Genomic DNA, 107120 nt, shown 5'->3' with positions numbered 1-107120 from the left:
TGCATGGTATTTCATTTGCATGTCCTTTGCAAAGAAAAGCATACAAGTAGGCCTCTTTTTCCTCAGAAAATTTGCATTAAAAAAGACACAACAAATGCACTGCCATTGACTCACATTATTTGTGTTCAGTAGGGATGATCAAAGATATGCAAATTCTTCCAAGTTGATGCAAATTTTTATGCAAATGGATGCAGTTTAAAAATGGACTAATCAATGTGGCTTCCATGGTGGTAGGGACGAGGCTCACTCATTGTTAAAAACTTGCTACAAACGGTCTAGACGAGTTGGCTTCGTCCACGCTGAAAACTGGCCTGGAAAGCGTTATAATCGTATGGCAGTATGCACATATTACAGCATTACAGAAAATTACAGAAGCATTACGGAAAACTTCAGGAATCTAATACCATACTGTATATTGTACAGAGAAGGACACTTATTGCCACACTGGTCTGAACTTGGCCGTGATGGACTATCACGACCATCATGGCTAAGAGTTGTGCAGCAGACCAGAATGTGTACAGTGGCCCAATGACAATCCCTAAAGATCTGGCATGTCGGACCTTTAGCTATGCCTAAGCATGACCCAACGGCATTGTTCTTGTCACCTCCCCACCCGCTGGAAGCCGCTAAATCAGATGTGGTTGGCGTCATTAGCCAAAGGCGACAGTGCACTAACACCAGGGGCGGCGCCAGGGGGGTGCAAGGGGGTGCTCGAGCACCCCCTAGAATTGTCCAAGCACCCCCAAAGCACCCCCTGGAGTGAACTGACTTCAGGCGTCTAAAAGACGCCAAGTCAGTTCACACAGCGGCAGCACGGAGCAGCAGGCAGGGCTACGGTAAGATGGCCGCCCGGAGCCCTGTTCTGCAGACTTCGAGTCTGCAGTGCATGGCTTCGGGCGGCCATTTTCCCGTAGCCCTGCTCTCTGCATGCAGGCAGGAAGTCTCGTCGTGACGTCGGGAAGGAAGAGGATCGTGGGCGCGCGGGCGCTGCGCGCCACAATGAGGTCGGGACTCGGGAAAGAAGGTCGGGAAAGAAGGTCTTCTGGCTGTAGGTGAGTAAATGGGTTTTTCTTTTCTTTTTCAGGTGATGCTGATTGTGCATATTGGGGTCATATCTGCTACGGATTGTGCATATTGGGGTCATATCTGCTACGGATTGTGCATATTGGGGTCATATCTGCTACGGATTGTGCATATTGGGGTCATATCTGCTACGGATTGTGCATATTGGGTTCATTTCTGCTACCGATTGTGCATATTGGGGTCATTTCTGCTACCGATTGTGCATATTGGGGTCATTTCTGCTACGGATTGTGCATATTGGGGTCATATCTGCTACGGATTGTGCATATTGGGGTCATTTCTGCTACGGATTGTGCATATTGGGGTCATTTCTGCTACCGATTGTGCATATTGGGGTCATTTCTGCTACCGATTGTGCATATTGGGGTCATTTCTGCTACCGATTGTGCATATTGGGGTCATTTCTGCCACCGATTGTGCATATTGGGACCATATCTGCCACCGATTGTGCATATTGGGACCATATCTGCCACCGATTGTGCATATTGGGACCATATCTGCCACCGATTGTGCATATTGGGACCATATCTGCCACCGATTGTGCATATTGGGACCATATCTGCCACCGATTGTGCATATTGGGACCATATCTGCCACCGATTGTGCATATTGGGACCATATCTGCTACCGATTGTGCATATTGGGACCATATCTGCTACCGATTGTGCATATTGGGACCATATCTGCTACCGATTGTGCATATTGGGACCATATCTGCTACCGATTGTGCATATTGGGACCATATCTGCTACCGATTGTGCATATTGGGACCATATCTGCTACCGATTGTGCATATTGGGACCATATCTGCTACCGATTGTGCATATTGGGGCCATATCTGCTACCGATTGTGCATATTGGGGTCATATCTGCTACCGATTGTGCATATTGGAGCCATATCTGATAACGATTGTGCATATTGGGGTCATTGGACGTGTTTTTTGTTAAAATCTGCTCACATTACGTGTATTTTCTTGAGAAAACCTGCACAATTATGTGAATTTTCTGGGAAAAGGGTCACCAAAACTTGGGCCCTCTGTCTTTGCGTTGCACTTTTAAAGGGAACCCGAGGTGAGAATAATATTGAGGCTGCCATATTTATCTCCCTTTAAGCAATACCAGTTGCCTGGCTGCCGTGCTGGTCCTCTGCCTCTTATTCTTTCAACCATAGACCCTGAACAAGCATGCAGCAGGTCAGGGGTTTCTGACAATATTGTCAGAACTGACAAGATTAGCTGCATGGCTTGTTTCTGGTGTAATTCAGTTCACTACTACAGCCAAATAGATCAGCAGGGCTGCCAGGCAACTAGTATTGTTTAAAAGGAAATAAATATGGCAGCCACCATATCACTCTCACCCTGGGTTCACTTTAAATTACAGTTAGCCCCGCCCTCATCCGGTCATGACCACGCCCATTTTTTCACCGCGGCGCGCCGCAGGTTGTAGCCACACCCATTTTTTGCCGCGGCGCGCGAAGGTCGTCAGCTCCCCCGGAAATTGGTCCAGCACCTGCATAGCACCCCCTAAAAAAATTTCCTGGAGCCGCCACTGACTAACACTATACAGAAGTGTCATCAGCCTTTGCACACGATGCGTATTTTGCTATGCAGCAGGGGGAGCAGAGAAACGATGAGCGTGTATTATGGAGAAGTTTCTGGTGGTGGGAGCAGCGAGAACAATGCTATTGTGCAGTGCTCAGGCATTGCTAGAAATCTAACACGCCGGATCTTCATGAAATCGTTGTGCGCCTGATGTAGTCACGCTGGTCTGACCATAATGACCACCCTCGCCATGGCAGTTGTTATGGTGCACCACTCAGAGTTCAGACCAACGTATGTATGGACCTTAATGCTGGATACACACGGTGCGTTCGCGCACTCGATTCCCGTCGATTTGTTTATTTTCCACATGTCCGATTTGGATTTCGATGGATCGTTAGGTCGATTTGGCATACTTTGCATGCGAATCGACCTAACGATCCATCGAAATCCAAATCGGACATGTTGGAAATAAACGAATCGACGGGAATGGAGCGGGAAATCGAGTGCGCGAACGCACCGTGTGTATTCAGCATTAGGGCTGGTTCAGGCGGATGTCTCAATCACCTGCCCAGAGTCTCATCCAAATGCTTTTGTACAAGCGTGCAGAAATGCATTTGTCGACTTTCAGCGGCAATTCCGAGCGATCGTCATTTTTCATCCCGCAGGGGGACACATGCGTGCAAAATAACATCCAATATCATAACCTACATGCGCTGCGTTAGGGGCACATTGTGCGTCTTTAACGTCGCATCAAACGCAACATCCCACTGTGAAAGAGGCCTAAGGTAAACACTGTACAGTATTTATTTCTGCATCTGTAGATTTGTTTCTTCATCCATATTTGAGAAGGATTTTTCTATTTGTGATTAAAAAGTTTATTTTAGAAATTTTAATTTAATTTTTTGACATGATTTTGTTTTGAAACTTTTATTATACTCAAAATGGATACTAGACCCTTGCTTAACGGATTTTAGTAAGTTGCAAGCAAAAATTTCACGAAAATTATTTGTACCACTTTCTGCACAGAAATCCTGCAGAAATTGGGCTGGAACCCACTAGAGCGATTTTTTTGAGCATTCAGGGAGCACTTTAAATCGCTAACGCTTAATGCTCTGCCAATGTAAATAAATTTACCAGATTCCTCAGTTGCGATTAGCAAAATCCTAATCGCAGGACATGCAGCATTCTGGGAGTCTTTGCGCTTCAATGTAAAGTATTGAAGCGCTGTCAAGTCGCTCATGAATCAATACACATAGCAATGTGAGTGTGATTGTAAACTGTAAATAAAATTATGATTCATTAAGAGGACCAATCAGAATTAAAATCGCAAATCACTAAACACAATCACTGGCTAAAAGCTTACACTTTTTAATATCGCTCCCAAAAGCTCTGGAAAATGCTCATGAAATCGCTTACAAAACGCTAATTAAAAATGCTAGCGATTGCGCTAGTGATTTGCGATTTGTAGTGGGTTCCAGGCCTTAAACTGATTGGTCCTTCTTCAAGCTGCATATATTTGCATAAAAATTTGCATAATTTCAGAAGTATTTGCATCTCATTGATCATCCATAGTGTTCAGCGAATGCAAATTCGCATAAACGCAGTTTACATATGAATTTTCTCATGCTTAAAGGGAACCAGAGGCCCCAGAAAGAAGATTTTATACATACCTGGGGCTTCCTCCAGCCCTATACGCACGGATCGCTCCCACGCCGCCCTCCTCCGCTTCCTGTATCCGGCGGTACCGGGTCCCGTAGTTTCGGCCAGTCGGCGGCACTCGGACAATTGTCCGCATCACAGGGGCTTCCAGCATACCCATACGCGTGCAGCTGCATACTGCGCAGCCGAACACGTAAGGGTATGGAGGGAGCCCCTGCTCATGCGGACATTTGGCCGCGTCCGCCGGAAGTGACGGGACCCGGTACCGGCGATCCAGGAAGCGGAGGATGGCGGCGTGGGAGCGATGCAGGCTTATGGGGCTGGAAGAAGCCCCAGGTATGTATAAAATCTTTTTTTCTTTTTAGGATTCCGGCGTCTCTGGTTCCCTTTAAAAGGGGCCAGATTCGTGTTACTGTATCCATTTTTAAAGCATATGTCCACTTTTCCAAAGAAAAAAAAACCAAATCCTTTAAAACTGATTCCTATGCCGTAAAACTGTATTAAAGTGGCGACACACGATACAATAAAATTATCCGATTTTACGGCAATTCGATAAATTAAAGCTTTTTATCAATCGACTGAAAAATCCGATCGGATTTCCCGTTTTCTTCGATTTTTATCGATCCGGAATGCCAGATATTTTTCTTTAATCTTTCTAAAGATTGTATGCTGTGTCTGGTAGATTGCCAATTTATTAATATGAACACCCTAGCAATTTTCTCAGTTTCCAATCATTTTTATCATAATTGGGCAAAAAAATGAAGATAGGTGTGTGGTACATTGGTCATATTTTTGAAATGTTACAATCAGTCAGAAAAATTGATTGCAATTCTTACATTTAACAGATATTTAAAAAATTGTATGGTGTGTTGCCACCTTTACACAGAGATGCAGGTGATTCCTCTGATGTTTCCTGAGGTCTGCTCTGTGGCTCTGCATTTTTCACTCGGAAAGCTGCCTCCCTTTTGCTCTAAGCTGCTAGTGAGAAGGGAGCGATTAATCCAGATTCTGTATATGTATACATACCATCCAAGGAATGTGCCATTACTCTAAATCCAGTGTAGGAGTTGAGGTTGAGGTGATGCTATAGGTTTTACTTTCTGCCTAGTTGTAAATCCAGAACCAATTACACAAACAAAGAATGGAGGAGCTGCAGACTTAAGCTGCGTACACACAGGCTACAACTGTCCCGCAACCATGTGGCACGCGCGTGTTGCGGCGACAGGTCCCCTGTGTGTATAACGCGCGCGCCACGAACCGTCGCTAGTCAGAGCTGTCGCCAGGCAATTGGCGTGGCCAATCGCTGGCAACATCTGTTGCTGCAACTGTCGCTAGTCCGCCGTGTGTATGCAGACTAGCGACAGCAACCCACTTACCATGGATGGAGCTTCCAGCAGGGGGAGGAACCTTCGGCGGCAGCTTCCGCTGCATCTCTGTCCCTCTGTGCGCCGTGTGTAGGGCTGCTGCACAGAGGGACCTGGCGACGAGCTATCGCTGCTTTTTTTTTTTTTTTTTTTGGTCTCTTGCTACATTTGTGCCTCGTGTGTACGAGGCTTAAAGTGTGCCTGAGATGATGAATAGGAAAAAGTTGTTTTATATGCACATAAAACACCAATGCAGGCTGATGTAATGTTTGCCAATAAAGCTTGCAATCTATAGAGTAAAATTAAGTGTTAGGGAGGACTAGCTTCTAATTACTGCCTTTCTTGTGCAAATATTGCTAAAATCTCTCCTTTCTTAGTGTAAATAGAAAGTGATAATAACAATACTAGCTTTTACCTCAAGCAGGGGAACTACATTGATGATATATTTGGCATCTCTGTACTCAGTATGTTGTCTTAATTGCCATACTTGTTCATTACACATGTTTATTGCTTAATGGTGCTGCACAGTTACTGTGCATTATGGTTTCTTTCTTTGGGTTCATGCCTTTAGGTCTGTATACAAATTAGATTAAAATCAGCATGCGCAAGTGGAAGTGCCATTCTGGACTCCATGTGCGCATGCTCTGGAACAATGTCGTTAGAACGACTTGTACACACCAGCGGCTGCACGATATCTGTTCAATAATCCCAAATTGATCCACTGGTTGGATGGAGCTGCATACCCAACAACAGACTATCTTCGCTATTGTTTAACGTCATTTGTCTAAAGTTTTTATAAGGATTGTCATCCAATATGGCGATATCTGTTGCTCGTTGGACGTTTTTAAAGTCATTGGGAATAGTGAAAAAATAAACCAGATACTTACCTAAGGAGAGGGAAGGCTCTTGGTCTAATAGAGCCTACCCTCTCCTCTCCCGATGTTTGAACCCACACTGAGGGTGACTTTGGAAGTCTTCGGGAGCTGAGCCCTCCTAAAGACAGGCAGCTCCATACTGTGCACCTGTGAGTGCGCAAGAGAGGCCGCTCATACGTGCGCAGTATGGAGTGACCCGTTTTCGTGAATACCCGGCTCCCAAAGACTTTCTGAAGCCACCTTTGGCAGCGGAGCAAGCAGTATCTGACCAAATTAGTCGAAAGCGGGGAGCCAGCGCTGGAACAGGGGCCGAGAGAGGAGCGGGAAGGCTCTATAGGAACAAGAGCCTTCCCTCTTCTTAAAGAGACTCTGTAACAAATTTTTCAGCCTTAGTTCTTCTATCCTATAAATTCCTATGCCTGTTCTAATCTGCTCTGGCTTACTGCAGTCTTTCCTAACTGCACTGTCTCTGTAATAAATCAATGTATCTTTCCTCTGTCCTGTTTGTCGGGCTAAGGATTGATTGTGTGGAATGTGCAGGGCTGCTTGTGATTGGTAGAAGCGATACACACCCTCTGCAGGCCCCCTGCACACTGTGAATGACTCACACACTATGCTTAGCTGAGCCTATTAGAAGCTGGTTAGTTTGTTTGTAAACACTGCCTAAAACTGTTAATTACAAGCCAGGATTGCAGCAGAGAGTGGCAGAAACAGCACAGAGGGGCACAGGAGAAAATAATGAATAGAATGGTATGCTTTTTATCGTAAGAATATTAGAGTACAGATTCTCTTTAAGTATCTGGCTTAATTTTTTTGTCATCGATTCCCATTCACTTTAAAGACATTTATCTGATGTGTGTACATGTGCCTATCAATCTATTGAGACTGATGACAATTGATTGATGTCTCCATGAACACACACCTACATCTGCAAAAAGACACTAGAGGATACATTTACAAACATGTTTTCAAGCACTTATTGACACGTTAAATGTCAGAAATGGGATGGAGTGGGTTGTGTGTGGGGGGGGGGGGGGGGGGGGGAGAGAAAGTATTAAGTATTAAAACTGTCTTACTGTATTATCCACTGATTTCCTATTGATTTGATTAAAATATTTGTAAATAATTATCCATTTAGTGAATAAGTCATTTTATTATATTTGTTTGTAGATTTGTGTGTTATAAACAACCCCTAATATGTTTAAGGGTCAATCCCTACAATCTAAAAATATGTTGCTAAAAAAGGATGCCCCTCCCATCTTCCGTACAGATAAAAATTCCATCATGTTTGGTTACTGCTACATTTGTGCCCATTTGTGCAGCAAAAATTAAGATTTGCTTTGTTTTTGTTTTAAAGGCAATAGCGATAATTTTTTTTCTTCAGATTGGCAACATCACCCAGCTTCCCCACAACAGCGCATGGAAATGAAACCATTATGGTTGGGTAGTACCGCATATGTGCCCAATTTGTGCAACAAAAATCATTGTTCTATCGGTTATCGTTTTTGAGATATGTAGGTTTTTGTAAAGATCAGAAGTTTGCCCACCCAGAAGCTGTTGTAGGGGGGCTGATTGAACGTTAGATGACAATAATATTTTTATAGCGCTTTTCTCCCTGGGGACTCAAAGCGCTGTGACCCTGAACTAGGCTGTGTGCCTTTTTTACTGTAAGTTAAAGAGACACTGAAGCGAAAAAAAATGATGATATTATGATTTGTATGTGTAGCACAGCTAAGAAATAAAACATTAAGATCAGATACATCAGTGTAATTGTTTCCAGTACAGGAAGAGTTGAGAAACTCCAGTTGTTATCTCTATGCAAACAAGCCATTAAGCTCTCCGGCTAAGTTAGTCGTGGAGAGGGCTGTTATCTGACTTTTATTATCTCAACTGTTCCTGGACTATTTACTTTTCCTCTGCTAGAGGAGAGGTCATTACTTCACAGACTGCTCTTAAAGGCCCGGTGCACACCAAAAACCGCTAGCAGATCCGCAAAATGCTAGCAGATTTTGAAACGCTTTTTCTTATTTTTCTGTAGCGTTTCAGCTAGCGTTTTGCGGTTTTGTCTAGCGGTTTTGGTGTAGCAGATTTCCTGTATTGTTACAGTAAAGCTGTTACTGAGCAGCTACTGTAACAAAAACGCCTGGCAAACCGCTCTGAAGTGCCGTTTTTCAGAGCGGTTTGCGTTTTTCCTATACTTAACATTGAGGCAGAAACGCATCCACAATCCAAAAAATGCCTCACCCAGGCATTTTTCGTTTCTGCAAAATGCCTCCTGCTCTGGTGTGCACCACCCCATTGAGATACATTGACCAAGCAGATCCGCAGCCGCAAGCGGATCTGAAAACGCCCAAAAAGCCGCTCGGTGTGCACCAGCCCAAAGACTCATTTTGAATGCTGAGAGTTGTGTAATGTGCACATATTATAGAATGATGCAATGTTAGAAAAAACACTATATACCTGAAAATAAAAGTATGAGAATATTTTCTTTGCTGCTAATCTTCTAGTAATTATTCATAGTACACAACCAATTCACTATATCATATTTTTTTTTTCGCTTCAGTGTCTCTTTAAGAATCCAGGGGCCATATGCAATATTCTTTTTTTCACCTGAGATTTCTCCTAGGTGATAATTTCAAACTTTTAAATAAAATGCCTTTTAACCACTTCCCATCCCCTGGAACGAGTAACGACGTCCCTGCAAAATGCCATAACTCCGTGCAGGGGCGCAGCTACTACGTCCCTTCCTGCTCGCCCCCTGCGTGCTCCTGCGAACGTTACTGCCGCCAACCGTTAGCCGGGAAATCAATGAATGAGAACACAGTTCCCATTCATTGATCTAAGTCTCCTTGTGAATGAACGCCACCGTCTATTAGATGGCGCCCTCATTCACAAAATCACAAACTTACAAGTCCACGCATGACTTCCTCTATGCGTAGTAGTACTACACATAGGGAAGCGCGAGGACATCTTGTGGCCAAAAAGTAAAATTACATCCCAAAACATTTTTTTTAAATAAAAAGACCTATTTTTACTTTTTTAAATTGACCCCTTACCTCCCACACTCCTCAACTGTTGCCTCCCCCAAAAAAATTGTAAAAAAAAAAAGTACAATTAAAAAAACAAAAACATAAATAGTTACCATAGGTACTGAACTTTTTTTTTAATATGTATGTCAAGAGGGTATATTACTGTTACTTTATAAATTATGGGCTTGTAATTAGGGATGGACGCAAAAACTGAAAAAATGCACCTTTATTTTCAAATAAAATATTGGCGTCATACATTTTACTAGGGAAACATTTTAAACGTTGCAATAACTGGGACAAATGGGCAAATAAAATGTGTAGCTTTTAATTATGGTCCCATGTATTATTTTAAAACTATAATGGCCGAAAACTGAGAAATAATGAATTTTTCCATTTTTTTTTCCTGTTAAAGGGGAACTGAAGAGAGAGTTATATGGAGGCTGTCATGTTTATTTCCTTTTAGACAATATCAGTTGCCTGGCAGCCCTGCTGATCCTCTGCCTCTAAAACTATTAGCCATAGCCCCTGAACAAGCATGCAGCAGATCAGGTGTTTCAGTGGTTCAGACTTATAAGTCTGATCTGACAAGACTAGCTGCATGCTTGTTTCTGGTTTTAATCAGATACTACTGCAAAGAAATAGACCAGCAGGGCTGCCAGGCAACTGGTATTGATTAAAAGGAAATAAACAGGACAGCCTCCATATACCTCTCTCTTCAGTTCCCCTTTAAAGCACATTCATAATAAAATAATTCTTAGCAAAAAGTCACCCCCAAAGAAAGCTAATTGGTGGTAAAAAAAAACAACATATAGATTGTTTGTTGTGATAAGTAGTAATAAAGTTATAGGTGAATGAATGGAAGGAGCACTGACAAGTGAAAATTGCTCTTGTTTTTTTAAGGGGAAAAACCCTTGGAGGTGAAGTAGTTAAACTACCAACAAGTATACAAATACTCAAAATGTTGGCAGTACTTTTTCTATTGCAAAGTGCTAAAAAGTAATTTTACATTGAAGAGGAAAAATTATCGCCTAGGATTTTACTCAGGAGAAAATGTGAATTGCATATGGCCCCAGTGACGGTTTCTCTGCAGTTGGACTGTAGTAAGTTTTACAGATAACTAATTACAGATGATCAAACTTGTGTTGCTGAGAAAAACTTTGATTGCAGGAAACGGACAATAAAAGTTTATTAGTTTAGGATTTGTCTGTGCGGGAGTTGTAAAAAATAGAAACACAAACTGTCATTCACTTGAGACCGTAAAAATGTCAAACCTACATATTTTACGTTATTAGGTGAAAAAAATAAATAAAAAAAGTGACTATGGGATTTGAGGAAAGTCCTGTTTAGGAGTGGGACTATGGATAGAATTGTTTATCTCATGTGTATTTTCACTACAGTTTTGCTTTAAAGCGGACCTGAACTCCAGACTTCCTCTCTGCTCTAAAAGATATGCAACAGCATAATAACCTTCAAAGAAAAAACATTTCTTTGTTACAGCTGATACAAATCCTAAAATAAATCTGCACTGTTTCTACGTTGTGGTTCATGGAAGCAGACATATTGTTTACAACCTGTGCCTTCAAATGAGCTTACCTGCCATCTCTGCCATGGCAGTCAGGTGACACAGGGGAGAGATCACATTACAAATTGTGCTTAGACACAAATGAGGAAGAAATAAAAAAGTTAAACTCTCTAACTACATACAGTGTGCATTTCTCTATGTCTTCCTTTTGTCCTGTGCAAGAGTTCAGGTCCACTTTAAGTGGCTTCCTCCCCAGATTGTGTGTAACGGTGCAAACACACGTATGGAGACTGTCGCCTGCAGCAATCGGTACTCAATCCTTCAAGTGACAGTTTGTGGGTGAGTGTTGTATAGATGTGTTGTGAGGCTAGAGCCTTGCAAACTGTTCTGTTGCGATGGATGGGGGAGGAGGGACAACGGTGCAGAGAAAGACAGAGCAGCTTACAGCTGGCGGGGCACAGGGGGGAACAATGGGCTCAGCTGAGATGACCCGGCACTCTAAAATCTCGGGGCGATACATCCGGGCTGCTGTACACACATTAATAATAATCCTAACATTTGTATAGCGCTTTTCTCCTGTCGGACTCAAAGTGCTTAAGAGCTGCAGCCACTAAAGGCGCGCTTAAGAGGCCACCCTGCAGTGTTAGGGAGTCTTGCCCAAGGACTTCTTGCTGAATAGGTACTGACCCTAGCGAGGATTTGAACCCTGGTCTCCCATGTCCAGCCATAACCAGCACACTATCCAGCCACTACTAGCTTCTCAGCAGAAATGGCCCCAACCCACTGTCTCATCCGAGAACCCTCCAGCGTGTCTACAAAGCTTTAGGCCTTGTTCACATTATAAATCGCTGGCGCAATCACAAGCGCTAAGTGATTTATGGAGTGATTTTGAAAGCGCTTTTCTAAGCACTTTCAGTGGGATTTTCACGTAGAAAAATGTTTTTCTAATCACTTTTGTGTAGCATTTTTTTTTCACTCTTTGGGCTCGATTCTCTAATGCGTGATAACAAATATCACAGCAGTGATCACGCGATCTGCCGCGCGTTTGCGATTGGATAGAAGCTCATCACTTATGTGAGAACCCTCACATAAGCTACATTGCACAAGCACTTTTAGGGTGGTTATTAAAATTGCCAGCTCTAAAAAAAAAGCCCCGAAATCGCCTCTAATGGAAACAAGCCCTGAGGCCTTGGTCACATTGCGTTGTGCTATCACCCACGCCGAGGGATTTTTTTTTCTAATCGCTCTGCTCTGCGTGTTATAGGCGCTTTTGTAAGCGCTTTAGCAGAGCAATTATTTAAATCACTTCCTGACATCAGTCATGAAGTGATTACTTTGCCCCCGGAAATTAATAAATACAATGTATTTATGCATTAAAGCACTGGGGAAATTGCTATACAAAGCTCTTTTTCAAGTGCGATTTCCCTATACCTTCCATTCAGGGCAAATTGCCCTGAAAATGGTACATGCAGCGCTTTTGTCAGCGGCAAGCAAACGGAACACCGAAGGATTAGTGTAAGCGCTTTTAGGGCGATTTGTACATATCGCCTGCAAGTAAAAGTTCCACAAACGCCTCTAGTGTGAACGAGCCCTCACAGAGATCTGGCTCTCAAATGTATTGAATTCCAGGCATGAAAAGCCCCATTCACTTCTATCTTCCAGCAGGGACTGTTATTTTAGAAACAGCTGTCTGCAGCCCGTATACTGTACATTCATTATAATGATAACTATCCCTGCACTCTGCTCTTCAGAAGTGTAATATCACCAAAGTTTATTTCATTTTCTTTCCACGTAACAGATTCACTTTAGGGAAACTTTATTAACTAATTATTTTGAATACAGTGCTAACATAACCAATAACATAACAGGAGAGGTTATTGTATAGAGTGCATCAGAAAGAGCCATACTCCGTGTCCCTCCTGGTAGTATTAATCCTGATTAAGGACATCCTAATCCTGTATTACCAGAGTCTATGTATAGCTGTATCTCTCAGCATTGATCCACTTGTATGGTCTCATCACTAAGGCCACATACACACATCAGACCATAGTCTTTTGAAAATGAAAGATCACAGACCAATTTTACCCCTTTCCATGTAGTATGAGAGCCATACCTACACAGTCTATTCTATGGAACTGAACTCCCCATCAGATAAAAATCTTTGCAAGATGCTGCACACACAGATGCTGTACAGACACAAAAGATCAGTATCTGCAAAAGATCTGTTCCTGCAAAAGATCCATTCCTGCAAATTGCATTCATAGTCTATGAGATCTGCAGATCCTCATACACACCTTGTTTAACTGACATTCATCTGCAGATCAGAAAATAATCTGCAGATCTGAAAATCCATCCTGGTGGATCTGATCTGCAGATGAATGTCTGTTAAACAAGGTGTGTATGAGGATCTGCAGATATCATAGACTACGAATGCATTTTGCAGGAACGGATCTCTTGCAGGAACAGATCGTTTGCAGATACTGATCTTTTGAATGTCTACAGCATCTTTGTGTGCAGCATCTTGCAAAGATTTCTGTCTGATGGGAAGTTCAGCTCCATAGAATAGACTGTGTAGGTATGGCTCTCATACTACATGGAAGGGGGTAAAATTGGTCTGTGATCTTTCATTTTCAAAAGACTATGGTCTGATGTGTGTATGAGCCTTAAGTCACTGGACAGAGGCTGAGCATATTTCTCTGATGAGAGGGAGGGCGACTCAGAATCAACAGGATGCAGGTGATCTGAATGATCACATAGGTAGGTGATTGTAAATAGTTCTACATTTAAAGGGCAACTGAAGTTAGTAGAGGTATATGGAGGCTGCCATATGTATTTCCTTGTAAACAATACCAGTTGCCTGGCAGCCCTACTGATCTATTTGGCTGCAATAGTATCTCAATCACACCATAAACTAGTTGAGTTTGTTTGTGGAATTACATTTCGCTTCCTCAGTATTCACAAAAGCAAAATCATAAGATTCTTCAAAGTCACAAAGGAGGGGACACTGAGAGAAATTATTTTAGTTCTGATAATGGGCAGTTTCTTGAGAAAAAGAAAATAAGCAGTATTCAGGTCTATTTTAAAGAACAACGGAAGCAAGAGGGATATGGAGGCTGCCATATTTATTATTATGGGCATTTTGAATCTTAAGAGAACACAGAGGCATGTCCTGTGCATGACATGCCTCTGTGTCTTGCTATGGCCGCCTCTAGTTCCTCCCAGGGTCTGCTGTGCCCCCCCTGTAAAAAGCGCCTGGCTAGCGACAATCTCCTTGTCGCCAGCCTTTTATTTACCTGTAGCCTGTGATTTAGTCAGCGCTCCCCCGCCTCTGTGAGCTTCCTCCAATTGGAAGCTAAGCCTCGACCCAGGAAGTACCTCCCAGGTCGCGGCTTAGCTCCCAATTGTAAGAAGCTCCTGGAGGCGGGCGGGGACAGAGGCGGGGGAGCGCAGATTGAATGACAGTCTGCAGGTAAATAGAAGGCTGTCGACAAGGAAATTGTAGCTAGCCTGGTGCTTTTTACAAGGGGGCACAGAAAACCCCAGGGGGATTAGAGGCGGCCATAGCAAGACACAGAGGCATGTCATTATGCACAGGACATGCCTCTGTGTCCTCTTAAGATTCAAAATAACCGCCTCGGGTTCTTTTTAAAGGAACTCCGAGCTCTAAATAAAAATGAAATTGGTACTCACCTGGGGCTTTCTGCAGCCCACCGTAGGTCGGAAGGTCCCACAGCGTCCATCTGGCTCTTCTCCCAGGGCCTGGTCAGAAATGGCTCCCGGCGACACTGGGCCCGAGTGTCGTGCTCCTTCTCCCTGAAACGTCACGTCTGTCGTCATCACAGCGGCCGGCGTGACAGTACTGGGCATGCGCGATTAAACCGCGCATGCGCAGTACTGCCATGACAGGCGGCGTGGTGACGACAAACGTGACGGGCCCAGTGTCGCCGGGAGCCATTTCTGACCAGGCCCTGGGAGAAGAGCCAGATGGACGCAGAGGGACCTACCGACCTACGGTGGGCTGCAGAAAGCCCCAGGTGAGTACCAATTTCATTTTTATTTAGAGCTCGGAGTCCCTTTAAGAAATACCAGTTGCCCGACAGCCCTGCTTATCCTCTGTCTCTAATACTTTTAGCCATAGCCCCTGAACAAGCATGCAGCTGATCAGGTGTTTCTGACACAATTGTCAAATCTGACAAGATTAGCTGCATGCTTGTTTCTGGTGTTATTCAGACACTACTGCAGCAAAATAGATCAGCAGGGCTGCCAGGCAATTGGTATTGTTAAAAACCTAATAAATATGGCATCCTTCATATTCTTCTCACTACAGTTGACTAAGGGCACGATTCCACTAGAGCGGCACGCGTCTGCGAGACGCGAGCCGGCTCTTCCAGGTCTGCGGGGAAAGCAGATGAATCCCATCAGCTGTGCCATGCACGGCTATGGGATCCGCAGCCTCGGATGGAAAAGCCGGCCGAATCACTAGCGGTAACGATTCGGCCATCGTTACCATTGCACCCTATGGCAGAGTTTCCCCGCACTATTCGCCTGCGGGGAAACTCTGCGGATTTGTGGCGGTTTTCTGCTCTAGTGGAAATGCTCCCTTAGTCTGGAACAGAGCAGGTCTCCTCCCCTTCCTCTACCAACTCTCTCAGATCTTCAAATATGTTGGTCTGGAGCAAAAAAGGATTAAGATGAAATGAGTCCCAAGGCAAGGTACTAGACTTTGCTCCAACAGTCTTTTTGGTAAGCGGAGGTCAGAGAAAGTGACAGCTAGGCCATGTGATGCCCACTAGGCACCAGGCAAATGCCTGGTATTGCCTTGCGGATAAGCCCGGTCTGGTCTGGAGGGTGAAAATTCATCCCGATTTCTAGGTTGTCCGGAAAAAGTTGTAAAAACATTACAACAGGTCAGGCAACCTTCAACCAAATATATCTGAGATCCTTTACTGTGGCACACACCTTTGACCTTAGCATACATGTTTGGGGTCCTAGCTTAGCCCCATTTACATGGGGGTAACCATGGAGTTTGTGACTTGGAGGCCACTTGCAACAAAGTAACCCATTGCCTGCTAGCGTTAGCAGCCCATCAACCCTTGTGGGATATTCTTGTGAGGACTAAGGATCACTTACATTCTGTGCCCTGGGGATGCCCCACATTTTCCACAAGACCAGCAGGGCACTGGAAATCCCTTCAGCTCTTCAACTGTCGGGAGCAGAGCCGGATTAAGGCTAAATGGGGCCCTAAGCAAAGTAACTGATTTGGGCCCCCCATCATGTCGTAATAGAATCAGAAGATGCAGCTGCACAGCAACATGCCGCACACACCGGGGCAGCCGAGCTACTGGTTGCTATGGGCAACAGCCCGCTTTCCTCTGTGGGTGCACAATGCAGGGAATAGCAGCGGCAAAATGCAGAGTGAGAGATGAATGGCTGGGACATTTGCACTCAGGGGCTGGGGCACCCCTGTGAAGAGGGCGCCAGACAGATATCACAGCAGCAGCACTTTCCTCCTGCATCTCCAGCCTGGAAATAGCAGAAAGCTCTGGACACCGCCAAACTGGAAGCCGTTCTCCAGACAGAATTACATAACCACCCCCACCACCGAACAACCGATTTCCTCCCAAACTAGACAGCCACCATGCAGCCTCCATCCCAGTGCATACGATAGTCCAGCAGAGAAGGCAGCCGCAGCGGGGGAGAATGACAGCACCAGATGACTCACATTCACCTATTGCGATCCAAGCAATAGAGGTCCCATCATCCGGAGCCCATCTGTCTTCTCTAGAGTGCTGCCGCTCTGTTACTACTACTATTACTACATCCTACTTCCTGCCTGATCTGAGAATCAGGAAGTTCAGAGCGAGTGGCTGCACTGTAGAAGAGACAGATGGGTTTCAGATGACGGGATCTCTATCGCTTGGATCATGGATAGGTGAGTGAGCGTTTGCCATCTGCTGCTATCATTCTTGCTGCAGCTGTGGTTCTCTGTGGGAAGGGAGGGCAGAGTGGGCAGCGGCAGAGCGCACAGTAGCAGGAGGGGGACCTAGGAGAAGAGCCTGGCTCTGAAGACAATCAGCAGCGCACGGCATCATTTGACAAGACAAATAACATTTATATCGCGCTTTTCTCCTGGCGGACTCAAAGCGCCAGAGCTGCAGCCACTAGGACGCACCCTATAGGCAGTAGCAGTGTTAGAAAGACTTGCCTAAGGTCTCCTATTGAATAGCTGGCTTACTGAACAGGCAGAGCCAAGATTCGAACCCTGGTCTCCTGTGTCAGAGGCAGAGCCCTTAAAGGGACTCCGAGCAGTGCCTGTGGGTATGCCTTTAAGCATACCCACAACTAATTAACTACATCCTTACACTTACCAGCATGATGTTTGTAATTATATCCCCCCTGGGTTCCTTTTATTTCATTGCATTGGCTGAATCGAGCTGCCGACTTTGGAGAAAAGTCGTCCTGTGGCCGTGATTTCGATCGCGAAAATTGCGAAAACTAAAAGGCATAGGGCGGCCATTTATATATCATTGGAAAGAGGAGAAAGAGAGCTTTAAAATGATATGCATCTTTCCATAGTTACTGCACTGCTCAGAGTCCCTTTAACCATTATACCATCCAGCCACCGCTGACAGGATGGCGAGGGCTGGTTTATGTGCTGATGGGGCCCCTTTGACTCTGAATGGGGCCCCAAGCGACTGCTTTTGTTGCCTGGTTGGTAATCCGGCCCTGGTCGGGAGGTGCAAGATTTCTAACAGCTATTATTACTTCTCTGCACACATCGGCTGACCTCTCAGATACAGAGAGGGGCTGTCGGACGCAATGCTGACAGGTAGAAGATCACAGATTTCAGAGCATACTGCAGGTTTTATTCTGCTGCTATGATACCCAGAAATCACTGATAGTCTAGATTGTCAAAATATTCAATGAAAGAGGCATCATAGCAACATATAGAAGAACAAAGCAAGTTATTCAGTTTACCCAATTTTATGGTAACTATCCTTGTATCAGCATCGGGAACACTGCCTATATCTATATATTGGTATGTAGCCCCGCCCTCCCAGTGGTGTTTAGCCCCAGAGCACTCTGGGAGACCAGGTTGTTTATGCTCACTTTGGAACACACAACATACAAACCTTCCGCTGAGCTGCACCTGCCTGCAGTAAAGATGCGGCCACCAGTGATAACTTTCAGAATTTAAATCCAGGTAAGGAAAGATTTTATAATGGCCAAACACGGACTAAAGTTTATTAAAATATAGGAAGTTTTAATCATTAGGTTACATTCAGTAAAGTTCCTCGTTAAGGGGTCCTTTGCACAGTTGGGACTTTGCTCTAAGCTTGGAAAGTGTGTGTGTGTGGTGTATATAGTGTATGTGTGTATATAGTGTATGCATGTGCGTGTCTTGTACAGAGCTTGCCCGTAGGTACTGTGGATTGAACCAAGGATTCTCGTGACATCACAAAGCGCCAAGACAAAGATCACAAAATGACTTCAATACTTTATTTCACAAATCAGTGCAATAGAACTTTCCATCAGTAACTTCTCAATCTCATACAAGATACAAATCCTCAGATATGAATTTCCAGGATGATGATAATAATCAGCAAGCAACAAGCGGGTCACCATAACACACAGGTCTGGGGGAGAGCATTTTTTTTTGCCATTAAACACAGATTGTATTGACAGCACATGCCCAGGTGTCCATATGAGAGCAGGTCAGAATTCGAGGATCCCGACCGGACCTGCCTGAGGCTTCCCTTCCAATGTCATGCAAATTATATGCAGCTTGCAACTAGAATAATCACATGATCGTTCTGCTGATTTTGATTGGTCTAATTCCAAGCTGTGTAAAACTTGCATGCAAGCCAGAATTTTAAGCAGCTCATTAACCATCTGTAATAGTTCTCAGTTACCCGGGTTAATATATTTAAAAAGGAAAATAAGAATAAATTGGTTTAGACTGGGCACTATTTTTGCATTGTATGATACATTTTGCCACTACTACAAGTGACTTCCTAATTTCAAAACAAATCTAAGTAAGAAATATCCAGATACGGATATTCCCGTTACACCAGCCAGTAAAAACCATTATGCAGTCATTAACTGTTTATGTGCCTGACTAAAGGCGTGTGCGTCTTCAAAACGTCTGGGCGGGGTTGATGTAGCGACTCTGGGTCTGGGCGGGGTTGAGGAAACGACACTGGGTCTGGGCAGGGTTGAGGAAACGACACTGGGTCTGGGCGGGGTTGAGGAAACGACACTGGGTCTGGGCGGGGTTGAGGAAACGACACTGGGTCTGGGTGGGGTTGAGGAAACGACACCAAGTCTAGGCGGGGTTGAGGAAACGACACTGGGTCTGGGCGGGGTTGAGGAAACGACACTGGGTCTGGACGGGGTTGAGGAAACGACACTGGGTCTGGGCGGGGTTGAGGAAACGACACTGGGTCTGGGCGGGGTTGATAAATCATGCAGAAAACTTAATTGCAAGTTTTTAGTCTGCTGGAAAAACAACGATCCCCATACAGAAGATGGGGGTTGGACACCCATTTAGGATTATCATACAATCTTGATCTGCCCCCCAAACGACCATCAGAAAAATCCCTCTGATCGACTTTGATCAGAGAGGGATCTATTGAGACAACTCCTGGCCTCCTCCTGCGTCCGGCGTCTTTTTTTTAATTACACTGCGAGCGCCTGACTAAAGGCGTGTGCGTCTTCAAAACGTCTGGGCGGGGTTAAGGTAGCGACACTGGGTCTGGGCGGGGTTGAGGAAACGACACTGGGTCTGGGCGGGGTTGAGGAAACGACACTGGGTCTGGGCGGGGTTGAGGAAACGACACTGAGTCTGGGCGGGGTTGAGGAAACGACACTGGGTCTGGGCGGGGTTGAGGAAACGACACTGGGTCTGGGCGGGGTTGAGGAAACGACACTGGGTCTGGGCGGGGTTGAGGAAACGACACTGGGTCTGGGCGGGGTTGAGGAAACGACACTGGGTCTGGGCGGGGTTGAGGAAACGACACTGGGTCTGGGCGGGGTTGAGGAAACGACACTGAGTCTGGGCGGGGTTGAGGAAACGACACTGGGTCTGGGCGGGGTTGAGGAAACGACACTGGGTCTGGGCGGGGTTGAGGAAACGACACTGGGTCTGGGCGGGGTTGATAAATCATGCAGAAAACTTAATTGCAAGTTTTTAGTCTGCTGGAAAAACAACGATCCCCATACAGAAGATGGGGGTTGGACACCCATTTAGGATTATCATACAATCTTGATCTGCCCCCCAAACGACCATCAGAAAAATCCCTCTGATCGACTTTGATCAGAGAGGGATCTATTGAGACAACTCCTGGCCTCCTCCTGCGTCCGGCGTCTTTTTTTTAATTACACTGCGAGCGCCTGACTAAAGGCGTGTGCGTCTTCAAAACGTCTGGGCGGGGTTAAGGTAGCGACACTGGGTCTGGGCGGGGTTGAGGAAACGACACTGGGTCTGGGCGGGGTTGAGGAAACGACACTGGGTCTGGGCGGGGTTGAGGAAACGACACTGAGTCTGGGCGGGGTTGAGGAAACGACACTGGGTCTGGGCGGGGTTGAGGAAACGACACTGGGTCTGGGCGGGGTTGAGGAAACGACACTGGGTCTGGGCGGGGTTGAGGAAACGACACTGGGTCTGGGCGGGGTTGAGGAAACGACACTGGGTCTGGGCGGGGTTGAGGAAACGACACTGAGTCTGGGCGGGGTTGAGGAAACGACACTGGGTCTGGGCGGGGTTGAGGAAACGACACTGGGTCTGGGCGGGGTTGAGGAAACGACACTGGGTCTGGGCGGGGTTGATAAATCATGCAGAAAACTTAATTGCAAGTTTTTAGTCTGCTGGAAAAACAACGATCCCCATACAGAAGATGGGGGTTGGACACCCATTTAGGATTATCATACAATCTTGATCTGCCCCCCAAACGACCATCAGAAAAATCCCTCTGATCGACTTTGATCAGAGAGGGATCTATTGAGACAACTCCTGGCCTCCTCCTGCGTCCGGCGTCTTTTTTTTAATTACACTGCGAGCGCCTGTATCACATGACACCAGCGCATGTAGTGACATCCATGTGTCACATGGTACATGTGCTTGCTGTGGCATTTCAAAAAGGCACTGGACACAGGAATAAGAACATAAGTCGCATCGGTATGACGGGTCAGCCTGCAACACTCACCACCGGCCATCGGGAAATCGAACGCTGTTACTGCCACATGCCAAGATTTTCCAGCATGCACGATCGATCCTTTTGACCGAATTCATACAGAAATCGTTCAAAGCAATCAATTGGCATGTTGCGGCATCTGCAAAATGCAATCATTATGATCAAATTGACTGGAGATTAGTGCCAAAAATTAGTAATGTATAATCACCCTTACCCAAATATCTCCTAGACAATACATGCGTTCAGCCTGTCTTAATTATTATCTGCATAATACAGTAAGTGGCTTTTGTTGGGTGGAGTAAGTGGATTATCCGCATGCGAGTGTCTGGGTATTCGGTATTCCTCCACGGGAACGGAAGAAGCTGCTCGTAGGGGCAGTGAAACGTTATCCAGCACATGCTGTCTGAGGCTGTGTTCCCCTTTGTGCCTGACCTTGTGTGACCTACGGGAGCCGATGGTCCGCTGTGATCTGGCTGTAGCCTGGGAAAGATGCGCGCCTCTATATTTTATATGGCAGAACACATCCACCTGCCCAGGATTATCGCGGACTGCAAAGATCCCGCGGATCCGTTGCAGCGTGACAAGTGTGAATTTATACAATAGCTTTTCACTGTGAAGCAGAGATGGACAAAAAAAAAAAAAAGTCTGTTCCTCCCCTCAAGTGGGAACAGAGCCTTATTCCTAATATTGGACAGACCTGCATACTTATTCCAAGACAGCGATATAATAATGATTACAGCTTCAGCATTATTGTTGCACTCGAGCTGAAGAAGCAGCCATTCCTTTGAGTCCTTCGAGTTTTTATTTCATTCTGTGTTTCGGTTGGGGAGATTCCTGCTTTATGTGGTGTGTCCACCTAACAAGAGGTGACACAAACAGCAATAAAAACCTGTCAGCCCATAACACTCCTCCATTGCACGGGCTTTACAGTGACCCAGAAATAAATTCAGGCAATGTAAACAGAGCATAGGGGATGACCATCTACATTATCACAGGTTACTTATAGTCTAAACCTTCAACAGTTCCAGGAGCTAAAGCAATGTACAGACGTACAGTGTTTCTTGGCATAGGCAGCCAGTGGTGGTCGATTTGTCTGACAATTTTGCGTTTATATAGTGGCCCCGACCCCCTCGATGCCTTAGTGGTTGAACCATCGTGGTGGAATGACTTGGCTGAGTCCTGGGGGGCATGGTTTTTGTGTTTAAAATTATACAATCAGTAATGCAGCAAACCTGTATGATTGACTTTGCTTCTGCTTATTATTGTCACTGTTTAGAGGCATTACCAGTGTTGCTGATATAGAAGAACTTCAACAGAGACACTATAACAAGGGCTGAGACTGAAATGCCCATTATAGGAGCAGTGGACATACTGTAGTTCCAAAGCAACTTTATTCAAAAACACGCCGCCGCTATTTCACTAACAGTATATGCACAGCCTAATGGCTTATACTGTACTTATTAGGGGTAACATGCTTGCTATTTAAGCAACCTCGAAGTGAGGAAAACAAAAAGGACTAAATGTGCCCGTTAACGGTGCTATCTCATGAGCAATCGACCGTGCGATCGAACAGATACAGTTTATGGTGATGATTGCCAAGGAGCAATCGTTCCGTCGATCCGAATTTCAGATCCATTCTATTAGTCTGATCAGTTTGTTAATTTCCCCGTTAGTAGGCCAAATCAATTGTTTCTGATCAATTGCAACTGTCAGATCAGACGGCTGATTAACTGAAAGTAACCTCTGTGAAGACAATCACAATATGCTCAGTCTATAGTGATCGGGGTGACTCCTCGGCAACTTTTAATGTTACATCATGCACAAAAGTAAATCTGTAAATGAAATATGTAATGGAGAGGTTATATAAAGCTCTCCCCCTAACTGCCTTTATTTTCTTCTGATGACGCCTCACCATTCTGCCAGGAGCCTACCGTGAAAATGAACATCCAACCTGACTGCAAGGAGGAAGTTCAGATGCACCTGAAAGTCAAACGTGGCTCCTCCTATCCCCGCCCCTGAGGAGGCATAGCTCAATGTGCACCTTCCGAATAAGGGTGGGAGCTGTGGCACTGCAGGGGCGGGATGGGAGGAGTTATATTACCCTGCAGTCACGTGAGTTTTTTTTTTCCACAGTGGACTCCTGGCAAAATGGGGCAGCATTTCTGGATGAAGTAAGGTGATTGGGTAGAGCGTTATACACACTCTCCATGCATGGCATATTTCATTTACAAATATGAGATTTTCCCTTCAAATGAGCTGTAAAGCACACCTCAAGTGAGACGGATATGCAGGCTGCCATATTTTTCTCTTTAACTAATACACATTCCCTGGCTGTCCTGCTGATCCTTCATACATCAGTAGTGTCCGAATCCCACACCTGAAACAAGCATGCACCTAATTATTATCATTGATTTACAAAGCGCCAGCATATTCCGTGGCGCTGTACAAAGTAATAAACGTGGGGGTACATAATAGACAATGGTATACACCAATATACAAAATACGGAATTGGTAAAGTACAGAATTGATGCAAAAAATAGAATTGGTAATGACAGTGGCAAAAAGTAACATGATGAATAAAATGCATAGTAAATTGCAAGACACAAAAGGGGGAGCAAACTAATCCAGTCAAACACCAGATCTGCATGCTTGTTCAGGGGAAGAGAGTAATAGAGGCAGAGGATCAGCAGGACAGCCAGGCAACATGAAATACATATGGCAGCATCCAGATCCCTCTCACCTCAGATGTGCTTTAAAGAAAGCCACCAACATGTAAATATAATATTGTTGGAAAGGTAAGACTGTTGAGAAACAGAAAATTCATAGTGTATTGTTCCCTCCATTACATCCCTTTGACGAACAGCACAGCAGCACAGCTTACATAGAGAAAGTTAAAGGAATAGAATCATACAGCACATGAGCAATTTTCCATCCCACTTCACACCTCAGCAATGATTGGAGGAGGAGGAGGTGTGGCCTTTCCCATATGAGCCTATCAGAGGCTGTACATTCACAGATAAAGCTGAAAGATCTGCATGTTTATAGTCTAGAGCAGGAGCCACAATCATCAGTTTTATACAATTCACGTGTAGCGGACAGTCATTCCAAACAACAATCGGACAGGATTTGACACATTCAGCCAACTTGTAATACACATTAAATAGAACCGTATTTTAAATTAATTACGCATCATTTCCCCCCCCAAAAAACTGGAAGAAAATAAAAGGACAATACCGGTTTCAAAATCCTCACGTTTCCATTAGTGAGCTACAGATGTCTGCTCACGCCCAATCTGAATCTGCACAATCCTACTAAGGACTCATTGCCAGACAACTGGAAGGGGGTGTGGTTTAAACTGACAGGCCAATCGCTTCCCCCTTGCATGCCCATGTGGCTGAGAGGGGGAGTGTTTAAGAGAGAGCAGGCAAGTTAGCGATGGGGATCTGTGCATTGCATTTCTGCCTTATTGTGTAAATCTAAAACATTTTGGCAAATAGTTTCAAATAATATTCTGAGAAATGCATAGAAACAAACCCTGTGTGAAGTTGGCTTGTAAATATATTGTGCGTATAATTAGATGAATCCTGAAATTCCCTGCTGGGCAGCTCTCAGACTGAGAAGCATAGAAGCAGAGGGGCTGCTGTTCTAATGCGCTGCCTTTTCTTACAGAAAGAGCACAGTAATGACTCATCAGTGTGCTGCTGCTCTGCACCTTCCAATCAGCATGGCATGTCTTTGTTTGCTGGAGTACAGTGGGAAAAAAGCCAGGTCAGGCTGCAGGTTACCGGTATGTTGTCTGTAGAACTATCTAGATACATCGGAACCACAACACTAGCTGGATAGAATTAACAGACTTTCTGCAGATAAGACGTCTCCAATCCATAGGGCGCTTCTTTATAGCTCACACAGGCCCTTATTCAATTAACTTTTGCTCCTGAGTTTTCTCCTAGGAGATAATTTTTCATCTTATCTTTTCAGCACTTTCCAATTGAAAAAGTGCCAAAAAGTAGGTGATACTATCAAAGTTATTTTGAGTATTTTCTTGCTTGCTGGTTGTTTAAAAGGCATTTTATTGACAAGGTGTGAAAAGATCATCTAGGAGAAAAAGTGGTCTACCCTTAAGTGATCCAGATTGGATCGCTGTCATGTGACTACTATTATTGTTCGTCAGTACTCCCTGCAATGGGATGATTTCCTCTCAATCTCCCTCCTTATAGAACAGAACAGGCTGGAGTCACCCGTAGTCTACCAGCGTGTCCACCAAGGTCGAATTCGATTTGCCTTACAAAATTCTCATCAACTCATAATTATTTGCATCTCACTAACCATCCACCACTACATCCTGGAAGAAAAGTGTCTACTGAAAGAATTGTGCTGTTTCTTTCCCTGTAAAAGTTCATCCCTTCATAATCCAGCAAGTAACAATGGGGACGAATGCTGCGGTCATACCCTAAAGACCCGTGACGCTGTAAAAATACCACGTGTTTCAGCCGTGTCCACAGACGGGCATTCCAAAATGACTCACACAGGTTGGGCAAGTATTCCAAGATATTTCTAATACTTTTTTTAATCCCAGGTACTAGGTATGATCTATGAGATGCAAATATTCTGAGTTTATGCAAATTTATGTAAATTTGTATGTACACATCTGCAGCTTGAAAATGGACCAATCGGCTTAAACATTGGTAGGACTTGATTGGTCTATTTCCAAGCTGCATAGGATTGCATAAAAACTTACATAAATGTGCATAAACTCAGAAATATTTGCATCTCAAATAGGGAATCTAGGCATTACCAGGGACCATCCACTGCTCGGAAAGGCAAGTGGCGAAATCTCTCAAGGTGTCCACACACAATACAAAAAAAATGATCCAATTTCATGGCAATTTGAAAAGAAGGATTGATTGTACAGAAAAATTGAAGGCTTTTTATTTTATTTGGGTAAATCTGGGTCATTTTGTTGATTTAAAGACCCAAGCAATTTTTTTCCTGATTTTTAATCTTTTTTTTCTCATAATTGGGGAAAAATTAAACAAGTGTGTTGAATTGAAAATAAATATAAAAATGTTATGGCGTGTGGCCACACACGATACAATATAATGATCCAATTTTATAGCAATTCAATAAAACCAGTTGGTGGGTAAGGAAGAATTGTAAGTTTTTTTTGTAAGAAATGTGATCAAGTTTCCAGTTTTTGTTTTTCTGAAAAAAGGAGTGGTGTATTTTTCTGACCAAATTGAATTGAATGTTATATGGTAGAATGTCAAATTCTCGATTTATAGACCCTAGCAATTTTTATTTCAGAGTTTTCAATTTGTTTTTTAGAATTGGGGAAAAATTTAACACGTGTGACTCGTTGGTCGGGTTTTGGAAATGTTAGAACTCAATTAGAAACATATATTGTAATTCTTGAACTGAAAATACATTTTTTAAAAATTGTGTGGTGTGTGGCCACCCTTAGGGTCCTTTCCCAATGAATCTATTGCAATGGACAATACAGCATGGCGATGCAATGATATTCCTATGGAACGTTCAGATTGGATGTGGTGGGTCATGTTGGGGTAACACACAGCATGCTGTGCGTGGTTACAGTGGCAGTGAGGCATACTTTCATTGTACCCTATGCTTCACTGTAAGGTCGCTTCGCATGTCTTATGTGTAATGCAACTTTTTGGTACTGTTGCAATGATACTGCAACACAACATGCATGGTGTGAGGACACCAGTGTTGCGGATTACTCAGATAGATGGGAATTTCTAAGCAGTCCATACTACAAGGAAGGTCCAGAGGGCGGGGCGTGAACAGAGGTGCAGTTTGTGCTCAGGGTCAGTTGGGAAAATACAAATTTAGATCCTCCAGAGGCTTCTAACACCTCCCGCTCCAGACCCTTACTGATGGACACGGGACCCACTGCGAGTTTATTACCGTACATGAAAGAGTGCAACCACACTACACAAGGATGACTTGTGTCTGAGCAGTAGCAAGGAGCTGCTCATGCTACTGAGCATGTGGGAGGGGTCCTGCACTTTCATGCACAGAAGCGTGGCTGCTCACACCTCTCTTCCACAAGCCCTTGTCAGAGGTGCAGAGGAAGCCTCTAGATCAGGCCTGGGCTAACTTTGCACAGCCCAGGCCGCATTCTGTGGACCGTTGGCCGCATTTCTAACATGCCTGGTCTCCTCCTCTCTCCCCCCCCCCCTCCCTCCAGAGTGGCAAACAGGCGATTAGTAGGGGTTAACTCACCTACATAGCATTTCCTGCATAGTAACAGGCCGTCACATGACACGCCAGTGTATTACACGCTGGCAGCCATCCGCAGGCTGGAAGTACAACACATATGGGCCGGATTCAGAGTTTGCCCAGTGCTGCTCTAGGTCATCCACAGGCATCCCACTACTAAGGTAAGCAACCTTTTAGGGCACGTCTTTACCCTACAGGAACACTGAGATTATTTGTAAAGAGTATCCGAGGTGACATGATGAGATAAACATGTGTATGTACAGCGCACAAACAAAAATAACCAGGCTGGTTTACTTGTTTTATTTTGCTGCCTGAAAGTGTTAATTTTCAAACATACAAGTGACAGTTTCTGTGTTGTCAATTCCTTGTCAAGGTATATAGTAGACCTCACTGATATGCAAATTACAGCCATAAAAGTTTTCCTGTCAGAATACAACTTCTGAGGGCAGGGGAAGATAGAAAAAGGTCAATAGTTCACATATTTGTACAGTGGCACTTAACAGACGGCCACTGAGACAACAAATCATTCAATCTACTTTGTAAATGTTTAATAAATAAAACCATGGGATTTAAAATATATATATTTTTAGTAGTAGGAGGATAAATACAATTGTTTGTTTATCTCATCAGGTTATTTTCACCTCAGGTTCACTTTAATAATGGTAAATTACAAACCATTTTTATACTGCATTGACATATCTACAGCAATTATTTCACCAAATCCCGGATGTTCAATTTCAGGCAGCGTTCACTCCCATTCTTACGATTCCACCTTCCATTTTACAATTACATTTGGCTATTTTTAGGTTTTGTCCTTTGATTCTTACTTGCTTTTTCAATATTTTTTTGAAATGCGATTTTGCTGTCCACACCATTAAAGTTAATTTGCATGAGAATGTATTTAATTAACTTTAAAATCGGATGCATTTTTTTGAGGAACAAACACGTTTAACGACTTAAATTAAATATGAATCTCACATGGGAAAATGCATGACTGTTGTGTGAAAACGCACAAAAAAAAAATTGCGAATAAAATGCGATTCAGTTGAAAAGGATAAGATGAGCGTCAAACGCAAACCTGCAGGAAGTATGCCAATTTGAATAGGTGTGAGTGGCTCCTAAGTTTATATAGCTCTACATCTGAGTGGCAGGTGCCTCGACACTCTACAAGGAGGTGTGGCTCCCAGTCACCTCCCCTCAGCACTCTACAAGGAGGTGTGGTTCCCAGTCACCTCTCCTCCGCCCTCTTCAAGGAGGTGTGGCTCCCAGTCACCTCCCCTCAGCACTCTACAAGGAGGTGTGGTTCCCAGTCACCTCCCCTCGGCACTCAACAAGGAGGTGCGGCTCCCAGTCACTTCACCCCCACAGGCAATCTCTATTTAACCAGCGCAATCACTCTCAATCCAGGACAAAAACAGGAAGCAAATATGACTATCACATCCCCAGCAGGATATACTGCTGTAAAGGGGGCCAGCACATGTTCCACAGCAGCAGTTGACAATATAGGCGAAAACCAGGCTGGGCAATATGTCAGCAAATTATGTTTACTCCTCCAGTAGCTACTGAGCACGTTCCAAGTGGGTGAATATTTCCCTTACACAATATTATATCAAGGTGGCGATACCCAAACAACGAAATTACTTTTGTCAATAAAGAATGCTAAACAATGCCATTTTCGTAGGTATGACAAGGATAAGCGATCAAGATAGCCTCTAGCCCTGTCACTCCACCTTCCAGCTTCTGCCTTCAGGTGTGAGAAACCGGACAGTTGCAACAAAAAATTTCAGGCACAGGAACAGCTCTTTCCCTTAGGGCTCTTTCACATCAGAGCTTGCGTTGGAGAACGCTCAAAGCATACGTTTTGTTGTATGCGTTTTAATGCGTTTTGATATGCGTTGCACTGCAGTGAGTGTGCGTTTTTAATCCGTTTTCAATGCGTTACAGGACATAGGAAAACGCAGATAATTTTTTTTTCTTGTAGTTTTCAACTTTCTACATTGTTCCTCTGTTGCATTCTGGGACTGATTGCCTGCGTTAACGGATTAAAAACGCGCATAGTGTGCGTTTTACATTGACTAACATTGTAACGCATAAAGCTAGCGTTGGCCAAAAAACTGCGCCTGGGAACGCAACGCACAAAAAGGCTGCGTTATATGTGAAAGCTAAAATGAAAGTCTATGGACTTTCATTTCACCTTGGGTAACGCAAACTTTATCCTTTGCGTTGAAACGCAGAAAATCTGCCCTAATGTGAAAGAGCCCTTAGGTGGTAGCCATGCTTAAAGGGAACCTTAAGGGCCCTTTTCCACAAGCAATCACTAGCGTTTGCGCTAAACGCTAGCGACTGCGATTCAGCAAAGTCCTAAATTTTCCTTGTGCATGCGATTGCGACTTTGCTATGCAGTGCATAGCAAAATTGCGGCAAAAATCGCTCCGCGATCACGCTTTCATGAAAAAAAAAAAAGAATAGCGGTAGTGGAAATTACCTACCGCGATTCCTATGTTAATATGCAAACCGTAGTGATTTAAAAATCACTAGCGATTTTGCGATTCAGCAGCGCAATTGCTGCTAGTGGAAAAGGGCCCTAACTGAAAAATAAAAAGTGTTTCACTTACCTGAGGCTTCTACCAGCTCCCTGTAGCCGTCCTGTGCTTGCGCCGGTCCTCCGCTCTTCCGCTGCCAGCTAGTTTAGTTGGCAACGCATATCCTTGCTCACGTTCCCGTTTGCAATAGTGTCCTGCGTAGGATGCTATTGTGGATGGCAAGGCGAGCAAGGATACACGTTGCCAGGGTTGCACAGGTGCAGTGGCCTGCCAACTCTGAGTCGGAAAAAAATAAACTAGCTGGCTGCAAGAGAACGGAGGATCATGGAGGACCGGCGTGGGCACATGATGGCTGCATGGGTCTGGTAGAAGCCCCAGCTAAGTGAAACTTTATTTTTCACAGTTAAGGTTCCCTTTAATGCAAAACCACACCAGAGCCGCTAGGACTTAACCGCATTATAGCACAGAACTAAAAAAATGAACACGTCTCACCCGGTCCTTGACTATAAGACAAGGACTCTAACTTACATACTGTCCTTGTCTTATAGTCAATATTTACACTGTATGCCCTTGTATCACATTGTCTATGTCCATTAACTGCCATATGAAAGTCCTTGTAGGTACAAATTTATTTGGCCAATTAAAATTGATTCTGATAACTTATTTCTTCAAAATTTGTAACGTGCCTTTAAAGAGTTTGCTTTAAGGGTCCCGTAATCATATCATACTTTCACAGGCATATTAACCTTCAGCAGCGCACAGAAGCTACGGCAAGCCTACCATGCCATAAACCATGAGCATACCCATGCAGCCATACTGCACCACCACAGTAGTGACACCCAGCTTTGTGCCCAGGAATTTACCAGCTCAGTGTCTGAACTTAGTCACTGGACTGCTAAACAGCTGGGGATAAGACAGATCGTTACATACAAATATAGACAAAAAAAAAACTAAAGGCTTTTCAGGTGCATAGGAACCAATTCACGGGATTATTGCAGATATATGCAGGCACCAGTACAGATATATGCAGACAACATTAGTTTGGTCCTATTTTGTGATGTAGCAGGTAGACTGCTCAGTGTCTACAGCAGTATAGATTTTCAGCATAGTTTTACATGCAGTGCTGCTCCCTTCTCACTACAGACACCTCCTCCTGGAAACGTTGTTTACCTACTAACTCCCAAGATTCTACTGCAGGGGGGTGAGGTCCATCCTTCCTATCAAGCATCATCTCTCCCTCTCCTCACCCCACCTCTGCTATGCAACAAGCTTAGCATAACTCTGATCTCCTGCAGCATCCCAATCAACCAATTAAAGGACCATTATGGTGAAGAATGTTAACTACATACATATAAAATGTACACTTTCCCAGAGTGCAATGCACTACAGATGTTGCCGTCAGTACAGTAGATATTTAATAACTGGCAGATCTGGGACTAGTCCATTTCCTAATGGGAGATTCTCAGTATTACCTTTATGCTTTACAGAAGTAATCCCTGGAAAGGTTAGCTGGTTCCCCTATTTGTTTGCACACTATTTCAGCAGTTGGACTAAGCAACTGCCGTTCAGTAAGTGCTTTTGGAAGAAAACAAAAAACAAATACCTGAAAGTCCCCCATGAGGAGATGGACTATCCCAAAATCTGTGATATTTGCACTAGCTATTAAGAGATAACAACGTTGCTTGCTTCCAGGCACTGTGTGTGTGTGTGTGTGTGTGGGGGGGGGGGGTCCTGTTCTCCCTTCTCATAGGACAGCACCTGCCACACGACCACTCCCAGCATGCTTTATTCTCATGCTGGAGAGAGATCTGCAGAGACCAGAAGTAGGAGTGCGTCCTTTTTCCCATTCTCATAGGACAGCACAGGCCACGCCCAGCATACATACATTTCTGGTTTATTCTCCTGCTGGAGACAGCGCTGCAGAGATCAGCAGCAGGAGTGCTTCCTGTCCCCCTTTCTCATAGGACAGCACAGGCCACGCCCAGCATGCATAACCAGTCACTTTATTCTCCTGCTGGAGACAGCACTGCAGAGAGTAGCAGCAGGAGTGCGTCCTGTTGCTCCTCCTCATGGGACAGCCTGTCTGTACAGGACTAAACAAAAGCATGGCTACATGTAAAACTATAATGAGAAGTTAACCTACTGATAAGAGTGAATAATCACATTCATGTACATCACAGCAGTTTCACTATTGTATATCGCCTTTCACTTTGGAGAACAGTTGGAGAAGTTTTGGGTGGAGAAAGAACTGTGCGAACCAAACTCATACGATACAGCAGCGGCAGCACCAAGCTTGCGGAGCAGCTGATGAATCTCATCACCAAAAAATACCCAAAACCTTCTCGATGAGCAATTAAAAACATTTCACCCAATTATCACCACTGGGCGGAGCAATCCCTTTAAAATGATTCTTTACGCGGATGGTGTACTGTAGTGTACGCAAGAAAAATACATTCATGAACGGAAAGGGGAGTGGTACAAGGGATTAAATAATTTAGTGATTTCAGGTAGAGACCAATGAAGGCGCATGCATAGAGTCCAGCGTGGAGGTTTGCATGCCAATAGCTAGGTTTTCAGCAATGGTACAGTCCAGGACGCTCCGCCCTGTGCGCCTGGTAGTCCAGCACTACGACACTCCGGAAGTCACGTTACAGAGATGTGCGACAATTACAAGTTCCTCTATACAGCAAGGCATTGTCTGAAGGGTGGGGGTGTCTCGATCCACCTCCCAACAGAACCACAAAAACAACAGCAGAAGGACCAAAAAAAACTGATGACTCTTCTCAGCGTTATAGACAACATTTCCAGGTAGACATATTCGGAACCCTGTATCACAATGATGGATTTCTGGCGATTGCCTTTCCAGATTGTCCCAATGTCCCCTCGAGTGCATGATGCCGATCTTCCAAAACAATTTTAAAAAGTTAAAACTCCAATTTCCCCTCCCCAAAGTGGAACATTTGTTCGTCGCCTTGTCGCGTTAAAATGAGGCCCATTTATGGGCCGAAGTTTCAGGCATCAGACTGAGGGGTCGATAAAGATCCTTAAAGATTCCAGTGGAATTAAAACAAAAAAAGGTTCAGACAGAGAATTCGGTGCCCCCTTTCCTGGACCTGAGGAAGCGTCTGATCTGTATACCTACAAAGGGGTTAATCCAGAGTAAAGATGGCTGCCCGCCAAACACCGACCTCATGCCCTCCCACCTCGTCTTCCGCTCCCAGGTGGGCTTCTCGCTTTTCAGACGTTCGATTTCCTGGGGAGATGAATATGTGAAAAACTTAATTAAAAACAGGAAAATGTAATCAGTTCTGATTCAGATAAAATTAAGCTTTCAGATTTGCTATTAGCCAATTAACTTTATTAACAACATCAATACCGTAATATGTATTAATAGAAAATACTCAAAATGCCATTAAATCAGGCTCTAAGTTTCCATAATTTTATCATTTCTGCCTAAAGTTCTAAGTCACGTGGGTTTTAAGGGACATCACTGTAAAGAGTCATTGGATCATGCAATAGTAATAAACGCTTTAAAGGGTTCATGAAGTAAGAAGGTTATGGAGGCTGCCTTATTTATTTCCTTTTAAAGCGGATCCGAGATGAAAAACTAACTATAACAAGTAACTTGTCTATATATCTTATTTAAAGTTTAGATGGTTTATACAGCAAATCTAGCTGCAAACAGTAGTAATAGAATATGATTATTTATTCCTGTGATACAATGACAGCGGCCATGTTGTTTGTAAACATTACACAGAGGCAGGCTTATCTGTATCTTGATCCATCAGCCTAATCCCCTCTCCTCCTCCCTTCTCCCATCTGCCTCTGAAATCATTGGCTATTAACACCTCCCCCTCCTCCTGCCCAGACTGAGCTCCCATGAGCCCTTGCTACTGCCAAGGCTCTCTGAAAACCTGTGGGCGTGGCTTTTTGAGTTTATAGGGAATTAGAGTATGAAAACAAAAACTAAAAAGTATTTGGCTTGAGGAATGCCCTATAAACAATAGGAAAGGAACAATTATTCAATGTGTAAAAGTTCACCTCGGATACACTTTAAACTATGCCAGGGGGGTCGGGGGAAAATGAGTTGAACTTACCCGGGGCTTCTAATGGTGCCCCGCAGACATTCTGTGCCCGCGCAGCCACTCACCGATGCTCTGGCCCCCTTCACTTCTGGAATTTCAGACTTTAAAGTCTGAAAATTACTGCGCCTGCGTTGCCGTGTCCTTGCTCCCGCTGACGTCACCAGGAGTGTATAGCACAAGCCCAGTATGGTCTGTGCCTGCGCAGTATGCTCCTGGTGACATCAGCGGAAGTAATTACACGGCAACGCAGGCGCAGTAATTTTCAGACTTTAAAGAGACTCTGTAACCTCAAAAAGATCCCCTGGGGGGTACTCACCTCGGGTGGGGGAAGCCTCAAGATCCTAATGAGGCTTCCCACGCCGTCCTCTGTCCCACGGGGGTCTTGCTACAGCCCTCCGAACAGCCGGCGACAGGCCCGACTGTAAAATCAATATTTACCTTTGCTGGCTCCAGTGGGGGCGCTGTGGCTGCGTTCCGCTCCGAACTACACGCCGGAAACTTGCGCTTGCGCACTAGAGCAGACCCGACGGCGATCGGGTATTTCCGTGTAGTTCGGAGCCGACAGCCGCCAGAGCGCCTGCGCAGGAGCCGGGAAGGTAAATAATGACGTCATCTTGTACGGAGGGCTGCAGCGAGACCCCCGTGGGACAAAGGACGGCGTGGGAAGCCTCATTAGGATCCGGAGGCTTCCCCCACCCGAGGGGAGTACCCCCCAGGGGATCTTTTGATGTTACAGATCCTCTTTAAAGTCTAAAATTCCAGAAGTGAACCCGAGGCGGGGCCAGAGCATCGGTAAGTGGCTGTGCGGGCACAGGATGTCTGCGGGGGACCATTAGAAGCTCCGGGTAAGTTCAACTCATTTTCCCCGACTCCCCTACAGTATTCCTTTAAGGAAGAGAGCAATTTTCACATATCACTACTTTTCACACCTAACTGATCTATATATTGTTTTTTCAGGACAAATTAAGCTTTTAGTGTGTGATAATTTTGTTTAGTAATTACCTTATTTTCTATGCATTTTAAAGGGAAAATAAGGAAAAAAATTGAACAAAAAAAAAACCTATTTCTCCATTTACATCCATCATAGCTTTACAATAAATAGTGCTAACTAGAAGTTAAACCCACAAATTTTCTTTGATTATCCAGCATGGTTATTACAAAATGTTGATTATGTTCCCAGTACACTGTATGGTGACAATATTGTGTTTGCAAATAAAGGTGTCTTTCTTCTGTTTTTTCCTTTCTCACTGTACACTATCGATGTTTACAAGACCTTATTTGCAAAAATAATAGCAATATACCCTCGTGGCATACATATTTAAAAAGCCAAGTTCCTAAGGTGACAATGGGCCTCAACCCTAAAACTCTCTTAACTCTATTTTACTATTTATCACAGTTAAAATGCTTCCACATATGTCTCTTGTAATTATGCTAAGACTTTCCCAAGTTTGATCACAATTTTGAAAATTACTTTATGTTAGATTGAGTTTGTCCCTATCTTTTTTTTTTTTTTTCACTTTCAAAGCTTTATTGTCTTCAAAAAGGTAGCATTACATAGTAAACAGTGAGACAAAACAGGCATAGCATAATATAACCTTAATAATGAACATTATCTTCAAGGTAACTATAAGCATCAGGCTTTATAGTGAACAGGATGGCAGGTTCATAGGTTAGCATTATATATATTCGGCAGTCAAACAATCTGGTGATATTTTAGGCTACGTAGCGGTGTCCAGTGTATATGGAGCTATTGTATCTAGGATGAGTTAAAGGTTTCCCCTACCCCCGACATCAACAACACTATGGATTTAGGTTCCTTCTTGCATCACATCTTTATATTCCTGTGAGTCTTTAAAATCATACCATAATGCCCAAGTTTTTACATAAAGATCCATCCTATCTTGTGCTGCCAGGATTATCTCCTCCATGTCCGCAATTCCATCCACTCGTCTCCACCACATTGCCATAGTAGGCACAGTGTCTGATCTCCAATAAAGAGGAATCAAAGCTTTGGCTGCATTTAGCAGGTGTATCAACACGCATCTTTTGTATGATTTGGAGGAGAAAGGGATCATATGTAGCAGGTAGGTTTCTGGAGTGAAGGGAATGTGGATAGAGGAGATCCTCCGGGCCCAATAGTGGACTTTTTGCCAGAAGGGTTGAATTTTGTCACACGTCCAGAATACATGGAGGAGAGAGCCTCCCTCTTTTGAACATCTCCAACAGTTATCGTTAGGAATCAATTTAGCCTTGTATAATTTATCAGGTGTTTTGTACCAGTGGGTCAAAATCTTATACCCCAGTTCTTGGGTAGTAGTGTTTAAAGAGCCCTTATGGATATTTGTCAAAGCTGTGTCCCATGATTCAGTAGAGATCTGTTTGCCCAGACTCGATTCCCACTTATTTTGGAAGGAGAGAGAGTCGGGCACCTCAAGGCCTAGCAATAGATTGTATAGTAGGGAGACTGTGTGTCGGTGTTGATTTTCGCCTATACAGTGCAGTTCAAAAATTGTCAGAGGTCTGGCTACTTTATGTGTTTTGAGTAGAGAGGAGATAAAACTCCTTAATTGTAAGAGAGCCCAAAAGGGGACTTTTTGATCAGAAGTTAATAGTGCAAGGGAATCCAGGGGTATACACTTGCCATTTGAGATTACGTCTTTTATTCTGAGGTTGCGATTTAGGAGATTGGGGAGGAAGAGCGGGTCTAGACCTGGATCAAAGCTTGGATTGAGCAAAATTGGGGTTAGTGGGCTTGGGTTTGATGTTAGCAATTTGCCCGGTTTTGCTACTTCCCTAAGTGTCAGTAGGGTAGCGGCAACAAGAGGGTTAGTTTTATAAAGATCAGGTGGAGATGGCTTAGAAACCCAAGGTAGGGTGTGTAGCGGGAAAGTGACTTGGGTCTGCTCCACTTGCCTCCAACGCTTTTTAGAGTCAGAGAAACACCATTCCAAGACTCTACTTAAGATTGAGGCTTGGTGGTATTTGCGAAAATTTGGTAGGCCCATGCCTCCATTGAGCTTATCAAGTGACAGAATGGCTTGTTTTAGTCTAGCTGGGCGTTTCCCCCACACAAACAGTGATATTTGTGTTTGCATTCTTGAGAAGAAGGCCGTGGGAATATAAATGGGGATAGCCTGGCTGATGTATAGGAACCGTGGGAGGATGTTCATTTTAACAGAGGCTATCCTACCAAACCAGGACAAAGTGGGTTTAGGGCCCCATCTTTTAAGGTCTTCTACGAGTGAGGTGAGCAATGGCGGGTAATTTAAGTCATATAGTTGCGATAGTTTAGTAGGCAGCTGGATACCTAGGTATTTTATAGAAGTATCAGCCCATTGAAAAGGGAAGTCATTTTTAAGGCTGGCCACTGTTTCAGCAGGTAAGGTTATATTTAAGGCGTATGATTTAGTGAAATTAATTTTGTAGTTTGATAGGAGACCGAAAAGCTTTATTTTGCTGATAAGGTTCGGTAATGTGATTTTAGGCTGGGCGAGAAAAAACAGCAGGTCATCAGCAAATGCTGACACCCTGTGCTCTCCATCTTCCATGACAACACCTCTAATATTGGGATCTTTGCGAATACTGTTCAGGAAAGGTTCAAGAACTGTTATAAAGATCAGAGGCGAGAGGGGGCAGCCCTGTCGTGTCCCGTTAGTCAAAGTGAAGGGGTCAGAGAGGTATCCATTTACTCTCACCCTAGCCGATGGATTGGAGTAAAGAAGAAGTACCCAATTTAACATTTGTGATCCTAGTTCCATATGCTGTAGTGATGCTTTTAAAAAATCCCATGCTATTCTATCGAAAGCTTTTTCAGCGTCAGTGGAGAGAAAAAATCCCTCCACTGACCGCTTGGATAGGAATGAATGAATTCCTATGGCTCTCATAGTGCTGTCTCTAGCTTCTCTCCCTGGCAGAAAGCCAACTTGATCATAATGTATTCTGGACTCTAGAATAGGCATTAGGCGGGTCGCCAAAATCTTGGCGAAGAGTTTGGCATCGTTATTCAAAAGGGAGATAGGTCGGTAGCTAGCGCATGACTGAGGATCTTTTCCTGTTTTAGGTATCACAGCAATGTGAGCCTCTAGGAACTGCTTAGAAGGTGTGGAGTCACTCTTAATAGCATTGAAGGCTGTAAGAAAATGGGGAGCCAGAATGTCAGCAAAGAGCTTGTAGTACTGTGCTGTTAGACCATCTGGGCCTGGGGATTTATTTGGTTTTAGGGAGTTGGTAGCACTAAGAAATTCATCTAAAGAGATGGGGTCGTTTAATTGCTTCCTTTCATCTTCAGAGAGCTTGTCAAGGCCATAAGACTCTAAGAATTTAGTCATTTCCTGAGATCTAAGGTTTTTAATGTTGTCTGTCCTGGAAGGTGTTGGAAGGTTGTAGAGAGATTGATAAAAGGTTTTAAATTCCTCGGCTATTTCGGGAATTTTTACCTTTTTAGTCTGGGTAGAGTCTATCAGAGAGTGGATATTGGTCTTTGATTTTTGGATTCTTAAGGCTTTCGCTAAAAGTGAACCACTCTTGTTGCCGTGTTCATAGAAAATGCCCTTTGAAAGTAAGAATTTGCGTTTCAGGCTATGTGAGAGCATATTATGCAGTTGCTTTCTTAGGAGTGTGAGCTCTTGGAAGGATTGGGCTGCTAATGAGGCTTTGTGCTTTGCTTCAAGGACACGAATCTTGGCATGTAACGTGTTAATACCCGCCTCTCTCTCCTTCTTGGCTTTTACCCCTATGGCAATGAATGTGCCCCTGATAACTGGCTTATGGGCTTCCCACACTGTTAAAGGCGTTGTTTCAGTGTTAGAATTAGTTATAAAGTAGTCAGAGAGTTGGTGTTTTACTCCAGCTATAGCAGTCTTATCTGCAAGAAGAAACAGGTTAAGTTTCCAGGAGTAGGATTTGGGTAGAGCTATTGGAGCTCTCATTACAAAAGCTATGGGTGCATGATCGGCTAAGGTTTGTATCCCAATCTCTGAGGTTTGGAGTAAGACAGCGTCTCTCTGCTGAATACAAAAGTAGTCAAGTCTAGAGTATCGTTTGTGCACTGAGGAGAAAAAAGAGAAGTCTTTTTCGTCTGGGTGTAGGAGTCTCCAAACGTCAATCAGCATCAACCTGTTCAGGTGTTCCTTAACTTTTTTTAGAGCCTGGTATCTAATTGAGGAGGTGCCAGTGGATGTGTCCAAGAGTGGGTTAAGAGGAAGATTAAAGTCCCCCCCTAGGATTAATACTCCCTTGGTGAAGGACAAAAGGCGACTGATAATGTGTTGGAAAAAATTCACCTGTTTGTTGTTAGGAGCGTAAATGTTAGCTAAGGTAACAATCTGGTTTTGTATTTTCCCTTGCACAAAGAGATAGCGACCCTCTGGGTCTTTCATTACTTGAACATCCTGGAAGTCAATAGATTTATGTACTAGTATAGAGACGCCTTTTGCCCTTACTAGGGGAGAAGTGGCGTGGTATGAAGTAGGAAAGTGTTTCAAGTACAGCTTGGGGATGGAAGAGGTGCGGAAGTGGGTCTCCTGCAGAAAACCGAAGGTTGCACCCTCCTTTTTCAAGTATTCTAGAAATTTGGATCTTTTTTCTGGTATGTTTAAACCATTGGCATTTATGGAAATAAATTTCCAGCTCGGCGATTTAGGAGTACCCATTATGTGGGGAGTATAGGTGCAGTAGAAAAAATAGAGAAAAAAGGAAAAAACAAAAGAAAAATGTAGGAGATCCACTCCAACATCCACAAGCATCCCAGAAGATAAAGCGTTTCTAGGCAGATTTTTATATATTGAGTATAGTTGAGTAGGGGGGAGGGAGAATCCTAGATGCGTATATCAAAAAGAGAAAAAGGTTAGCCTATCAGCAAGAAATTAAGTAGGGTTATATTTATATTTTGTGACTGTCGTTAGGGTTTAGTATGCTTTAAGTCACAGTTCGAACTCTAATAGAACTGATCTAATAAAGTCAATGCACTCTTAGAGAAAGAGAAATTATTCTCATGTGTGAGCTCTGAGTTTATCAGAGTTCACACTCTTGAGAGTGAGGTTTGATCAGAGGACTAGGAGAGGCCTCTGTTGTGGGACTAGAAATGCGCGCCAGTAAAACAGCCTATGTCACTACTAATGTGAGTCTACTAGTCACACGTTATATGTAGAGTAGGGTTAACTAGCTGAACAGCTGGAAGCACCCAGACCTGGATTATTGCATATTAATATAAGGAGTCTCTCCGTGGGGTGAGAGAAAGCTATTTGGAGCCGGGGGATTTCTCCCTGAGGTCGGGCAGAGGGGTAGTTAAGGAGATGGTATATGTGAAAAATAAGCTCCTCCGCCCAGCTCCAGGCAGAAGAATGTCCCTTCAGTAGTCGCTCTATATTGTAGCTAACAGAGGCATGATAGGTCAGTCTCAAAATCTAACTAATCTTATTTCACAGCTATCAGGACCTTAACATAGGTGTTAGTATCTCATGTCTAACCGGGAACCAACATGTATTGTTAAAGTGTGTATATAACCTGAACAGGTGTATAACAGAACCTTCATATTTACTATAAGAAATGCAATGCTGTATCATTGTTATGGTAGACCTTAAGCCTCACAATGTGAGTTAGTCCCCATACAAAAAGAGAGAAAAAAGATGATACATCACGTAAATGTCCAGTTCACTCCTTAGTGTCCGCCAATTCGGGGTTCTCATTACGATCGTGGTCATCTCTGTTAGAGTGTTTGCGAGCAGATCTTGTTTTCCTTGGAGTGTTGAGGCGTTGCTTCAATGGAGTAGTGTCGCAGTTGGAAAAGTGACTTTCCGTGTTAATACGGTAGTCCGCGTACCAAAGTGGCAGAGCCGGTTCCACTAGACCCATCGCTGAGCAGAAGTCTTCAAGGCCTGCTGGTGATTTCAGGAGGTGTTCGGTTCCATCCATCGTGGCCGAGAGGGCAAAGGGAAACTTCCATCTATAGCGTATACCTTTCTCGGTGAGGAGCTTCAACAAAGGCCGCAGGGCTCTTCGATTTGCCAAGGTTATTGGGGAGAGATCTTGATATATAGCTATAGTTTGGTCATTGAAAGTTATGTCGTCTTGTCCGCGTGCGGCCTTCATTATGTCCTCCTTTAGGGGGAAAGATTGTAGGCAGCAGATAATATCTCGCGGTGGATCCGCGTCTCCTCCAGGCGGCTTGAGAGCTCTGTGTGCTCTAACAAACTCAATGTGGTGGTCCTTCGGCTTTTGCAGGAGATCGTTGAAGATTGCCATAAGGGCTGAGGGGATCTGGTCTGCCGCCAAGGATTCAGGTACGCCTCTCACCCGAATGTTGCAGCGTCTACCCCGATTGTCAAGATCCTCCAGGTAGCGTTGGTGATCGATCAGTTTAGTATTATGTAGGTTCGAAGTTTTAGTCAGCGCTTTAATAGTGTTATCTCTTTTGGCGCCGACTCTTTCAATAGAGGAAAGTCTATTAGCAATGGCGGCAACATCCTCTCTTACCTCCGTTATAGCAGCGGCGAAGGTGGACTTTATCTCTGCCATGAATTCTTTCATGTCGGCATACGTGACTGTATCTTGCCTCTTTGCAGGTCGCCATAGTCCTGTTCAAAGGAGTCTCTGGAGGATTGTGAGTCAGCTGGGGAGGCAGCTCTCGTCGGCGCCATGTTGGATCTCGGCGTTGCGGCCTTCTTGGATATTTGAGAACGAAATATCTCCGATATATTGCCTCGAAGTGTAGTTTGAAGCGGTTTTTGCGAGCGTGGGTTATTTAGGGACTTGGGTCTGCGGCTCATTTCAAAGATAGTGTCCCCACGGAGGTCCTATGGCTAGAGATAGCTGTGTCTGGGTGCGGAGCAGCTCTCTCAGGCGGCCATCTTCATCGCGCGTCAAGCCACGCCCCGTCCCTATCTTAATTTTTATGTGTTGTGGGTCCAAATCTTTGAGAAACACCAAAATGTATTTTACAATTTATCACGGTTAAAATGATACCACATGTGCTTCACTTAGTAATAAACTGGTGGTGCACTCTCCACAACTACACTGGACATATATTTACATCCAGTTGTCATTAAGTGGTTAAAAAGAAATAAATGTCAGCCTCCGTATCCCTCTCACTTCTGGTTCCCTTAAATGGCCCCAAATGTTACAATAATTTATTAAAGAAATGTCACTTTACCCAAAAATTAGTCTAAATAAGATTTTTTTTGCCTAATAAGGCAGGGGTCACTCACTTCTTCAAGGAGGCCTACATCAACTCAACACTGTCCTAATCCTTTCTGTCAATAACTTCTTAATGCACCCCCTCCTTCGTGTCACCAACCCCTCCCTCTAGATTGTAAGCCTTTGGCAGGGCCCTCTCCCCTTGTGTATCATACATAACTGTGTGCACTTTACCCAGAATTTGGAACTGGTAATTTTTACCACTCCAGTTTATGATCTGGTATGTACTACTATCTGCATTGTGTTGTGTATCTTATTGCTATTGCCTGTATTGTTGTATCTATGATTTGTTACCTGTATTGTTCTGTCACCCCAGTTATTGTCTGTAATCCTATTTATTGTACAGTGCTGCGTAATATGTTGGCGCTATATAAATCTAATAAATAATAATAATAATAATAATAATGATAATAATAAAGGGGTCACACTCACATAATGTTTCCAGATGCACAATCGCGGTGAAGTGGGAGCAATGTGCTTTTTATCTGCTGCTTTTTTTTCCGTACATTACGTGCAATTCCCAACAACCAACAGTCAGCTGCTCTCAGCTGGCTGTCGGCCAACACTGCAGATTCCTCCGCTGAAAAAAGATGCTGTTTTCCCGCAGACTCAAGTGTGACCCCTGGCTAAGGGCTCTTTCACATCAGACAACACGTGCAGGAGCTGTTCTCCGGCACGCTTTGAATAGCCTGCGGCGTCATCGGGATGCTGCCGTGCGACGCAGTCGGCGGCAGTATCTATTAATTCACCCGACGGGAAAACGCTGGCTCCCGAACCGCAACGCACCGAAACGCAGCGTCTGGTGTGAAAGGTAAAATGAAAGTTGAAATGCTAAGTTTCGACTTTGCGTCAAAACGCGGGAAACGGGCTCTAGTGTGAAAAAGCCCTAAGAGAATGACCACTTCCTGTGCTGCTGGTTGGCTGATGGGGCAATAGAAGGAATGACACTTAAAGGAAACTTGTACTGAGTAAAATTATTTAAAATAAACATATGAGGTAACTTCAAATGAACACTAAATAGTTACCTTGCCATCAGCCCCTCTCAGAAGCTCACCATTTGCTTCTGACAATGATCCCTTCCAGTTCTGACAACATTTTGTCAGAATTGAAATATATTAGTTGCTGTCAGTTATGTATCAGTTACTGTCAGTTATAGCTGAGTGGACAACTGATGTGCCCGGTAATGTCTATGTTTCCCTATGGCTCCAGTGGGCGATGTTACAGTTTAACAGTGTGCGGACCAGAAAGCGGTTATGGGGTAATGGCCATTTTCAAAATGGAGGACGGAGAATTCTGTCGATCACAGTGGACATACAGGACGCGGGAGAGGAGAAAAAGATTGATAAGTAGACTACACGGGAGGTAAGTATGACTTGTGTATGTTTATTTTGACTTTTAAATTTTCAGTTCAGGTTTTCTTTAAGGCCCATACACACGGCATACATTTGTCTGTACTTGTGAGGCAATGAGAAACAGACAAGAGACAACAGCATATTTATGGCACTGACAGTTCGAGTTGGCGACAGTTGTACACAAGTGACAACAGAAAGCGTGATGACACAATGGCAGTTGTCTGCCACAGACTACATATAGTAGTACTGTGGTAGCGACACTGCTGTCTGTAGAAGACTTTCATACACACGACAGGACACCAACAGACTAAGCGACAGTTCGTGAGACAAAAGTCACAAGAGATTCACCAGTTGAATCGCTCAAACATGGCTGTGTCTGCAGACCGTCTGCTGACAGTCTGTCGCTTGCTGTGACCACACAAAGAAACCGTCGCACAACACATGTCTGTACAGACATTTGTATGCCGTGTGTATGGGCCTTTACATCCTGCTGTTCTGATCTGACTGCCATCTTGGGTAGTTATTGGCGGAGAATCCTCTATCCCACTCCCACCCACTTAAAAAGAGTGGGAGTAACAATGCATTTAAAGGACATCTGTAGCAAGAGGTATGTGGAAGCTGCCATATTTATTTCATTTTAGGCAATACCAGCCCTGCTGATCCTCTGCCTCTAATACTTTTAGCCATGGCCCTGAACAAGCATCAGGTGTTTCTGACATTATTGTCAGATCTGACAAGATTAGCTGCATGCTTGTTCCTGGTGTTATTTGAACACTACTGCAGCCAAAGAGATCAGCAGGGCTGCCAGGCAACTGGTATTGTTTAAAAGGAAATAAATATGGCAGCCTCTACATACCTCTCTCTACAGATGTCCTTTAACGAAAACGGAGCTTGTTATCTGCATCTGGAAGCTGGGATTCTGTGTCCTCTGGCAATTTCTTTCAGAAGCAGAGAGAGGCTTCACTCCTTCCTTATTTGCATTGCTGTAAGTTGGGTGATGAGTCACTGAGCTCATTCTTGTGGCTCAGAAAGGCAGGAACTAAGGATGTGACCCGATTAAAGTTCTAGAAAATACCAGATTTTTCTGACTATAAACTGTTCTGGACTATAAGATGCATCTAGGTTTAGGGCAAAAACCAGGGGGAAAAAAATACTAAACCTGGTGCTTCTATGGTGCAGGGGCATCGTATGAATATTCCCCCCCAATTATTATGTCCCCCTTGTACCTCGTGTCCCCCTCTGTGGACCTGTGTCCTTGTTTGTCCTGTGTCCCCCTTCGCCCCCTTTGTGTCCTCTTTTGTCCTGTGTCCTCCTTCAGCACAGGGGGAGTAGAGGAGGACAATTGCACACAGATAATACAGGGAGTCCCCGACATTGCGGAGCCGTTCGTATCGGTGGGCAGTCATAATTCAGGGACTCCCTGTATTAGGCATATAAGATGTAGTGACTCCTTCTCCCCACTATTGGGGAGAAAAAGAAGTGTGCCTTATATTCTGAAAAATACTGTATATTGAGTATACTATAAAGTATTATTGAAGTTTATTTGCAGGTGATCTGAGTCTTGCTAGAGATCCCTTGTAAAGTAACCAACCACAGCAACTATCATCAGTTATCAGACCTCATCAGTCAGGCAGTCATCAGCCCCTCATAACACACAGATAACCCCCGCCCCCCTTTCCGTGGGGCACAGAGCAGAGCAGGTCATACCGTTTCATCATTGCATATGGAATGAATCTGTGTGCCAAACATGACAGCTGTGAAGGTGAAGAAGAGGAGACCCTCGAGGAAAAGGAAGATCATGAGGATCACCGTGATGGGTGGACTGAAGCTGCTGCAATCTGCAAGACAACAGACACTGAGCTGTCAGCCATACTATTTCAGAAAAAAACAAAACCACATACATAAGTAGATAAATACTTGCTCTACTTACATAACATATGTATTGCACTGTCCGTGTTTTGATTTTAGTGATTTTTCTACAGTAAAAAAGAGAAAATCCTTCTTAGCATTCCCCATTTTAACTGTGGCTATTATGAAGCCAATCCTGACGTCCTATCCTCCCTTAAGGCCCCATACACACATCAGACCATAGTCTTTGGAAAATGAAAGATCACAGACCAATCTTACCACCCTTCATGTAGTATGAGAGCCATACTCTACACAGTCTTTTCTATGGAGCTGAACTCCACATCAGAAAAAAAATCTTTGCAAGATGCTGCACACACAGATGCTGTACAGACACAAAAGATCAGTATCTGCAAAAGATCTGTTCCTGCCAAAAATCCATTCCTGCAAATTGCAATGATAGTCTATGAGATCTGCAGATCATCATACACACATGATTTAACTGACATTCATCTGCAGATCAAGCAGTCATCTGCAGATCTGAAAATCCATCCTGGTGGATCTGATCTGCAGATGACTGTCAGTTAAATCATGTGTGTATGATGATCTGCAGATCTCATAGACTATCATTGCAATTTACAGGAATGGATTTTTGGCAGGAACAGATCTTTTGCAGATACTGATCTTTTGTGTCTGTACAGCATCTGTGTGTGCAGCATCTTGCAAAGATTTTTTTTTCTGATGTGGAGTTCAGCTCCATAGAAAAGACTGTGTAGAGTATGGCTTTCATACTACATGAAGGGTGGTAAGATTGGTCTGTGATCTTTCATTTTCCAAAGACTATAGTCTGATGTGTGTATGCACCTTTACTCTCCTCTGCCTGATTTGCTTGCCGTTCATTATAGTAAGTGCATTGTCTCAGCATGAGAAATATTGGCCAATCAGAGAGGAACAGAGGTGTGGGAGGGGAAACCAGGAGGGAAAGAGGCTTCAGCCAATCAGGCTGCATTAGTTAAGTCTGAGGGGAAATAGAGAAGCAAAAAAGGACAACCCAGCATGCCCTACAACTTCCTTTTTGTGTACCAAATAAGTCAGGTAAACTGGGGAATGATCATTTATCAACAAGAAAAGTACCGTATATACTCGCAAGCAAGCCGACCCGCATGTAAGCCGACCCCCAACTTTTACCTGAAAAACCAGGAAAAAATGATTGCCCCCCATATAAGCCGGGGGTATGAAATGCTGGCTGCGTGATCCCCCCAGTGTGTCCCAGCATAGCTAGTATAGTGCCCAGTATAGCTAGTATAGTGCCTAGTATGGGTAGGTAGTCCCCCAGTATAGCTAGTATAGTGCCCAGTATAGCTAGTAAAGTGCCCAGTATGGGTGGGTAGTCCCCCAGTATAGCTAGTAAAGTGCCCAGTACGGCTAGCATAGTGCCCCAGTACGGCTAGCATAGTGCCCCAGTACGGCTAGCATAGTGCCCCAGTACGGCTAGCATAGTGCCCCAGTACGGCTAGCATAGTGCCCCAGTACGGCTAGCATAGTGCCCCAGTACGGCTAGCATAGTGCCCCAGTACGGCTAGCATAGTGCCCCAGTACAGCTAGCATAGTGCCCCAGTACAGCTAGCATAGTGCCCCAGTACAGCTAGCATAGTGCCCCAGTACAGCTAGCATAGTGCCCCAGTACAGCTAGCATAGTGCCCCAGTACAGCTAGCATAGTGCCCCAGTACAGCTAGCATAGTGCCCCAGTACAGCTAGCATAGTGCCCCAGTACAGCTAGCATAGTGCCCCAGTACAGCTAGCATAGTGCCCCAGTACAGCTAGCATAGTGCCCCAGTACAGCTAGCATAGTGCCCCAGTACAGCTAGCATAGTGCCCCAGTACAGCTAGCATAGTGCCCCAGTACAGCTAGCATAGTGCCCCAGTACAGCTAGCATAGTGCCCCAGTACAGCTAGCATAGTGCCCCAGTACAGCTAGCATAGTGCCCAGTATGGCTAGTATAGTGCCCAGTATGGCTGGGTGGGTAGGTAGTTAGTGCCCCTCCCCGCCTACCCATACTGGCACATGGCTCGCAAGCAAGCCGACCCCCCAACTTTTGGGCCAATTTTGAGGGGTGAAAAATTCGGCTTGCTTGCGAGTATATACGGTAATAGTGATTTTAACTTTTGGATTGCCTGGTTAGCATCCTTATTACTTGTTTACCAGATAAAAATAAAGAATTTATATTTGATTTTATGCCCGACAGTTACTTTTTAATGACCACAGGGCTTTATCAGCTTTATCAGCCTACGGAGACTGATACTACACATCTTCCTGGGTTCTCAAACTTGTGGACTGCTGGCCACAGATACTGCCACAATCTCCCTGAAGAAGCAAGTACGACCTACGAAACGTCTCACAAGTGGAGAATTCTTTGTCTTGATAAAATCATTTTTCAAAAATAGACGTAGCTGGAGGCAAGTTCACCACCAACTCCATTTTAAACTGGTTTTAGCGTATTTTAATCTTGTTGGCGCTTTTGGTTGACCAACTACTACATTGCCTTTTAAAATGAGGACCACAATAACAGCCTCCATCTTCCCATGACAAGAGATTTATAGCATCTCACACAAGTTAGTACACCTCTCACATATCTGTAAATATTTTATTCTATCTTTTCATGGGACAACACTGAAGATAGGACACTGATACAATGTAAAGTAGTCTGTGTACAGCTTGCATAGCGGTGTAAATGTACAGTTCCATCAAGATAACAACACACGGCCATTAATGTCTAAACCGCTTGCGACAAAATTGAGTACACCGCTAAGAGAAGAATGTCAAAATTCTGCCCAATCAGACCTTTTCCCTCCATGGGGTCATGTGACTCGTTAGTGTTACAAGGTCTCAAGTGGGAATGGGGCGCAGGTGTGTTAAAAATAAAGAATTGCAGCTCTACATAAAAACGGCCAAGGCTATAAGAAGATTGCCACCACCCTAAAACCACATCACTTGGCATAGGACGGATCTTCCGTCTGAAATGGCAATTGTCCGTCGTGCCTAAGTTGCTGAGATGTGACCAGGGATGATCGCTGCTGCTGTGGTCGGAGAATGAGCAGTTACTTACATTAGGCCATCCTAAGACAGAATGCTGCTTTACTCAATGATGTGCTGTTAATAAATGCAACACCAATTTACTCCGCTGCTGGTCAAAGTTTTTTTGAAAATGGTTACTCTGTATCTAATGCTGGGTACACATGTTACGGTTTTTCGTGCGATTCTCCGACCAGATCGTTTTTTGCGGCACGATTTTGCACTCGATTCTGTGTTTGATTCTCTTATCTTCATTCGTTTTTCTTATCTTTTTCCATTCACCGCTGTGAGAAATCGAGCATGGAAATGATTGGGAGCAATATCTGACATGACGGATTTCATCTATCGGATCCATCCATCGCACGAAAAAACGTAACGTGTGTACCCAGCATAACCGCCTGGACCATCGCAATCACTCTTTGTTAAAGAGACACTGAAGTGAAAAAAATTCTGATATAATGATTTGTATGTGTAGTAAAGCTAAGAAATAAAACATTAGGAGCAGAGACATAAGTCTAATATTGTTTCCGGTACAGGAAGAGTTAAGAAACTCCAGTTATCTATGCAAAAGAGCAATTGAGCTCTGCAGAGAGCTATGTCTTCTGAAGCTTGTTATCTCAACTGCAGTCATTGTATTGTTTTTTTCTTCTGCAGAGGACAGGTCAAATGTTCACTGGCCTGCTCTGTAAAATCATTTAGAATGCTGAGTAGTGTGTAAACTGCAAATATTAGAAAATGATGCAATGTTATAATAAACACTATATAACTGAAAATAAAAATATGAGAATATTTTCTTTGCTTCTAATGTTCTAGTAATTTTCCGTACTACACAACCAATTCATTATATCATATTTTTTTTTTCGCTTCAGTGTCTCTTTAAGGGTTAATGAAATTGTGTCTGAACCTACGTTAGAGCTGAACTCAGATGCACCAGAAAACACCCCGCTCCCCGCAGCCTGACACTTACCCGTCCACTGGCCCCGGACACAGGTGACCAGCTGGATCCCACACAGGATCAGTGCATGGAGAGAAATCAGTGCTATGTACATCTAGAAGAGGAAGAGGAGAGATATACGTAATGAAATGGTGTGAAGCACAAAATCGAACCATCATATAAAAGTGTTACTACATTAAAGGACACCAGTGCTGAAGATAGTTAGAACAACGAGGGGAGCAGGCTTGTATAGGAAGCTGCCCTGCTTCTCTGTCCCCCTCCTTTCCTACCTAAATGCGGCAGCCTCTTCCGGGTCGGCAAATTAGTGCACAGACGCTGGAAATCTCCTACATTGCGCTGATGGGAGCGCACTGGGCATGACGTCACGTTTACATCATGCACACTGCGCTCCTGGCCCCGGGCACTCCATGTAGGACGCCTGCGCAGTAATGCCCCGACCCAGAAGAGGCTGCCGGGGGGGCATTTAGGTGGGAAAGGAGGGGGACAGAGGAGAACGCTCCCCCGACCATCTTCAGGCTCTGGTATCCTTTAAAGCAGAGTTCCCCAACCCTGTCCTCAGGGCCCACCAACAGTGCCTGAAAACCACAAACATGCACAGGTGAGGTAATTAGTGTCTCCAGAGCTGATTCGCTACCTCTCTGGATTTCCACAAACATGCACAGGTGAGGTAATTAGTGTCTCTGCAGAGCTGATTAGCTACCTGTGTGGATTTTCCACAAACATGCACTGTTGGTGGGCCAGGAGGACAGGGTTGGGGAACACTGCAAAAGGACAACCATCACGAAAAATTGTAAAATTGAAAATATAACGGGCACATTACACATTAGGGGGGGGGCAGTATTGGGGGTGCCATCCCATTTAATGCTTGTCCTGATATCGCTCGCCATTAGCGCCGCGCACCCGATTGAGTGAGATGGCCCTACATCTTGCAGCAAGACCGACCGATTAATGCAGTTTAATTTGGCCTGAAATTAGTTGCACAGTCAATGCACAATTACTGTCACACGCAGGGATTGGGCGGACATTTTGTGGACAAGTGCTGTACAGACACAGCATTAGACTAGAGGCTAGCAACCCATCCGTTGCTGTGAAGGGGGGGGGGGGGGGGGGAGTTGGCACAGTGAACAATGGAGCAGCCTGTGGCAGGCGGAGAAAGGAAAATATCACGCAGGCAATGTTGTCACCCAAAATCAGACAGGATGTATCTTTAGGTGACCTCGGGGGTAGCTGTACACACACTAGACTCTCAGTGGAGATGGTTGTGAACAGCCTCCTTGGCAGAGTGTCATCTAGCAAGTGTACCTGGCTTAACCTTCTCCTAACCAAACACTCATTCTTCACACAGGAAAGTATACCTATATCTACAAAGAAAGTTATACCAAACATATGCTAACAAAAAAAAAAAAAAACATACAAAATTTACATTACACAAAAAGCTAAAAACGACCTCCAGCATAAAAATACAGAGCTTGCCATCACAGGCTCTCTTAATGCTGCAGGATAAGGGGGGTCTCAGGGATATATACGCACCTGATCCAACATAAAAGTATTTAATCCTGAGACCCCCCTCTCCCCCCATCATTAGGAAAGCCTGTGCCGCACTATGACTAGGCTGTCATGCTGATCCTCTGGCTCTAATACTTGTATGATCTTTGGTGATTCAAGTTATTTAGCAGGTATGGTAAGCTGGGGATCAGCATAATGCAATGCTGCCTCTAGTGAAAGGATTACATGAAATGCGCAGGGCGACTCACAGTAAAGAGGACGAAGAACCGCTGATTCTTTTCGCCCACGCAGTTGTTCACCCACGGGCAGTGGTGGTCCATCTTCCGGATACACCGCTTGCAGATACTGAGGATATGGAACACAGAAGTAAGGGATGAGCATGACATTGAGAAGAAAACTGTGCTGTAGAGTTCTGCACAGCATATTCTCCCGACGTTGTATTATACAAACAAACACAAACATTTATATTGCGGTTTTCTTCTGGCGGACTCAGCGCCACTAGGACGCGCTCTATAGGAAGTAGCAGTGTTAGGGAAACTTGCCCAAGGTCTCCCTACTGAATAGGTGCTGGCTTACTGAACAGGCAGAGCCGAGAGTCGAACCCAGGTCATCTGTGTCAGAGGCCTTAACCATTACACCATTCAGCCACTGCTGGATGATTGCGGTTTCATTCATATATCTCCCTCTGGTCTTTTTGGTGCTGTGATTGGCTACATGCTGCATGTCTCCAAGGAGCACTGCGGGTAATGTGTACGTCCCCCAGGAACCCTTTTTTATTGAAATAGGTCTTTTTACAGTATGTTTCCCCCCCCCCCCCCCCTTTTTTTTCTTTTTCCCTAGTCTGAGTGATTTTGCCTAACTGCAGGAACTGTGTAGTGCCAGCGGAATTGTGGGAAGTTTTTTTTTTTTAAACTACAGTAACAAGCTTATCTCACCATGCGAATAACAAAAAGCTTCCCATTTTAGATAAGGTACGGACTCTATGGGCAGTAGGTATCCTGCCTCTCTTTGAAGAGTTTACACTGTGATGTAAAGAGAACCAGAGACGAAGCACCCTCATGTATTTTACCATATATATCAATAGGAACAATACAGTAAACACCTACTCTGCTCTTTGTTTCATTCTTCACTGGTTAGTCTGCCTGTTATCAGCTGAGATAATAATCCCCCACTGAGCATTCAGTCTAGGTTTGACCTGGAATCAACATATAGCTCAGTCAGTTTTCTGTGATGTCTTTTCAAGTCCAAGCCCGCCCGCTCCTGGCTCTGCTTTCCTGCTATGTATCCTCGTAGCAGGAAAGCAGAGCCACAAGGGGGCAGGCTTGGCTTTGAAAGGGACTGTGTGGGAGGGACAGTAAGCTGTGGCAGTGGGGAGGGAAGATTAACACTGGGCTGGGTTTGAAAAAAAAAAAAAAAAAGGCAGAAATGGTATCTCAGAGAAACAGTAAAGATGGAAACCAGCAGCATTTCTTATTAGATGAATTTTTGAAAAAAAAGTTAGTATGGAGTTTCCTCCCACTTTCAGGCATTTACAAGAGACCTATAAGAGTGTGACCGGCGGGTTCTTACCTGCAATGATGCGCCCGCTCCGGCTTAATGCTGCAACATTTCGGACACTTGTAGATGACTTCTCCCGGCTTGAGCTGTAAACTCTCCATATACTCCTTAGTGGCATTTCCCTTGGGCACAGCCCCCTAAAGTCACCCGAAACACACCAGAGATCATCACAAGGATGGGAACTGATTCATTACTATTAGACTGTATTGACATATATAGTACTTCATTTTTCAAGAATAGATTCAAAGGAATTGGACAATCAGCATCACAAGTCTGTATGTCAGCTGAATACCGATTAATGCTGGTACAATATAATCTTTTTTATAGTAAACTCTGGTATAGTAAAACTTCGGGTATAGTAAACTACCATATTTTTCAGACTATAAGGCCCCGTTCACATTACAAACGCGGACGGGCGTGCGTGCGGAACGCAACGCGTATGAACGCACGCCATCCACGTTTGTATGCGTTGCGTGGCTGATCCCATTCAATGAAAGTGAATGGGACAGCCGCGCGTTTTTGGAAAAAATGCGTGCAGCATGCGTTCCCGGACCAAAACTGGTCCGGAACACATGCAGTGTGAACATCAGACAGTGCAGTCTATGCACTGTCTGATGTCGTGCATGTCGGCCTCCAGCACGCGTTCCCAAAACGCGGCTGAAAACGCGTGCAGTGTGAACGAGGCCTAAGACGCTCATGCCCATAAGACGCACCGAGGTTTAGAGGACAACAACCAGGGGAAAAAATATATACTAAACCTTGTGCATCCATGGTGAAGGGGCATCTTGTGGATTATGCCTCCTTGTACCTCTTAAGTCTCCCTGTGTTCTCCTCGGACCCCCTTGTGTCCTCCTGTATCCCCATCTGTCTTCAGGACTGAAGAAATGCATAGAAACATGCACCCTGTATGTATTTAGAGAGTTTAGCCTGTTTAACCACTTGAGGATCGTAGGCCAGGGATGCTCAAAAAAACAAACAAAAAAAAAACCCGTATTCGGATGAAATCCGAATAGGTTTTATTCGGATTTTATCCAGGCAATTAAAGCACCTGTGCGGTTGGGGGTTAATCTTACCCATCAGACGGCTTCTTTGATCTGTCCCTTGGCGCCTCCCAGGCTCCCACGATGGATTCCAAGCCGCGGTCACAGGTTTAAAAAAACACTTCCTCCTTCCGGGTTGAAGGAGGAAGGGTTTGTCACGCGACGTGCTTGTAAAGCATCGTGGGAGGCGACGTGGGACAGATCAAAGAAGCCGTCTGATGGGTAAGATTTAACCCCCCCCTCGCCCAACCGCACAGGTGCTTTAATTACCTGGATGAAATCCGAATAAAACCTATTCAGATTTCATCCGCTGATCATCACTGCCGTAGGCTTCTATAGAATTGATCAATCAATGTGAAATCGATTCTTTCAAATCAGCAAATTGATCGATTTTCAGTCGATTTTGATCAATTTGAGCTATCTCTGACAGGATGGAAAATCTAGGTCGATCTGCTGCTAGCAGCAGATCGATGGCCCATAGAGTTGCATTGGATCTAATAATGTATTTAGATTGGTTTTCTATAGATTTCCAATAGATTTCAGAATGAAATCTATTGGAAATCTGTTCCTAGTGTGTGGCACACATCAGATTTCTGTCAGATTCCACTTGACAGGCATCTTACAGAAATCTATCTGATGGTCGAATGTGCTGCAAATCTATCAGTGTATGGCCACCAGTTAATTCCCCCTCATTTGTGTCTAATCACAATCTGATCTCTCCCTGTGTCACATGACTGCCTATGGCAACGATTGGCAGATAAGGCCATTTGAAAGCAGAGGAGGTTAACAATATGTCGGCTTCCCTGAATCAGGAAGTAGAAACAGTGCAGATTTACTGCATCGTATCAGGTGTAACAAAGACATTTTTTTGTGTTAAGGTTATTATGCTATTGCGTATCATTTAGAGCAGAGAGGGCATTCTGAGTTCACGTCCGCTTTAATCTGACAGGACTAAAGATGTCGCCATTTTATTTGAGAATGTAAATCATGGAGAGTAAAGATTCTGCAATGGGCAAACACCGACTAAAGTTATAAATGAATGCTGTGTAAAGAAGAAAAAAAAAAAAAAAAAAAGCAATTTTATGCATGACATTCTTTTCACTTGAGTTCCGGTTTAAATTTTTAAAGACTGCGTCATGCCAATTGGCGTCAAGTCCTGGGGCTGGTTCTTGCAGGATCGGTGCGCACATCTGTCGCGATGTACTGGGGATAGCCGTGTGACACGGCTGTCCCCCCTGTTGCTGCAGAAGTGATCCGCTGTCATAAGCCTATGACAGCTGATCACGCTGATTGGCTGGCGGGGGGGAGGAAGGGGGGGGGGGGGGGGAGATTATAAAATGAAAAAAAAAATTGTAAAATTTTTTAGCAAAATAAAGAAAATATTTATAAAAAAAACAAACACACCAGGGGGGCCATCAAACCCCTCCAACAGTGAGCTCTGTTGGTGGGGAGAAAGGTGGGGGGGATCATTTGCGTGCTGAGTTGTGCGGCCCTGCAGCGAGGCCTTAAACCTGTAGTGGCCCATTTCTCAAAAAAAGGCATGGTCTTTAGGGGGTTAAACACTGCGGTCCTCAAGTGGTTAAGGCAATCAGATTCCTGGTCAGGGAGTAATTAACTGTGTAATAGAGATTGTTTAATCAACTTGCACTACTGAAGGTGCCCATTAAAGCACACTTGACCCGAAGTGAGTGGGATATGGAGTTTTCTAGATTTATTTTCTTATAAACAATACCAGTTGCCTGGCCTCCTGCTGATCCTCTGCCTCTCATACTTTTATCCATAGTCCCTGAACAAGCATGCAGATCAGGTGCTCTGAAGTGAAGTTTCAGGTGCGCTTGTTTCAGGAGCGTAATTCAGACACTGCTGCAGCCGAAGGGATCGGCTGGGCTGCCAGGCAATCTGCATTGTTTAAAAGGAAATAAATATGGCAGCATCCACATCCCTCTCTCTTCAGATGCCCTTTATGGTGCAATTTTTAAGGATCATATTTTTGATAAGGTCAATCCGATGGGAAATAAATTATGGTATTTAATAGATACACAGCATTTAAGAATCCAACGTGAGATCGGATGAATGAAAACAATCTGCCACACTGACAATTGTTTACACTCAAATGAACTTTTTAACATATCACTGCTCTAATTAAACTCCCTGGCGTTATATTTCCAGATTTAGGGTCTAAAAGCCATGCAATTTTTTTCACAAGCTTTTAGACTCTAAAAACAAAACAAAAAAAAAACAAACAAAAACATCACAGAGATAAAACTCACTCAGGCACGAGATTACCGCACTGAGCTGTAGATTTCCATCCCAAGCCTGACTCGGGGTTACCGCTAAAGGTGGTTAGATAAAATCACTAGTTGTAATGTGTTAAGATCCAGATTGAAATCCTTGTTCAAAGGAAACCAGAGACTGTGTTCTACCAAGATTTTTTATTTTTTATTAACTTATCCGGGATTTCCTCCAGCCCCATAAGCATGCCTGAGTCCCACACCGTCCTGCGGTCTGCAGTTCAGCCCCGGTAACTGGCTCAGTCACATCAGTCGGGGTCTTCTGCGCATGCATGGACCTCCCCGCGCGTGCGCTGAATACCCCGACTGAGCCAGTTACTGGGGCTGATCGCGGCTGAACGGCAAACCGTGGGAGGTGGGCGAGGGACACATCCATGCACATGGGGCTGGAGGAAGCCCCAGGCAAGTAAAAAAATCTTGGTATAATACCGTCTCTGGTATGCTGGATACACACGGTGCGTTCGTGCACTCGATTTTCCCGTCGATTCCCGTCGATTCGTTTATTTCCAACATGTCCGATTTGGATTTTGATGGATCGTTAGGTCGATTCGCATGCAAAGTATGCCGAATCGACCTAACGATCCATCGAAATCCAAATCGGACATGTTGGAAATAAACGAATCGACGGGAAAATCGAGTGCACGAACGCACCGTGTGTATCCAGCATTACACTTTAAAATGTGAGGTTGCTTAATAGCTTGGCTGGATAATTAAGGACCTGTAAAGGACAGTCTGGATTTTATGGCCCGCTGGGAGTTATCGCTCAATTTCTATTGTTTATGAGTTTATGCATTTACAAACTATGCAGACACACCTGTCTGTGCATCCAAATAGTCTGCTTCTTTTTTTTTAACCTCCCACCTAATTTCTGGCCCTAATTTTGATAAGTGTTGTATTTACAGACGGCTGTGCGTGAACACCGAGATCTCAGCCAGATCCCCTATCAGATAGATCCCTCTCCTAATGTGATCAGAGCAGGATCTTTTGCCTGCCCACACACTGCAGACAGATTTCCAGTAGATTTAAGCATGATATTTTTGGAAATTGACCTAGCGATGTCTTCTAAAGAGCAGTAAGGATTTTCTACCATCCTCTGGGCCATATCAGATCATAGCCAGGTGGACATGAATTCGTGACTGCAGATGAATGCAGCATCTAGAGCAGATTTCTTTCGTTTAAATATGACGTGGGAAAAGCTTTTCATCACAAAATATGAAACAAAATTTAAAATCCCAAAACACATTTGCTGGGCCACTTTTATGCCAAGCCAAGATGTCTAGAGATCTCTGCACATGTCTTAAAGCACACCTGAAGTGACAGGATGAGATAAACATAGGTACTTATAGTAGTAATCCCTAAGTCCCTTTGTTGTCCAGTACAGTCGTTATCTATGCAAATGAGCTTGTTGAACAGCTTTGCAAATTCCTTTTCCAGTTCCTGAAAAGTGAATAGAAGGCAAAACACTTTTATATGGCCCACAAAATAAGTCATACACGGTTTTAGTTCTAAAAGAAATGTGCTCCTTGTGTTTACGAGTTAACAGACGGTTCTCACCCAAAATAGAGAGCAGCTCATCTTAAAATGTTGGTGACAGCATCAGTACTGAGCAATTAGCTTGTAGGGCTTAGTGGTGTATATACCTTTAACTGACTTGGATCTGGATAGCGTTCATTGCCCAGGATCCTGACAATCTTCGGTTGTGGAGAATGGTAGAAAAGCTAATCAAGGACCATGGATGTGCAGTGACCAAGGTAGGTAAAGTTATCTTTTATTCCAAAGACATAAAATACATGCTACTGATGCGTTTCTTGAGGAACACCCTCCAGGGCTGGGCAGAGGCGAGAGAGACTCCAGCCTCAGGGCGCAGTGCAGGAGGGGGCGCACAACTCACTCAGCTATCATTCCCCTATTGAGTGTGAAGCAGTGAGAAATAAGGAGATAAATGGCAGTGACTGCAAGCCAGATAACTAGAGATTAAGGGATTGGGGGGGGGGGGGGGGGGGGGGGGGGGGGTTGGTGGCTTGGGGGGGGGGGGGGGCTCTTAGTATAATAGCAATCAGTGTGTGACGGCTGGGGTGGACGGGATGGAGGGGCCCACTTTGGTGTCTCAGCCTTGGAAACTGGAGGACCTTGTCCCGGCTCTGACACCCTCACTTCTTCAGAAATATACAGCAAACGATGTACCCCCGAAGGGGAGTCTGAATCCATGCTGGAAAAAACAAACAGATACTCACCTAAGTAGAGTAAAGGCTCTGGGTCCTATAGAGCCTTCCCGTTCTCCTCCCGTTCCCCACAGGCTCCTCCGTCAGCGGTTTACGACGGACTGCCCTCTTCCGCTTCTGGTGGGCTTTGGCAATCTTCGGGAGCACTTGGACTCCCAAAGACCGGCAGCTCCATACTGCACACACTCGAGCGCCCTCTCTCGCACACTCACGTGCGTGCAGTATGGAGCCACCAGTCTTCAGAAGCACTCTGGCTCCCAAAGATTGCCAAAGCCTTCTGCAGCGGGAAATTTGAACGCAGAAGCCTGCAGAGGAACGAAGAGAGGAATGGGAAGGCTCTGTAGGACACAGAACCTTCCCTCTCCTAAGGGAAGTATCTGTGGGTTTTTTTTCAGCATCACTTAAAGAAGCGGGGGATAAAACACAGCTTTACCTACCTTGGTTGCTGAATATCCATTACTGATTGGGGACAGTCTGGATTGGAATCGGGAATAGCTTGCCTACTGATCCCCACAACAAATGACCGTCAGATCCTGGACGAGACAACAGCTATCCAAAAACAAACATTTAAAACTGATTGGTCAACATTTTAAGGTGAGCTGCTCTTCACTGGGGGTGAGAACCATCTGTTACTAGAGGTACGTACACACGTGATAACCGTGGGCCGAAAAAAGCCGATAGCTATCAATTTGTTCTGTGTGTACAGCACCTGCCAGCTTGAGCAGGATCGATATGTTATTTCCACTCTTACCACCCACGGGAATTCGCTATCCTTCACAAATGAAACCACCCCCCCCCCCCCCCCCCCGCATAGCAACATAACACGTTGTTAGCCTGAAGGCTAGTGATGCGTCTGTATTGCATCAGTCCCCGAATCATTTTCCTGATCCTGACAAGCGAAAATGATAGCATGTGTGTACTTAGCTGTAACACAAGGAGCACTTTTCTTCCGATTTCCTCTAATTCCCCACAGATGTCTCCATCATAGCCACACTAGTGGGAAGCAGATCTGAGAAGGAAGGGACTTGCTTCTGACACTCACCGGATCGGTCAGCATGGTCCGCAAGTGGGAGGACAGTGCCAGCACCGCCAGGCAGTTGAAGAGGGTCCCGTTCACCACCGAATACCAAAAGTCTTTGGAGGGAAGCAGCATTACAAAAGTCACCACAAAGTCTGCATAGAAGACCAACATCCATGTGATCACGGCGCACACCATGCCGCAGCTGTCCCGTATGAACCACAGCCGGTCCGCCAGCTCGCCGTCCGCGGAGGAGGCGCTGTAGCCATCGCTTTCATTGAGGAGAGGATGGTGCTCCACATCACGGAACCGGTGCCCGGAGGACTGCATGTCTGGCCGATCGTCCTGGAAGGACAGGGGAGAATAGAGACCATGAAAACCTGAGGAGAATCGGGCGGTTTCTGAATCATGTCAGAGGGCAAGCTGTATCCTCTCTCCCTGCATCAGCAACACCCATCACCGGCACAGGACTTCTGTCACCTGTACATCACTAAAACCCAGATTAAAGTGAACCCGAGGTGAGAGGGATATGGAGGCTGCCATATTTATTTCCTTTTAAAGCGGACCTAAACTCAGAACTTCTACTCAACAGCATAATGTTTAAAGAAAACCATTTCTTTGTTATAGCAGATACAAATCCTGCCATACATCTGCACTGTTTCTACTTCCTGCTTTCACTGAAGCAGACAAATTGTTAACATCCTGTGCTTTCAAATGAGCTTATGTGCCCTGGCAGTTAGGTGACATGGGGAGAGATCAAATTACAACTTGGGATTAGTCACAGATGAGGGGGAATTCGACATGCTAAATTCTCTAAATACATACACAGTGTGCATTTCTCTGTTTTCCTTCTGTCCTGTGCAAGAGCTCAGGTCCACTTTAAACAATACCAGTTGCCTGGCTGTCCTGCAGATTTGTGCGGCTGCAGTGACGTCTAAATCAACACACCTAAAACAAGCATGTGGCTAATCCTCCAGTCAGAGCACATGATCTGCATGCTTGTTCAGGGTCTACGGCTAAAAGTATTAGAAGCAGAGGATCAGCGGGACTGCCAGGCAACTGGTATTGTTTAAAAGGAAATAAATATGTCAGCCTCCATATCCCACTTACTTCAGGTTTCCTTTCAAGCAGACCTAAAAGCAGAACTTCCTCTCTGTTCTAAGAGATAAGGAACAGCATGCTAATCTTTAAAGAAAAACATTTGTTGCAGCCGATACAGACCCTGCAATAAATCTGCAGTGTGCGTTTCCTGCTTTCATGGAAGCAGACATAAGGCTAAAATCCTGTGTTTAGCAATTAGCTGCTCTGTCATGGCAGAGGAGATTCCTGAGCTGACACAGCTGAGAGATCAAATTACAACTTGTGATTGGTCACAGATGAGCGGGGATTATACAGGCTAAACTCTAAATACATACAGGGAACATTTCACTATGTTTTCCTTCTGTCCTGTGGAAGAGTTCAGGTCCACTTTAAAGTGAAAGCACTATAAGGAAAACATGGAAGCGGCCATTGATTACCACCATCCATAAAGTGGATTCTCTCGCTGTAATAGATTCTGAGGTGCTTATGGGGAAAGTGTATGCAGAACGTCTGTTCAGCACATGTTGAGCCAGAAATCATTGTAACCAGAGAATCAATTTAAAGGGAACCTAAGCCCTCTGCAGCCGCCCTGTGCGCTCTTCAAAGGGGAACTGAAGTAAGAGGTATACGGAGGCTGTCATATTTATTTCCTTTTAAGCAATACCAGTTGCCTGGCAGGCCTGCGGGTCTATTTCTCTGCAGTAGTATCTAAATAACACCAGAAACAAGCATGCAGCTAGTCTTGTCAGCTCTGACTAAAGTCTGAAACACCTGATCTGCTGCATGCTTGTTCAGGGGCTATGGCTAATAGTATTAGAGGCAGAGGATCAGCAGGGCTGCCAGGCAACTGGTATTGCTTAAAAGGAAATAAACATGGCAGCCTCCATATACCTCTCTCTTCAGTTCCCCTTTAAGGTTCACTAACAGCTTATGGTTTCAGGATGTAGATTCTATGTCCTAATTAGTGCTGCTGTCATAAATTAAAAATCAACACCCACCGCGCATATGCACGCAATCACGCACGGTCGTGTTCTGTGAATGACTACTGCCAGCAAATAGCAACAATCATTCAATAAAGTTAGGCAAAAAAAAAAAGTTTTAAAAGTTAAACATTTTAAAGTGACATGGTCCCAATAAATAAAAAGTCTTTTTCTTTTTAATCACCCTGGCGTTCTATTAAGATCGCCAGGGCGGCTGCGGGAGGGTTTTTTTATAAATAAAAAAAATAACTATTCCATGCAGCCAACTGAAAGTTGGCTGCATGAAAGCCCACTAGAGGGCGCTCCCGATCTGTAATTCTGATCGCCTCCGGCGGTCAGAATTAACAAGGAAGGCCGCAATGAGCAGCCTTCCTTATTTTGCTTACCTCGTCGCCATAGCGACGAGCGGAGTGACGTCATGGACGTCAGCCCCCTCCGATCCAGCCCTTAGCGCTGGCCGGAACTGTTTGTTCCGGCTACGCTGGGCTCGGGCGGCTGGGGGGGGACCTTCTTTCGCCGCTGCTCGCGGCGGATCTCCGCAGAGCGGCGGCGATCAGGTAGCACACGCGGCTGGCAAAGTGCCGGCTGCGTGTGCTGCTTTTTATTTCATTAAAATAGGCCCAGCAGGGCCTGAGCGGCACCCTCTGGCGGTAATGGACGAGCTGAGCTCGTCCATACCGCTATTAATCCCCAGTTAAGTTTTAACCCCAGCCTAGCCTATTAACCCATTGTTAATCCCTGCAATACCTATACCTGTTTATAAACTTAATGACTGCCGCCTGTATAGATCAGATGCGATTGATAGGGCGAATGTTTGAGGCCCCAATGTTCTACAGATGTATCACTCTGCCATTGCCTAGCGATGCATCTGTACAGCACTATGACCCCGGAACTGTTGCCCTAGCGAACGCATCTGATCGCTACAGACGCAAGCTGGGGATAAAGGTCCCCAACATGCTCAGCTATAATATTAAAATATGGCATATGGGGTATCATTTTAACCAGGAAGGGCCAAATAATTCATTGTTTTATAACTGTGGGACGTGTCATGTGAAAATTAAGAGGGATGAAGAAAGATGAAAAAGAAAAAATTGGGCATTTTCTGCATTTACGCCAAATTTTTCCCCATATAATGACGATACAATAAAATAGTTTTGGGGAAAAAAATATTACTGAAAGAAAGCCTAGATTGTACTGGGAAAAAAAACACTATAAATATATCACTAAGTTGGTATAAGTAATTAAAAAGTTACTGCTGTATCAAAGTGACACAGCTAAAGTTTCAAAAATGTCAGGAGCCGTCAAGTGTACCAGCGCTGAAAAAAGAAGAAAAATCTATACATACTCGCTCCTTTCTCCAGCAGCATAACCAGGTGCGAGTCCCTCGGCGTCCTCCCGCAGTCTGTCGTTCAGCTGCTATCAGCCCCGGTAACTGTCTCAGTCGTGGGAGGTCCGTGCAGGCGCAGAAGACCCAGACTGGATGTGACGGAGACATTTACTGGGGCTGATCGTGGCTGAATGGCAGACCGCAGGAGGACAGCAAGGGACTCGCACGTGTTTATGCTGCTGGATGAAGCATCGGCCAAGTATCGCTTTTTCTTCTTTATTCAGCTCTGGTTTACTTTAAGGGGTAAAAACCGTGGAATGCGAACCAGTTAACCGTTGTTATAGAATCTTCATTACATTATATCACGCGGACTGGAGGATCGCCTGTCAAAATAACAGATAAAAACTTTCCATGGGTATGGATCTTAATGGAAATGGGCCGTAAAAATGATTACAAAACAGAACAGAAGTATATAAAGAATTGGTGACTTACCTCTCAGCACTCATAAATGTTATTCACACATGGTCTTCACCAGCCCTCTGGATAGGGAATCAGTCATGTCTGATGCGATCTGGAAAGACAAAGAAAGGCATCATTTAGATAGAGGTGATAAAAAGCCACGCTAGAACAAGCTTTATTGTTGCCCCTTTTACGCTTGCCGTGCAAGTGTGCGCTGCAATGGCCTGTTCTGGCACAGGGTAATGCAATGACAATGCAGGGCAATGGGGCCAGGCACATTTACCGTGTCACATTGCACTGGAAATGACCAATTGGCCACCAACCCGGCGCAAAGTCAAAAGTGCTTTACCATTTGACTTCCATTACCTATTGCAGCAGCAATAATGCAAGTCAGCAATTTTAAATATGTTGGTGGTGGTGCGCATAATGACGCAAATACGATGGGGAAACGCGGGAATCCCAGTGACGCACTTCCTGTCCAGCAGGGAGTACATCACTGGGCGAGAGGCCTGTGGAGGAGGGGTAGTGCTATGCATATGACCCTGTTGGCACAAACTGCCGCAGGGTCATATGAATTAAGTTTCTGCATTGCACTGGCATTACACTGCAATGGCCAGGTGTAAAACCGACCTTAAAGGATACCAGAGGTGACAGCTGACCAGACGAGATAAACATGTGTATGTACAGTGCCAAGCGTACGAATAACTAAGCTGTGTTGCTTTTTCATCCTAAAAAAGTTAACCTTCAGGTATGCAAGTAACAGTTTCTCTTTTGTCGGATTACAGCGTAACCTTCACCTAAAAGGAATTACAGCCATAAAACGTTTTCCTGCAGAGAACACCGGAGTACAGGGGGATAGGTAAAAAAAAATAAAAAAAAATTGTCATATATTTTAGCTCTAGGACACTCAACAAAGCCATTGAGCAGAGACAATAAAATAGGCTTTGTAAATGATTAAGCATAAAATAAAAAGTATGGGATATAAAAAAAAAAAAAAATTATAATTTTTAGGGAGGAGGATAGGTACAATTGTTTATTTCATCAGTTTATTTTCACCTTAAGGTCACTCTAAACATATCTAATAAATGATTTTGCTTTTCAAAATAACAATTGTGACCCTATTAGAGCAAAGTACCCAGAGTCTGAGGAACTTTGCGGTCAAGTGCCTAAATTGCCAACGAAACCCTTCAAGACAAATCGTACCCACAATCTGCAGCGGTCCTGGCCCAAGCTTCAGCAATCTTGTAAATAAAAGAGAAACTCCCAGCTTGATCCAAAAGGCTGAATTAATCTAAGCTATAGGGCTGAAAGTATCCAGTGTTGTTCCAAAACATCCACCACAGGTCCTCGATGGAAACCCAATCATCAAAGCAGGTCTCAACTGCAGCACTGATCCAGAGATAACCCAAGTTGTTGAGGAAGAATCCAGACATTTGTGTCACGGAAGACTCGTAAACATGCTGTACACACTCAGTGTGTAAAACTCGCCGCACGTCACTGGATGACACCGACGAACCGGAGACGACATTACAAGAGCAAGGCGGCCCACTCACTAAACCTTCCTGCGTGCTGCTGATGTGCGAGCATGACGTGACCGGACAGGTATGTTCTGCTGAGTGTGCCAGAGAAATCTTCCCAACACCTGACAAGCATCGAAAGCCGCAGGTAGGAATACCGATGATAAAACAGTGATCTGTGGGAGCTGCACGCCACCCTCTTAATCACTCATTAATTACACAGGGACTTCAGCGAAGCAAGCAGTTGACATAAAGCAAATGAGTTGATCAAATGCACTGCGGTTAGACGGGTTTGAAGAATGCCGTCGGACGGGTTAGGCCTGGAATGAATACAGATACCGAACGTGGAAGATTATAGGGAATACAGGATGATTGAGGACAAGTATGAATGGATTAAATGTGGAATTCAAGAACAAGTCTGTCCAATCTGGGGGCCAATAGAATTTTGGGAGCCAGTTCCATTGACAACAACTGGAGAACCATCACTGTGGACATTTCCTTAGGATTAAACGGTTAATATATCAGAAAATACCATATTTTTCGGACTATAAGACACACCTGACCATAAAAGACGCACCGAGGTTTAGAGGACAAAAACCAGAGGAAAAAAAATATATACTAAACCTGGTGCATCCATGGTGAAGGGGCATCTTGTGTATTATGCCCCCTTTGTACCTCATGCTCCCTTGTAACTCGTGTTTCCCTGTGTCCTGCTATGTCCCCCATGTGTCCACACCTCTCTCCTCCTTGTGTCCTCCTCTATGCCCCTTTGTGTCCCTGTGTCCTCCTCTGCATGGGCACAGTACAGGGAGTCCCCAACATTGTGGCGGGTTGGAGGTCCGTATTGGCAGGTGTTCACAAGTCAGGGACTCCCTGCATTTGGACTATAAGACGCAGTGACTTTTTCCCCCACTTTTGAGGGAGAAAAAGTGAGTCTTATAGTCCAAAAAAATACAGTACTTTCATAACGTTTATAACAAAAGCAAAAAAAATTATAGATGATGGCACCCATGAAAGCAAAATACCCGGACAAGCAGCAGAAATGAGCACTGAGAAAGAAGTAATAGTAAAATCATACCGTGTACAGCATGCTTGTTACAGCAAGATACAGAAAATGTAAAGTATGCCTTAAATACACTAAAACTATAAAATAAATAAATGAGTGAGGTCTGTCACACACAAGGAAAAACAAGAGAAAGTTCAAATAACATTGCACACCCAGGTAACAGGAACAGAGTATAAAATAAAAGGCAGTCAGGCTATCAGGTCACCTTTAGTAAAGACGGCGTGTCAGAACAATGAAATAATTCTACAACTCTGAGGTAAAACTGAAAATGGGTTGAGTTCCTGGTCAGTGAAGCTACAATAACTGAACACAAACTACAAAACCTATCTGGATTGAAGGAAAATAAGAACAGGCAGTACATAATGAAAATACAATTATCTTCTACTATTTGTAGTGGCTGTGACATTACCTGCTGAAGCCTTTTGTGTGCCGTGTTCTCATTAGAAATCGATACCAGACACTACACCCTGACATGTATTTTACACCCTGACCACAATAAGTGCTAATTATTACTGCTTACTACAAATTAATCGATGAGGCATTAGTTACGCAGAACTCATAAAAGGTCAATAAGAGGATCACACTTCATCCTCCTGATTTATCCAGGTCACGGTATTTTCAAAGAATATTATGGTACAGTAATAAGATTTTACTCATCATTGCAAAATAGAATAAAATGGAAATAGAGTTAGGTGTCAGATTTCACAATGAATAAGGGTACGGCTCACACGGCATAGATCAAGATCTGATCCGTATAAAAATTGATCCATCAAACTGATCAGTTTTTATTGGGTATCGTTTTTCTATCCGTGGCCCTCCATTCAGTTAGCCTGCGGTCAATGCGAGAAAAAATAAGAACAGACCCAAACTTGCGCTTCGGCAGAAAGGGTCAAACAGATGCGTTTCGAACGGAACAATGTGAATGGATCCCATTGATTCACATAGGATCTGTTCACATCCTTTAGAATACGGTCTGTTACAGCCCGCTAAACAGACCATTTAATGCCAATGTGAACCGGGACTGTCACCTAACAGACTTGCACCCCTCAAATCTGTACTGAACTTGGCTGCTCGTCTCATTCCTCTTTCTTCTCGCTCCTCCTCTGCTGCTCTCTGTCAGGCTCTTCATTCGTTGCCTATCAACCAGAGGTTCCACTTCAAACTCCTAACCCTAACCTACAAAAGCTCTTCACAATATCTCTCCCCCGTACATCTCCTTACCAGTTTCCAGATACCAAGCTAACTGCAAACTCAGATCCGCACATGACCTTCTTCTGTCCTCCTCTAGAATTACCTACTCACATTCACCTTTACAAGATTTCTCACGTGCCTCACCCCTCCTCCGGAATCCCCTGTCACAACACATCCGTCACTCTCCAACCTTTGAGGTCTTTAAGTGCTCCTCAAAACTCACTTTTTCCAACTAGCTGTAATGTAGGCCATCCAACTTCATCCTCTGGCCAACTTGTATTCCTTATTAAAGGCAATCTGAAGTAAGAGGTATACGGAGGCTGCCATATTTATGTCCTTTTAATCAATACCAGTTGCCTGGCAGCCCTACTGATCCTCTGCCTCTAATACTATTAGCTATAGCCCCTGAACAAGCATGCAACAGATCAAGTGTTTCAGACTTTAAAGTCAGATCTGACAAGACTAGCTGCATGCTTGTTTCTGGTGTTATTCAGATACTACTGCAGAGAAATAGACCAGCAGGGCTGCTAGGCAACTGGTATTGATTAAAAGGAAATAAATATGGCAGCTTCCGTATACCTCTTACTTCAGTTCCCCTTTACATATATCCTAAAACACATACTGCCTCTAGGTATTCATATACCTCCTGCTTCCCCCCTAATCCTGTAGATTGTAAGCCTGCAAGGGCAGGACACCCTCACCCTTTGTGACTTGGAAATTTCTTTACCATCTGCACATCATGGACACGGTAGTCTGTATGAAGGGTCAAAAGGAGAAGGATGAGAGGCAAGGATTGTAGGATGACAGGGTAGGTGGAGAGGTAGGAAGAGAGAAAGCAGGGGAAGATAATAGAATCACATAAAGGGTGCTTCACATGGCCGCTTGCGGGGAGGGGGTAAATGACGGGCGCTGTCCATTCATATGAATGCCTCTTCCGGGTTGCTGGAGTCAGACTTCACTGTGCAGGCGCTGGCCCGGATTGCGCACATTCCTCAGCGAGCGCTCTGCGCGCGACATCGCGATTATGTCATGCACATTCGCAGAGCGTTCCCGGCTGCGGTCACGCGCTGAGGAATGTGCGCAAGCCGGGGCATATGGAGGCTGCCATATGTATTCCCTCTTAAACAAAACCAGTTGCCTGGCATCTTGTTGATCTCTTTGGCTGCAGTAGTGTCTGAATCAAATACCCGAACCAAGAATGCCGCTAATCCAGTCAGACTTCAGTCAGAGCACCTGATCTGCTGCATGCTTGTTCACGGTCTATTACTAAATGTATTAGAGGCAGAGGATCAGCAGAACAGCCAGGCACTTGTCATTATGTATAAGGAAATAAATATGGCAGCCTCTATATCACTCTCACAACACTTCTGATTATCTTTATAGCAAACACTGGCTAATAATATTTGCAAATGTATAATGTGAGGACTGATAAAGGTGCAGCCAGGACTCTCTTATCAGAAAAATGCAGGTTTTCAAGGACAGATCAGAGACAGGAAACACTCTCCTTCAAACTTCAGGCAAAACATTCTGAAAAGTATAGCTTGCTCCAAAGTACAATAGTAGTGACCTTGTCCAATGTGCAAATCTCAGTACACTTCCCTCGTTCTGTATGCCGGGTGTAATCCTCAGTACATTGCACAGCACCACTTCCCTGGTTCTGTATGCCGGATGTAATCCTCAGTATATTGCACAGTACCACTTCCCTGGTTCTGTATGCCGGGTGTAATCCTCAGTACATTGCACAGTACCACTTCCCTGGTTCTGTATGGCAGGTGTAATCCTCAGTACATTGCGCAGTACCACTTCCCTGGTTCTGTATGCTGGGTAATTCTCAATACATTGCACAGTACCACTTCCCTGGTTCTGTATGCCGGGTGTAATCCTCAGTATATTGCACAGTACCACTTCCCTGGTTCTGTATGCCGGGTGTAATCCTCAGTACATTGCACAGTACCACTTCCCTGGTTCTGTATGCTGGGTGTAGTTCTCGGTACATTGCACAGTACCACTTCCCTGGTTCTGTATGCTGGGTAATTCTCAATACATTGCACAGTACTACTTCCCTGGTTCTGTATGCTGGGTGTAATCCTCAGTACATTGCACAGCACCACTTCCCTGGTTCTGTATGCCGGATGTAATCCTCAGTACATTGCACAGTACCACTTCCCTGGTTCTGTATGCTGGGTGTAATCCTCAGTACATTGCACAGCACCACTTCCCTGGTTCTGTATGCCGGGTGTAATCCTCAGTACATTGCGCAGTACCACTTCCCTGGTTCTGTATGCTGGGTAATTCTCAATACATTGCACAGTACCACTTCCCTGGTTCTGTATGCCGGGTGTAATCCTCAGTACATTGCACAGTACCACTTCCCTGGTTCTGTATGCCGGATGTAATCCTCAGTATATTGCACAGTACCACTTCCCTGGTTCTGTATGCTGGGTAATTCTCAATACATTGCACAGTACCACTTCCCTGGTTCTGTATGCCGGGTGTAATCCTCAGTACATTGCACAGTACCACTTCCCTGGTTCTGTATGCCGGGTGTAATCCTCAGTACATTGCACAGTACCACTTCCCTGGTTCTGTATGCTGGGTGTAGTTCTCGGTACATTGCACAGTACCACTTCCCTGGTTCTGTATGCCGGGTGTAATCCTCAGTACATTGCACAGCACCACTTCCCTGGTCCTGTATGCCGCATGTAATCCTCAGTATATTGCACAGTACCACTTCCCTGGTTCTGTATGCCGGGTGTAATCCTCAGTATATTGCACAGTACCACTTCCCTGGTTCTGTATGCTGGGTGTAATTCTCAGTACACTGCAAAGTACCACTTCCCTGGTTCTGTATGCTGGGTAATTCTCAGTACATTGCACAGTACCACTTCCCTGGTTCTGTATGGTGGGTAATTCTCGATACATTGCACAGTACCACTTACCTGGTTCTGTATGCCTGGATGTAATCCTCAGTATATTGCACAGCACACTTCCCTGGTTCTGTACGCTGGATGTAATCCTCAGTACATTGCACAGTACCATTTCCCTGGCTCTGTATGCCGGGTGTAATCCTCAGTATATTGCACAGCACACTTCCCTGGTTCTGTATGCTGGGTGTAATCCTCAGTACATTGCACAACACCACTTCCCTGGTTCTGTATGCCGGGTGTAATTCTTGGTACATTGCACAGCACCACTTCCCTGATTCTGTATGCCGGATCTAATCCTCAGTACATTGCACAGTACCACTTCCCTGGTTCTGTATGCCGGGTGTAATCCTCAGTACATTGCACAGTACCACTTCCATGGTTCTGTATGCCGGGTGTAATCCTCAGTACATTGCACAACACCACTTCCCTGGTTCTGTATGCCGGGTGTAATCCTCAGTACATTGCACAGTACCACTTCCCTGGTTCTGTATGCCGGGTGTAATTCTCAGTACATTGCACAGTACCACTTCCCTGGTTCTGTATGCCGGGTGTAATCCTCAGTACATTGCACAGTACCATTTCCCTGGTTCTGTACGCTGGATGTAATCCTCAGTACATTGCACAGCACCACTTCCTTGGTTCTGTATGCCAGGTGTAATTCTTGGTACATTGCACAGTACCACTTCCCTGGTTCTGTACGCCGGGTGTAATCCTCAGTACATTGCACAGCACCACTTCCCTGGTTCTGTATGCCGGGTGTAATCCTCAGTACTTTGCACAGTACCACATCCCTGGTTCTGTATGCCGGGTGTAATCCTCAGTACTTTGCACAGTACCACATCCCTGGTTCTGTATGCCGGATCTAATCCTCAGTACATTGCACAGTACCACTTCCCTGGTTCTGTATGGCAGGTGTAATCCTCAGTACATTGCACAGTACCACTTCCCTGGTTCTGTATGCCGGGTGTAATCCTCAGTACATTGCACAGTACCACTTCCCTGGTTCTGTATGCCGGGTGTAATCCTCAGTACATTGCACAGTACCACTTCCCTGGCTCTGTATGCCGGGTGTAATCCTCAGCACATTGCACAGTACTACTTTCCTGGTTCTGTATGCTGGGTGTAATCCTCAGTACATTGCACAGTACCACTTCCCTGGTTCTGTATGCCGGGTGTAATCCTCAGTACATTGCACAGTACCACTTCCCTGGTTCTGTATGCCGGGTGTAATCCTCAGTACATTGCACAGTACCACTTCCCTGGCTCTGTATGCCGGGTGTAATCCTCAGCACATTGCACAGTACTACTTTCCTGGTTCTGTATGCTGGGTGTAATCCTCAGTACATTGCACAGTACCACTTCCCTGGTTCTGTATGCCGGGTGTAATTCTCTGTACATTGCACAGCACCACTTCCCTGGTTCTGTATGCCGGGTGTAATCCTCGGCACATTGCGCAGTACCACTTCCCTGGTTCTGTATGCTGGGTGTAATCCTCAGTACATTGCACAGTGCCACTTCCCTGGTTCTGTATGCCGGGTGTAATCCTCAGTACATTGCACAGTACCACTTCCCTGGGTCTGTATGCCGGATGTAATCCTCAGTACATTGCGCAGTACCACTTCCCTGGTTCTGTATGCCAGGTGTAATTCTTAGTACATTGCACAGTACCACTTCCCTGGTTCTGTATGCCGGGTGTAATTCTTAGTACATTGCACAGTACCACTTCCCTGGTTCTGTATGCCGGGTGTGATCCTCAGTACATTGCACAGTACCACTTCCTTGGTTCTGTATCCTGGGTGTAATTCTCAGTACTTTGCACATTACCACTTCCCTGGTTCTGTATGCCGGGTGTAATTCTCAGTACTTTGCACAGTACTACTTCCCTGGTTCTGTATGCCGGATGTAATCCTCAGTACATTGCACAGTACCACTTCCCTGGTTCTGTATGCCAGGTGTAATTCTCAGTACATTGCACAGTACCACTTCCCTGGTTCTGTATGCAGAGTGTAATTCTCAGTACATTGCACAGTACCACTTCCCTGGTTCTGTATGCCAGGTATAAATCTCAGTACATTGCACAGTACCACTTCCCTGGTTCTGTATGCCAGGTGTAATTCTCAGTACATTGCACAGTACCACTTCCCTGGTTCTGTATGCCGGGTGTAATCCTCAGTACATTGCACAGTACCACTTCCCTGGTTCTGTATGCTGGGTGTAATTCTCGGTACATTGCTCAGTACCATTTCCCTGTTTCTCTATGCAGAGTGTAATTCTCAGTACATTGCACAGTACCACTTCCCTGGTTCTGTATGCCGAGTGTAATTCTTAGTACATTGTACAGTACCACTTCCATGGTTCTGTATGCCGGATGTAATCCTCAGTACATTGCACAGTACCACTTCCCTGGTTCTGTATGCCGAGTGTAATTCTTAGTACATTGTACAGTACCACTTCCATGGTTCTGTATGCCGAGTGTAATTCTCAGTACATTGCACAGTGCCACTTCCCTGGTTCTGTATGCCGGGTGTAATCCTCAGTACATTGCACAGTACCACTTCCCTGGGTCTGTATGCCGGATGTAATCCTCAGTACATTGCGCAGTACCACTTCCCTGGTTCTGTATGCCAGGTGTAATTCTTAGTACATTGCACAGTACCACTTCCCTGGTTCTGTATGCCGGGTGTAATTCTTAGTACATTGCACAGTACCACTTCCCTGGTTCTGTATGCCGGGTGTGATCCTCAGTACATTGCACAGTACCACTTCCTTGGTTCTGTATCCTGGGTGTAATTCTCAGTACTTTGCACATTACCACTTCCCTGGTTCTGTATGCCGGGTGTAATTCTCAGTACTTTGCACAGTACTACTTCCCTGGTTCTGTATGCCGGATGTAATCCTCAGTACATTGCACAGTACCACTTCCCTGGTTCTGTATGCCAGGTGTAATTCTCAGTACATTGCACAGTACCACTTCCCTGGTTCTGTATGCAGAGTGTAATTCTCAGTACATTGCACAGTACCACTTCCCTGGTTCTGTATGCCAGGTATAAATCTCAGTACATTGCACAGTACCACTTCCCTGGTTCTGTATGCCAGGTGTAATTCTCAGTACATTGCACAGTACCACTTCCCTGGTTCTGTATGCCGGGTGTAATCCTCAGTACATTGCACAGTACCACTTCCCTGGTTCTGTATGCTGGGTGTAATTCTCGGTACATTGCTCAGTACCATTTCCCTGTTTCTCTATGCAGAGTGTAATTCTCAGTACATTGCACAGTACCACTTCCCTGGTTCTGTATGCCGAGTGTAATTCTTAGTACATTGTACAGTACCACTTCCATGGTTCTGTATGCCGGATGTAATCCTCAGTACATTGCACAGTACCACTTCCCTGGTTCTGTATGCCGAGTGTAATTCTTAGTACATTGTACAGTACCACTTCCATGGTTCTGTATGCCGAGTGTAATTCTCAGTACATTGCACAGTACCACTTCCCTGGTTCTGTATGCCAGGTGTAATTCTCAGTACATTGCACAGTACCACTTCTCTCTTTCTGTATGCTGGGTGTAGTTCGCTGTATCTGATCTTATTTGGTATGTATGGATACTGCACAGTACCACGTCTCATGTCTTGTAGGCTAGTTGTAATTCGCTGGACCTGTTTCTACTTTGTATGTATGGAGGCTGCACAGTACAACTTCCCTGGTTCTGTATGCTGGGTGAAACTCTCTGTATCTGAACTTATTCTGTATGGACAAGATAGTGTACTGCATCATTCTGCTGTTCAGACTGCAAGGGGAAAAGCACAGACTAAATCTTTTGGCTGATTGGCTATTGCTCAATGGAGGGGGGGGGGGGGGGGGTGACTGGCAATGCTGTATAGACACGCTGCTTGACTATAGCTCAGTGGAGTGGGGAGAGAGATGACTGGGGAATCCTGTATAGACATGCTGCTTGGCTACAGCTCAGTGGAGTGGGGAGGGAGATGACTGGGGAATGCTGTACAGACATGCTGCTTGGCTGTAGCTCAGTGGAGTGGGGAGGGAGATGACTGGGGAATGCTGTACAGACATGCTGCTTGGCTATAGCCCAGTGGAGTGGGGGGTGGGGGGGATGACTGGGCAAAGCTGTATAGACACGTTGTTTGGCTACAACTGAGTGGAGTGGGGAGAGTGATGACAGGGCAATGCCGTACAGACACGCTGCTTGGCTATTGCTCAATGGAGTGGGGGGGGGGGGGGGGAGGAGGGAAGGATGACAGGGCAATGCTGTACAGACACGCTGCTTGGCTCAGCTCAGTGGAGTGGGAGGAGTAATTACTGGGCAATGTCATGGGGAAGCTATACATACGCAAGGTTAATGGAAGACATTATAAAACTTGTCAGATGGGGAAGCTATACTAAAACTGACACCGCTAAAGATGCCCATTACTCAAATTTATGGCATCAATATCTGGTTGATTTGATGAGAATGCTCAAATCTGTCTGAGATTAATGCCACAACATGGTCACCCAAACATCATTTGGATCGATTTCCAGTTCGGGTTTGATTGGAATTGCGGCAGGAGCGTAGTTCCATTTCCCAATGGCTGACAGACCCGGCGCACCCCTGGCTGGTCTTCCTTCCCCCCCCCCCCCACGTTGCACATCTCTCTCTATTGCTGCATGGGCCTCCTGTACCCCGTAACATGTATGTGATGTCAGTAAATGCGGCTGAGTCACATGGTACAGAGGCTGGCGGGGGCAATGGAGAAAGATGCAGGGTAGCAGAGGAGGCGCGCCCGCTGACAGGTAAAAATCAGTAACCCTTCGCACACTCGTTTGCAAATGTTCAAACAATTGCATTCACAGAATCACTCTTCCAGGCGTGAACTAAAGGTGGGTACACACGTCAGATAAAAGTCTTTGGAAAATGAAAGATCACAGACCAATTTTACCCCCTTCCATGTAGTATGAGAGCCATACTCTACACAGTCTATTCTATGGAGCTGAACTCCCCATCAGACAGAAATCTTTGCAAGATGCTGCACACACAGATGCTGTACAGACACAAAAGATCAGTATCTGCAAAAGATATGTTCCTGCCAAAAATCCATTCCTGCAAATTGCAATGATAGTCTATGAGATCTGCAGATCCTCATACACACATGATTTAACTGACATTCATCTGCAGATCAGATCCACCAGGTTGGATCTTCAAATCTGCAGATAATTGTCTGATCTGCAGATAATTGTCCGTTAAACAAGGTGTGTATGAGGATCTGCAGATAGACTATGAATGCCTTTTGGAGGAACTGATCTTTTGCAGGAATAGATCTTTTGCAGATAATGATCTGTTGCATGTGTACAGCATCTGTGTGTGCAGCATCTTGCAAAGATTTCTGTCTGATGTGGAGTTCAGCTCCATAGACTAGACTGTGTAGGTATGGCTCTCAAACTACATGGAAGGGGGTAAAATTGGTCTGTGATCTTTCATTTTCCAAAGACTTTTATCTGACGTGTGTACCCACCTTAAGACCCCGGCTTTTAACTTAGCTGTAGGGATAACAGTGGTGCCTGGAAGAGTGAATCTGTGAATGCAATTATTTGAACATTTGCACGCGAGTGTGCGAAGGGTTACTGATTTTTGCTCATTTTCTGGCCACACCCCCTTCAGCACCTCCCTTTCCTTAATAACTTATTTAATGTCCTAACTAGAGGCGATGTGCCTGGATATATGTATGTTTATTCTTATCATTGACCCCTGTGGCTAGGGTCCAATTCGATGCACTCCCTCCTTCCCCTGTATGTTTGTCAGCATGCACACAGCTCATGCCCGTGTATGTGCATGGTGCACATGGACACATAACGTTAGCTCCCTTGTGCGATTGGTAAGATGCACTGTCTGTCCCAGGAGAGGACGTCAGGATGTGTGCTCCTAATCCATTGATAGGTTTGATGCAATGAATGTTTGCATGTCTGCACTATGCATGTTACAGGGCCAGAGTTAGGACACCTATGTTTACCTGGGTACTTCTGCGCAGTATAGGTGACTAAGCATAAGAATGCATTCTTCTGTGAACTAAGACCCCGGCTTTTAACTTAGCTGTAGGGATAACAGTGGTGCCTGGAAGAGTGAATCTGTGAATGCAATTATTTGAACATTTGCATGCGAGTGTGCGAAGGGTTACTCATTTTTGCTAATTTTCTAGTCACACCTCCACAAGCACCTCCCTTTCCTTAATAACTTATTTAACGTCCTAGCTAGAGGTGATGTGCCTGGGGGGGGGGGGGGGCCTGCAGGCCACGACGCTGGGAAGATTTCCAATAGATTTCAAGTTGAATTTTCTATTGGAAATCTGTCTGCAGTGTGAGGCAGGTTATAGATCCTTCTCCGATCACATTCAGAGAGGGATCTATCTGCTGGTCATAGATTAAAGAATACCCGAAGTGACATGTGACATGATGAGATAGACGTGTATGTACAGTGCCTAGCACACAAATAACTAGGCTGTGTTCCTCTTTTTCTTTCTCTGTTTGAAAGAGTTAAATATCAGGTATGGAAGTGGCTGACTCAGTCCTGACTCAGACAGGAAGTGACTACAGTGTGACCCTCACGGATAAGAAATTCCCTTTTTTATCTCTTTCTTGCTCTCAGAAGCCATTTTCTGCTAGGTTGGAATTTCTTATCAGTGAGGGTCACACTGTAGTCACTTCCTGTCTGAGTCAGCCACTTACATACCTGATATTTAACTCTTTCAGACCGAGAAAGAAAAAAAGGAACACAGCATAGTTATTTGTATGCTAGGCACTGTACATACACGTCTATCTCATCATGTGACATGTCACTTCGGGTATCCTTTAAATGACAGGTCCGAGAAGGGAAAAAAAAAAAAAAAATCTACTTACCTGGGGCTTCCACCAGCTCCTGGCAGCCAATATGTCCCCCGCCGAGGCTCCAGTATCCCGGGCTCCCTCCATTGCAGATGCCGACCTCGCCAGGTCAGCATCTTCTGCGATCGCACGGCCGCGTTGCTCATGTGGCCTTTACAGAAAACTCTGGGCAACTTGAGCGTAACCACGAGCGGCTTGGCGGCGCGGCTGCGCAGAAGATGCCGACCTAGCGAGGTTGGCATCTAAAATGAAGGGAATCCTGAGCCACTGGAGCTGCGGCGAGGAACATATCGGCTGCCAGGGGCTGGAGGAAGCCCTGGGTAAGTAGATATGCAAGTAGATCTTGATTCTTTCTTTTTTTTCCTTAGATGTGTCCTTTAAAGAGAATCTGTATTGTTAAAATCGCACAAAAGTAAACATATCAGTGCGTTAGGGGACATCTATTACCCTCTGTCACAATTTCGCTGCTCCTCGCCGCATTAAAAGTGGTTAAAAACAGTTTTAAAAAGTTTGTTTATAAACAAACAAAATGGCCACCAAAACAGGAAGTAGGTTGATGTACAATATGTCCACACATAGAAAATACATCCATACACAAGCAGGCTGTATACACCCTTCCTTTTGAATCTCAAGAGATCATTTGTGTGTTTCTTTCCCCCTGCAGTCCTCATGCACTGAAGTTTCAGGCTGCTCGTTTCTTCCTGCAAACAGCTTTGCCTTTGTCTGTAATTCTTCAGTATGTGAAAGCCCAGCCAGCTCAGAGGACGATTTATCCAGCTTGTAAAAGATAAGAGAAGCTGCTCTAATCTAAATAATACACAGGCAGTGTACATAGAGGGGCCTGGAAGGGGGAGTTCATAGCAGAACCACAACACTGAAGAACTTGGCAGCCTTCCAGACAGGCTGACAAGTCTGACAAGGGAAAGATACATTGATTTATTACAGAGACAGTGATAGTAGAACGTGCTGCAGTAAGCCAGAACACATTAGAATAGCTTTTGGAACTTGTAGGATGATAAAAAACAGGATGCAATTTTTGTTACGGAGTCTCTTTAAGGTCACCCATACTGCTGCTTCCACTGATGAACACATTTCCTCACACTGTTGCTCAAATCTATTTCATAGGAATAAAGGCCCATCAGTAGTTCCTGTCCTAATTTCCTTTCTTATTGCTCGAGAGACACTTCCCCAGTTACACAACATCATTGCACTACAATGGCGCTATTCTGTGAGGAAGTATTCCGTGAGAAAAGATTATTATCTCGATACAGGCCTGACGTTAGGGCAAGCTGGGAAGTTCAGGTGAACAAGGCCATTTAATTTACACCACATTAGAAAGTCTTATCGAGTCCCTCACAACTAGGCAAGTGAATAAACGACAGCCAGAATACCTCAGTGTAGCAGGCCGGAGCCCACAGGACTACAGGAGATTTCCACAAAAATGGCATTGGATTCGCATTTATCCTTACATACTATAACGTGGCTGTGGCTGGATAGCATACTGATTAAGGGCTCTGCCTCTGACACAGCAGACCAGGGTTTCAATCTGGGCACTTCCTGCTCAGTGAGCTAGCACCTAGTCAGTAAGGAGACCTTGGGCAAGGCTCCCTAACACTGTTACTGCCTATAGAGCGCCCCCTAGTGGCCGCAGCTCTGGTGATTTGAGTCCGCCAGGAGGAAAACACAATATAAAAAAAGAAAGTAACGCAATGGCAATGCCCCACTGTGAACGAGGCCTTATATTTCAGTTTATAGTCATGTTATAGTATTGTTGCTGGGGGTAATGATACGGCACTGTACAACACGACGCCTCTTTCTGACCGCGGGTATGCATGACGACGTCACACATCAGGAGCGAACAAGACTTCAAACAATTGCGGTAATTTGCGCAAGAGTCGCCAGGGATCTGAGCGATCCGATGTGACAGCCATTATTGTGGCGCGATGTTAGTAAGGTTCCCCTGGTTGTGTGCCCACGTCGTGATATTGTGGAAATGACCACTCAAAAATCATTGGTTGTCGGGAAATTTGTGACTGGGGTACATTGGGGGACAGCACAGTGGGGTATGCTCACAATGTTTGCTTCAGGCAGGAAAAAGTCCAGAACCAGCGCAGATTATCACACTTCAGATCTGTTGACAGAGTGTGACTCCTGGGAACTGAGCTTGCTGGATAACGATCCTCTGGGTCTCCTTTGTCCTCTTGCCTTCCAGCAGCAGCTGCTCGGTCACTGTGGAGAGCGACTTGGGTGGCCACACACCATACAATAAAAACATCAAGTTTTACACCAATTGAATAAATACAACGGTTGTTCCAAAAATATCAAAAGCTTTTGATTTCGATCTAGAAACCTAATCAAATTTCCCTTTTTTTTTTTTTTTTTTTTGAGATTGGACATGTTGGGAAATTCCGACCAATTTTATCAAGAATTGTATGGTGTGTGATGGATTGTGACATTGTATTTAACCAAGAAAAAAAAAAAAAAAAAAAAAATATGTATCTATTCAGTACATACCAAACTTACTTCATTCACTTTTTTCTCTTGATTTTTTTAACCAACCAATTTTTTTTCGGCGTTTACAATCTTCCGATCTACGAAACTTCCAATCAATTGGAAAATTGGACCGAAATGCTCAAAACGATTTAAGATAAAAAAAAAAAAAATAAAAAAATAAATAAATTGTATGGTGTGTGGCCACCTTTACACAAGGGCGAGCGACTCTGCAATACCGGGGCACGGAGTGTCTCTTCTCTAAGCGCAGAGCTTCATTCTAAATTGTGCCCCTCCCTCCACTCCTCATTGGATGGCCACAAGCAGCGCAGTGTTCCCCTCGGAATTTATTTACAGCCGGGTGGCATGAAAAAGTAGCCGTGTGGGGTATGTAGGTGAGGCACACTCTGCCCACAGCACAGGAGGAAGATGAAGATGTGAGCTGATGACAGCAGGGTGGTCACCAAAATTAGCCGGGTGGAGCACCCAGCTAAAAGAGCCTGGGGAGAACACTGCAGCAGTGCTGGCATTGGCTAGTGGGCAGCTGGTGCTGCTGCTGCTATTGGCTAGATTTTACCTCAATATCAATGACACTTCCGTGTGTCTAACAGCCAGCACATGGCATGATTTAGCTTTACAGTGCGGTGCAGGGACTAAAGGTGCGTACACACATGCGACTATAGTCGTTTGTAACGATCGTTCCCCGATCTTTACCAACGACGATCGTTACAAAAAACGAACCAACGACTATTAAGGCAAACGACGAACGAGGCAAATCGCTACAAAACAAAGTTCTGTCTTGGCGGATTTTTACCACCGACGATCGTTAGCAAAAGTGGCACATCGTTGGAAACGATCGTTCGTACCAGGCTGGACATGCGCATTTCACTTTTTCTCCAAGGAACTTTACAATTTTATGCGCAGGCGCATTAAGTGCTTTTACGTGGTGTAACGTTCGTTCTAACGATGTGATCGTTACATACTTTTTACAACTAACTTTACTTCGGTCGTTCTTTCGTCAATTAAAAGATCGTTCGTCGTTGACAACGAACGATCGTTGTCGCATGTGTGTACGTAGCATAACTGGCAAATGATGTGGCGGTATAAAGTAAAGTAAATACCGGCACAAGCTTTTCAGACAAAATACCGGCTGGCTGGCCATCAGACGGCAATGTTTATAACCCCTCCGACGCAGCTACAGGGCGGCAAAAAAAACTGCATCATGTCACGTCTGAGTGCGGTCACGCTCATATGTGACTCAATGAGATGGAGTCAGGGCCACTGCCCATGCCGAGCGCTAGCAAATGCCCGGCCGGTGCAATGGAGCAGCTGACAGACAGTAAGGTCACCGCTATAAGGTAAACTGGGTTTGGCGGTCACGTAATAGCCCTTTTGTAACCGTGCACAGCAATATGTTGGCACTATATAAATAAATAATAATAATAATTAATAACAACAGATGACCTATCTGGCTCCCTGCCAAGCAACCTATGAGGAGGCAAGGGAAGGATCAGGTGATATCCCATTGAAAACAAAGACAAGACAAATAACATTTATATTGCACTTTTCTGCTGGCGAACTCGAAGCTCCAGAGCTGCAGCCACTAGGACACGCTCTATAGGCAGTAGCAGTGTTAGGGAGATTTGCCCAAGTTCTGCTCACTGAATAGGTGCTGGCTTACTGACCAGGCAGAGCCGAGATTTGTACCCAGGTCTCCTGTGTCAGAGGCAGAGCCCTTAACCATTACACTATCCAGCCATTGAAGAGGTTACAACAGCCAAATAATATCTAATGTGCTGGATCACTGATTCTCATGCGTAGTTTGGGGTTAGTTGCCATAATACTAACTGCAGGAGGTCTACCAGCTAACCATCCCCCCTCTGAGATCAGCTGCTCAGTCTGTGGCAGCTGGAGAGGATGACTTGAAGCCTGCTTCTGATCCCATGCATCTCCAACCAGAGACAATGAGGACAGCCACTTCCTGTCATCCCCCATCACCAGCCTCCTCCATCTGTCCTCTCAGGTGGCTAAACTATGACTGCCCACAGCTACATGGAAGCCCTGTAGAAGATGACCTGTCTCCTGAAGGCTGGTCTGTGACCACTTACAACATGGAGAGAATGACAGAACATACAGCCAGGCTCCTCAATCGTTGTAAAATCGATGTAAAATCTTTCTTCACCCAGATTTACATTGTGAAATTTATCACAGGTGGCAACATATTTAGTCCTGTCAGGTGCAGCTCTGAGGAATGTTTGTTTCAGAGAATTCCAAAGCCAGTGAAAATTCTGCCTGGTCTCCCAAAATTATCTGGGATGCAAATTCCACAAAGACAAAAACAAAAAGCCCAGAATAAGCATCACTGGGAGGGCAAGGCTACATACCATTATATACTGTACAACAATATATAGAAAAAGGAACCCTTTCTGATGCCGAAACCAGGTTAATTATCGCAAAAGTGGGAATCCTGAATAATTTACTACATTCTACTATCTGTCACTACATTTTCAATGATCCGATTCAAATGATCCGAATCTTTAAAAATCTTTAAAAAGATCCGGACTTCCTATCACTAACCTGGAGTGGCTGACGTCCTACTTCAACACCACCATGCGTTGCGTTAGAGGCACGTTATGCGACCATAACGTCCCCTAAAACGCAACGTCTTGGTGTGTAAGTAGCCTCAGTGACAAGACAACATATACTCTGTACATCGCTGCGTAATATGTTTGCACTATATAAATACTTTAAGCAAACAATGACATTTATTTATTTAGACCACCAAAAAAACATATGGCTGTAAAACATATATAGATGGATCCATAAGGCATAATACCCTTCCTGCTTCATCACAGCAGCCGCGGGGTGCGCTGCTGTGAATCAGTTACAGGGGCAGGAGAAGGGAATATAGAGGAAGCGGTGGTTGGGGGGGACCCCTGACATATAGGATACGTTTTAGCCCCATAACCAAAAAGAGGGCGGAGAGAAATGCAAATTTCCCTGGGAAGATGTAAACTGCAGCCATTCTTACACTGTTAGTGGCAGGGATCTCAAACTTTGCACAGATGGTCACTGGGTGACTGGAATTAATATTCAGGAAGTGGGTGGAGCCTACAAAAGCCAATCAAAATTCACCTATTTATTTTCAAGGGGAATATGTAATTGCTGCCATTCTTGCACGGTTAATGGCACAAGCCTCAAACCTGGTACATGGTCATTGGGTGACTGGGGTTCAAATTCAGAAAAGGGGGTGGAGCCACAGCCAATTAGATTTGTTTCATTTCAATGCAAATTATTGATGCCAAAGACTGCAAAGCTCAGAAACTAGGTCATTGAGTGAGTAATTGCGTGTTAGGGTTGAAAAAAAAAGTGGGCGCAGTCAACAGCAGCCAAATACATATCCAGGCAATGCCGGGTCATCAGTGGGCGGAGACAAATACAAAATTTCACTGGGAAAAAGTTAACTGCAGCCATTCTTACACTGTTAATGGCAGGGTTCTCAAACTTTGCACAGTCAGTCACTGGGTGACTGGGATTAATATTCAGAAAAGTGGGTAGAGCCTACAAAAGCCAATCAAAATTCACCTATTGATTTTCAAGAGGAATATTTCATTGCTGCCATTTTTGTACGGTTAATGGCAGAAGTCTCAAATCTGGTACAGTTGATCATTGGGTGACTGGGGTTCAAATTCAGAAAAGTGGGTGAAGCCACAGCCAATCTTTCATTTCAATGCAAATTATTGATGCCAAAGACCACAAAGCTCACAAACTAGTTAATTGAGTAATTGCGTGTAAGGGTTAGAAAAAGTGGGTGGAGCCAACACCAGCCAAATACATACCAGAGCAATGCCGGGCCATCAGCTAGTAAGTAATGATTACTGACAACTCCATACAAAATGAATACACAGCAGTGACAAATAAACATATCTATAATACAACAGAATATACCATATATCTAACACTGAATTAACCTAACACACATGCTGGGGGGGAGAAATCTCTGTAAACTATTTTTTTTTTTTTTTTTTTTTTTTTATACACACTTGTGTCCATTTACAGAGATATTTCTCCCACCCAGCATGGGTATGTGTAAAAATACACCCCAAAACACATTATACTACTTCTCCTGAGTACGGCAATACCACATGTGTGGCACTTTTTTGCAGCCTAGGTGAGCTAAGGGGCCCAACGTCCAAAGAGTACCTTTAGGATTTCACAGGTCATTTTGAGGCATTTGGTTTCTAGACTACTACTGGCGGAGTATGGCGAGTTCATATAAAATTTTATTTTTTTGTCACAAGTTAACGGAAATTGATTTTTATTCTTTTTTTTCACAGTGTCATTTTCCACCAACTTGTGACAAAAACATTTAATCTTCTATGAATTCCCCATACACCTAATGGAATACCTTGGGGTGTCTTCTATCTAAAATGGAGTCACTTGTGGGGTTCCTATACCGCCCTGGCATTTTAGGGGCCCTAAACCGTGAGGAGTAGTCTAGAATCCAAATGCCTCAAAATAACCTGTGAATAGGACGTTGAGCCCCTTAGCGCACCTAGGCTGCAAAAAAAGTGTCACATGTGGTGTCGCCGTACTCGGGAGAAGTAGTATAATGTATTTTAGGGTGTATTTTTACACATACCCATGCTGGGTGGGAGAAATACCTCTGTAAATGGACAATTGTGTGTAAAAAAAAAAAAAAAAATCTCATTAAGGGCTGGTGCACACCGAGCGGCTTTTTCAGCGTTTCTGCAGCCGCTTGCGGCTGCGGATACGCTTGGTCAATGTATCTCAATGGGGTGGGTCACACCAGAGCGGGAGGCGTTTTGCAGAAACGCATACTCCCGGGGTGAGGCATTTTTTGGATTGTGGATGCGTTTCTGCCTCAATGTTAAGTATAGAAAAAACGCAAACCGCTCTGAAAAATGGCAGTTCAGAGCGGTTTTGCAGGCGTTTTTGTTACAGAAGCTGTTCAGTAACAGCTTTACTGTAACAATATCTGAAATCTACTACACCAAAAACGCTTCACAAAACCGCAAAATGCTAGGTGAAACGCTACAGAAAAATAAGAAAAAGCGTTTCAAAATCTGCTAGCATTTTGCGGATCTGCTAGCGGGTTTTGGTGTGCACCAGGCCTTACAGAGATATTTCTCCCACTCAGCATGGGTATGTGTAAAAATACAACTCAAAACACATTATACTACTACTCCTGAGTACGGCGACACCACATGCGTGACACTTTTTTGCAGCCTAGGTGCGCTATGGGGCCTAACGTCCTATTCACGGGTCATTTTGAGGCATTTGGTTTCTAGACTACTCCTCACGGTTTAAGGCCCCTAAAATGCCAGGGCAGTATAGGATCCCCAAAACGATCCAGCACCGCTCTTTTATCAGAAAAATTGCTTTATTGGATCTTACAAAGATACATAAAAAGCTGTATAGTGGCCACTAGACAGCTTTTTATGTATCTTTGTAAGATCCAATAAAGCAATTTTTCTGATAAAAGAGCGGTGCTGGATCGTTTTGGGGATTCTGGATTGTTTACCCGGATGGATCCGCTGCACGCCCGACCCCCGTGTCATTTGAGTGCTGTCCTACCTCTTTTCTGGGCGATAGGGCAGTATAGGAACCCCACAAGAGACCCCATTTTAGAAAGAAGACACCCCAAGGTATTCCGTTAGGTGTATGAGTTCATAGAAGATTTTATTTTTTGTCAAAAGTTAGCAGAAATTGACATGGCATTTTAGGCGCCTAAAACCGTGAAGAGTAGTCTGGAAACCAAATGCCTCAAAATCACTGTTCAGGGGGTATAAGCATCTGCAAATTTTGATGACAGGTGGTCTATGAGGGGCCAAATTTTGTGGAACTGGTCATAAGCAGGGTGGCCTCTTAGATGACAGGTTGTATTGGCAAGTGGGTGATTACAGTGGAGAATAGATGTATACAGTACACAGGAGGGGGGTCTGGGGAGGATCTGAGTGTGTGTGTGTGTGTGTGTGTGTGTGTGTGTGTGTGTGTGTGTGTGTGTGTGTGTGTGTGTGTGTGTGTGTGTGTGTGTGTGTGTGTGTGTGTGTGTGTGTGTGTGTGTGTGTGTGTGTGTGTGTGTGTGTGTGTGTGTGTGTGTGTGTGTGTGTGTGTGTGTGTGTGTGTGTGTGTGTGTGTGTGTGTGTGTGTGTTCTGGAGCCCCCAGGGGGGGCAGTTTAGGACCCAATTTAAAAAATAGCGTTGACAGATAGTGACAGGGAGTGATTGATGGGTGATTGGGGGGGTTATTGGGTGCAAACAGGGGTCGGGGGGGGTGATCAGAGGAGGGTCTGATAGGTGCTGTGGGCGATCAGGGGGCAGAATCAGTGTGCTTGGGTGCTGACTAGGGTGGCTGCAACCTGCCCTGGTGGTCCCTCGATCACTGGGACCACCAGGGCAGGAGGCAGCCTGTATAATACGCTCTGTATACATTACAAAGCGTATTATACGCTTTCCATGAGGCAGATCAGGAGTTAACAACCAGGGCTGTGGAGTCGGTACAAAAATCCACCGACTCCGACTCCTCAGTTTAGGATTCCACTGACTCCGACTCCTCTAATTTGCATATTACAATTTTGTTGATTAAAAGTATGTAACATTAAATTCGTCTCTTAACTGCCAACGCTTAGGAATTTTACAAGACAACTGAAGTAAGAAGGATATGTAGACTACTATATTTATTCCCTTTAGACTAAAACTAGTCCTTGGTAAGAGTACTTGTAAAAGGTACAAACCGGAACAAAGAACATCTATCAGGCCCTAGGCAATGTAAGTGTGGGTACATGTAAGAATGATGTGCAGGTACTCTGCAGGGGAATGAGGAGATTCTTCCTCTATTACACATTCTTCATGCACAATCTGAACAAGGTTTATGGGTGACAGACAACACCTCTGTGTTCAATGTGCACAGCATTCTCAGTGGATTCCCTGCAGCTCTGTGGGGAGTGCATATGTAGAGTATAGTACTACTGTGTAGCAAAGTAAACCTGAGACAGATGAAATTAAAGTTTTATACATACCTGGGGCTTCCTCCAGCCGCCTTCAGGATAATCAGTCCCTCGTTGTCCTCCTCCACCACCTGGATCTTCTGCTATGAGTCCAGGTACTTGAGCCAGTCGGGCGTAGTGCGCATGCACACACTCCGCCGCCAGGAGCATACTACACCTGTGCAGCACTATTGCGCAGGTGCAGAATGTTCCTGGCTGTGGGAGCGGCATGCGGCCGGACAGCGCTGACTGGCTGAATTACCAGGACTCATAGCAGAAGATCCGGGTGGTGAAGGACAGCGAGGGACTGATTAGCCTGAAGGGGGCTGGAGGAAGCCCCAGGTATGTATAAAACTTTACTTTTCATCCGTCTCAGTTACCCTTTAATTTGTAGTCACCAAACCAAATTTTAACATATCAAATTATTTGATTTCATCAGCAAAGGGAGTGCATATATTTGCATAAATCAGCATCAATGCAGAATTATTTCCATCTCGTTGACCATCTCTATTAGTGACACAGCTACATATCAGGCTTTATTCTTACAGCATAGATGTTATTTAGTATATATATAAGAGATTCCTGTGTACACATCATATATACAGTCACAATCAGATATGTATATCTGACCTTAAAAATACAGGGACTGGTTTATTGAAGCAGCACAAGTAACTAATTTTGATTGGTTTATTTCATTTTTGTGGACTAAGCACAGCTATTACTGTATATATACATTATTTTTAATCACTTATTATTATTATCTGAGAAATAGAACATTTTATCATATTTTCTATTTTAATTACAGTTACAAATTCATTAGGAGTCAGAGTCGGGGCATTTTTTCCCGACTCCAGGCACCCAAAATTGCCCGACTCCGACTCCACAGCCCTGTTAACAACCCTACGGCGCTTCAGAACGGCCGGCGGGTTGGCGGAGTTTCACTTACCTGGGGCTTCTACCAGCCCCATGCAGCCATCCTGTGCCCTTGTAGTCACTCACTGCTGCTCCAGTCGCCCATCACCAGCTAGTTTCGTTTTTGCCGACCTCGGAGTCGGCAGGCCGCATTGCGTACATTTTTTAGCATTCCCACTGGTGCAGGAACAATGACGCATACATTATTAGCGTTAGCGATGCAACACTAACAAATTTTCACGTTGCAACGCTAACGCTAAAATTTGTTGGCGTTGCACCGCTAACTCGAAAAAAAAAGTATGCTTTAATGTTCCTGCACCAGCGGGAATGCTAAAAAAAAAATATGTAGGCTGCATGAGGCTGGTAGAAGCCCCAGGTAAGTGAAATTTTTTTTTTTTTTTTGCCTGACAATTCCTTTAAGAGTAAAGAGTATGTTCTGAGTTCAGGTCCTCTTTAATACTGCCAATTATGATCCTGACAGATCAGACTATAATGTGCAGGTACGAAGGATCATGGACAACCTATATATAGTGACAATAAAGAGCAGTGATTAAACCTTGATCTATCCTGTTCTACAGTATATAATAATCATGTATAGCAGTGAGTATCAGCAGCACCTGTATACCCAAAGACGACAAAGCATTGATTGATCTGAAATATATTTTATATGAGGATAATAATCCACACCTGAGCGCCAGCACCTCTGAATACTGCGGGTAAATATTTCACTAGAAGAGATTTCTTCAGAATTGCAATACACATGTGACTTGCAAAATGCAAAAGTATTCATTATAAAATAGAAATCGAAAATGACATTTTCCATGACTGCAATTTGATTTTTTGTAGAAACGCAAACGCATCTTTGTAGGATTCTGATCACAGTTGCGATAGCCCTTCTAATTCCTGAATCACAAGCCGAAAAGTGAATGCATCAAACATGCATGTGATTTACAGTGGGAAAAGGCCTTAAAGGAAGTACACCAAAAGTAGGCGGAGCCAACAAATTTCCTTGGAAAAATATACAGTAAACTGCAGCCATTCTCACACTGTTAATGGCAGGGTTCTCAAACTTCACCCAGTCGGTCACTGGGTGAGTGGGGCTAGGATTCAGGAAAGTGGGTGTAGCCTACAACAGCCAATCAAATTTCACCAATTGATTTTTAAAGGACCACGGTCGCAAAAATATTAAAATGTAAAATATATGTAAAAACATTCAAATAGGAAGCATGTTTCTTCTAGAGTAAAATGAGCCATAAATTACTTTTCTCCTATGTTGCTGTCACTTACAGTAGGTTCTACAAATCTGACATTACTGACAGGTTTTGGGCTTGTCCATCTCTCCATAGGGGATTTTCCACACGCCATTTATTCTTTATAAAGGAGCTTCTTTGAAAAGATTTATAAACAAAAGATGCTGTCACCCTCCCTGCTCGCTGCACACTTTTCTGGCAGTTGGACGGAGCAACTGCCATTCACTATTCAAGTGCTTTTGAAAAATAAAGGAAACCCTCTGAACCCCCCCCCCCCCATGAGAAGATGGGCTAGTCCAAAGCATGTCGGTTCTGTCATATTTCTAATAATTACTGCAAGTGACAGCAACATAGGAGAAAAGTAATTTAGGGCTCATTTTACTCTGGAAAAAACATACTTATCTGTATAGGTTTACATATACTTTACATTTTAATATTTTCATGACAGTGGTCCTTCAAGGGGAATATTTCAACTGCTGCCATTCTTAAACTGTTAATGGCAAAGGCCTCAAACCTGCTAGTCAGTGATTGGGTGAATGGATTTACCATTCACAAAAAGGGGCGGAGCCGCAGTCAATTAGATTTATTTTTTTTCGATAGGAAAATTGACATTATTGATGCCAAGTACCCCAAAGATCTCAAACTTTGTCTAACTTTTACACAAAGTAACTCCATGACAAAGAGGCAGAGCCAACAAGAGATAAATAAAAACCCGGGCAACGCGGGTCATCAGCTAATATCATAATAAGTGTACAGTAGTGAGGGATATATTGTATTCTATATAATCAATGTACAGTAGTGAGAGATATGTTGTGTCCTAAATGTAGTGATGAGCTCACGAGTAGTGAGCTATTCGAATCCATGATTAAAATGAGGAGCTTGATTGCCTCAGGTGTGCGGCTGGGAGAGAGGGGGTTACTTACCCATAAGTCCGCGGTCTTCTATGCGTTCCAAACATCTTGCACGCGCGGTGTTGCAAGACTCACTAAGCGCACTTCTTCCTTCTGGCTTAAAGGAGGAAGTGCGCATAGTTCCAATAGGATGCGTGCAAGATGTTTGGAACGCATAGAGGACCGCGGACTTATGGGTAAGAAACCCCCTCTCTCCCAGCCGCACACCTGAGGCAATCAAGCCTCATTTTAAACACGGATTCGATCAGCTCACTACTCGTGAGCTCATCACTGATATAATAGTAATGTACAGTAGTAAATGATATATCGTATTCTATATAATAATGCACAGTAATGAGTGATATATTATCTCCGCTCATCTGTAAATTCGGTAATTACAAGTCGTTATTTGATCTCTTAGCTGTGCCAGCTCAGGAATCTCGGCAGAGCAGCTAATTTGTAAACACAGGATATTTACCCTACGTCTGCTTTCATAAAAGCAGGAAGTAGACACACTGCAGATTTATTGCAGGATTTGTATCAGCTGCAACAAATAAATTATTTTTTTTAACGGTTATTATGCTGTTGCATCTCTTTTAGAGCAGAGAGGAAGTTCTGAGTTCAGGTGATCTGCTTTAAGAGCACCCAAAGGTTTGTAATCGGAATTCCATCGCAAACCGCTGCTAGAGGAAAAGACTCCTAATGTCAGTGAGCAGTGACAGAGCCGACATCTAGTCTCTATAGTAAAATAATAAACATGTAGCTCTGAGTGACCTTTGATCGGCTTTCTATACATTGGTGACAACAGAGAGCAGTGAATGACATCCGTTCAGCATACAGCAGTGGCTATCAGTGACACTCCTCATACACTGACAGCGCATGGCACTGACTGCTCCGGGATGTGTTATATGCTGCATAGGATATACTGTATATGAATGATAATAATGCACATGAGTGACAGTCCAGAGATCTACGCTATATCTATATGCTGCATATAATTATGTAGTGGGGTGACAGTACAGAGCTGTTATATAGCCCGGAGTAAGCAAGGCTTTATGCCCATGCACGGAAAAAGTGGAAGTGCATAAACACCCCACAAAAACGTGCATGAGCAGCCCCAGGCCCCACATAAGCAGGGCCCTTTCCGGAGTTCCCCGAAGGGAACCTCCCCCTTTGCCTTCAGCGCTGGGGGCTTTTGGGTCCTCCAACACCCGAAGGATAGGAGGACCTCAACCTGCCCAGTGGTTACCCAAAGGGCCTGGCCATTTGGACGCGCCCACATGGTCTGGGTGGCTCCCCCGAGAGGGACCCGGGGCGGGGACCGAAGTCCCCAGGGGACAAGTCCCGGGTGTCAGCAAGCTGGCCCCGACCTTGCTGTTATATACGCTGTATGTAATCATGCACTGGGTTGCTGGAATCTATGCTATATAGATGATATATGATAAATGCTATATATAAAAGATAAATAATAATCATGCACACTGCTACAGTGGTAGCCTAGGGCTGTTGGGGTCTATATGTAGAATTAGTCTAGCTTAGGGAACCAAGCAGGAAACATCATAGGGAAATCCAGCTAAGGTGAGTAGGTGGGCAGCACCCACTCAAACGTCTAGATTTCCAATGGGTTGTAGTAAATTACGCCCACATTATTTGCCTAATCACAACGCTTTTAAGAGGGTGCTGTGATTGGACAACTGTTCCCTATGAGGTTTCCTGCTGGGTCCCCTAAAGTGGACTACCAACCTATAGGCTATATAATATATGAGATAATCATGCACACTGATGACAGTATAGAGCTGGGAGTCTGGGACCTATACTATATATGACGCTATAAATGAGATAGGTGACAATCATGCAGTGGGGCTACTGGGATCTATGCTATAAGTGAGATATGATAATGCCATACATAATATGCCCTATATTGTGGTAATTATGCAGTGGGGCTACTGGAATCTATGCTAGAGATAATAAATATGCTATATGAGATAGGTGATAATCATGCAGTGGGGCTGCTAGGATCTTTGCTAGATAATATATATGCTATACTGTATATGAGATAGGTGATAATCATGCAGTGTGGCTGCTGGGATCTAGTATAGATGATATATAATAATGCTATAGATGTGATATGATGCTATATATGTTCTATGTGATAACCATGAAGTGGGGCTGCTGGGACCTATGCTGTAGATGATATATGATAATGCTATATATAATACGCTCTATAATGTGATCATAGAGTTGGGCTGTTCTGCTGGGATCTATATATATGATAATGCTATATATGCTCTATGTCTATGTGATAATTATTGCAGGGTTCTGCTTAGCGCGCGGCCGCTGGCTTTCCTCGGGTCACGTGAGCGCGCAGTGATCCAGGCACTGATACATTGTATGCGGACGCTGTTGCCGGGGGATACGCTGCAGAGATATAACGTCTCCCTGCACCCGCCCCATCACGCTCACCTAGCTGCCGCTCTCCTCCATTGTCCCCTCCGCCTGGCCCGGCCACACAGCCCTGCCGATTGCCGAATAGCTGTAGCAGCTACTTCCGGGGTCGCTGCTGGGATCGGTTCTTTCCGGAGGCGCAGCCAGCCCCTCTCGGCACAGATCGGAGGGAACATTGCTCTGAGCATGCGCGCATCTCACTCTGATATGCGAAGCTGTACAACCGCCATCTTAACTACGGGCAGCTGCATTCTAGAATGAAGTGGGGATTGGCTGATAATAAAAGGGGTTCAGGGTTACAAGCCTGCCCGAGCTGTTTGACTAGTATTTGATTATAGTGCAGTCATGCCTCAGAATTATATTAAAGTTCACCAATAGCTCCTAATGTTTCAACTGTATCTCACTCTCACTGTAACTTTTTGTTATTATTATTATTATTATTATTTTATATAGCTTTTGAAATATGTACCTAATGTCATCATTATGGTGTCTTGAGAAGATTACATATCCCACAAGCTGAGAAATATCTTAAAAGGCAAAGTAGTGACATGAAATAATAACATCATAGGTCCCTCTTTGGGGACCTTGTCCCTCTGTCCCTCTTTCTTCCTTATTTGTCCCTTGTTCAGGACTGATGTACTAATCTATGTAAATATATGTATTTTTTCTACTGAAAGACTCTAAACTTTATTCCCATCCTTTAAATTGATATATTATGATACCTCCCATTTTTTTTAGATGAGAAAGTGGGACACTCAAGCCACGCCCCTGCCACACCCCTGATCACGCCCTCGCCACAGTCACGCATACCATAAAGTTTTCATAAGAAAAATATGTTTTATAATTCAAACCACACTGGTCCTTTCTATCTTGGTTCGTTTTCCTATATAGTAACATTTTAAAATTTGATATTATGTCAATATCTAATATAATATCTCAAGAGGCACAGTCACGCATACCATAAAGTTTTCATAAGAAAAATATGTTTTATAATTCAAACCACACTGGTCCTTTCTATCTTGGTTCGTTTTCCTATATAGTAACATTTTAAAATTTGATATTATGTCAATATCTAATATAATATCTCAAGAGGCACTGTAGTATAATTAACTTTTCCTGCACGACGCAGTAGGAATCTACATCCAGCAGGTGGTGCTGCGGCCCTGACTGGACGTAAACTCTACATCGCATTCACCGGGCGTCCCTGCTGTTACCGCCGATCTCGCCGCTCTGTCCCCACCGCAATTCGCTCACCCTGCCGTCTCTATGATGGCAGAGCTCTGTGAGCAGGTCAGGGGCCGTTTTCATTGGCTCCTGGCCCTGTCATCACTATAAGCCAATCCCATTGGCTTATATTGATTGACAGGGTCAGGAGCCAATGAAAGCGGCTCTTGACTGGCGCACAGCGCTCTACCGTCATAGCGACAGAACGACGGGAGCGGCGGATTTTTGCGACGATTCATCAGGAAGCAGCGTTTTACTGTACCAGCAGCCTCTGGTCCGTAAGGGGGCAGAGGCTGCTGGTACTGAAGTGGATAATATCATAGCTCCCATGTCACGGACGGTTGCGGGGCCGCAGACGTGTCCTGGAACTGCCCGTGAAGAAAAAGTGATCGCACTCGATTCTCTGCATCGATTGCGCTTCAGATCAATAGAATCTGGATTGATTGTGTAGGAGCATCTACAGTCTTGTCTTAGCTGAGAGAATCCCTGTAAAAGCCTGGGGGGAGGTGTTAATTAGCTTGGACATATTCCCTGTGGAAGGCAGAATAACATGGAGGCAGTAATTCCCTTTTCTGTTCTGGGAACCAGGTGACACCTAGCTGATCTCATGCTTAGATGTTAATTAGCCAGAGGTTCGTTGAAATTGGACCAACGTCTCGGTATACAAATCATAATCGTACCTTGTTCGGTTAAGGAGTTATGGACCCCTCGGTAACCATACGCCCTAACACCGGCATCCACGGTATCATATTAATCGGTAGGTTCTGGGGATCGAGAATATGTAATTATTATTTGTGTGCCGGCCGCGTAGGTCGGTCTAGAGAAATGTCAGGGTTATGGGGCTTGTGAAAGCCCCTGCCCAGATGTGATTACCATAGTCCGGCCCGGGGGGCGACTCTGGAAGCCCGCCTCTGAAAGCAGCTCCATTAAAAAGTACATGAGCTGCTCGGGCTAGTTATTCCTCCATTTTTCCACCTTCATGAACACTCGGCCACCGTGAGGAACAAGTGGTGGCCATTTTGATTGAACTTATCTGAAACAAAGAACTCTGCGGAACTTGAAATCAAGGACTTGATGATTTTCCCACAAAAGGACATTTTCCAGGAAACTAAGTATTTTTTCTCCCCTTTATTTTCATACTGTGTTATCTCTTGTCTCAATAATTGTTGATTTTAATAATTTTCTGTATATATTAATTATTTATATTGCTTTCAATAAACCGACGCTATCGTCAGTTGTTGTTCCAGCTACCCTATTATTCAGCATACACAGGAACTGAACTCAGATCTCTGAAGAGACGCTACTATTGTTGATATCTAGACAGAATAGAGTGTGTTTAACCGTTTTATTCGCAGGACTAGTCAGTCAGCGGGCTCCTCTGTCTCATGGTAACAGAGGTGGTGGCAGTTATACCCTGAACTAGTGTGTAAAGTTGTATTTCCGTAACCCACAGGTTCCCTTCTAGTCGGGCTGCTTCCCAAATTTCTGTCGGTTTCTGTGCAAAGATCGCGACCAAAGCTTGTATGGTCTGTGTGCTGAAACCGATTGGAAGGCAATTTGCGGTCTGACCACTAGGACTCCTGTGACAGTGTTTGGCAGCGGGTGGGACCTGTGTTGTGCTGAAAGTATCTAAGATAGCGCTAGCGCTATCAAGAAACGAACTAATTCGTTGGTGTAGCTGGAAGGCAATATATTTTCTATATATACAGAGAGACTGTGTAGTCAGTACCCCTCCCCAAAAGTTTTATTTTATTTGGCATGGAAATGTCCAGGAACTACAAGAACATGTGCCTGGCGGACCTGCAAACTCTTTGTCAAGCGAGAGGCATTGAAGTCGACCGCAAGAAACACCAGGACCTGGTAAATGACTTGTTTCAATGGGACACCCAGCAACCGCGGGAGCCGGATGTGTCTGCTGAGGTAGACGCCGACCCATCTGACCCAAGTCAAGGGGAGCCAGAGACTGAGGATTCTGTTCGTACAGAGGTTGAGCATCCTGCGGGCCCTGTTGCAACAGTTACGTCAGAGACTGTCAGTGTGGACTCCAGTCCCAGAGTTTCTGGAAGTACTCGCCCGGAACTGGCCAGTACTGGACTGTCCATGGGTGCTGACCCAGTAATGCAGCAGGCATTTCGACAGCTGATGGAGACTGACCTGGACAAGTACCTGCAGTACATGGAAGCCCGGGAGTAGCAGGAACGCCAATCTGCAGAACGCCACGCGGAGAGGGATGCCGCTGAGCGAGAACGGGAGCGCCAACGACAGCATGAGCTAAACATGGCAAAAGTGCAACAGGCCAGCCGGAGCTCTTCACCCGGCCTCCCTGATGAAGGAGCTGCACCACCCGTAAGTGCAAAATTTAAATTTGCTAATATTGAAAAGGACACTGACATTGACTTGTTTCTGCGGTCTTTTGAAAAAGCATGCCGTCAGTATCGTCTGTCCCAAGACCAGTGGGCCAGACATCTGACACCTTTGCTGCGCTACAAAGCGCTTGATGCTTTCGCAGAATTGCATGCGGAGAAAGATAATGATTATGCCGCTATAAAAGATGCTATCATTACCAAATACCAGCTGACGCCAGAAGCCTATCGCAAAAAGTTCAGGGCTTGGCAGAAAAAGTCTTCTGACTCTTATCGAGATTTGGTCAGCAGCTTGCTCACCACACTCCGCCAGTGGACTCTAGGCCTCACCAAAGGGTCTTATGATGTCCTGGAGGACTTGATAGTCCTGGAACAATTTCTGAACATTTGCCCTGCTGATGTACGACAGTTTGTGCTTGAGCGCAAGCCTGCGTCAGCAACTGTCGCTGCAGACCTCGCTTAGACCTTTGCCACTACCCGGGTGTCTGATCCACGCAGAACTGTCCCATCCAGCTGGAGAGGAGGTCAGCCCAATACCTCGGCAGACTCTCCTGCCCCTGTGAGCCGTCAGCCACAGAGGCCACCCAGCGCAGCTACTGCACCCAGGCCTGCAGCCCCTGGAGAGGTCACCTGTCACTACTGCCGCCAGCCCGGACACATGAAATTCGACTGTCCGGAGCGGAGACAGACACCACCAGCACCTGCAGCACCTGTATCCCCTGTACTTCACCCACAGCAGAGGCAACCCGCCAATGAACCACAGCCTGGATCATCAGATTTTGTTTTGTTTGCCCGCGGAAAGGAAATCCGCGACCGAACCGATCAGCAGCAACTTGTTAGAGTGAACGGCAAAGTTGTCACCGGATTCCGAGACACCGGAGCTGACATCACGTTAGTTCACTCACACCTTGTGCCAAAGGAGAGCATCAGCTCCAGCCGATCCCTTGCCTTACTGGAGTAGAGGGCACCCTTTTTCACATAGCCCACGCGAGAGTGAAGATGGACTGGGGGGTGGGAGTCCAAGAAAGGGTTGTTGGGGTTATGAAGGATCTCCCAGTCCTTGTGTTGCTGGGGACTGATTTTGGCAAGCTTGTGTCCTACTACGAACCTGCCACGACCGCCTTGTTGCTCACGGAAGGAGATGGACTCTCCACTCACCACCAGGTACTTTATACACTTGGGGGAGCACCAGGGGGAGGTGGGTTGAATGTGCCCAGTTCAAGGGTACACGGTTCAATAGTGCCTGCTTCAAAGGCACCTGAGTTTGATGTACAAACTGTCTGTTGTGATGAAGATGTAACTGTACCTGTGTTTAATGTACAAACGGTCTGTAATGAAAATTTGTCTATGCCTGTCACTGTCATTAATGCATGCAATGATGATTTGAGTAATGCCAGTCTGTGCCATTCTGAAGGTATACCTGTGCTAGCAGTACCGCGCAGCTGTACTGCTCAGAACCCGAGCTCAGAACAGGTGGAGGGGGTTCCGGCCTCCTCCCCCTCCTCTGACCGCAGGGATGAGACCTTTCAGCCGCTGGCGTCGTGTGACATGAGCAAGTTGGCTGAAACTGACAGCGTCCTCACAGCAGCACTACAAAGCGACCCAAGCCTGGAGGCCCTAAGGCAGCAAGCCTCTGAGTCCCTCGCAGATGGGGCCGCTTTCAAGGTGTACTGGGAAGGTGGGAGACTGCACAGCGAGTCTGTACCGCCCCATACAGGTAAGCCGCAGGCGAATACCAAATGGCTTGTGGTCCCGAGTGCGTTCAGGGGACATGTGCTGAAATCCGCACATGATAATTCCCTGACAGAACACTCTGGTGTCCGCAAGACACTTGCCTGTATTCGGAGACAGTTTTATTGACCCAGGATGAACAGGGATGTAGCAAACTACTGCAAAGCATGTGCCGTCTGTCAGGAGCTGGGGAGGTCCAGGGATTCCTGCGGGGTTCCCTTAGGTCCACAGCCACTTCGCAGGGAACCCCTGCGTGGGCTGGCTGTTGACCTACCCAAACCACTGCCCATTGTCAGCAGTCACCACATCCGACCGCAGTGGCGCAAACGCCCTGTCCAGAACGGCCCATGTTGGGTCAAACCTGAGGGTAGCAGACCGCGACCTGTCCAGTGGAACCGAGCCGCAGGCGCCAATGGGTTTTCCCGCGTGCCGGCAGCTCGAGACCCGTCAGCCAGGTTAGCGGCGCCGCCACACATCTTGCGGATATGTGTCTAAGCCACCGACAAGAGGGGGGGGCTGTCACGGACGGTTGCGGGGCCGCAGACGTGTCCTGGAACCGCCCGTGAAGAAAAAGCGATCGCACTCGATTCTCTGCATCGATTGCGCTTCAGATCAATAGAATCTGGATTGATTGTGTAGGAGCATCTACAGTCTTGTCTTAGCTGAGAGAATCCCTGTAAAAGCCTGGGGGGAGGTGTTAATTAGCTTGGATATATTCCCTGTGGAAGGCAGAATAACATGGAGGCAGTAATTCCCTTTTCTGTTCTGGGAACCAGGTGACACCTAGCTGATCTCATGCTTAGATGTTAATTAGCCAGAGGTGAAAAGCCGCATCTACACGAGTAGATGCGGCCGCGATGCTCCTTATCAATCGAGCTGCTGATGCGGCTCGATTGATAAGATCCGACAGGACGGATCTCCGCACCGCCGATTCCCTGCTCGCTCCCCGCGAGGGGACAATGGCAGGGAATCGAGCGGAAGGTAAGCGGCGCCAGCAGGGACGAGCGGGCATGAGCAGGGAATCGAATGCGGCGCACGCGCGGCGAGCAGGGACGCGGCAGGCACGCGGAAGAGGCGATTCGGCGGCTAATCGAGCCGCCGGATCGCTGCAACATCTTATAGTGTAGACGGGGCTTAAAACACCAAAAATTTGTTCAGCTAGAAGGAAGCTTCCCCAGGAGCCAGCAAAGAGCTCACTCTGCCTTTTGGGAAAAGACAGGATGAGCTCACAGCAGGAGATCAGACTACCCAGCCAAACCGTCTCCATGGCTTAAAATGGTGATGCATGTGATGTATGGTTTCTGCTTATTAAAGAAAAAAATGAGTATCACCCAGAGGTGGGAGGAGAGTATTCGGATTCGTTGAAATTGGACCAACGTCTCGGTATACAAATCATAATCATACCTCATTCGGGTTAAGGAGTTATGGACCCCTCGGTAACCATACGCCCTAACACCCGCTTCAAAGGTATCATATTATTCGGTAGGTTCTGGGGATCGAGAATATGTAATTATTATTTGTGTGCCAGCCGCATAGGTCGGTCTAGAGAAATGTCAGGGTTATGGGGCTTGTGAAAGCCCCTGCCCAGATGTGATTACCATAGTCCGGCCCGGGGGCCGACTCTAGAAGCCCGCCTCTGAAAGCAGCTCCATTTAAAGTACATGAGCTGCTCGGGCTAGTTATTCCTCCATTTTTCCACCTTCATGAACACTCAGCCACCGTGAGGAACAAGTGGTGGCCATTTTGATTGAACTTATCTGAAACAAAAGAACTCTGCGGAACTTGAAATCAAGGACTTGATGATTTTCCCACAAAAGGACATTTTCCATGAAACTAAGTATTTTTTTCTCCCCTTTATTTTCATACTGTGTTATCTCATGTCTCAATAATTGTTGATTTTAATAATTTTCTGTATATATTAATTATTTATATTGCTTTCAATAAACCGACGCTATCGTCAGTTGTTGTTCCAGCTACCCTATTTTTCAGCATACACGGGAACTGAACTTAGTTTTCTGAAGAGATGCTACTATTGTTGATATCTAGACAGAATAGAGTGTGTTTAACCGTTTTATTCGCAGGACTAGTCAGTCAGCGGGCTCCTCTATCCCATGGTAACAGAGGTGGTGGCAGTTATACCCTGAACTAGTGTGTAAAGTTGTATTTCCGTACCTCACAGGCTCCCTTCTAGTTTGTCTGCGGCCAATTCCCAACGGTTTTTACGCATTGACTGCAACCAGAGTTCGCACGATCCGTGCGCTGGCACCATTTGGAAGGCATTTTGCGGTCTGACCACTAGGGCTCCAGTGACATCCCACTTTTCTCTATTTTGGTGACACATTCCCTCTTTCCCAGGGCCAGGCTGAGGCAGAGGCTCCAGCCTCAGGGTGCACAACTCACTCAGCTATCTTTCCCCTATTGTGTGTGAAGCAGAGAGAAATAAGAAAAAGGGATACATGGCAGTGACCAGGGCAGGGCCGAGGCAGAGGCTGGAGAGGCTCCAGCCTCAGGGCGCAGTGTAGGAGGGGGCGCACAACTCATTCAGCTGTCATTCCCAATTTTGTTTGAAGCAGAAAGAAATAAGAAAAGGGGATACATGACAGTGACTGCAAGCCAGATAACTGGAGATTAAGGTGTTGGGGAGGTTGGGGGCTCTGGGGCACCTCTTAGTCTAATAGCAATCAGTGTGTGACGGCTGGGGTGGGAGGGATGGAGGGGCGCACTTTGCTGTCTCAGCCTTGGGTGCTGAAGGACCTTGTCCCGGCTCTGGCAGTGACTGCAAGCCAGATAACTAGAAATTAAGGTGTGTGTGTGTTGCGGGGGAGGGATGAACAGGCACACTTTGCTATCTCAGCCTTGGGTGCTGGAAGACCTTGTCTGGCTCTGCTTTTTCCTCATTTGTTCCTCTTTCAGGAAGATCTATGTAAATGTATACATTTTTCTACTAAAAATGTGTTAAATAGACTCTAAGGGCCTATTTCCATTAACACGCATTGCAAATTTAAAAACGCCTGTGTTTTTATGCATGGTTTTCACATGGAAATCACGTTGCTATTTTAAAACTGCCTAGCAACATCACATGCCCAGCAACTCATTAGCATTAATTAACTTCCTGTGTAGGCCTTTCCTGTGCTTGTTGGGTTGTAGAAGGTGAAGAAATGACGCATGCTGGATACATTCACGTTCAGCACGCAAATTTAGACGTTTGTAATGCGAATATATGTGGCCCCGCTGACTTACATTAGCCGTGATTCGCATCTAGATTGCCACGGAATGTGAAAAAATGCAGCATACCATGCAGATTTATTCCGCATTGTGTCTAAAAATTTGCATTGAATTGAAATAGCTCCATTCACAAACATGTGTTGCACTTTGGATGCGAACATTCACATTACGAATTTGTGTCTTTGTAGTGGAAATAGGCCCTAAATGTTATTTCTATCATTTAATTTGATATACTGTATGTCTTATTTTGTAATGTTAAAATAAAGGAGAACTAATGATGACAGAAGGGACCAGAGTGATTTGAATTATAAAATTACATCTTTTGCGATATCCTTTGTGATATGCGTAACTAGGGGTGTGGCTTGGTGTGTCAGGGATGTATCTTAAAGTGTCCCTTTTTGTTAAAGGATACCAGATGCGAACATTTTTGGAGAAGCAGAGGAAGCTAGCATGTATGGTGATTCGTCCTGAAGCCCACCGCACCCCCGTTCTTCTTTCTGCCCCTCTGATGTGGCTATCTGCCCTTCAGCACCTTCTTCCGGGTTGCTGAAGTTGGGCATCACTGCGTCACACAGCATGTGACCACAGACAGGAGTGCTCTGCTCATGCGCATGACATAATCGTGATGTCACGCACATGCGCAGAGTGCTCCCGGCTGTTGTCGTGCGCTGCATGTGCAGAGTGCTCCCAGCCGCAGTTACACTCTGTGATGCAGTGATGCTCGACTTCGGCCACCCGGAAGAGGGTGCTGAAGGGCAGATAGCCACATTGGAAGGGCAGAAAAGAGAACGGGGGGTGTGGTGGGCCTGAGGACGCCTCATCATACATGCCAGCTCCTCCCGTTTCTCTTATATTTTTCGCATCTGGTATCCCTTTAAAGGGACTCCGAGCTCTAACTAAAACCAAAATCTGAACTTACTTGGGGCTTTCTCCACCTCATCGTAGGTCGGGAGGTCCTTCGACGTCCATCTGGCTCTTCTCCCAGGGCCTGGTCAGAAATTGCTCCCCGGCGGCTCCCGGCGACACTGGGCCCGAGTGTCGGGCTCCTTCTTCCTGAAAGCTGATGTCAGTCATCACCGCGCCGGCCGCCTCGTGTCATCACGGCGGCCGGCGTGACAGTACTGCGCATGCGCGGTTTAATCGCGCAAGCGCCGTACTGTCACGCCGGCCGCCATGATGACGCGAGGCGGCCGTCGTGGTGACGACTGAAATTTTTTTTTTAATCTAATTTCTACTTGCGATTTTTATGTGCTTGCAATCCATACATATATATGTGTGAGTGTATATATATATATATATATATATATATATATACATATATATATATATATATATACAGTGGGATGCGAAAGTTTGGGCTACATTGTTAATTGTCATGATCTTCCTGTATAAATAGTTGGTTGTTACAATAAAAATTTAATTTAAATATATCATATAGGAGACACACTCACAGTGATATTTAAGAAGTGAAATGAAGTTTATTGGATTTACAAAAAGTGTGCAATAATTGTTTAAATAAAATTAGGCAGGTACATAAATTTGGGCACTGTTGTCATTTTATTGATTCCAAAACCTTCCGAACTAATTATTGAAACTCAAATTGGCTTGGTAAGCTCAGTGACCGCTGACCTACATATACAGGTGAATCCAATTATGAGAAAGAGTATTTAAGGGGGTCAGTTGTAAGTTTCCCTCCTCTTTTAAATTTCTCTAAAGAGTAGCAACATGGGGGTCTCAAAACAACTTTTAAATGACCTGAAGAGTGAAGACAAAGATTGTTCACCATCATGGTTTAAGGGAAGGATACAGTAAGCTGTCTCAGAGATTTCAGCTGTCTGTTTCAACAGGAATGTATTGAGGAAATAGAAGACCACAGGCTCAGTTCAAGTTAGGGTTTAAAGTCGCAGACCAAGAAAAATCTCGGATAAACAGAAGCGACGAATGGTGAGAACAGTCAGAGTCAACCCACAGACCAGCACCAAAGACCTACAACATCATCTTGCTGCAGATGGAGTCACTGTGCATCGTTCAACCATTTGGCGCACTTTACACAAGGAGATCCTGTCTGCGAGAGTGATGCAGAGGAAGCCTTTTCTCCGCCCACAGCACAAACAGAGCCGCTTGAGGTATACTAAAGCACATTTGGACAAGCCAGCTTTTTTTTGGAATAAGGTGTTGTGGACTGATGAAACTAAAATGTAGTTATTTGGACATAACAAGGGGCATTATGCATGGAGGAAAAACAACATAGCTTTCCAAGAAAAACACCTGCTACCTACAGTAAACCATGGTGGTGGTGGTTCCATCATGCTGTGGGGCTGTGTGGCCAGTGCAGGAACTGGGAATCTTGTCAAAGTTGAGGGGCGCATGGATTCCACTCAGTATCAGCAGATTCTGGAGACCATTGTCCAGCAATCAGTGACAAAGCTGAAGCTGCACCGGGGCTGGATCTTTCAACAAAACAATGGCCCTAAACACTGCTCAAAATCCACTAAGGCATTTATTCAGAGGAAAAAGTACAAGGTTCTGGAATGGCCATCTCAGTCCCCAGACCTGAGTATAATTGAAAATCTGTGGTATGAGTTAAAGAGAGCTGTCCATGCTCAGAAGCCATCAAACCTGAATGAACTACAGAAGTTTTGTAAAGAGGAATGGCCCAAAATACCTTCAACCAGAATCCAGACTCACATTGGAACCTACAGGAAGCATTTAGAGGCTGTAATTTCTGCAAAAGGAGGATCTACTAAATATTGATTTCATTTCTTTTTCTGTGGTGCCCAAATTTATGCCCCTGCCTAATTTTGTTTAAACAATTATTGCACACTTTGTGTAAATCCAATAAATTTCATTTCACTTCTCAAATATCACTGTGTGTGTCTCCTATATGATATATTTAACTGACATTTTTTATTGTAACAACCACCGATTTATACAGGAAAATCATGACAATTAACAAGGTTGCCCAAACTTTTGCATCCCAGTGCGTGTGTGTGTGTGTGCGTGCGTGTGTGTGCGTGTGCATATATACATATATATATATATATATATGTATATATAACTCCCTAACCAGCTCCTGCCATTTCCAACTGAAAAACATAGCACGTATCCGACCTTTTCTCTCCCATAACACAACCAAAATGTTAGTACATGCTCTTATTATATCTCGATTGGACTATTGCAATATATTGCTTGGTGGACTTCCAACTAACCGACTAGCACCGCTCAATTCTGTACTGAACTCTGCTGCTCGACTCATTCATCTCTCCTCTCGCTCTTCCTCTGCTGACCCTCTCTGTCAAGCTCTTCACTGGCTACCAATTAATGGGAGGATTCAGTTCAAACTCTTAACCCTAACCTACCTTCTATCCTCTTCTACAATTACCTCCTCACATTCATGTGTAGAAGACTTCTCACGTGCCTCACCCATCCTCTGGAATGCCCTTCCACAACACATCCGCCACTCTCCCACCTTTGAAATCTTTAAACGCTCCCTCAAAACCCACCTTTTCCAACAAGCATATTCTCTAGCTTAGGCCATGCACCCACTAAATAACCTAATTACGCACTGCCTGTACATATACTGTATACTTCCCCACCTCTTGTTTCCACCCCATTCCTTTAGATTGTAAGCTCGCAAGGGCAGGGCCCTCACCCTTTTGTGTCATGGAATGTTATTAATTTAATTGCTTGCACACTGTTAGACATTTATACATTTTAGTTATCATGTTCAATGAAATTGTAATCAGCAGTGCTGTATCTTGTATCAGTGTTCATATTTGATGTATATCATTGTCTGTATCATTATGTATCCCTTGTTTGTTTTCTTATATTGTACAGCGCCTTATAAATTGTTGGCGCTTTATAAATTATTAATGATAATAATAATAATATATATACAGTGGAGGAGATAATTATTTGACCCCTCACTGATTTTGTAAGTTTGTCCAATGACAAAGAAATGAAAAGTCTCAGAACAGTATCATTTCAATGGTAGGTTTATTTTAACAGTGGCAGATAGCACATCAAAAGGAAAATCGAAAAAATAACCTTAAATAAAAGATAGCAACTGATTTGCATTTCATTGAGTGAAATAAGTTTTTGAACCCTCTAACAATAAAAGACTTAATACTTAGTGGAAAAACCCTTGTTTGCAAGCACAGAGGTCAAACGTTTCTTGTAATTGATGACCAAGTTTGCACACATTTTAGGAGGAATGTTGGTCCACTCCTCTTTGCAGATCATCTCTAAATCCCTAAGGTTTCGAGGCTGTCTCTGTGCAACTCTGAGCTTGAGCTCCCTCCATAGGTTTTCTATTGGATTAAGGTCCGGAGACTGACTAGGCCACTCCATGACCTTAATGTGCTTCTTCTTGAGCCACTCCTTTGTTGCCTTTGCTGTATGTTTTGGGTCATTGTCATGCTGGAACACCCATCCACGACCCATTTTCAGTTTCCTGGCAGAGGGAAGGAGGTTGTCGTTCAGGATTTCACGATACATGGCTTCGTCCATTTTCCCGTTAATGCGATTAAGTTGTCCTGTGCCCTTAGCAGAAAAACACTCCCAAAGCAAAATGTTTCCACCCCCATGCTTGATGGTGGGGACGGTGTTTTGGGGGTCATAGGCAGCATTTTTCTTCCTCCAAACACAGCGAGTTGAGTTAATGCCAAAGAGCTCTATTTTGGTCTCATCAGACCACAGCACCTTCTCCCAGTCACTCACAGAATCATTCAGGTGTTCATTGGCAAACTTCAGACGGGCCTGCACATGTGCCTTCTTGAGCAGGGGGACCTTGCGAACCCTGCAGGATTGTAATCCATTGCGGTGTAATGTGTTTCCAATGGTTTTCTTGGTGACTGTGGTCCCTGCTAATTTGAGGTCATTCACTAACTCCTCCCGTGTAGTTCTAAGATGCTTTTTCACCTTTCTCAGAACCATTGACACCCCACAAGGTGAGATCTTGCGTGGAGCCCCAGAGCGAGGTCGATTGATGGTCATTTTGTGCTCCTTCCATTTTCAAACAATCGCACCAACAGTTGTCACCTTCTCTCCCAGCTTCTTGCTAATGGTTTTGTAGCCCATTCCAGCCTTGTGCAGGTCTACAATTTTGTCTCTGACATCCTTGGACAGCTCTTTGGTCTTTCCCATGTTGGAGAGTTTGGAGTCTGCTTGATTGATTGATTCTGTGGACATGTGTCTTTTATACAGGTGACTAGTTAAGACAGGTGTCCTTAATGAGGGTGACTAATTGAGTAGAAGTGTCTAACCACTCTGTGGGAGCCAGAACTCTTAATGGTTGGTAGGGGTTCAAAAACTTATTTCACTCAATGAAATGCAAATCAGTTGCTATCTTTTATTTAGGCTAATTTCACACCAGGACGTTGCGTTAGAGGGGGCGTTAAGGTCGCATAACGTCCCCCTAACTCAACGCCTGGTGGTGCTGGATCTGGACGTCAGAGTGAGCCGCGTTGTGCAGCTCACTCTGGCGTCAGTGATGCGCACTCTTGTGCGCATGCGGCATCACGTGGTCCCGCCGGCCAATCGCCGCACAGAGCGGCTGCTCCAGGAAGTAAACACTGCACGTCATAACGTGCAGTGCATATTACTTAGCCATGTGCCTGGCCGCTCTCCGCTCCTCCAACATTACTGAGCATGTGCAAGCAGTCTAACGCGGCTCAGCTGCGTCTAAAGTACTGCATGCAGTACGTTGCCTTGTGACGCAGCATTACAATGTAACGCAACGTCCGCACTGTGAACAGCCCCATTGATTTTTCATTACTGTGCGGTGGGCTGCGTTACAGGCTGCTCTAACGTGCGCCTGTAACGTCCCACTGTGAAACCAGCCTTAAAGGAGTACTATCGATTGAAACGACTTTTTTTTTTAATACTGTATATTAGTGTACACATTACCACTAGTGCTAGGGGCACTTTATTTATTCACCCAGGTCTCTCTCTTGCTATCCCTGCTTAAAAATTCATTTCTCACACAGCTCATAGTAGTTTAGGTCACCCTGAGCTGCTGGGTTACTCTGTCACACAGCTCACAAATATATGTCACTGTGTCACTCACAGCATGCAGGAGACATGAGGAGAAATAGGCTGATCTGAGGTGGTAACAGGTAACTAAATGAGCTGGAATATTGCTGGAATATAACTAGCTATAAACAATAGTCTGTGTTTACACTCAGTCTGGCTGCCTGCTTGTGGTGATTCACTCCAGGCTGCATCCACTTTACAAGCTGCTGAGAGGGGCAGACCACTGTTTACAATTAGCATTATTAGTATCTTTATCAGTCAAGAGAAGCAAAGATAATAAACACACATTGCTAGAATCTTTAACCCCTTACCACCATATCAATAAGATTCTTTTAGCAAGGTGATAATTAAACTATAAACTGAGGAGTTGATAGCAACTCCCCTGTGCAGACATGGGCTTAGCCCTCTGGGAGCCCTCAGCATATAGATACATTTGTATCAAACACTGACGCCAAAACTGACGGAGGATTTTACAGCTGAGAGGAACAGCTGTGTGAGGAATCAAATTGCTCCTAGTACTTGTCCTAATGTGTGCTACAACATACAGCATTTAAAAATAAATGCATACATCGATAGTATTCCTTTAAGGTTATTTTTTTCGATTTTCCTTTTGATGTGCTATCTGCCACTGTTAAAATAAACCTACCATTGAAATGATACTGTTCTGAGACTTTTCATTTCTTTGTCATTGGACAAACTTACAAAATCAGTGAGGGGTCAAATAATTATTTCCTCCACTGTATATACACATATATAGTGTGTATATAATAATCTCATTTGTCTGTAATCCTGCCTGCACCGACCTCTGCCTGGACTTTGACTACTCTCTGCCTGCCGCCTGCACCGTCCTGTGCTCGGATTTTTACTACTCTCTGCCTGCTGCATGCACCGACCTGTACCTGGATTTTGACTATTCTCTGCCTGCCGCCTGCACCGTCCTCT

At 44.8% G+C, this 107120-nt stretch overlaps 1 protein-coding gene across 2 annotated transcripts; it reads right to left on the bottom strand.

Annotated features, from left to right (window-relative positions):
• Window positions 1–20759: 20759 nt before the first annotated feature.
• Window positions 20760–91749, bottom strand: ZDHHC7 (zinc finger DHHC-type palmitoyltransferase 7). 2 transcript variants are annotated; one of them, XM_068260616.1, is made up of 8 exons: window positions 91621–91749; window positions 63067–63145; window positions 59212–59532; window positions 52629–52753; window positions 51308–51404; window positions 49566–49647; window positions 45387–45517; window positions 20760–33302 (listed from the first exon to the last, which is right to left on the bottom strand). In XM_068260616.1, exons 3-8 carry the CDS (start codon window positions 59515–59517, stop codon window positions 33129–33131), a joined length of 915 nt encoding a protein of 304 aa, XP_068116717.1. In that variant the 5' UTR covers window positions 59518–59532; window positions 63067–63145; window positions 91621–91749; the 3' UTR covers window positions 20760–33128. The 2 variants fall into 2 exon arrangements, with proteins under 2 accessions (XP_068116717.1, XP_068116718.1); XM_068260617.1 differs by lacking the exon at window positions 91621–91749 and adding an exon at window positions 64237–64570.
• Between the last annotated feature and the right edge of the window lie 15371 nt (window positions 91750–107120).

This window comes from Hyperolius riggenbachi, chromosome 11, assembly GCF_040937935.1.
Source record: "Hyperolius riggenbachi isolate aHypRig1 chromosome 11, aHypRig1.pri, whole genome shotgun sequence".
NCBI lineage: Eukaryota > Metazoa > Chordata > Amphibia > Anura > Hyperoliidae > Hyperolius > Hyperolius riggenbachi.
This window is presented reverse-complemented; position numbering and strand designations above follow the sequence as displayed.

Excerpts from the sequence above, each read along its gene's own strand:
- ZDHHC7 (XM_068260616.1), bottom strand. The coding sequence starts at position 59,517 with ATGCAGTCCTCCGGGCACCGGTTCCGTGATGTGGAGCACCATCCTCTC. Across the intron at positions 52,754-59,211 it reads GGACCATGCTGACCGATCCG|GGGGCTGTGCCCAAGGGAAA; the intron begins GTGAGTGTCAGA and ends GGGTGACTTTAG. Across the intron at positions 45,518-49,565 it reads TGTCCGGGGCCAGTGGACGG|ATTGCAGCAGCTTCAGTCCA; the intron begins GTAAGTGTCAGG and ends GTTGTCTTGCAG.